Genomic DNA, 115,841 nt, shown 5'->3' with positions numbered 1-115,841 from the left:
TTATAATAATAATCCCTCAAAAAAAACAAAAAAAATAATAAAAATTGGTCATTTTCAATCTACGACTGTTTGTGGGACATTGCTGTGCGCAATTGGCTGCCGCGTTCGCCCACAAATATACAATCAATTCGCTTTACAGTGTGTTCTGTGAAGCGCTTTCGGACGTCCTCCCGACGTGAAAAGCGCTATATCAAATGCAAGGATTATTATTATTATTATTATTATTATTATTATTATTATTATTACCAACTGAGCCAGCCAGACACCTTGTAACAATGATTGCTCTCTGAAAACTTTGAAACCCATTGAAATGTCTCAAACAGTCCCTGATATCAAAATGTAAATTCTCAGGATAAAAATCAAATCCCGGTGTAATAATCCCTGGATTCCATATAGCGCCTTACCACTTCATCGAAATGTCTCAAAGGCTTAGAGAATATACTGTTAAAATGGTTATCTGTGCAAACCAGTATTTAAAAGGTTAAAAACACGTTTACAAAAACCCTCTCTGTAATCGTGATTTTGCAATTAATACGTGTTCAACAAAAAACAAACTGACCGGATGATGTTCTTTGGATGTCAATGAATTTACTGAGTTATATAATCCTTAATTATAAATAGTCAGATGATCGAGTCACATGTCAATGACAGCACGCTCCTTGAACAGCAAGTCATTGAGAAGCTATTTTTGACTTAAATAGAAATGTGAAATATCTATAATATGAAAAAAGTCACTGAAATGTCAGCCGTCATTAAGCCCAAGCTATGATTTTCTCTTTGAGAGAATGAAGAAGTTGGGTTTGCAGCATTCAGTAAGACAGCTGATCTATAGTCACATATTCCCTGTCAAACGATGGAGCAACACAGACTTGTGTACATGAGACCTTTTTTACAAATAACATGTAGGAATTGTGTGGGCTATACTGAATGGTTGTCATGGGTTACCAAAAGATGAAGCAAAGCAAAGCTCAAACTTCCTCAAATTTCACCCACAAAAATACACAGTCAGTCCACTTTACCCCATATTCTGTGAAGCGTTTTGAGATGTCTCAACAATAAGGTGATAAGGTGTTTTATCAAATGCAAGGATTATTACAACACCAAACCTTTGCTTCTGGTACTTCATTTCCTAGACACACATAACAATAATCCTTGCGTTTGGTACAGTGCTTTTCACATCACGAAGACGTCTCAAACTGCCTTCACAGGGCGCGATATACTATATAAACGTAAGTTGTTGCTGTCGTCGTAAAAACACAAGCTCTTATGTTTTCGAGTCTAATTGGATTGGAGGCTTTAATCTATCAAGAGTCTCATTAATGCTGATTGGTAAGCATTTATTAGATGACAATGTAACTTTATTCCTCGACAAACGAGCGGTGAGGAAAATACTGTAGGGCTATTGACTGGAGCTTGTTACGAAAGCGTATAACAATAAGAAGTTTTAGGGGGGATATCATGTTGAGCTGAGGAAGTAGGAAAATAAATAAGAGGATTGTATTCACACTGTGTGCATGTAAGCTCCTTATAATTTACCACTTCTTATTCTGCGACCAGCAATAGCGGAAATCCAGGACAATAATGTGTTGTTTTGAGTTGAGCAAAATTTGTTCCATCAAGTAATTTCAACAACATGTTCTTCAGGCAGGGTAGTGTCTCGAAACATCCTGTATTCACCTCATCCAAAGTTAGCCACAGATAGTGAATGATGCGACTTTGAGCTCTCACAGTCCAGGCTGATGCTCCAATGCAGTGCTGGGGGAGCGCTGCATTGTCAGAGGTGCAATGCTTTGGATGAGACGTTAAACCGAGTTCATATCTACCTGTTCAGGCAAATGGTAAAGACCCCACAACTCTATTTGAAAAGCAAAGGGAGATTCTCTCTCAGTGACCTGGCCAACAATCCCCCAAATAAGATTGGTTATTCACTCCATAGTTGTTTGTAGGACACCACAGTACGCAACTTGGCTGCCACATTCGCCGAGAAACATAGAAACAAGGGTAGGCCATTCAGCCCCTCAAGGTTATTCTATAAGATCATGGCTGATCTGTACCTCAACTCCAATTACCCACCCTTGCCCCATATTCCTTGCCACCCTGACCTAGCAAATATCAATCCACCTCAGTCTTGAAAATATGAATGGATCCAGTATCCACAGCCTTTTGGGAGAGAGTGTTCCAGACTTCCACTAGCCTTTGGATGAAAAATTGCCTCCTGATTTCACTCCTAAATGGCCTAGCTCTAATTTTAAGATTATGCCCCCTTGTTCTGAATTCCCCCACCAGAGGAAACAGTTTCTTTGCATCTAAATGCAAGGATTATTATTATTAATTATTATCTACCCTATTGAATCCCTTTATTATTTGAAGCATCTCAATCAGATCACCCTTCAACCTTCTAAACTCAAGGGAATAGAGACCAAGTTTATGCAACTTGTCCTCATAATTTAATCATTTAAGCCTACAAAATATACAGTCATTCCACTTGACAGTAAAATCCTGTGAAGTGTGATCAGTGATGTTTTGACGATATGATAAGGTTCTGTATTAAATGCACAAATTCATATTTTATTATCATATTCCCAATGATGTCGGAAATCACATGCTGGAACCGTAATGGCGTACTGGGAAGGATTCTGTGATTGTCAGTAAATCAGTGGATCTTGTGAGGGGTTTGGTGGGGGAAGGGGGAGTTTTTTTTTAAAAAAAGCCCTTTAAGAGGAATTAAATTTCTATTAATTGCTCGTTAAAACATAAGAGAATAAAATGGGACATATGAAGGTCACATAATAAATTAGTTCGTAAAAAAAACTGGGTCAGAGTTCTGTAATAAGTTCTATTCCAGACCTCCCAGCCTGAAAACACATTGGTTTGAAAGATGTTAATCAAAGAGCCAAATAAACGGATTTCTTGTGCAGCCAATGATCAAATGATCCACAGAGCACGAGAGAGATACAGTCTGCTGTTCAGATGGACAATGGAGTTTTATTTACAGGAGTCCTGTAGCTCAGTGGTTAGAGCACTCGCCTTGCAAGCGAGACACCTGGGTTCAATTCCAGACATGGCAAAACCTTGGGCATGTCTCCTTATTCCACACGCCTAATAATAATCCCTCCAAAAAAAAACAATAATAAATTTTCAATCCACATCTGTTTGTGGGACACTGCTGTGAGCAATTGGCTGCCGCATTTCACCCACAAATATACAGTCAATTCACTTTGCAGTCTATTCTGTGAAGTGCTTTGAGACGTCCAGAAGACGTGAAAAGCGCTATATCAAATGCAAGGATTAATATTATTATTATATATTATTCATTCCTTACTTTATGACTGAAACACAAGATTATTATTGATTAATAACAAAGTAGAATCTTTGTAAGGTGCGGGTGAATGCTGCCAGACGCATCTGTCTCAAATCTAATTTAACAGTCCATTGGCAGATCTGGCTGGACCATATTCAAGCTTACTGCTCCGCCCTTGCCTCCGCTAAATCGTCCTTCTCATCCAAGATAATCTTGGAGCCCAAGGACAACCCCAGGCTCCCCTTCACCATCAACAGCTCCTCTGCCCACCCTCTCACACCTTGCCCATCCTCTCCTCCAACTGCAACTGTGAGGAGATGCAGGATTTCCTCAAAACTAAAATCGAGGGTATCGGTTTAACTGCCTCTACCCTTCCAACTGCTACCCCCTCCCCACCTACCCCACATTCTGGCCCCTACCCATCCCTCCATCCACAACTACTCCACTACGTGGAGTCCTGTAGCTCAGTGGTTAGAGCACTCGCTTTGCAAGTGAGAAACCTGAGTTCAGTTCCAGGCAGAGGGCGAAACCTTGGGCAAGTTTCCTTACTCTACACAGAGCCTAATAATAATCCCTCCGAAACCAAAAACAATAATAAATTGGTCATTTTCAATCTACGACTGTTTGAGGGACATTGTTGTGCGCAATTGGCTGCCGCGTTTGCCCACAAATATACAGTCAATTCACTTTACAGTATATTCTGTGAAGCGCTTTGGACGTCCTCCCGACGTGAAAAGCGCTATATCAAAAGCAAGGATTATTATTATTATTATTACTCCCCTTCCTCTCTCATCACCATCATAACCCACATGAAACCCACCACCTGCTCCCTCAACCCCATCCTTATTCCTCTCCTTACCTCCCAGCTCCACCTCCTTGACCCTCTTCTCACAGACCTCATCAACCTCTCCCTGTCCACTGGCACCATTATACCCCCCCCTAAAAAGTAGCCATCATTATCAAAAAACCTTCTCTGGATTCATCCGTGTCTCAAATTACCGCCCCATCTCCAACCTCCCTTTCCTTTCCAAGGTCCTTGAATGAGGCGTTGCTTCCCAGCTTCGCTCCTTCCTCTCCCTATACGAACCCCTCCAATCGGGTTTCTGTGCTCCGAAACATCGCCAGACTACGGCACTACCTCACCCCTCACGCTGCTGAAACTCTGGTCCACGCCTTTATCACCTCAAGGCTGGACTATGGGAACTCTCTCCTCGCCGGCCTTCCCGGCCCTCCCTCCACAAGCTGCAGGTCATTCAGAACTCTGCAGCTCGTGTACTGTCCCGCACCAGACTTCGCGACCACATCACTCCCACCCTCGCTCACCTCCACTGGCTTCCCATCCCCCAGAGGATCGAATTCAAGATCCTCATCCTCACCTACAAGGCCATTCACGGGCCTTGCTTCCTCCTACCTCTCTGATCTACTACCCCCCTACTTACCTGCCTGTACCCTCCATTCCTCTGGCTCCGGTCTGCTCCACATCCCCCGCCCCAACCGCCCTACCATCGGTGACCGGGCCTTCAGCCTCTCAGCCCCGAGGCTCTGGAACTCTATCCCCCAGTGCCTTCGCCGCCTCCTCCCTTTCCTCCTTCAAGGCCGGTCTCAAGACCTTTCTCTTTGACCGTGCCTTCAGCTCCCCTCTCGACTCTCTACCCCCTCCTCACCTCCCTCCCTTCCCTCCCCTCACCCTGACCATTTCCCTCCTGCTCGGGTCCTGACCCAACTGTACAGCGCCTTGGGACGTTCTCCCGACGTGAAAGGCGCTCTATAAATGGAATCTTGTTGTTGTTGTTGTTGTTGTTGTGCTGCCCACATTGCAGAAACAACCCTGGTCAAAGTCAAACAAAAGACATTTTGTCCATCTGTGACGAGGACTCCTGTCTCCTTGACTTCTCTGCTGCCTTTGATACCATTGACCATTCTATCCTCCTCCACTGCCTCTCCTCTCACCTCAACCTTCATGGTTCTATCCTTGAGGTGGTTCAGATCCTACTTTCACACTATCTCCAATTCATCTCCATAAACGTCTTCTCCTCTAGCCACCGCACATGCAGCGTTCCTCAGGCTCTGTCCTTGGTCCTTTCCTTGTCAACATCTACATGTTCCCTCTTGATGAAATCATCTGCAGACATGGGGTCAACTTCCACATGTATGAGGATGACACCCAACTGTACCTCTATGACTCCACACTCGACTCCAGGACCACTGCTGTCCTGACAGAATGTCTGTCAGTCATCAAGTCCTGGATGAGAGCTAACTTTCTACAGTTGAACGTCAACAAGACTGAGGCCCTCCTAATTGGCTCCCTTCAGGCGCTGGTAGCATCACCATCCACGGATGCACACTTCACCTCAATGAGCAGGTCCAGAAGCTTGGAGTCTTGTTTGACCCTCAATTGTCCTTTCTACCCCACATCCATGCCATGACCCGCTCTGCCTTCCCCCACCTCTACAATATCACCTGGCTCCACCACTGCCTCTCCCCTCAGGATGCTGAAACCCTCATTCACGCATTCATCACATCTAGGCTAGACTATGCCAATTCCCTGCTTATCGGCCTTCCTAATTCTTCCCTCCACAAGCTGCAGATCATTCAGAACTCTGCAGCTTGTGTCCTCTCCCGCATCAGGCTCAGTGACCCCATCACCCCCACCCTCGCCTGGCTCCACTAGCTCCCCATCCCCCATCGAATAGTATTCAAAATCCTCGTCCTCACATTCAATGCACTCCACGGCCTTGCTCCTTCCAACCTCTGTGACCTGCTAACCCCTTATCAACCTGTCTGCTCCCTCTGCTCAACAGGCAGCCTACTCCACATCCCCTGCTCGTCCCACCCCACCATCGGCAGTTGCGCCTTCAGCCACTATGCCACCACCCTTTGGAACTCCATCCCATATTCCCTTCAGCTCGCTCCTTCCATTGCCTCCTTCAAGGCACGTCTCAAGACTCTCCTCTTCGACTGCGCCTTCGACCACCCTCCTACCCTTCCTGATCCGAACCAGCCCAGCTCGAGTCCAAATCCCCCGCTGTTCAGCGTCTTGGGACATCCTCCCGATGTGAAAGACGCTGTACAAATGTAATTTTGTATTGTGTTGGAACTAAGCAGCATCTTTCATATCATACGTCACAGGATATCCTGTAAAGTGCAGGTACTGTGTATTTTATGGGTAGCCATTAGCACTCAGCAAAATCCCACAAACAGCCTTGGATGGACTCTCAAGCGTTTAACAGTGGTGGAGTTTGACAACAAGCTGGGGAGAAAATGCAGTCGACCATAGGAACGGTTGAAGAGGAAAGTCTTCAGGTGTGTTCTGAAGATGGGCAGAGAGAGGGAGGCAAAACACAGGGATTGAGCCAGGGAGCTGCAAAGGTTCGGGGATTGGCTGAAACCTCGGCCGTTGATGATGAAGCGAAGAGGATGAGGGAGGTACAGCAGGCCTAAGCTGGCTCACGCATCTAGGTGTGTGATAGCTTCCTCCACATCGGTTGAACTTGTCCAATATTCAGTCTGGCCAACTTGGCATTGCTGATATCAAGTCCTTCCTGGTGTCCGGCACTGGCCAACGCCGCCACCTGGTGGCTGAAAGGCCTGTTTCAATTCAGAAAATCAGCAGGCGGCAAGGCCGTTCAGTGCCTTTGATGACGCACGTCTACAATTTACTCAATGTGAACAATAAATGGAAACCTTGTCACATCAGGAAAGATGAGCTTTAACTTTCAAGTTGTTTTTTCTGGAGGTTCTTAAAAGGAAGGTGCCTCTGACAATGCAGTCCTACCCAGACACGCATTGGAGTGTGAGCGAGAAAAGATAAACAAATGATAACATAAAAACACCAAAAACAAAGGATATAAAAACAGCAACAAAAAGAACGTTATCAGGAATGTCTTACTTACGTGAATAATATGTTTTGCTAAAAAGACTTTGTTGAGATGCTGCTTTGGTGTTAACAGAATGATCAGTGTCCCTGTTAAATCCTGAATCAACCAACCATCTGTTTGTGTTACACGTACGTGCAAAATTGGCCGCTGAACAGAATTTACAAGAGATTGAAGGGGAGAAAACTGAGAGGCACAAAGACTCGTACAATCAGCACAGGAGCCTTTGGGGGAACTTGTTTATTCTTAAACCCAGGTTATAATATATAATAATAATCCTTCCATTTGATACAGCACCTTATCTCATCATTGAGATGTTTGAAAGTGCTTCACAGAATATACTGTAAAGTGAATTGGCGCTATATTTTGTGGGCAAACACAGCAGCCAATTGCACACGGCAGTGTCCCAAAAACAGTCATGGATTGATTTTTTTAAAAAAGAGTTTATTACCCCCAGAAAGCAATCTGGAATCGACTCCCAACTGTGTCCCGACTTACTGCTAGGTAAACAGAGGTGTTCAGAGTAAGGACACTTGCCTAAGGTTTTGTCCCACCCGGGAATCAAACCTGGATCCTCTCGCTTGCGAGGCGACTGCTCTATATCCGTGCAACTGTGTCGGTTTCGAGCTGGTAATATGTGATGGTGAAAAGCTGCCCCACTCAAAGAGAGTCAGGCGCAAAATGTGTCCTGGCAGATAGAGGTCTGACTCAGCTCTGCATTGGGATTCATGCTGTTCGACCCTGAGGCCTCTGGAATATTAAAAGAGACAAGGCAGCCCGGCGCTCTCCTTCACTGAGGTCAAGGCCACATCCTCAGCACGTCTGTGGCAAACAGCCAGTGACAGTGAATCTAAACGGTTACCCACAGCTTTGTGTATCAGCCTGGCTCAGTTGGTAGCACTCTCGTCTCCGAGTCAAGAAGGGTGTGGGTTTAAGTCCCATGTCGAGACATTGATCTCACAAGGTGTGGGCTGACACTCCAATATTGAGCCCAGAATAGTACTTTCAATACCCCGAAGGCAACAGAACAAGAGGACATAGAGGTTCACAATGCATTGGGCAATTTCAGGACAGACACCAGGAAGTATTTCTTTACACAGAGAATAATAAACAACTGGGACAGGGTTACCAAGAAGGGTAGTTGAGGGGATGGCGCTGAATCTATTTAAGAAACAGCTCGATGCTGTGATGCGCAGACAGTCGGGCGGGTGTTCTGGAAGGATGAGATCAGATGGGCCGAAAGGCCTTCTTCATCCCAAACCCACCTTGTGGTCTTGTGACTAGAGGGCACTTTGACACGTTCAGTTTTGACGAGCTGCTGATGTGTCTGGCAGAGACACAGTGGGCGTGTTGTCTTTTCACAGCTGTATGCAAGAGCAAAACATTCCATTTGGAAAGAGTAATCCGACCTGGGCTCCTGCCAGCTCAACAGCTGTCCAAAGACTCCCTCAAGGGACATGTGTGTGTGGATCACTGAGATGTAACTTTCATTTTCTTTGAAAAATTTTTGCTGCAAAAGAAATTGTGGAGATGTCGCTCAGTTATGATGAAAATATCCCAAGCAGACACGGGCTCAGTGACATTTTAGGCAGAGGCCAAGGGAGGAGCAATTTTCATTTGGCAAAAAAACAGCGCCTTAGCTTGTCTTCATTCAGTGCAGCTGAGAGATTGTTCATTGCAGCTGTGGCTAAATAACAGACCACTGCAGTTCCACTTCTGTCCACAAGATGGAGACTGCAACTTCTACTGAAAGCCATTGGCAATCCAGTGTAGGCAGGTCAGGGATACAGGGTATACAAAGTAAGTGAACTTTTCCTTCTCGTCAGTAACTTAATCTGCACCTGTTACTGACAGGAGTGTTCGCTGCTTTACTTTACACAGGCACGTAGCTACCCTGTGATGTGCATTAGACATACTACAGGTTCAGAGGTGTGGAGGGCAGACATCACAAAGTATTTCTGTACACAGAAAGTATTGGCCGAATGTGTATTTGCAAAAGAAATAATAAATCCAGTTTACATTTTCCATTTTCTAATAGAATAGCGGAACAGGATTTGGCGGCTGAATGGCCTACTCCTGTGCCTATGCCCTAAAGTAATCAACATCTGGAACAGAGTCACCGGGAAGGTTGGGTGGGGCAGTTATTTAAGAACCGGATACTGAGATGGGGCGGAACAGGAGGCCAGATGTTCTGAAAGATCAAACAGACCAAGGGGGCCTTCTTCATTCAAGCCAATTCTGTGGTCTTGTGATACGTTGATACCAAATAATAATAATCCTTGCATTTGATATTGCGCCTTATCACATCGTTGAGATGTCTCAAAGCACTTCACAGAATATACTGCAAAGTGTATAATGACTGTATATTTTGTTGGCAAAGTTGCACACAACAATATCCTACAATCGATCTTTGATTGAGGACCAAAATAATATTTTTTTGAAGGGATTATTACACCAGGAAAGCGATTCACCAATCAACTAACTACCGGGTTCCTACTCTTATTCTAGAGGCGTGTGGAGTAAGGAAACTTGCCTAAGGTTTCGCTCTATCAGGGTATTGAACCCGGGTCCTCTCGCTTGCGAGATGAGTGCACTAACCCCTACACTATAGGACTTCACATTGGTTTTATGTAGGCATATTGGCATCAAAGGAACAGTGTGTAACACCCGCTTACCTCTGAAAATTCTGTGATCACCGCGGAGTATCGAGGATAAAAGGAAAACAAAATTGGACGGTGAAGAAAAATGGAAATGAAATGAGCCACAAAACAGTGTAACATCAAACCGTGACGGTTCACAAATCAGCTGCAGCTCTAAGACAAGAGGGTCCAAATGCCACAAATATTTTAAAGTTTAATAAATATTAAAATAAATGTTCTAACTCTTATATACAGGTCATGTACAAAAAAGACTCTTCAATGGAGATGCTGGAGTACAATTGTAATTAGTGAAGATGTCATACAGAGACCAGCGAGCGAGCGGGAGGAAAGTTACTGTACAACGAGAAGCAAAGATAAAGCCTTTGATTGTCAGGCACCGTGCCTTACATTTCTGTGTACAATATGCTACAATAATACTTTTAATCATTTCAATCATTTGCTGGGTCCGTGGGCCAAATGGCCTCCTTCCTTGGTGTAAATTTTTATGGATCTGTCTTCTGACCGGGTTTTTTGGGGAACAGGATAAGTATTCTCCCCCAAATCCTGGTCGGAATGAGCCAGAGCTTTATGAAGCTGAGAGCACAACAACAACGACAGCAACAAGTTTGACATTTAATACAGCGCCTTTCACGTCAGGTGGACATCACACAGCTGGCTGGGAGCCCGAGCCGGGGGAGAGGCAAAGCCCCTGTAAGCACGAAATGCATTGTCGTGATGTGGTGAAAGATTCCGTTGTTTTTTAACGTGTCATTTTTAACATGTAATTGGGCTTTGGCAACTGGAACTTTATAGCAACACATCTGGCACTGATCAAGATGTCTCCACCTATCGCCAGGAATAAGTACTGCTCCCCAAAAAGGGACAACAAGGCATTTATTTGGCTGTGAAACTGCATCGGTGGTTTGTTGATGGTATAAAGGATCCTGCGGAGGGTGGGGAAGGGAAGTAAACTCTCTCATGTTAGAAACCAGGTACAGAGAAGCAGGAAGACTCAGCAACGAGAGGAACCTTATTATACCACTGACAAAGCCACTCTGATATACTCAGTGGCTCGTGACTATGAATAATAAAAATAATAATCCTTGCATTTGATATTGCGCCTGATCCAAGTTTTCGAGACGTCTCAAAGTGCTTCACAGAATATATTGCAAAGTGAATTGACTGTCCATCTTTGACAATTAAAGGCACCAAAAAGATTTTAAAAATCATAGCTGCTCTCCTCTATTCTCTTCCCCATTTTCTCTGGGTCTTGTCTTACCATTATTTTGCTACAATAACAACAACAATTTGTATACAACAACAACAAAATTACTTTTGTATAGCGCTTTTCACATTGGGAGAACGTCCCTAGGCTCTGTAACCAATTCTGTTATTTTTTTCTCAGCAATTTTTGATGATCGAATGCATTTCTTGCTCGTTTTATTTTTGCTCTGCTACCCCCCAAACCCCTCCTCCCCACCACACACCCCTCCCCCTGTCCTTTCTCCCCACTCCCAAGTGGTGGTGATAACTAACCTGTTCGAGGCAGGTCTGACGATGGGGTCCAGTTTGCGAGTTGTGCTAACCATGTGCACGTGTAATCACTGGGGAATAAGGATGCCTATAATCCCCTGTTTGCACGCACGTTTGTACACGGTTAAGACAACCCTGGTTAGAAGCCAATATTCCAGTAGTGCTCCGAGGCATCATGTATGTGAATGTCGCAGTGTGTCGAAATTCGCTGTGACACGTGTTCGCCTCAGTACCGTTGCCATGACATTTAGTCTTGCTGAGAGGGATGGGGGATTGCTATAGACTACAGACTCCCAGTTGCTGTGTAAATTCCAACCCCCAGGACATCATTCTTCCTAACGACTGAATCTCAATGGGAAAAGACTGCAATATTCTCAGTTACTGTAACGTTCACAAGACACTTGTCCCTTAATGCAGAGCTGGTGGTTTGTCTAAGAAATCACAAGCGCAAATTACATTGAAAATAAACAAAGCGTTACCTGGGGGTCGGCAATGATAACTAAGAGTGAGGAGGGTGCTTTGGGGGTTTAGGTGATCACCTGAATGGGGAGGGGGGGGGTTTGTCACTGACAGTCAAACAGGAAGTGCTCAGACAGGATCACCGCAATGGCTTACAGGAGGTGGGAATGAATCCCTTGTTGGCAATAAGAGGGGGGGGGCAAGTATTGGAGTTTAGTTGCCAGTTATTAGTTACTGTCAGGGATCTTGTTAAATCAGCCCCTTTGGCACCACCCCCTCTCCCCCTCCCCCTCCCACCGCGCGTTATAATGAAGCGCTATAAAAATAGCCGCCGGGTAAGCACTTCCGGGTCGTGGAGTCTCGCACAGGAAGCTGATCAGGCAACGGCTGATGGCAGAGTTGTGCTGAACAGAACAGATTTATACACAGACGTTAGCGAGACAGGGTTCGACTGGAGGCAGTGGCAGTTGAGTGTGTGTGACACCACATACTGGGTCACAGAGTGAGCCGAGCCAAGGTTCGGAGCGACCATACGTTTTTGGGAGTAACATTTGACTGTGAAGCAACAACAACAACTTGTCTGTATATAATGCCCTTCACACAGGGCAGCGTCTAAAGGGAATGGAAAGTGTTGCCTTGGCTCCCAGTCACTGGCTTTAAACTCGTTTGTTTAAAGGGGACGAGATTTTTATTTGTCGCCGTGTTTGCAAACAATTCCTTTTTTTTGCGGGGTGGTTGGGGGGGGGGAAGGTTTCCAGACTTTTGTGCTTATTTTTGTGCACGTGCAAAAGAAATGAAGTTTAGCACCTTTTGTTCCATGTAAGCCTTGAAGAACCTGGGTTCTTCCATCATCAACAACAACAACAACAACTTGCATTTATATAGCACCGTTCACGCAGAGTAAGCGTCTCAGAACACTTAACTCCGCTGTGAAGTGTTTCATCTGTAAAGCGTTTATCAGCTTTCATTCGCAGTTCAACGCTGTTCACATTCAGCGGCTGAAAGGAAGCTCCGTTGACTGTCCAAGCAAAGCCCGTCTTTACGCACCTGTTTTCTACCCAGTCTGACAGTCAGTCGGACGCCACACAGAAACCTGATGATTAGACCTGGGAATCCCTCTGCTTTTTCGGGGGCAATTGACTCCCGGGATAAACTGGGATCCACGAGGTAGCCCGGCACAGTAATAACAGGAATGTTCAGCACCATTCTTCCAAGATAGTTTACTGCGGTTTAAAAAAAAAGTGCAAAGATTATGGTTAATATAACATAGTGGCAGCGATGAGTTAACAAAGAGAGGGAGGTTTAGTGGTAAAACCAGGTTATTATGAGCTAACGAGTTGTGAGAAGAAGCTTTGAGAAGCGATGTGACATGTTGTGCCAAGCACTGACATTTTACAATTATTGGTTAATAAAGTTAGTAGTGTTTTTTACACACACACATATATTATATATATGTGTGTATGTATTAACACTGCTAAAACAAAGTTCGCACTGAAGGTGTTGCTTTTCGCATGGCAAGTTTGAAGCAGCTTTTACAAGGTGAATCTCTGCGATTTCCTCCCCTGACTGTGTGATCTTTTAGATCTCCTCGTGAGGTAAGCTATTTTCCTTCACTGATAAAACCCTCTTGTGCATGTTACTGTCCAGCATCTCTTTCCTCTTCTGGTCAAGCAGGAATTGCAGTCTGTGGTTGCTCACGATGTTCGGCCGGATAGGGGTGAGGATTTTGTGCTGTTGGACTCTCCGGTTCCTGACGTCTTGTGGCTTGTGCGTGTCGTCCACGGCGTTTCTCTCCACACTCCCTTGAGTGGTGTTCGTTGACCCAGAGACGGCGGTGCTGGTCTCCACGGTGGATGTGGTGAGTAGGGTGGGCAACACGGTTGGTTTACTGGGCTTAAGCCCCTCCGACTCGTTCCCTTTGCTCGTCAGCTGTTCCTCCAGCGAATTGCAATACTTGCAGCAGAGCTTATTGTAACCAGGGATAGAGCAGTACCGAGCCAGTACGTCCATACGACAGAATATGGACTTGTCCCCATGACAGTGGGCTTCTGTGTGTAGAGTATTGGGAGAGAGAGAGAAATAAACAGCAATTAGAACTGTAAAACAGAATGATCAACACTCTCTCGCTGGGACAAGTTAGTGCTTTAGTTAGTAGAGGTTTTATTGAATTCCGTGCTTCACTTTAATAGAGAAAAAGAAGTGAATTAGGTTAAAAGAACACAATATTTTTAGTAAGAAATTGTTGCCATTTAATCTGTCCGCCTGTCTGTCCGTCTGCTGTTCATCTCTCTGTCCGTCCATCCAGCTGTCTGTCTATCTCTTCATCTGTCTCTGTCTGTCTGTTTGTCTCAAAAGCATCTTATATTTTTCTTTTAATGCGAAAAAACAGAAATAAATATTTTGGTGAACTTGATTTTCTTTGTTTTTAAACTTGGTAACTTTTGGAATTGCTAAATCACTAAACGGAATTACAAATTTATCTGCGCTCCAATGTAGACAAAAGGGCAAGCCGCCAGTCAGTGAGACACTGATCTCGGAAATGAATTAGCGGTTCTTCTATGATTGACAATCCCTTCAGTTACAGCACACAGAGGCATCTCAGTCAGAGACATCGCTCAGGGGATCAGCCGTGTGCTTTATTTGCTCCCAACTCTGTTTCCAAAAAAAGTTTGGACCAAAAAATTATTTTTTTCAAAACGAAAACGGTTTAAAAAGCAACAAAAAAGACAACTTTCACTTAAACCGTCTCCTCGGAGAAACAAAAGAGATTTGCTTTGCTTAGAGAATTGCCTTTTAATGAACAACGTTTAAAATAAATGTGAGTGTTTGCGTTTTAAAAAAAACCTCAGCAGTAAAGTCCCATTGGTAAATTGTAAAACATCTGTGAAGTCTACTAATGGGGGAAGTGAAGGGGAGGAGAGAGCCGGGTCTAATCTTAAAAAGTGCACTTAAGTTATCAGGAATAGTTTAATATGCAGGTTATTGTGATAAATTTAGTGTCATTTAACAAAGACATCCATAATTTGAAAGGAGCTCATGAGCTGACTAGCTCTCTCGTGTAAGTTTGATCTTAGTTTTCACTAAGATGGGGTAGGGGTGGGAGGGGGGAGAGTATACAAAAAAAATAGACAATGTTTCATTTCTTGACACAGGATTTGATTTATTTGCAGAATGGAATGACAAAACTGGAGGAAAGCAGTTTTCCAGATCTCTCTGTTGGTTAAGAAAACACGTCAGAATTTACAAATGGTCACTCACACAGCTTGGTAATCAAGGTCACTAGTTTTACCCCAAAAAACTTTAAACTCAATGTGGACCGTCGGTAACAACAGAAACGTACATCCTCACAGTTATATGAAACGTTTACAAAATATCAAATAAATTATCCCTGAAAAAATCAAAGTGCATAATAGACCTTGTGCCAGTTACTGTGGTATATCTTATTGCACTGGTGAATTGGAGTAATTCAAAACATAATAATCCAGTTAAAAAANTTCAGCCTTTTTTTAAGGTAATAACAGAACTAACAGTCAAGCACATCTGCACAGTCAAAATCACTCGATATGTTAGGCATACAACAATGTCAGTGCAACAGATCTCTCTCGCACAAGCGAGAGATAAGCTTGCAATAGCTTATCCTTTCCTGTTTATATTTACCACACATTCTTGTGAATGTCCACTGATCTACTGTATTTAAAAAAATCACAACAGAAGCTGCTTTGTGATCACATGACAATGACATGTTTGGAAATGCTTTTTTCTTAATAAAAAAAGAAATTTATGATTTAAAATGAAAATGACTCAGATGTCTGTATTTCCCCCTCTGTCTATTCAAGCTTAAATATTTGTTTTTACCAAACCATAAAGTGCTTCATTTTGTTTTTCAATTTAAGTTAACTTTCCTAACTTTCTTGAGTTAAGTTAACTTTCTTAACTTTTTTCAGTTAAGTTAACTTTCTTAAGTTAACTTTCCGATTAAAGTATGGCTCTTTCGCTGCCCAAGTGTTGGTTCCTTTGTAACGATAACAGCCATAATCTGCCCTGTTGTCGCTGTGTATAGGTGAAATGTACGTCAAAATGACTTGACAAATTTAAAAAAAAACTTACATTAAATCTCACCAAAAGGCATTTTTCTAAACAAAAATAAAAAAGAATCTTCGTGAAGTATTACGATTTAGTCACATGGCACAAGATTAACACATGTGAAAAAAGGCATTTCTTTCAGACAATGTAGCGATGGGACATGAGATCATTTAAGCATGTGACAAACACAAATGAAATCATGAGCGTACTCTCTGAGCCATCAATCCTTACTCTACACTGTAGAAATGCACAGCAAAATGTCAAACTAAGGGTTATACCCACCAAAGCAACACAGGCAGGGAAACAGGAAGAGAGAGAGAGAAAACATAGGAACAGGAGTAGGCCATTCAGACCCTTGAGCCTGTTTCACCATTCTATAAGATTTTTNATAATTAAATTCATTATAATTATATTTATCATTTTATGAGAGAGAAAGAGAGAGAGAGGAAGGCAACGGTTGAGGGAAAGGAAGAATGAAATGATTATGTTTACTATTCATCCAGGTCAACTACTCTATGAAATATTTGTTTTTGACATAAAGAACGACAACGTTTTGGAAATATTAGCAGTTAGAAGATGCCATTATTGAGACGTGATCCCATTCACAATAAATTGTCTCGGTTTCCGTCTGAGGCGCGAGCGAGAGAGAGGGGGTAGGGAGGGAGGGAGGGAGGGACGGAGGGGAGGAGTGGGGAGAAAAATCGAAGTCACTCCTTCGTTACATACGTATTCCCAAGCAAACCAAAGTGCGTACAAGCCAGAGACGCTTCCCGTTGATTCGGAGGCCTACAGCATTCCTCGTTGCTACGTGAAGCCTCTCTCTTTGGATCTCCAACACTTAGTGTTGCACAAGCTCTACAGAAGAGACCCACCGTGCACTGGGGCCCCGGGAGGAGAGTTAGACCGTGTTGCAGCCGCTAATCAGACAAAGGCACCCCGCAGAGAAAAGGTCACGGAGAAGGGCACAGTCCACGTGAGAAACCGCATGCATTCAAAGGCAGGAGCAGAGTTATAACGGGATTTACTTGTCGAGACTTTCCGAATGGGAAACTCGGGATCGGGCCGGGAGAGCCACTGGATTAAAGACTTCCCGTTGGTGGAAATGAGCGATGTCTCCGCAGAGTTGTTTTCTGAGGGAAGGACAAAACAAAGATGTTTTTAATAATTATTATTATTACAATTAAAAATGGATAAAATTGAAAGAAAAAATTGAGGGAGAGGTTTTTTTTTATTTCACATTTTCAGCTATTCCAAGATTTAAACCACAACACGCACCTAAAGACACTAATTTCTTATCTTCCATTTGTTTCAAAGTAATCGGGATTGTACTTCATTAAACCAATATTATAATTCAGTGTAACTTATAGATTTATACAGAATGTGCAGCACGGAAACAGACTATTGAACCCAATCAGTCCGTGCCAGTGTTTATACTCCACACGAGTCTCCATTCATTCCTTACTCACTCTCACACCCTTCGATTCCCCTCTCCCTCAGGTGAAAGTCTCGCTTCCTATTAAATGTATCTAAACTATCTGATTCAACAACCGCTTCAGGTAGCGAGTTCAACAATCTCACTAGCTTCTGAGTGAAGAAGTTCTCCTAAAGGCTCTGTTGAGTTGGTAATTGGGGAAAAAAGAAACAACAAGATTCCATTTATAGAGCGCCTTTCACGTCGGGAGGACGTCCCAAGGCGCTGTACAGTTGGGTCAGGACCCGAGCAGTGGGGGGAAATGGTCAGGGTGAGGGGAGGGAAGGGAGGGAGCGAGAGGGAAGGCACAGTCAAAGAGAAAGGTCTTGAGACCGGCCTTGAAGGAGGAAAGGGAGGAGGCAAGGCGAAGGTACTGGGGGATAGAGTTCCAGAGCCTCGGGGCTCTGGACAAATTGGGTCAAACAATCCGAGCAAAGTAGTTAAATCTCGTGTATGGTGTATCCTGCAAAGTGCATTGGGGCGTCCTCCTGACATGAAAGGCTTTGTACCAAATGTAAATATTATTAGTTATTATTATCATTAATGCTCCAAGCTATGCAACATTTAGATTGAAGTGTGGCTTGTGTTAAAAGCTATATGATTATTAAATGACAACTATAATAATAATAATAATCCTTGCATTTGATATAGCGCTTTTCACGTCGGGAGAACGTCCTAAAGCGCTTCACAGAACACACTGTAAAGTGAATTGAGGGCGAACGCGGCAGCCAATTGCGCACAGCAATGTCCCACAAACAGTCGTAGATTGAAAATGACCAATTTATTATTGTTTTTGGTTTTGGAGGGATTAACTATAGTTAAGTTCCCAGGAAGCGCTGATATCAATGGTAAGCTATGAGGTTTTAGCTGGTTAGACTTTGGTTCTTGTCAACCTGCGCCTAATACTTTCTGGAATTAGGTAAGTGGGATCCATCCCTCCAGGGAGGGAGTGCGCATTCCATTCCAACAATCTACCTCTGGAGATTCCATGTATAGATGTATAGATGGAATGGATAGAATTCTCAGTTTAGTTTCGATACTCTGAAGAATGGTGATGGGTTTCCAAATGTGTCAGACACCCGACTGACCAACAAAATCAGTCAGTGACTTACTGTTACATGACGGAAGTCTGCAAATCCGCACAGTGTCCGGCTTCTCATCCTTACATAAGCCGATCGAGTTATCCCTGGTTCGACAAAGTGTCTGCCTTTCCTGAGTCCCGTTTCCACAGGTGACGGAACACTAAAACACAGGACAACAATAATAATATAATAATGCTTGCATTTGACACAGCACCATTCATGGCAGGAGGATGTCTCACAGAGCTCCGCAGCGCTAGATCTTTTAGGGCATTTACAGGATGAAAATTCCAATCCTGGAAAAATCCCATGACAGCCAATTGCGCACAGCAGTGTCCCACAAACAGTTGTGGATTGAGTGAGAAAATTATTATTTTTTGGTGGAGGGATTATTATCCCAGAATACAACCAGATTCCTACTTACTGCTAGGTAAACAGAGGCTTATGGAGCAAGGAAACGTGCCTGAGGTTTCCCCCTGACAGGAATCGAACCCAGGTCCTCTCACCTGTGCGACGAGCGCACTAACCTCTACGCTACGGGACTCCACAAATTGTTGCGTGTGTGTAGTTTGTAGGTGACCAATTTGTGCAAAGCGTAGTTCAATAAACACAATAGTAGGATCAATGGGCAATTTATCTGGGAGATTGTTTTTTGGGCAGCTCACCATCTGAACTTTCAGAGGAAAGATCCGTCCATCCAGCTCCCCCCAAACCCACCCCAAATCCCCCCAATACCTTTATCTTACCTGTGACCAGGGTCCTATTCTCCACAGGGCAGGGCACAGTTCTCGATTGCAGGGTCTCCTGGTCTCCGGCCGGTCGCCGTTACAGTACTTGCTGTGCACGGAGCGGTTGGTGCCGTCATGGAGAGGCTGAACACAGCGTACGCTACGCATCTCGTAGCCTGACTTGCCGCAGGACTTGGTGCACGGCTCCCAGTCGGCCGCTATCCATCTACAACATAAAACCTGCTTAAAGATCAGTTCTCTCACCCGTTTACACTGTGTGTGGGGGGACGGACTCAGAGCCAGAACATCTCTTGCGTCATTGAGCAAAACCTTTCCAACCTGAGGAACACTGATAGGAAAATTCTACTGAGGTCTCGATCATTTGGCAACTTCTCAAATAACACCTTAATTTCAAAGCCGCTTTATTTTTTTTTGCCACGAACTTACAAGAAACCCACTTTCCTTTAAGTTTAAGCCCGAAGTCAACAATTTCACACATTTTCCATTTATCCTTGCAAGGGCTAGAGAGCAGTGGGCAGATGGGCTGAAATCTCGCTCATCAATAGTGAGTTGGGTTTGGCGCGGGACTTGGTATTCACTGAGTGGAGGGGGCAATCGGGGAGGTGAGATTGTGGGAAGTCACAGAGGAAATTCCTTCATGCAATGGCAACTCCCTACCTCTCCAACCTGCTTACTATCCAAAAACAGAGAGAGCTGGGAACACTCAGCAGGTCAGGCAGCATCTATGGAGAAAGGAAAGCGAGTCAACGTTTCGGGTCTACGGTCCTTCGTCAGAACTGCTGAAGGGTCGTGGACCCGAAAAGTTGACTCACTTTCCTTTCTCCATAGATGCTGCCTGACCTGCTGAGTTTTCCCAGCTCTCTCTGTTTTTGTTTCAGGTTCCAGCATCTGCAGTATTTTGTGTTTTGCTTACTCTCCAACCCACTAACCACTGCCTCTGCTCGAATGACTCCAGCCTCCTGCATGTCCTTTGCGCCCTCCGTTCCACCATCGGTGGCCGCGCTTTCAGATGAATCTCTTGAACACTCTTCCTCTATCCCTCCCCCATTGCCCTCTTTTTCGCCATCTTGAGGTTGCACCTGAAGACCTTCTTCTTCAACCTTGCTTATGGTCACCTCCCACCTCCCCCCGGCTTGATGTCATGCTCTGCCACTGTCCAGCACTCTCAGATTTACCCTGCATGGGGGGCGCTATATAAATGCAAGTTATAAATGCAAGTTGTTGTTGTCGTTGTGTGGGGCAAGGCTGTGGAGGAACTGAGAGAGGACTTACATGGGCTGGGAGCATTCCTGCAGGTTACACATGCGCCGAATGGGCTTCGGTTTCTTGTTGGCATCACAGAAACTGCGATGAACCATCTTGGCATCAGCCTTCCTGCGGCAGCCATATCTTGTAAATTGGTAGCCTTGGGGCACAGAGATATCATAATACAGCACCGTACAAACTGGTATCTGAAACATTTGCGGGCGAAATGTGGCAGCCACTTGTGCACAGCAGTGTCCCACAAACAGTCATGGATTGAGTGACAAGATGTTTTGGTCGTCTAAAGTAAACTTATGTGTTTTGTAATTTATTTATTATTATTAATCATAAGAAACTCTCAAGTGTATTGGCTGAAGCGCTCCTGCCCACCCTGCCCCCCCACCCCACCACCGACAGGAGTAATGATGGAGATTTACCCCCTCCGCAGTTCTTGGAGCAGTGAGACCACCGTTTCAAAGCCCACTCGAAGGTGGCCATATCCTCCTGAAGCACCTCGTTGGTCATGGTGGCCAGGAGATCCTCATGGATCGTGTACTTGTAAGTGAGCGAAGACTTGGTGCTGCCATGTGGGATCATCTGATCAGAGACAAAAGAAGCATTGAGAACGTGTATAAGCCACAATGACGGGCGTCCTTTCGGTCCTATCATTCCACTTCCCACCCTGCCCGCCCCACAATCGGAGGTCAGGTCTACAGTCTTTCTGCCCCCATTCTTTTGAACTCCATTCCACAATCCCCTTGCCTCGTTCCCCTCCCTTGCCTCCTTCAAGGCCTGTGTCAAGATCTTCCTCTTCGACCACGCCTTCAGTCACCTTTCTACTCCCACATTCCCTGCCCTCAACCCCTCCTGATCCCAAGCCCCAGCTTGGGTGCAAATTCTTGATTGTCCAGTGCCGTTGGGACATCCTCCCAACGTGAAAGGCACTGTATAAATGTCATTTGTTGTTGTTGTTATTACATTGAATGTCCTTCCAAGAAGTGCCCTTCACCACCCTGAACCCGGGCCCTCTTTCCCTGCTGCCTTGGCGTATCTGAGAACATTGTTCTGACAAAATGCCGCTTAATAATAATAATTTAGCAAAATGTCCTTCTTGTGTTATGCTTTCCTGGCAGCCAGTGACACAAGATCAGCGCTTCAGCAGATTCCCGTTGGCGATTATTCTACATGTGATGGAATTTCTCCAGGGAGACTCTCTTACCTCTTCTCCTTGCCCCAACCCACCCTGTCCCCATCCCCAACCCCTTTTCTCCCCACCTTTCTTTGTTTGATCCAATTTGTGCAATTTGTCTCAGTGCACTTATAAGTAACTCTAACTCACGTTTTGAATTATTAATAACATGACATTAAAGATGCAAAATGAAATTATACTTTTGAGATTGCAGATTAGTTGCTTGAGTGCCGCAGAGCAGAACTGGCTGGTGTTTGCGTCCCATTGTCGTGTTCCATGGGGCGGGACTCAGTGCTGGAGCAAAGAGTGACCTCTGATAGTGGGGGCGGGGTGTATATGTTCACAGAAATTAGTTTGACCTCAAAGGAACTATTGATCATGCTTTCAGTCACCCTCTCACTCCCCCCTACCCTCCACCTCTCTTGATTCAACCCTCAGTTCGGGTACAAACTCTTCACTGTCCAATGCCTTGGGATTGGGACATCCTTCTGACGTGAAAGATGCTACATAAATTTTCTGCTGTATACAAATAGCAATCCAGGCATTTCAGGTGAAATCTTACCAGAACCACGATCCCGTTCGGCAGGGGACCAGTCGTGTGTAAGGACTCCTTGTCGTTGTCATTGGAATACTCCCAGATCACTCCCATCTCGATAAACGTCTTGGATTCCGGCATATCATCATCTCCATTCAGGATGAAATAGCCCGTGGCTTGGTTCTTGATCACTAAGAAAAGGAACAATAGCTGTGAGACATTTCCTGCCAATAGATGGGCTCCAGTTGTGATTACAGCAGATTAGGGTAGAAACTCCATTCATCCTGACTCTGCTTGTTATGGTCGGTGGAATGTTTGACCTCACTGCCAACATTTGTTTAATGCAAAGAAATTTAGAGCATCTATTTATTTTCTATTTTTTTCCTTCCATTGACATAAGCTTTTCTCCTGACCCCCTCACACTGGGGTGCAATTCCACAGACCTTGTAACCCCACTACCCTCCCACCCCCCAAAGTGGCTGTTGTCTGTGTGCGATCCTTGGCATTAGGTCACTCGACTGTAGAGGGAGCAACAGATCAGCCTGACCTCTCCTCATCCGGCAGCCCTCACATACACATATTCACAGTAATAACCAATAAACAGACACTGTAGAGGGAACAGGAGCAGGAACCTTGGCTGGTTTCGCCCTTGCTGACCATGGAAAGGCCCAGGGGCAATTTAACCTCCCTCAAACACACCCTCAACTGTGTCCAGCAAATTCAGCACAGACCTGGATTCCAACTCCGAGCTCAAGGACAGTAAGATGTAGCTTTCTCTCCACTCCACCAACAGGGTGACCCCCTTAATGGAGTGAACACAGGTTTATTTAAGATATTGTGTACCAGGTCTTACACCAATTAAAGGGGAACAAGTTAAGGAGTACCAGTCATTAAAACATAGGAACACAAGAACATGAGTAGACCATTCAGCCCCTCATGCCTGTTCCGCTATTCTATTAGATCATGGCTGATCTGTACCTCAACTCCAAATACCCACCTTAACCCCATATTCCTTGACACCCTGACCTAACAAAAACCTATCCACCTCAGTGTTGAAAATTTCAATGGATCCAGCATCCACAGCCTTTTGGAGGAGAGAATTCCAGATTGCCACTAACACTGGTGTGAAAAAATGTACCTGATTTTACTCCTAAATGGCCTAGATCTAATTTTAAGATTATTCTCCATTGTTCTGGGTTCCCCACCAGAGGAAACAGTTTCTCTGCAGCTATCCTATCGAATCCCTTTATCATTTTAAATACCTCAATCAGATCACCCCATAACCTTCTAATCTCAAGGGAACAGACCACAAGGCCAATTAAAATGATTGCTCCACATCAAGCAGAAGAACTCAGAGACCCACGGATTGTATTAGTGATTAGAAGCGTCACAGGAACATTGTAAGAAAAGCTTACCCAGATAATGAGGCGCAGCATTGGTCTCTTGCACACTGACATAAGTTGCTCCAGCTGGAATCTCAAACATCTTCAGATAGCCTTTGATATCGGAGAGCAAAGGAGGAACTGGGTTAGACTGGAAAATAGTTTTGGGAGTGTAGCAGACTTTAACAACTCTCCAATGCAAAGTTACATCGGAATAGAAAAAGTTGCAATAAAATTGATCCTCAAGACAGCAAATAAATCACAAAGTCCCTGGGGGTCTGTTTTCTTACAGGTTACCAGGTTGAAACAGTTTGACAACCTAAACAAAATCTCTCCCCTTCCTTCAGTGCAATTAATGCAAGTTGTTGATCCCCAACCAACAGCAGTCAGGCCTTCAGCCTCTCTCCCTTTGGAACACCATCACACAGTTCTTTCGCCTCGCCCCCCCACCCCCCCTTGGTTCCTTGAAGGTCCATATCAAGACCCTCCTTTTCTACCATGCCTTTGGTCACCCTCCTACCCCCACCCTGTCTGCCCTCCAGCCCTCCTGATCCCAACCTCCAGCTTGGGTCCAAGCCCGGCTATCCAGCGCCTTGGGACATCCTCCTGACATGAAAGGCACTATACAAGTCTAATTTGCTGTTGTTGACTTTGTAAACTGTAGGGAGATTTCACTGTCAAATGATAGGAATGGAACTGTAGACGAGCTGGCCAATTTGCATGCCTGTGTTCTCACTTGTCCAGCACCTTGGGATGTCCTCCCCACGTGAAAGGTGCTATATAAATACAATTTGCTGTTGGTTGTTGTTTATTGTTGTAGCCTCTGATGTTTACTGGTAAAGGAAGGCTCACCTGCTTTTTTTGGTGCTCTGGAAAATGTGCCTTTGATCACTTTGCAGTGAGAATTGTCCCCGTCACAGACACCACATTTGTCTTTCTCCTTGGTGGAGCCGAGCACCTTATCACAGCCGACTGTCTGAAAAATTCAAAGATCTTTTTGATTTTATGATGACCAAAAGTGCGGTCAAAGAGTTAGGGCTTGAAAGAGATTAGGAAGCGAGTGAGTGAGCAAGTCAGAGCGTCTCAAGGATAATCATAATAATAATCCTTGATTTGATATAGCACCTTATAAAGTCGTCAAGACATCTCAAAATGCTTCACAGAATTTACTGTAAAGTGAATTGACTGTATTTCGATGGAGTTCTAGAGAGTGCGACCGCAGAAAGGATGAAAGCAGAAAAAGAAATTTATTGTTGAAGAGATGGTCACTGCTTTACATTCACACGGAACCCGAGTTTATTTAAGATATTGTGAGCTGTGAGCCAATATTGAAATAGCCTCTAGATTTCCTCTCAGGATCAGAGGTGAAGAAATTCGAGGTTATTTTGAATTAGCATCCAAAATCACAGTTACTACACTTCACAGTAAATCATGTGAAGTGCTTTGAGACATCTTCCTGATGTGAAGGTACTGTATTGTATGATTATTATTGTTATTATTATCTAAATGCAAATAAAAATGACAGCTTAAATATAAAATGGCTTAGTTAAATGATTAAAGCCACTTAATAATAGTATATTTTTCTCGGCATCTGAGAGCAAGTCATTTCGCCCACAAACTACATAGTCACTCCACTGTGAAGCGCTTTGAGACGTCTCAACGACGTGATAAGGCATTATATTAAATGCAAGGCTTATTATTATTATTAAGTCATTGAGCACTGGGCAGAATCTAATCCACTTCCGGAGTACCTTTGTGCAACATTGAAAAGGAAAGTGGGCTGATATTGGAAACAAACTCAGGGTCTCGACAGTGGTGAAACACAGTAACACAGGGAGGCTGAGAGCTGCTATCGGGTCTTAGTTTAATCAGACAATACTACAGTGTGCAACGCCGAATGTGACAATGATGATACCTCAGTGGAAACAGATGGTACCTGGAGGAATCAGGATTGAAAGCCTCCAACCCCAGCTTTTAAATGAAAAGTGACCTTCTCAGTGATGCCATGGCATTAAAGCAATAAAACTGAAACAGCTTAAAAAACACTTATCTACAGAGCAATTTTTTTTATATCGGGCAATCTTCAAAAGGGTGCTGTGCATCTGTGATATTAATATCCATTTATCAGGTTGCCTGGAGCCAGATGGAACCAGCTCTCAAAATCCATGATAATCTCCTAATGTTCTTTCCGAGCTGCTCCTCGGAGCAAACCTGGGAACACAGGAACAGGAGAAGGCCATTCAGCCCATCGAGCCTGTCCCGTCACAACTCAACTGTGGGTTACTCACAACTCAATTGCACCTCCCCGGCCTCTCTATATCTCTTCATACCCCTGTCTATCAAGTTTATCAACTATCACGAGTCCCGTAACGTATTGGTTAGCATGGTCGCCTTGCAAGCGAGAGGACCCAGGTTCGATTCCCAGCTGGACAGGACAAAAACATAGGTAAGTTTCCTTACTCCACACGCCTCTGTTTACCTAGCAGTAAGTAAGAACCCAGATGTTATTGATTGGTGTATTGTTTTCCAGGGGTAATAATCCCTCCAAAAAAAACAAAATTGGTCATTTAATCCACACCTGTATGTGGGACACTACTGTGCATGTTTCGCCCACAAAACACACAGTCAATAGTATATTATATTATACTGTATTCCGTGAAGTGCTTTGAGACAACTCAACGACATGATAAGGCGCTATATCCAAATAATAATCCTTGCATTTGATATAGTGCTTTTCATGTCTTCTAGACGTCTCAAAGCACTTCACAGAATATACTGTGAATATTATTGTTATAATATGCAAGTATTGTTATTATTATTAATTTATCTTTTCAATGATTCAAATGACTCTGCCGCCAATGACCTCCCGAGGAGTGAATTCCACACTCCCACCACCTGCTGCTTGAAAAGGGCAGGGCAGGGAGGGCAGGGTCCATCCTTTCCTTGCCCCCACTCTGCGCCCCCTTCCTCTCCCCATCTCCCCCGCTCTTCCCCTCGCCCTTCCCTCCCGCCCCCCTGTCACTCACCACACAATCCCCTCGAACGCAGATGCCATTGGGCTCATTGTAGGAGCAGCGTGTTCCATCATGCACCATTCTCTTCATGTACACAATCTCTCGCATTTCCTTGGATTCACAGGTCAGGTAACACCTCTGCTTGGCTGGTAATAGATATTACACTGAGTCACATAACAACAACAACAACAATTTCCACTTACACCGTACCACGGAGCAGGGTCTCGAAGCGCTTACATTTCCTTAGCTTAATTTCAGCACACAAACAGGTCAGAAAAGTTATTGGAGGCCAGGACATTAGGACTCACTTAAAAAGCAGCTCAATTCTGTGCTGAGGGGGACAGTTGGGTGGGTGTTCTGGAGGATGAGATCCGATGGCCCAAAGGGCCTTCTTCATCTGAACCCACCTTGTGATCTTTCATCCTTCAGATGAGACGTTAAACCAAGGTTACATCTGCCTGTTCATGTGGACGTTAAAGATCCCATGGCACTATGTCTCAGGTAGATAACATGCAAACAACACTCATGCCCCCAATGCTCTCTCACCCCGCACACAAAATAACACACGGGTTGCTTACGATCACTGTGCTCGTATGGGAGCCATTCGTGTTTGCTGTTCTTATATTCAAAGTTGCTGTTCCACTGTCTGCACTGTTGTTCTCTGAAGTCCTCATAATGTTCAGGGCAGTCTTGAGTGCTGCACAGCTGATATTCATAGCTCTGTCCAGAGCAGCTTCGCCCACCATTTGAGGGTCTGGTGGGGAGAGGAAGCGGATCGTTAATTAATCAGGAAATAATCCCGGGTGGGGGGGCGTTTTGCATACATCAAACGGAAAAAAAACAGCTTTTTTTTTTCCAAGTCTTTTTTTGGGGCAGCATCAAAAAATGGGTGAAAAATCAAGAGAGGTAAAAAAAATTTACTCGGGTAAATTTGGGTCATGGTCTGGCTATTTGAAAGAACTTACTCACTCCCTTTCACTGCCTTTTCCCCATCCCTCCTCTCGCTCCCTCCCTCCTTACCACTGCAAGTAGTTCCTGTTTTAGATATAGAATCATAGAATCTTATAGCACAGAAAGAGGCCATTTGGCCCAACATGCCTGTGCCCCTTCTTTGAAAGAGCTATCTAATTAGTCCCACTCCCCTGCTCTTACCCCATAGCCCTGCACATTTTTCCTTTTCAAGTACATATTCATTTCCCTTTTGAAAGCTACTATCAAATCTGCTTCCATGTCTGTCTAGTTCCCCCTTGAAAGCGAAACAGCTTTCTCTTGAGCAGCTGAATTTTTTTCAATATAAAATAAGAATTGATCTCTTCAGATGAACCATTGATTAATCAGCATGGGTTTTACAACAACAACAATTTGTATTTATACAGCACCCTTTACGCCAGATGGCATCTCGGAGCGCTTAACACTGGTGGAGCCCAATGCCGAGCCAGGGTGAGGGGAAAGGTGACCTCAGGTCGAAGAGGAAGGTCTTCAAGTGTGACCTGAAAATGGGGAGAGAGGGAAGGGATTGAGAGAGTTCCACAGCTTCGGAGAGTAGTGACTGAAAGCACGGCCGCTGATGGTGGGGCAGAGGGTCCAGGGGACAAGGAGGAGGCCGGAGCCAGTCAAACAGAGGTAGCGGGTAGTGGGGTAGGGAGCAGGTTGGAGAGATAGGGGGATGTCAGGGCATGAAGGGATTTAAATACAAGAGTGAGGATCTTGAAGTCGATCCACTCTGTGACACGGAGCCAATGAAGTTTGACAAGGACTGGGGTAATGGAGGCACGGAGTTTAGTGCGGGTAAGAAGGCGAGAGGTGGAGTTTTGAATTAGTTGAACTTTGTGAATAGTGGAGCAGGGGAGACCAGCGAGGAGGATGTTTGATTAGTCGAGGTGGGAGGTGACAAAGGTGTGGACATGGGTTTCAGCAGCTTTCGAAGTGAGGTAAAGACGGAGGAAAGCAGACCTGGCCAGGGCAATGTGGCAAAGGTGAAGCTGGAGGTTCTGGCCAGGGACCGGGTGTGGGGTAGGAAGGAAAGCTGGGGATCGAACTGATCCTAAGTTGCTCACGGGTTCGTGAGTGCTAGGAGAGATCGGGGAGGTGAGGAGGTCTGAACCGCAGGAGAGAAGATATTGACGGGAGCCAAAGTGTATGGCTTCCGTCTTGTCAACGTTCTAAAGTCAAAACGAAACCTGGCAACTTGTGCGGAAAAAATGGGTTGACCAACACCAAGGTCAAACCACATGCGAATCTGCCTCAACAACAAAAGCAACTTGCATTCATACATTCCCCTTCACCCGGAACAGCATCTCGGATTGCTGTACAGAGGCTGACGGTGAGAATGTTCTCTGCGTCCGCACTTACTTACAATGGGTTATCGCACTGGCGCGTCCGAAACTGCACCCCAATTCCGCAAGTTCGGGAACAGGAGCCAAAGTTGCTCCACGCTCCCCAATTCCCGTCCTGTCTTAATACGTCGGGCGTGAGCCAGATACAGTGACCTTTAAAGCAATGCTGGGGGAAAAGGAACAAACTTAAGTGATTTATAGCAAGCCTGTAAATATTACTCCACTTCTCAGTACAAAAAAAATATACTTTCTTCTCATTAGATTGCCCTTGTTGCCAAAGTAGGTGGAGCAACTATTAATCTCCACAAATGTTTCAAACTTTGTCGATGTGGAAAAAAAATGTGAGTCATTGGGAATGAGTTTGTAGCCCTATCATGGCACACAGCGATGGGAGGGAGGTAGGAACAGCTATTCTGAAGGTTTGAGATCAGATGGGCCAAAGATCTTGTAATTTTGTGAAAGGCTTTTCTCTGAGGCTCCATCACTTGAAAACAAATGCTCAATGTTCTACAATGAACTAAGTTTTAAGGAGTATTCCTCACAACAGCTGTGCTGTTGCCAAGAGATGTGCTTGGTTTTCCTCCAGAGTACATGAATTCGATTTGACTCAGGACCAAAGAATGAAAGGATCAAGTAATAATTCCAAACTCTTACAAATTGTAAAGCACTGAACAAATTCTAGAGCCAATTCTAGAGTATCTGTGCCCATAGTTTCATGTCTGTAACATGGTTTTAACAAACTCCACCAGTCTCCACAATACTTGCAACAGAACTCGAGGGTTGGCAAGTTTAGACCAGATGACCGACTATCAGATCTTCTAGTAAGTTAGGTTCCTGTTGAGGTCAAGGATATGAGTGCTTGGGGTAACGACCGAAAAGGCACCATGCAGGGTGCGGTGCAGATGTTTCAATTCACCCTGGAGAATTGGGAATGTGTGAAAGGTTTGTTTCTCTGTTCCAAAACATGAGTGGCCCATCATTCATCCCCTTCTAAGTTCACCCCTCACCCCTGCAGGAACCCTTGAGTGCATGTGTATATGTGGGTGTGTGGTGTATGTGCATGTGTGCGTCTGATGTATATGCTTGTGTGAGTGTGTGTGTGTGTGTGCTCTATAAACAACAACAACTTATGCAGGGTAGCGTCTAAGAGCGCTTAACAGCGGTGGAGCCTGACTCCGAGCCGGGGGGAGGAGCAAGATGGCCATAAGTACCGTCGAACAGAAAAGTTTTCAGGCAGGACTTGAAAGAGGGGAGAGAGGGGGCAAGGCGGAGGGATTGAGGGAATGTGTTCCAGAGTTTTGGGGTGTAGTGGCTGAAGGCACAACTTCTAATGGTGGGGCGGAGGGTGCGAGGGACGAGTAGGAGGTCAGTGTCAGTCGAGCAGAGGCACTGGGTGGTGGATTGGTGAGTGAGAAGGTCGGAGAGGTGCCAGGGAGTGAATGGACTTGAACACGAGAGTGAGGATCTTGAAGTCGATCTGTTCAGTGATGGGGAGCCAGTGGAGCCTGGCCAGAACTGGTGAGCCAATGGAGGAGGATGGCGTGGTCGACTGCGTCGAACGCGGCAAAGAGATCCATGAGGATGAGGAGGCAGAGAGAGCCCTGGTCACAGATAGAGAGAATGTTGTTTGTAACTTTGACAAGCGCTGTCTCTGTGCTGTGGATGAAAACCAGACTGCAGGGGCTCGAGGAGGGAGTGGAGGGAGAGGTGTGACCGAAGTTGATCTGCAACAATGCATTCCAGGACTTTGGCAAGGAAGGGTTGGTTGAAGATGGGACTGTAGTGTGTGAGATTAGAGGGATCGAGGGTGGGTTTTTTGAGGAGTGGTTTTCAGGGAGAGTGGAACAAGCCTGAGGAGAGAGACTGTTTGACCGTGTCGGCCAGCAGGGGGAAGAGAAGGGCGAGGTGAGTGACCAGCAGCTGGGTGGGGAGGGGGGTCAAGGTAACAGGTGGTGAACTTCATCTGGGTAATTTTGGTTGAGAGGGAGGGAGAAATGGGGGCAAAGGAGCATAAGGAGGGGGCAGTGGCTGGAGCCGTGGCAGAGGGAGAAGGCTGTGTGGATGGTCTGGGTGGGGTTGAAGGGGACATGGTGGGGGAGGACAATACAGCCAAGCAGATTTTATCACATTTTTGAGGCAAAGAAGTCTAGGACCTCTTCGCACTTGGCATTTGACATGAGGATAGAGGGGGCTTGAGGGGGTACATGACGGACGTGATGGACGGTGGAAAACACCGTCTTTGGATTGTTGTTTGCCTCCAGGATGACTTTGGAGTAAAAACATACTTTTTATCAGGAGAAAAACATAATTATTCTTAAATAGGAAGTGGATCTGTTAATGATAAAGTGAAGCATCTTGTTTTATGTATGTGACCACACAAACCTTGCCAGGAGCACACATTGTCCCATCAAGTGGAGGTCCTTTCTTCGTCTTGCAGAAATATGGGTTGTCAGGATGGCTGCACCACAACTGCTTACAGGGGTCAAAAGTCCTGAACTGAAACCCCAAGGGACACACACAGCAGATTTCATTCACTGTTCTTTCTCATTTCGTTAACAATCACCACACCAAGCACCGTACACAGATTCTCTCATGTAAAGATGATTAGTTCTACACCGCACAGCACTTCGTACCTCTAGCTATTCATTTTATTATCAATATTAATATTAATAATCCTTGCATTTGATACAGTGCCTGTTACATAGGGAGGACATCTCTAAGCGCTTCACGGGATTTTCTGTGGAGTTCAATGACTGTGTGTTTTGAAGACAAAGCCAACAGCCGATTTTTGCACAGTGACGTCCTGCAAACAGTCAGGAAGTGAAATCCATAAATTCACAATCCACAGATACTTAAATACCCAAACTTCCAGAATAGGAAACAAAACAGTGGCAGCAGATTTACTGCAGTGAACTTAAACTAACAAGCAGATTTTTAAAAAATTCCAAAGTGACAGCTCTGAAGAGCATCGTTAGTCGATTTCAGCGTGAACCTTGTTGGTTTGGATAGAAACTGAGGCACCGTAATAACCATAGCAAGTTACAGCGCAGAAGTAGGTTATTCAGCCCATCATGTCTGTGCCGGTTCTTTTAAAGAACTAGTTGGCTCATTGTCAGACTCAGCCATTGTGAAGCACTCGGGGACTCTACTCCACGTGAAGGGCGCAATATAAATGCAATTTGTTGTTGTAAAGATGATCCTAATTCAGTTCCTGCAGTTTAACCCCACTGAGAGGCCTTTCGGAAATCAAGGCAGATGATGACAAGTGGCCTCCAGCTGTTAGTCAGCGATGCCAACCTCTGGTCAGGCAATGTCCACTGCTTCTTAATCTCTGGTAACTGTCATTTTTGGCTATTTTGGGGGATTTTAATAACTTTAATATTAATAATAATAATTAATAATAAATTAACATTAGTTTTCCAATTACAATTAGGACTAAGGTTGCTCGGAACAGCCCTGCAGCCCTTCTTGAATGTACAACTACCTTTTCTGCTCCTGCAATACAATGTATGACTGGGCGTTGGGCTCTGTGTCCCCAATGGAAACGGTTCACATTACATGGAAAAGGATGGCAACTCGCTGTGCGATCCTGTAGTTTTCGCCTGTTATTAAGTTTATTCCCTGCCAACGAAACCCTCCTGTCAACTGGCTTCAATCAGTTCATCTGTAAATGGATATTAGATAAATAGTAGCAGCAAATGGCTCGTTGACAGAAAGTAATAAAACATCTGAATTCAACAATGGTTGGGTGTGTTATATGCTCACCAGCTAAAAGGGGTTACTCAGCTCACAGGGATTTAATAAACTTTATGTGCTTCTCTAAGACAGAAAAAAAAACCTCCGAAACACATCTCCTTAGAGTGAAGGTCATGTGTTCCAAGCACTTTGCTCGCTTCCTGTGCACCGATCGGCGTGGACATCACTTCCTGTGTGCTGTGAATGGCCGTCGCAGGAAGTGAGGTCGCCGGTGACCTGACAGTCAGCCATTTTGTTTCGCTGGGGGTGCCAGCGCCGGCAGGTGGGAAGCGAACTGAACGGAGCACATGTGCAGCGAATGGGGTCCACATCATGTTTGTGTTATGAACAAATCAAATGCTATTACATAGCGCCGTGTCATAACAGCCCCACACCGCGTTTCTGGGGCCAAGTTTGAGTGGAATATTTAAACATAAAAATAACATTGGAACTTCAAATTATATACATGTTTCTTTTAACACCTTTAAAGCACAGTTGCATCAGAACGAAACAGCGTTTGCTTTTTCAAAGAAACACTTTGCATAACAATTACAGTTATGCGTTTTCTACTGATTCTGTAACACTCTGCTATTCAGCACAGGAAATTCCTAAAGTATCTGTTCCAGATGTTATGAGAGGCAATGCGAGGAGCTCTGTACATTGCAGAGAATACTGAGCACTGAAAGAAAGAAATTCCAAATATCCCACCTTGAATATTCCTTAACCATTAGAATGCTGGCACATCCACAGAGATTCCCGTCATCCCCAGCATCGGCGGTCGGGCCTTCAGCCTCGCTGCCCTCACCCTTTGGAACTCCATCCCACAGTCCCTTTGCCTCGCCTCCACCCTTGCCTCCTTCAAGGTCCGTCTCAAGACCCTCCTCTTCAACCGTGCTCTTGGTCAACCTCCTACCCCATACTCCCTGCCCTCCACCTCTCCTGATCCCAACCCCCAATTGTTTTTGTTTTAGTTCATGTGCTGTTTTTTGAACTAATTCTCCTCAGATTCAAAGCAACTCAATGGATGCATTACTGTATTAACCCTACACTGATAATATAGGTCAATTGTTCATCAGCACAATATACAGTCGTAACACTTTACACTAAATCCCGTGAAATGCTTTGATTCATTCTCCCGATGTGAAGCGAGCCACATCAAGTCATCAAATCCAGGGACGATTCACCTATTTAACAATAATGTTTGCATTTAATTTAGCACCTTTTCACGACAAAACATTTTAAAATGCTCCACAGTATGTGGCAACTGTATTTGTGGGATATTCTATGCAGTGCTTTGAGCTGTCTCAATGACGTGATAAGGTGCTATATCAAATGCAAGGATTATTACTATTATTATTATCTAAGTAATAACAGAAACAATTTCAACATGATCAAAGTTTCTGTGGCTCTTCCCCTTGCCCACTCTCGATTCTCTATCTCTCCTATTCTGACTGCCCAATTGTTCTGCTGAGTCTGACTATTATACCTATCTGACATTGTTGCCACAATGAGTCAGTCACCTCTCGATTCCATTTCCTGTCCCTTCATTTTCCCTTCAAGGAAGTGGGAGCAAATGAATTGAAAAAAAAACATGGTTTACATACAAAGGCTAGATTTGGAAGATTGAACATTCTGATGTGATCCATTTCTGGTCAGTGTCCGAGCCGAGATCGCTTGCGTTCGATGTGATTCCGCTTTCTGGTTACCGGTCAGATCCGATAACTTGTGCAAATATCAATTGTTTGGGAGTGTCAGCCGGGTGCCTGACACATGCAGAAACCCATCACCGTTCTTAAGAGTCTCCAAACCAAACTGCGAATTTCATGCATCCCAACTACACATGGGCATTCAATATCAGCACTCATGACCCCAAAGTAGGGTCAAGGGTTAACCTCTGGCGTACCCATCAAAACCCAGAGAATGACTGTCATTAATTGTGTCCGCTGGCAGCCTCTGTAGCCCTATCGACACTCAGTGAGCAAATATGACTGTGGCACTGTTAAGAGTTAAAACCGGCAGCCAACATATGTTGTCAATTTCCTGCAAGAGCTGTGGGATCACACAATTCAGGCGCGTTACAGAAGGCCGCTGCTATTTCACTAATCCAAACACTCAGATTAGAAGCCTCCAGATAGAGACGTATTCCAGGACACTGCGTGGCTCCCAAGAACCAGCTCACAGCTGACAACGTCTGGAGAAACATTCTGCCTGACCTCTCTCTCCCTCCTCGGCCAAGGAAATCAGACTAGTTTGTGGCTCTTGCTTCACGTCTCCTCCGCCTCCCTCTCCCTCTCCTGGCCCCCTCCTTTCCCACCCCTCCTCCCTGCCAGCCACCCATCCTGCCCACCCAACCAAAGCGTAGTGGTTAAGCACACTCGCCTCACAAGCGAGGGGCTCCGGTTCAATTCCCAGGCAGAGTGAAATGTTTGACAAGTTTCCTTACTCCACATGCCTCTGTTTACGTAGCACCCAGTAGGAGCCCAGTTTTTAGTCAACTGGCAGATCGCTTTCTGGGGGGAATAATCGTCAAAAACAAAAAAAATGTGGTCACTCAATCCATGTCTGTTTGTGGGACACTGCTGTGTGCAACTGGCTGCCATGTTTCGCCCACAAAATACATAGTCAATTCAGTTTACAGTATATTCTGTGAAGCGCATTGAGACGTCTCAACGACATGGCAAGGTGCTATATCAAATGCAAGGATTATTAGTTCTATTATCCTTGTCAATCCTTGTGTAATTTACATCTATTCTGAAATTGAGCGCCCCGTGCCCTCCGAAAAGGGTCTCTTCCGCAACACTTACCGCTGTGCACATCATGTAGCCCATCCCGAAGTCAAAGCGACACTGCTCGTTCATGGAGTAATTGATTCCTGGAAGCTGGGGGAGTAGAGGCCAATCGTGCTCAAATGGGTCGTCACGGAGACAATCGTACGAACTACAACAACAACAACAACTTGAATTTATACAGCGTCCTTCACATGGGGCAGTGTCTCAGAGCACTCAGAACTATAGTGGTGGGGGTGAAGAGAAGGATTTGAGTAATGGTCGTAGTGTGTGTGGGGTGGGAGGCAGTAGGTGTTGTAGTCCAGAGGTAAATAAACCTGGGACTGCACCTGAGCTATCCAACTCTGCCACTCTCTTTTTTTAAACACGTATCTCAGCCTTTAACAGTGTCGACAAGTTTGCGTACAGAGAGCAAGGGGCCCTTCTCTTTAATCGAACGAGTCAATTAGAAATTTCAGTCTTGTCTTGAGTTTGTCAACACATAACTTTGCGACTTTCACACGGAATGTAGCTGCTAGTGTTACTGCCTTGTTTTGCCACTTTGCCCTGCCTGCTGCTGCCGCTACCAGCGGGTTCTGTTTGCTTTCTGTTAGGGATCGCTGTCAGCTGGTTACCAGGACTTGTTACCCCTCACTGCTTGTCAGCATGCTAGCCTCTGGGCACTGCTGTTTGTTCTACTCCCCGTTGTTTTTCCAGGCTGGTGGTGATGAGGCCCATTGCAATGGCACATTTTTCCTGGGAATGTGCACACACACCCTGTCACATGCAACTACACCGCTCACACGTACTGTGTCACACATACACGCACACCCTGTCATGCACGCAGTGTCACATGCACACGCAAACACACACACCGAGTCTCGTGTACATACAGCACTCCATGTCACGAATGCACACCATACAACACACACACAAACCATGTCTCACACATATACACACACACACACACACATATGTGCACCTAAACACTAACACAGCACACCATGTCTCACACACACTGTGTCACATATGCACACCATATCTCACTCGCACACAGACACATGCATACAATGGCACACATGTACACCTCCCCATGTCATGCATGCACTTCACACAACACTCCATGTCTCAAACAGACACACCCCGTGACATTACACGCACACGTACATACTGCGTCACGCGTGAACACAAACCCATTAACAAACAAAGCTACAACGTTTTAATAAACTGTTGACAGACTTTAGCACAGGGAAAAGAGAGCAAGAAACTGCAGAAGGAAAAGGTTTTATTCTCAAGATCACACCATGAGGATGTGGAGCCTGGCGTGCATCCAAGAAGCACATTTGGCAGCAGTGTTTGACCAGCCCCTGAGCTCTTCCGATAATGAACAGCCTTTTCTACTTATCCATGTGGGAAAACAAAGCATCCGAAATTGCTTAATTACAGGGAAATTATGGATTAAAGTCACTGCTACGGAATCCGTGCTACAACAACAACAAGATTTCACTTATTGAGCGCCTTTCACGTCGGGAGGACGTCCCAAGGCGCTGGACAGTTGGGTCAGGACCCGAGCAGGGGGGGAAATGGTCAGGGTGAGGGGAGGGAAGGGAGGGAGCGAGGAGGGGGTAGAGAGTCGAGAGGGGAGCTGAAGGCTCGGTCAAAGAGAAAGGTCTTGAGACCGGCCTTGAAGGAGGAAAGGGAGGAAGCAGCGAAGGCACTGGGAGATGGAGTTCCAGAGCTTCGGGGCTGAGAGGCTGAAGGCCCGACCACCGATGGTAAGGCGGTTGGGGCGGGGGATGTGGAGCAGACCGGAGCCAGAGGAACGGAGGGTACGGGCAGGTAAGTAGGGGATAGTAGGTCGGAGAGGTAGGAGGGAGCAAGGCCGTGAATGGCCTTGTAGGTGAGGATGAGGATCTTGAATTCGATCCTCTGGGGGATGGGGAGCCAGTGGAGGCGAGCGAGGGTGGGAGTGATGTGGTCGCGAAGCCTGGTGCGGGACAGTACACGAGCTGCAGAGTTCTGAATGACCTGCAGCTTGTGGAGGGAGGTGCCGGGAAGGCCGGCGAGGAGAGAGTTCCCATAGTCCAGCCTTGAGGTGATAAAGGCGTGGACCAGGGTTTCAGCAGCGTGAGGGGTGAGGTAGTGCCGTAGTCTGGCGATGTTTCGGAGGTGATGGAAGGCGGTGCCAGTTGTGGCGCGGATATGAGGAAGAAAGGACAGCTCAGGGTCAGAACCCCGAGGTTCCTGACTGGCTTTGAGAGGTGGAGAGTGCAGCCTTGGATGCTGATGGTGTCAGTGCCTGAGGTGCGGAGGCGCTGACGTGAGCCAATCAGGAGGGCCTCAGTTTTGCGCACGTTGAGCTGAAGAAAGTTGTCTCTCGTCCAGGACTCGATGTCGGACAGGCAGCTGTCAGGACATCGGTGGTCGTGGAGTTGAGGGTAGAGGAGGAAAGGTAGAGTTGGGTGTCATCCGCATACATGTGGAAGTTAACCCCATGTCTGCGGATGATGTCACCAAGGGGGAGCATATAGAGGGTGAAGAGGAGGGGACCGAGGACAGAGCCCTGAGGGACACCGCACGAGACAGTGCGGGGGCCGGAGGAAAAGCCGTTTGTGGAAACAAAATGAAGACGGTGGGAGAGGTACGACCTAAACCACTCAAGGACAGGGCCTTGAAGGTTGAGGTGGGAGGACAAGCGGTGGAGGAGGATAGCGTGGTCGACCGTATCGAATGCGGCCGATAGGTCGAGGAGGACGAGGAGGCAGAGGGAGCCCTGGTCGCAGATGGTCAGGATGTCATTGGTGACCTTGACCAGGGCAGTTTCTGTGCTATGGGCAGCACGGAAACCCGACTGAAGGGGTTCGAATAATGAATGGGTGGAGAGGAAAGAGCGCAGCTGGGAGGCGACAACTCTTTCAAGAACCTTGGACAGGAAGGGGAGGTTGGAGATGGGCCGGTAGCTTGATAGCTGCGACGCATCAAGGGAGGGTTTTTTCAAAGTGGGAGTGATGGTGGCAGTTTTTAGGGGAATGGGAACAGAGCCAGAGGAGAGGGACAGGTTGATGATGTCTGTGAGAAGTGGGGCAAGGAGGTGGAGCTGGGGGATAAGGAGTGGAGTGGGGATGGGGTCCAGGGAGCAGGTGGTGGGTTTCAAGGACAGAATGAGTTTAGGGGAGGATGGGTAGGAGTCGGAGTGCGGGAGGGAAGGGGTGGGTGGAAATTGGAGGGGGAGTGACTGCCGAGCGGATTCCCTTGATTTTGGATTCAAGGAAATCCAGCATCTCCTCGCAGTGAAGGTTGGAGGAGATGACCTGCACGGGGTGGCGGGGGTGACGGAGGAGTCGGGATGTGGTAGAGAACAGAAGCTTGGGATTGTTCTTCGCCTCCAGGATTATCCTGGAGTAGAAGGACGACTTGGCTGAGGCTAGAGTGGAGCGGTAGATTTTGAGGAGGTCCAGCCAGATTTGTCGGTAGACCGTTAGGCCAGATTTGAGGCAGGTGAGTTCAGCTGATTCAATGGGGGCTGAGATAGCAACATCAGGCGACACAGCAAATAAAACTTAACGTCTCGGAGTGCTTCACCCCAAAGCAAAGGAGAAGAGAGGGGAAGGGGAGGGGTGGGGGAAGGGGGAAGTGGCTGTCACAGTTTGAACAGCAATAGGTACCAGAATCCTTGAGAAAGACATAACATGATGCTGGGACGCCGGATGGCGTAGCTGAGCACCCCTCACACTCACGGCTTTTCCGCAGTTCTTAAACAATACAACAGCAACTTGTGTTTGTATAGTGCCCTTCACACCGGGGGCAGAGCGTCCACATCCCAACCCTCACCCCCCAACCCCAAAAAAGTCTCTTGGCAAATTAAGACCATGTTACGCATCCATGTGCACAGTCTCACACACAAGCTGTTACACATATACACTCACGCACACACACACATACACACTTAAGAATTTAAGAAGCTGGTCACATTGGTGTCAACGGCTAGGACTAGGTGGGATGCATTGTTGGCCAGCGCCGGTGAGTTCACAAGGAGACATGATGTAACTGTCACTACTTACTGCAGGTAACGGCTCAGGTCCTGTTGGCTGCAACGAGACCAGTGGAAGCGATGGAAAGCAGCCTGGACCAATGGAGCCATGATGCTGCCCATCTTTATCTCATCTTCACAGTGGTTTCCTTGTCCATCGTGTTCCATGCCTAACCTAATAATCGGGGGAGAGGCAAGGTATGACAGGGGGTGGGTGAGTGAAACAAGGGGGGAGGTAGGGAGGAAACAACAAAAAATAGCAGGACTTCACTGTGATTTTGCTCAACACAACCATTGCCCACAAAATCACAACTTGTGTTTATATATATTGCCAGTCACGCAGTCTCGGAGCACTTAACATTAGCAGAGCCTGACGTTGAGGGAGGGAAGTAAGCACAGTCAAAGAGGCAAAGGAGGGAGTTCAAAAGGAGGGGGAACGGCCGAGGGACTGGGGGAAGAGAGTTCCAAAACTTCAGGGCGTAGTGCTTGAAACCGCTGTCACTGATGGTGGAGTGGAGGGCACAAGGGACAAGTAGGAGACCGGAGTTAGCCAAGCAGAGGCAGCAGGTAGTGGAGTGGGGAGAAAATAATAAGAAACCTAGGGAATTGCCAGGGGATGAAGTGATTTGTAGACGAGTGAGAGGATCTTGAAATCAATCCATTCTGTGATGGGGGTGGCGGGCAATCCTAAGCACGGCAATAAAACATGACTCAGGACATTGTTCCCTTCGGATCTCAGATTTGTACATTTCATTTTAATGTGTTTTCCATTGTCGTCTGTGGCTTATTCTGGCCTCATGACAGCAGCGGAGAATAATGATAACAGTGGCAGCTCGCACTCAGTCAGCGCCTTTCACATATAAATTAATGCCCAGAGGCTCTTTGTAAAGTGTAACCGATTGTAATAATAATAATAATAATAATAATAATAATCCTTGCATTTGATATAGCACTTTTCACGTCGGGAGGACGTCCCAAAGCGCTTCACAGAACACACAGTAAAGTGAATTGACTGTATATTTGTGGGCGAACGCGGCAGCCAATTGCGCACAGCAATGTCCCACAAACAATCGTAGATTGAAAATGACCAATTTATTATTGTTTTTGGTTTTGGAGGGATTATTATTAGGCTCTGTGTGGAGTAAGGAAACTTGCCCAAGGTTTCGCCCTCTGCCTGGAAATGAACTCAGGTCTCTCGCTTGCAAAGTGAGTGCTCTAACCACTGAGCTACAGGACTCCAAGATGACTCAGAGGAGACCTTATAGAGGTGTATAAGATTGAAAATGTAAACCCAAAACCATACTTTAGAATGCACCGAGGCAGTAGAACAAGAGGACAAAGGTTTAGAGTTATTGTAACGGGGTGAATGTTACACGGGCAATCACAACAGCTATCGTGAGTCGGCAAGGTGGTTTATTAACAAGGTGATGAGTAGCCAGATTCATTTCAATTGGAGGTTGGAGGGGGAATCATTTCAGAGGAGTCCTCTTGTGTACTTAGTGCGCTTTACACAGCATTTACAGACTTCCTGTTGATCTATCCACAGTGGGGATTGCCTTAGTGTAATTTAGGAGGATTTTAAATGTCCTGATAAAATAGCATAAAATGCCATCAATAAAAATCGTCAGTTAAGTCACTGTTAAGTCCTGTTTGATTTGCATTAAAAAGGCATAGATTCTTTTTACAGACAGTTGTATAATAATAATAATAATCCTTGCATTTGACATAGCGCTCCTGGGCTGATTGTTACACTGAACTATTGGACGCGGGCAAGTTTGAGAGTGTTAACACTGGCTTCACTGTGGTACTGTGTTTTTGGACACTGTAATACTCACACGTGTCCAGTTTCGTGAGCAACAACAAATGCCGAAGAAAACCCGTCTTCGTGGTTCAGGGTGCAGCTACGGACAGGATGGCACATTCCTGTCACCGGGGCATAACCTGCAAAAGACGGGAGTTAGCACAGCACGAGAGGCTCTTGACACTATCGCACGCACTGGGTAAACGACTGACCGTTGCTGGTTTAGATTTACAGAATTCCGACCATTCCTGCAGCTGAGTGCTGGACAACATACTAACCTTACTCAATCACCACTGGACCTTTCTTCAGGGATGGAAGAAATCTGTTCTTACTTCTGAATCATGTCAACAGGAACAACAACAGCAACTTGCATTAGTACAGAACCCTTCACATAGGGTAACGTCTTGGAGCGCTTCACAGGGTTGTTGTTGCACTCCAAGCAAAGGGAAGGAAACGGAGAGGTAGGGAACCGGAGACTCATTTATAAAGATAGGATTTGAGAGTAGGCGACTAAGGGGAAGACTCCACATTCTTAGGATTCTGAAGAAGAATGAGATAGAGCAACCTGCAATACAATGAAGATCAAGGGAGAAGGAAGCACAAGGGGTATGGTGAATTCAGAGCTTGGGATCAGCAAAGGAGGAACAGTCAGAGGAGGAATGATCACATCATAACTGTTTGTTAGACACTGCTGTGTGCTGCATTTCGCCCATAGCATATACAGTCAATTCACTTTACAGTATATTCTGTGAAGTGCTTTGAGACGTCTCGAAGAGATGATAAGAAACTATATCAAATGCAAGGATTATGGAGTCCTGTAGCTCAGTGGTTAGAGCACTCGCTTTGCAAGCGAGAGACCTGAGTTTAATTCCAGGCAGCGCGAAACGTTGGGCAAGTTTCCTTACTCCACACAGAGCCTAATAATAATCCCTCCAAAACCAAAAACAATAATAAATTGGTCATTTTCAATCTACAATTGCTTGTGGGAAATTGCTGTGCGCAATTGGCTGCCGCGTTCGCCCACAAATATGCAGTCAATTCACTTTACAGTGTGTTCTGTGAAGCGCTTTGGGACGTCCTCCCGACGTGAAAAGCGCTATATCAAATGCAAGGATTATTATTATTATTATTATTATTAATATCACTACGGTGTTGGTAAAAGTGAGAAACGAAGATCACTAGAACGGTTTGGATGAAGAAGACCCTTCGGCCCATTTCATCTCATCCCTCCAGAACATCCACCCTCCTGTCCTCCCATCACAGCATCAAGCTGTTTCTTAACTGACTCCCAGCAACCTGGCTTCAACTCTGGTAACCCTGTTCCAACCCTTAACAGACTGAGATTGCAAGATACAAAGAGAAGGGTCGAGGGCCAGAGGTGAGAGAAGGAACTATGGAGATGTCGGAAGAAAATAAAAAAATTCGGAGTCAACATTATCTAGGACAAGTTTCTGTTTCATAGAGGACGAGATAAAGTGCACGGAATGGTAATTAACAAAGATTGATGGGGCCATCATAAAGTGCCAGCCAGACTTGCCGGAAACTCTGTTGTTGAAGAATTGACAGAAACCAGTTTTGCGTTGTTCCATGTGGTCCCTGGCCTCGCAGATATGTTTCCCGAATTGAAAAAAAAAATTCGGAAAGTGATATACAGAGGCTGACAAACTAGAGAACAGAATGTTCCTCCAGCATAGCCATGGCTCAGAAAGCTGGGTGACAGGAGATGGAGGAGGACGGGAGATCAGCTAGAGGCCTGGGTGTAACAGCCAAGGTGACATTCCTGGACAAGTCAGAGACTGCACCTTGTGTGGCTATTACCTTGTGAAGGTTAGCCTGTGTCAAGTGGAAGAGCTACAGATCTCTTTATTTTACAGCACTCCCACTTTACAGGAGCACACATGTGAGCTAACTGCTACATACCGGTGGTTAGTCAATTGGAGGATCACTATCTGGGGATAATAAATTCTCCCCCCAAAAAAATGTGGTCACTTAATTCACAACTGTATCTGGGAAACTGCCCACAAAATACACAGTCAATCTAATTTACAAAATATTCTGTGAAGTGCTTTGCGACATCTCAACCACGTGATAAGGCGCTATATCAAATGCAAGGGTTATTATTATTACTGATGCCTATGTTGAAACACGCAATTGGGTATTTGGTCAGGAGAGCTCTTGATTAGAGCAGTTTTTCCTCAGAGTTTCTAACAGAAAACACCGAGCCTGGCAAGTTTTATACTCCAGCTGTCTTTCTCCAAACTCACTTGCAGACTGCTCGAACGTACCTACACCTCCAGAGACTTCAGACATTCCAGAAAGCATTTCCATTCAATGAATATTCAAGTGACATGCCAAGTGAGAGCCAACTTTCCAACAGTCTCATCATAATTCCTACCTCCTGGCTTCCCCAAATTAGCAAGCGCTTGAGAGGCGTAAGTAGGATAACAAGGCCTTTGGGGCAAATTGTTTCTGTTTCTGATTTGTTCTCATAAGAACATAAGAATTCCTAGATGGAAGAAGACAAAGGTCCATCTAGTTTTCCTCCCACCATCCTGGCAGTTGCATCCACGTCATGTCCCAAACTATATACTTCGGTTCTCTTTAGTTGCACTAATTTTTCCTCTTCGTTCGAGGAAAACCACGTTCCTATGAATGATAATCCTAATTTTTATGATTCATCGCCTTGAATGTCGAGAGGACATTCTAAAGCACTTTGTGGGTCATACTGCAAAGTGGAGTAATTTCATGTGTTTTATATCATGGGATCTTTAATGAGGTCTAACAAGACAGACGGGGAGAATAGCATCTCAACCAAAGGCCTGCACCTCTGACAATGAAGTACTGCCCCAGCACTACATTAGAGCGTCATCTTAGACTATTGTGATTCCAAGTCCAATCGTAGGGGCTCAAACCCACAACTTTCTGACTCAAGAGGCGAGAGCACGACCAATTGAGGCAAGGTGACATGTTGAAGCAATAAAGGAGATGTGTGCAGGAGCTCTCCACACCCACCTCGAGTGGGATGTCTTACCTTGCATTCCCGCTGGACCAAAGTCCTGCCTTGTTAAGAAGATAGCGTGGTCGTGATACTCAGCGTGGCTGGTGACAGGCTTCTGCTGCGAGTAGGCCCATCGGCACACGTTCTCCAAACTCTGCGAAGGGTTCCCCACTTCGATCAGAGTCATGGACTGAATAAAGAGGAAGATATCAATCAATCAGTGTTTGCTGCTGGTGCAGAGCATGTGATCACCGGAGTCGTTGGGTTACTTCATTCGCCACAGGAAGTTAGTCCCTAATTTCCTTCCTCTCCGCTCACTACAAAATGGCCGACTTCCAGGTCACCGGGTCGCCACTGATTGAAGTATTCCCCCCCCCCCTCCCCACAACCATCCCTTCCTCAGAACTGTATTGGAGCATCAACCCAGACTGTGAACTCAATCACAATCTTCTGACTCAGAGGTAGGAGTGGTACCTACTGGGCCAGGCTGGCAACTCTGAAGGTGTTTAGAGTTTGGCTGCAACGTATGCAGAACACAGGGCTGCTCTTCACTTTCTAGGTGGCTGTGATCAACTGGTGAACAAGGCCAGGATTGTGCATGTGCCAGCCCATTCACTGAGAACAGCACGGCAACAGCCTCAACATTGTGGTTTTCAATGGCAACATGGAATATATTGGTATATCCGGGACCAAGGACAATGTGAAACATTCTCTGTCTGACCAGCGAGCTGCACTTTGGAAACTGTTTAGAAGGAACTGGATGTGATTTTATTCTATCATCTTGCCTGCACTCAGCCCCTGCTATAACATCATCGGTGAAAGCAGGGCCTTCAATTCACAATACTTCCCCACCACCTCCCCACCCCCCAAATTCGTAGGGACATTAAAAAACCAAAAAGTGCATGGTGGGGTACTTCTGATCCAAATTGCTTTCCATGGTATTGAATGAAATCCCTCTTTATCCACCTTCCCTCAGTTTTACTCTTAAGCACAGTGGTGGGTTTCTGCATGTGTCAGTCACCCGGCTGACCAACCCAAAAAAATTTTTCTCTCAGCTCCACTCTCAGCCCTGATGCCCGGCCAGAATTTGTCAAGCACTTTTGGGACATCCTCCCGGCGTGAAAGGCGCTGTGTGAGTCTCATTGAATTGGAGTAAAACAACACGTCAATGAGCACAAAACTGCAAGCTGTTTACGAAGAAAACCCGTGCACCAACCTTTCGCTGTTCAGCCTGTGGGGAGCAGTGGAATATGGCTCACAAATCAATGGAAACAAATGCATTGGACCCCCAACCCCTCCGGACCCCATCCCCTCCTACGTACACTTGAAGTTAATCCCACTTTCCTCGCTACAGAGTTGGAGATTGTTTTGCTTTCTCCTCCCATTGCGCTGGTAGCATTAAACAGACAGTGAACCTGAAACACAGAGGTTAGCAAGGGAGGCAAGTCACAGAGGCTTGACAGGATGGGATAGTAACACAGGAATGAGCAGTGGATAAACTGATGCGTTTGCGATGCGACGTGTCTGTGACTTGCTGAAGCTTTAATGCACGAGCAGCGACCACCCTTTCAGCCACAAAAAGGTTCCTCTCTCTCTCTCTTACCTTGTTGTAACTCAGCATGATGATCCGAACTAACACAACATTGATATGGGCTCCCAGAGATTCGTCGTGGTAAATTTCATTGACCTGGGAAGAAAACAAAGAGGTTCTTTTGGACACCAGTCAGCTGTTGTAGGGAAAGAATCTCACAGTTAAAGTCAAGCAATGCACAATCGCACCTGTAGACGTTCCTCTTTAACCGTTCCTCTGACCTGGCTCAGCTCCAAGCTCTACCCCTGTTAACACTCCGAGATGCTGCCCCACTTAAAGGGTGCTATGTAAATGCAAGTTGGATTCCAAAGAAAAAAATTGGTCACGCAATCCACTACTGTTTGTAGGACGCTGCTGTGTGCAATTGGCTATTGCGTTTCACCCACAAAGCACACAGTCAATCCACTTTACAATATATACTGTGAAGCTCTTTGAGACATCTCAACAACATAATAAGGTGCTATATCAAATGCAAGGATAATTATTTTTGATTATAAGTTGTTTTTGTGGTTGCTACAATAAACGCATATGCTAAGGATCACATTTCCTTTATAATCAGCCCCGTTTGGATTCAAAATTGAGTTTTATTATGAAACTGAATATAACACAGTGATTGTGCAACTAAACTAATGAATTATAGTCATGGAGCACCATCATAATAACAACACACCCAGGATAGCCAACTAGCAATATTTACAAGTTCATTATATGCAAATGCAGAAAATGAATAATCTGTTTACCCAGACAAGGAAATTAATCCAGAAGAGATGAAATCTCATTATTGACAATTTTGGCATTTTATGTAATTGTCTGGAAAATAGGAGCTTACATGGCATTAGCTGTTAAAATCACTATATTCCAAACTATAATGACTTGAGTTCCAATCAACTCGAGCTGGCCTCACTTGGAGAAGAGTGTTATACAACAATGGGGTCTGTTATGTGTCGGGTGTAATCCATGTGCAAATGCATAACTGTTTGTAGGACACTGCTTTGCGCAATTGGCTGCCCCAAAAGAATAGTCAATTCACTTTACATATATATTCTGTGAAGCACTTTGAGCAATCTAGAAGACGTGATAAGGTGCTATATCAAATGCAAGGATTGTTATAAATATTATAAATGAATATTATAAATGATTATTATAACCCTATGGTGGATTTCAGATCCCACTGCCCCCAGTTCAAAACGAGATATAGCCATGCCATAACACCTCCTTATCTCTGTAATCTTCTCTTAACCCACTCCTATACTGACCCCTCACCAAACCTTTCAGTCTTTAAATCCCGCCTAAAAACCTACTTCTTCAACCGTGTCACCTCCCCCTCCCCTTCTCCACGTCCTCCCTTGATTGGGATCTAATCCCGTCATTGTGAAGTGCTGTCATTATCCTCCATGCAGGGCACTATATAAATGCAAGCTGTGGATAAAGGGCTCAAAACATTAGAACCACGCAGGATAAATTCAGAAGGACATATGTGTTCACATGCAGAGAACACTTTCAGCCCTCGCCAAAAGCACTCAGCTAGCAAAGCATCTCAGAAAGTTCAGAGAAACTATCTCCTCAAGTGATAAGGAGTGAAAGGAGCATTCCCACTGCGGAAGCCGGAAACATCTAATATCTACAGCACAGACAGCAAGTTAATTTACATCAATCTGGACAATATGACATTCAAATAAGTGACCACATTTAGGTCAAAACTGGCATACATTTAAAGCCAGCATGGCTCAACAGTTACATAGATACATACATGCAGTCATAGGGCATGGAAACAGGCCATTCAGCCCAACTAGTCTGTCCATGCTGGTGTTTATAGTCCACAGAAGTCTATTCCCCTCTCCTACACCCTCTGTTCCCTTTTCCCTCGTGCATGCATCACGTTTTCTCCTAAATCCATTGATGCTTTCCTGTTGGTTTTAACTGCATATTTTGTGGGGGAAACATGGCAGCCAATTGCGCACAGTAGTGTCCTCCAAACAGTCGTGGATTGAATGACCACATTGTAAGTGAACATGAAGTGAATAACCGATTTAATCGGGACTGTTGGCCAAGAATACAATATATATAAATAAATATATCTAGCTCCCAATCTATATTTGTTTCTACAATGAGTGTAAAGTTGATTGAGGCATTGATCATTCTTGCTCAAACTCCCAACACTTAGCACTGTATTTGGTACCCAAAAATCTCATCAGAGAGCAACCAACCTTTCGCCACAGCTTCTCAATCGCTGAGCACCTGCATTTGTTATTGCAGCGAGCTCCAGCTGTCATCCTACATTCCTCCAACAAAGAGCAAGCTTAGCTGCAGGTTTGAGTTCAAGCTCACTGTAAATTCTTCTGACATTTCCATGTCCTTTCATTGCGATTCTCCAGGGGATTTTAAGTCCCATTACCAACTCAGTATCAAATTTTTCCTTCTACGATATTGGCAGTGCAGCCAAGGAGAACAAGCTAATGGAAAAGAGGCACTAGCTGACCATAGCATTGCCTTTGCACGTTTTATTCATCTCTCTCTCTCTTTAGTCTCTGACATTAATTCAAACCTTTACTTCCTTGATCTTAATCAAAGCCAAGTTGTGATAATAATAATCCTCGCATCGAAGTTGCGTCTTATCACATCATCGAGGTATCTCAAAGCGCTTTGCAAGATTTTAGTGATTGTGTGTTTTGTAGGTGAACGCAGCAGCCAATTTGAACACAATGATGCTCCACGTATGACCTATTTTACATGGTGGGAATGTTGGCCCAGATGCAGAGAGAAACTGCCCTTTCCATTCGATTAATGCCAAGGGATCTTTAACATCTACATGAACAGGTAGACAGGATCTCATCCGAAGCACAGAGCCTCCAGCAATGCAGTGCTCCTACCACACTGCACTGGAGCGTCAGCCTAGACTGTGAACTCAGAGTACTGAAGTGGAGCTTCAACCCACAACCGTCTGACTCAGAAACGAGAGTGCTATCGACTGAGCCAGGCTGATGCCCTGATTGCACCTAAATTTCGATACCTTTTTGAAACCAAGACTTATCAATTGAAATTTTCAAGACTGAGGTGGAGAGATGTTTGTTAATTAAGGGGATCAAGGTTGGGTAAGTGGAGTTGAGGTACAGATCAGCCTTGATCTAATAGAATGGCGGAACAGGCATGAGGGGCTGAATGGCCTCCTCCTGTCCCTATGTTTCTATGTTTCTAAGTTCCGAGTGCCATTCACCCTCCTGACATAAAACAGTGGGGGGAAAGCAGGGGGTAGGGCTAGAAGTGAGAAACATTGAATCGTATCTATTAAAACAAATTGCATGTTAATGTTTATCAATCCACAACCAAATCAACAAGTCTGTTTGCAAAGTAAGCACAGAGTAGCGATAGGCATGTGGTGAAAGAGAAAAACATGATGGTATTTCTTTGAGGTATCAGTCTCACATGTGCCTAGGTGATGGTTTGCGTGTCAGGCTGTAGGAGCCTGACAGCTTGAATAATGGGTCTATTTATAGCCCACACTAATGGGGAGCCAAAAGCCTTCCATCAAAGAAAACAGGAATATTCAGCTAACACAGACCGAATGCAGCGGTGTCCATTCCTAAATGTAGTCCTCTCGCTGTCATGCGATACTGAAAAGCAATATCAGCATTTGGTACGGAAACATTTAAACTACTCAGCGATTCTTGCAGCAGAGGGTCACGACAAATACAGAGCCACAGGAGTGCAAGGACGAGCACAGAACCCAGTCTTATAAAATAAACACGCAGAAGGTCCCAGTGTGAAACAAGAAATCTAGAACCAAAGCAATCTATAACAACAACAACTTGCACTTATATAGCGCCCTCCACGCAGGGTAGCATCTCATAGCGCTTGACAGTGGTGGAGCCTGACTCCGAGCTGGGGTGGTGGGGGATGGGAGGTGGCTGTAAGCACGGTCGAAGAGGAATGTTTTCAGGTGCGACTTGAAAAAGGAGAGAGAGGAGGCAAGGGAGAGTGTTCCAGAGTATCAGGGCGTAGTGGCTGAATACGCGACCACCGATGGTGGGGTGGAGAGGGCGAGGGCACAGCAGGAGGCCAGTTTCAGTCGAGCAGGAGTGCCGGGTAATGATTTGGGGAGTGAGGAGGTCACTATATATACTTTTATTGCGCAGGAGGAAGCCATTTACCCCATCCAGTCAGAGCGAGCTGTAAATTCAATCCTATCTTATCCCCATAACACCTCAAGCCTCTATCCTTCATATACCTGTCTACTTCCCTCTTGAATCCCAGAGTAGACTCTACCCTCTACCACCTGACTTGACAAGGTTCAATATCCCAACAACTCAATCTCCTGAGGACAATTTTAGTCTATTTCAGCAGAATTCTTCAATTCACAATTTAATGGAAATGCAACTCTAACCATCCTTCCTGGTAGCCCTGTTCCAGTCGCTAATAATAATTATAATCCTTGCATTTTATGTAGTGCCTCATCACATCTTTGAATTGTCTCAAAGTGCTTAACAGGATATACTATAAAGTGAATTGACTGTATATTTTATGGGCGAAACGCAGAAGGCAGTTACACACAGCAGTGTCCCACAAACAGTCGTAGATTGAGTGACACATTTTTTTGGAGGGATTATTACCCCCGGAAACTGATCCATCATTGACTAATATATTTACATTAGAATACATTAGAATATACAGCACAGAAACAGGCCATTCGGCCCAACTGGTCTATGCCGGTGTTTATGCTCCACATGAGCCTCCTCCTGCCCTTCCTCAACTAAGCCTTCAAGCATAACCTTCTATTCCTTTCTCCCTCATGTACCTATCTAGCTTTCCCTTAAATACATCTATGCTATTTGCCTCAACAACAACAACAAGATTACATTTGTATAGCGCTTTTCACGTTGACAACTCCTTGCGGTAGCATGTTTCACATTCCCACTACTCTCTGTGTGAAGAAATTTCTTCTAACTTCTCTATTTGATCTATTTGTGACTATTTTATATTGATGGCCCCTGGTTTTGGTCTCCCCCACAAGTGGAAACATCTTTCCTATGTCTACCCTATCAACACCTTTCATCATTTTAAAGACCTCTATCAAGAGAAAAGAGTCCAAGTATGTTCAGCCTTTCCTGATAGGTATAACCTCTCAGTTCTGGGATTATCCTTGTGAATCTCCTTTGCACCCTCTCCAGTGTCTCTACATCCTTTCTATAATGTGAGGACCAGAACTGGACACATTATTGTAAGTGTGGTCTAACCAAGGTTCTATAGAAGTTTACCATAACTTCCCTGCTTTTCATTTCTATCACTCTAGAAATGAACTGGTTTGCTTTTTTATGGCCTTATTAACCTGGGTTGCTACTTTTAGTGAATTGTGTATGTGTACCCCTGGATCCATTTGCTCCTCTACCCCATCTAGATTTCTATTTTCCAGGATGTTTGTGACTTCCTTATTTCTTCTAATAAAATGTACCACCTCACACTTTTCTACATTGAAATGCATTTGCCATTTAAATACCCACTCAGCAAGTTAATTAATATCTTGCTGTAATTTGTTGCAGTCCTCTGTATTAACTACTCCTGCCCCCAATTTGGTGTTGTCCGCAAATTTTGAAACTGTACTGCTGATTCCCGAATCCAAATCATTAATGTATATTGTGAACAATAGTGGTCCTAATACCGATCCTTGTGGAACACCACTTCCCACCCCCTGCCAGTCTGAGTAGCTACTCTTTACCTTTACTCTCTGTTTTCTGTTTTATAGCCAGCTTTCTATCCATTCTGCTATTTTTCCCCTGACTCCACATGCTCTGACCTTATTCGTTAGTCTATTATGTGGTACCTTATCGAACGCCTTTTGAAGATCTAAATATATTACATCTACTGCATTACCCTTGTCTACTCTTTCTGTTACCCCTTCAAAGAATTCAATGAGGTTGGTCAAGCATGACCTTCCTTTTTGAAATCTGTGCTGACTATTCTTTATTATGTTTTCCGTTTCCAGATGTTTTTCTATTACCTCCTTCAGTAAGAATTCCATTATCTTTCCTACCACCGATGTTAAACTGACAGGTCTATAGTTCCCTGGGCTTATTCTATCTCCCTTTTTAAATACAGGTATAACATTAGCTCCAGTCCTCTGGCACTACTCCCTTTTCTAATGAGTTATTATATATGTGTAATTATGCCTCTGCTATCTCTTCCCTCGACTCTTTTAATATACCCGTATGCAATCCATCTGGACTAGGGGTTTTATCCTCTCTGAGTTTCGTTAGTTTTTCGATTATATCTCCTCTCAAATATGTATCTTAAATGTATTTATATTATTTTTGATGTCTTCTTCTACTGTCATGTCTATCTGATCCGTCTCCCTGGTGAATACTGAGGCAACCAGAAGACTAACAACCGGGTTCCGACTTACTGCTCGGTAAACAGAGGCGTGTGGAGTAAGGAAACTTGTCTAAAGTTTCGCCCTGCCCGGGAATCAAACCCGAGTCCTCTCACTTGTGAGGAAAGTGGTCTGACCACTAGAATACAGGACTCTCCAAGAAACTACCCTCTGAGTGAAGAAAAACTTCTTGGCACCTGTGATGAAGTTACCCTTTGCAACTCTACACTTGAGTCCTCTTGTTCTATTGTCTTTGAAGCCAATAGTGAGGTGTGGAGAAAAGGAGATAAATGTGCTCTTGGCAGGTGCTAAGCACCCACCTAAATAATAAAGTTAGATAGATTGGGAAGAGATTTTTTAATCAGTATAATTTTAATGGAATCATTTATCTACCAGCACTGATCACCATGTGCAATTATGATGTAGGGTTTAAGTTGGGAATTAAAGATAGATAGAGAGAGGTGTGGTGGAGGGATAGAGGCAGGGAGTTCCAGGGGTGAGGGGCGTAGTGACTGAATGGGTAACAAACGGACAATGAAGCAGCCAGTACACTTACTATATTATAACACTTACTATATTCATAAGTGTAAGGAGATACTTCTGCACGTGGTCCTTGCCGTGAAATCGCACCACTGAGTCGTCAACTCCCAGAAGCACCTCAATGTTGTAGTCAACGTCTTTATCGTGTCTCCGCACTCTCCTCTTCTTGTTCCTCAGCTGCTCAACGCTTTCCAACATGGTTTCAAAGTCATCCAGTCCGTTGAACCAAGGCTCTACCAAACATAAAGCAAGGTGCTCCATTAGTCACAATAATAATCTTTAGGGAGGATGTCTCAAAGCACTTCACAAGATTTTACTGTAAAGTGCAGTGACTGTATGATGTGGGTGAACAGCAGTGATTCGGGCAGCACAGCAACTAGATAACGGCTCTTTACTAGTCAAATCTTTTCTAGAATGTTAATCAGTCTCTGGTGTAAACATAGTTTAAAATTAAAATTCTCTAAGGTATGGAATCTGAATTCCTCTGATATCCTGGAGATGTCCTACTTAGCTCCTGGTAACCCTGCCAGACAAAGTCCTAATGGGCAGGGCTTTCCTACCTGGACAAGCAACAAGAAAACTTTCTAGTCAGTGTTATCAATGACAAGCTACGTGGGTTTAGCTGGTTAAGACTCCCCAAGTCTCCCCAAGCCTTGGCTCTTGCAAACCTGCACCTAATACTTTCCTGGATTAGGTAAACAGGACCCGTGCCTCCAGGGAGTGAGTGTGCATTCCAACAATCTATCTCTGGAATTTCCACGTGTAGGTGGGCGCATGGTATTCCCCCATTTGGTTTGGATAATAATAATAATAATCCTAATACTATACTATACTCTTAAGCATGGTGATAGGTTTCTGCATGTGTCAGACACCCAGCAGACCAAAAGAAACATAAGACATCCCAAAGTCTCCATCCACTGTTTTTTCACCCAGCAAAAATAAAACCAGATTTTACAGGTATTAGAATGGAGACATCTCCAATATGACAATGAAGCGAGAGAGTGTGTGTGTTTGTGTGTAAAAAAAAATGCAGTGCAGATGTAAATGAAAATATGGCAACATCCAACAATAGCATCTTTGAAATGCAGAATAAGGCGATTGATACTTGCTGTCAAATAAACTCAAGGAAACCAGAAAATGCCAGTTTACTCTGCATGTTCGTACAACCTCACCTGGAAAAAAAAATTCACCGGCAGGAAAAACAAATAGAAATAATGCCAATTGCGCTGAAATTAATAAAATCATTTAGGATCATGAAGGACTGATACTCCAATATGGTGCTGTAAGAGGCATTGAATTGCTAGAGGTGTCATCCTTCGGATTAGACGTTAAACCAAAGTCCTGTATGACTGCTCAGGTGGACTTTAACAGTAATGCAGGACTACTCTAAAAGACAAAGGTGTTTCTCTCTCCCAGTGTCCTGGTCAGCAATCTCCCAAATAAAGTTGGCTGTTTGCCTCTTGGCTGTTTGTGGGACATTGCTGTGCCCAAATTGACTACTGCGTTCTCCCCTAAAATGCACAGTCACTACCCTTCTGTGAAGCTCTTTGAGAAATCCTTCTGATATGATGTGGCGCTATATCAAATACAAGGATTATTATTATTTCTCCATCCATTGCCATCCAACCCATTGGGGCTTTGGCTGGAAAATAAGTTCCCTTGTCCAAGAATTGTTAATGGCTAACAGGATAATAGCACTGAAGGAAATGATACAAATAGTTTGACAGGTAAGATGATACAACTCATCAGAGGATGACAAATTTCCTGTTTGAAAATCTGCTTACAATAATAATCCTTGCACTTGATGTATCGTCTAATAACACTGAGAGGTCTCAAACCTCTTCACGGTAATTGCTTTAAACTGTAATGACTGTGTATTTTGTAGGCCGATGCGGCAGCAATTTGCACACAGCAAAGTCCGACAAACAGCAACAAAATGATCTAACTTGGAGCATAGTTGGCCAGAAAACCGGGGCAAGCTCCTTTCTCACATTGAAGAGTGTCATCAGACCTGTAATAACATTGACCTGAGCAGGCAGATGGGACTTCAGTTTAATATCTCGTCCCATTGAGTGCTCCGCCAATTTAAACAGATAATAATAACAATAATAATAACCCTTGCATTTGATATAGCACTTTATCACGTTGTTGAAACGTCTCAAAGAGGTTCATACGACATATTGTAAAGTGAATTGACTTTTTGTGGTTGAACCCAGCAGCCAATTGCACACAGCATTGTCCTACAACCAATGGATGGAGAAATAATAATAATCCTTGTATTTTATATAGCACCATATCATATCAGAAGGATTTCTCAAAGAGCTTCACAGAAGGGTAGTGACTGTGCATTTTAGGGGAGAATGCATGGATTGAGTGACCATATTGTTTTTTGAGGGATTATTATCCTAGGGGAGCGATCCGCCAACCGACTAACAACCGGGTTTCTACTTACTGCTGGGGAATCTAATAATAATAATAATCCTTGCATTTGATATAGCGAGTCTTCTCATGTGCGAGGCGAGCATGCTAACCACTACGCTACGGAACGCCACTCATCTTAAGTATCTAAGATTTAGCAAGACTTCACTTCAGCCCTGAAAAAATGCACTGTTGAATGCTGTGTGCAACATGCCTGTTCACATCTGGTTATTGTTTCTCTGTTTCCTATGGCCCTGTGTGCCAGCTGTTCAGATAAAAGGATTTCATCATTGCATCCTCTTATGCAGAAAAGGTTGCAGAAAGGTCAATTCTGTTTTTTTCTCTCTCTGGTATTCATATTCACTTCCGCCTATGACAGATAGCTTCCCCTCCAATCCACTCAACCTCCCTCTCTGTTGTTTAACTGTTTTATTGTGGTTATTCAAAAGAACGCATTTGGTCATTTGAGGTGAATTAAAATCTAAACTGGGAAATAAAAGGCGCAGGCATATTATTGTTCGAGATTGAAAAGCTAAGTGAAAACATGTTAATCGAAGGGGTGATGGAGTTTATGTAGGCATGCTCTTGTGAAGCGCTTTTCATTACTGCAACTCACTGTGAATGCGCTTTCGCTCACATCTATTGTCCGAACAGGAAGTCTATTAGACTAACCCAGACAAGTGTGAGCGGGAGCTAGAGCACAGCTTGGCTCAATGCCTTACCAATGTGAGAAACGCTGTGTTGCTTTGCAAGAGCACTACAATCCTACCAACACCCTCTCCCAACACTCCTTCCACTCAGTGAACACTGGCCTGATTCCCATCTCTATCCCCCCCGCCCCATACATCCTCGGCCTGACCCGCCCAACCATCTGTGGGTGAGCTTTCAGCTATTCTGCCCTCGCTCGCCAGACTTCCACCTCGGAGACCTTCCTTCTTGCACCCTACCTCACCGTCTTTAAAGCCTGCCTTGAGAGCTTTCAACCATGCTTTTGGTCACCTGCCCCCTCCACCTTCTTCAGCTCCCACTCCCCCATCCACTGTCGCCCTGGGGACGCCTCAATGACATGATAAAGTGCTATACCAAACGTAAAGATTATTATCAAAATTCCACTCAGAGTTACCCATTAATTAATAGACAGATACACCTTGATGTACAGTATTGAATCCATATGGCATTCAGCCCTCTGAAACGTCCAGAGTGTTGGCAGGCTGCACGAGTACTGTGTGCCTGGACAGGCTCCAGGATTTTAATGAGACAAAGTCACCAGGGTGCATTACAGTTTGCAAATACTTGCACTCTCAGTGAATACTTTAGATCAATTGATAAAGAGTAAGAAGATGAGAGGAAGGGATTTTGTGAGGCTTGTGTGTTCACATTCCCTGTGCCCTTTCCAACAACAACAAATTACATTTGTAAAGTGCCTTTCATGTTAGGAGGACGTTATCCATTCAATAACTGGGAACCAAAAAAGAGGGATTCAACATTCCATTCATGTTTAACATCTGAATGGGTGACCTTAGCGCTGAAATCAATACAGCATTGACTAAATTAGGGAAATTTCAGCAATAAGCAATCTTATGTGTGCAAATGCTATCTGCCAGCCTGAAAAGATTTGAAACAAGCAAACGCGGGCACGACCTATACACAATCTAAAGCTGTATCCACTGGATTCTGTGAAGCACGATCAACAACAACAACAACTTGCATTGACATAACACTTTTTGTGTTTTTTTATATACTATCTAGTGTACTGACTGTATATTTTGTGGGGAAAACACGGCAACCGATTGCACACAGCAGTGTCTCACAAACAGCCGTGGATTGAAAGACCAAATTATAATTATATTTTAAAGAATTATTACCCCCAGAAAAGCAATAGAAATATACAGCACAAAAAAAGGCTATTCAGTCAATTGTGTCTTTTAAGAGCGATCCTTTCAATCCCATTTACCTGCCGTTGCCCCCACGCTACTTTTCTGCCTGTTAAACTAACTGAAGGTTGCGGAGAGACTTTTTGATTGCTTCCAATAAAAGCAAAATGACAAGCTTTATGTGCTACAATAATCTCTCCCAGCAATGGAAACAAATTGGACTTTTAACGCAGCAGTGAAGAGATTCCTATAAGGATGTGAACAGATTTAATAGAAAGTCTGGAGACCAGAGTGTGACAAGTTCTCTGGCTTATTAATGTTGCTTTAAAGAGTTTTACTTCCATGCTCACACCACTTCTCGACTTGTCAGGACATCATTTGGACACCCGTGGAGTTCTGTCTTATTGGACGCCTGAGCTAGCCTCAAGGACCACCACTCCTGATGGGTGAAGAGATCTTTGAGTGGCAGGTCTCCGTTGGAAGGGAAAACATGCAATCAACTCTCAATGAAATCCATGCCAAAACAGCTCGCAGCCATTTGGGCTCACACTGTCCCAATCCACATTGTGATCAAATGTGTGTGTGTGTGCCACGTGGGAGACTCAGCTCACCTCACCCACAAAATATACACAGCCAATCCACTTCACAGTATATTCTGTACACATACACACACTCATGCAAGCACGCACACACACATACATACACACACACCACCACTACCAGCGCCACCACAACTACATTAACAATAGCATTAAACACAAGTACTTCATTCACCACTGGAGCTAAGAACTAAATGCAATCCAGACAGACAGGGATAGAGGCCTCACAAGATCAGTTCACGTGAAGACCCTTTGACCCATTTGATCTCACACACCCGACCATCCTCCCGTCATAGCATTGAACAGTTGCTTAAATAAATCCCAGCGTCCAGGCTTGAACTACCTTTCCTGGTAACTCTGTTCCAGTTATTAATAATAATACAATAATAATCCTTGCATTTGATATAGCTCCTTATCACATCTTTGAGACATCTCAAAGAGCTTCACAGAATATACTGTAAAGTGAATTGACTGTGTATTAAATACCCTCCTGGTAAAAAAACGTCCTGGTGTCTGTCCTGAAATTGCCCTTCACAACTCTCAACCTGTATCCTACACATTTCATGTTGTGAGAAGAGTTAAAATTCCACCGTCACTAGTTTAACAAAAGCGTTTATAAACTCTTAACACACACACACATTATCTACTTGTGTAAAAGAACACCTGACAGATAGCAGAAAGTTACTTATGAACTAAGATCAAACACGTTGCAAATTATTTCAGGTTATTGAAAGGGATGTGCCAGTCTCCAGAGAAAAGGCACATGTACAGAAACTTGCAAACCCATTTCAAAAGGAATCGAACGTGAGATGGGGTATGTCACTTCTGAAGCTTGGTGAAAAAAGTCTGTGGAAACATTCCTGAATTATTCACAAGAAAAGCAACTGTCAACAGAAAGATGGATGAAGGACAGGAGATGCGAATTGATGGATCTGTCAGCCTAGCTCAGTCAGTTGCACTCTCGCCTCTGAGTCAAAAGGTTGAGGGTTCAAGCCTCTTGTCAAAACTTGGAACCCATATATTATATGCTAACGCTCTGGGGACTGGGGGTCTGCTGCACTGTCAGAGGTGCCGTCCTTTGGAAGACATGTTAAGACGAGGTCCCGTCTGTGCCTGTCCTAGTAGACATTAAAGATCCCACCGCACTATTTGAAAAAAGAAGGGAGTTTCTCCTGGTGTCCTGGCCAACAATCCCCCAATTAAAATTTGTGGAATTGAGGAGAATTGGGGAGTAAATTTCTTCCGAACAACTGCGGAAATCTGGCTTCCAAACTAAGAACTGATTTGAAGTATTTCCCTCAATGCCGAAAAATATAAAATTGTGTGGGAAGAGAGTCCTAAGTGTAAGCGCAGGTGAAATTGAAGCGCTTTGGGACGTCCTCCTGACGTGAAAAGCGCTATATCAAATGCAAGGATTATTATTATTATTATAAATTGTGGGCCAATTAGGTTGAGCAGCGAACACAAGCTCAATATTCTGACAGTGTTGAATGAGAGAGAATAAAACGGTGTGCTTATTTCATCAGCTTCACTGCTTTGCCTACAGACTAAGGGGAAATTGATTAACACTAACAATGGTCAGGCCCTAACATTCCACTAAATTACTCCACTGGGAGAAAGTGACCTGTCGCTCAAGCCCTATTTTTAGTTCTTAAGAGCTGCAGCTTAAGAAAAAATGAATTGCTTTTACCTGACACTAATTCATTGGAACAACGACTCGAAACAGGTATTCGTTGAAATTAATGCGGCAAAAAAATGCTCTCTGTATTTGAAATTAATAAGCTGGGAGACGAAGCTCGTTGAGAAATCCATACAATTGGAATGTAATGAACCGCACTCATCTTTGAGTCTTTTGTCTGTTATTTTGAGAATAATTTTACATTTTGTCTTAAAGCCGACTCAGTAGACACAAAACCGCAGCTTGATTCAGTGCTGCCGCACTCCAGGGCTGTCTCCGTGTTAAAGCTACACTCCACAAATTTATTAATACTTCCACGATGTACGTTTCAACTGGTTCATCCAAATGTACAAGAAAACAAATCGATTTTTGTTACCCAAAGTCACTTCCTGAAGTGAATATTTATTCCAAGCTGAAAGCAAATGCTTTCTAATTTTAGACGATACAAATCGATAGGTGCTGACACATTAAAATGTCAGTGTTATATTTCTGAGTTTTGATCTTTCCCAGTTAGTTCCTCAGTTACATTATTTTTTTTAATAAGGTTTTTTTACTCTCCAATCTGACCTCCTTCTTGACAGAAGATCTCAAGGGAGAGGTTTGGATGATGAAGGCTCTTTGGTTCATCTGACCACACCAATAATGCAAACTGGCTGTTGTATCATCAACAGTACCCCAGTGTAGGGTGGTCCTAGCTGGACAAGCAGTGGGAAAGCTTACCAATTCAACACTGGCCACCTGTGCATTTTTTAAATAATTTTTCTCCATTCCAGAATACCCACCTAACCATCCTCCTATTAACAGCATAAAGTGCTTTTTTTAAGAGTCCAGTGTCTGCCCTTAACCATTTTCCTGGGAACACCGTTCCTGTCGTTAATAATAATAATAGCATTTGCTATAGCGCCTCATCACATCGTTGAGACGTCTCAAAGCACTTCACAAAATATATTGTAAAGTGGAATGACTGTGCATTTTGGGGGCGAAACTCGGCAGCCAAATGTGCACAGCAATGTCCCACAAACTATCATGGATTGAGTAACCAAATTTGTTTTTCTTCAATCCTCTCTGTAAAGAAATACTTCCTGAAATCTCTCTTTGTGTCTCTAAAGCCATGCTGACTTATTCTGCTGTCTTGGCACATTACAATGGTATTATTCTGGCCTTGCTCTCTCAAACACACCTCCCTACATCACAATGAGGTGTGCCCTGAGACGTCTCCTTTCAAGTAGCTGCTGCCTTTCTACTCGCAGCATGTGGTCCATTGCTTCATCGCCGCCAGACTTCTTTACAAAGAATACAGATCTTGGTAAATGCTATTCTGTGTGAAGTTTCAAAATACGGGTGTGGAATGACAAAAGATGGAAAATAATTCTAAAATAACTCTATTGCACAGCTTTCGCATCTGGAGGAAGTCTCAAAACGTTTCACACATCTGACTGGAAGTCTGAACAGAGGGAAAAGGTGAGAGAGGTGGGTTGCAAGGCTGGCTTTAAATTGGGGAGAGGGCAAAGAGAAGGGACTTCAGGATGGGAGTTCCAAAGAGCAGGGGCAGAATGGCTAAAAACTCAGGTACTGACAGTGAATTAGTAAATTTGTACATAATAATAATAATCCTTGCATTTGATATAGCGCCTTATCAAGTCTTTGAGACATCTTAGAATATACTACAAAGTGAATACAAAGATCCTCATCCTCACCTACAAGGCCATTCAGGGCCTTGCTCCCTCCTATCTCTCCGACCTACTATCCCCCTACCTACCTGCCCGTACCCTCCGTTCCTCTGGCTCCGGTCTGCTCCACATCCCCCGCCCCAACCTCCCTCCCTACCGGCGGCCGGGCCTTCAGCCTCTCAGCCCCTCGGCTCTGGAACTCCATCCCCCAGTGCCTTCGCCGCTTCCTCCCTTTCCTCCTTCAAGGCCGGTCTCAAGACCTTTCTCTTTGACCGTACCTTCAGCTCTCCTCTCGACTCTCTACCCCTCCTCGCTCCCTCCCTTCCCTCCCCTCACCCTGACCATTTCCCCCCTGCTCGGGTCCTGACCCAACTGTACAGCGCCTTGGGACGTCCTCCCGACGTGAAAGGCACTCTATAAATGGAATCTTCTTCTTGTTGTTGTTGAATTGACAGTATATTTTGTGGGCAAACGTTAAATCGCCTGTCTAACTGCACTATGGTCCAAAAAGCAATCTTGCTGATGATGGAGAAAGCATCTGTTTATACAGATCCCAAAGGCATTAGCTGAACTCGCTCCAATATTCCCGGGGAATTAAGATACATTGGAGGTATCTAAGTAAGGCAGCACATCCCGTTAATTGTAACAAAATTGCTTGAGTAGAGAATAGTCTTGGAAAGATTGGTAAAATCCTTTATTCCATGTGAAACATAATTTGTCAAGTTATTGTTGTTATTGCAGTTCTACTCTCCCCTCACCCACACACCCCCTCCCTCTCCACCACCATCTCCACCACTCTCCAACCGGTCTCCATGTTCATCCAGTCAAAGGTTCTTGCCAACAATCGTGCCATCTCAAATTCTACCCGTGTGACCGTTTGTGTGGGAGACCAATAAATGATAATACAGACAAGCCCCAAGGCAAAGCTATCTTCCACAGTGACAAGCAATCTACAAAGGAATTTCTTATTGATAACGGCTTTTGTAAACTGCTCTGACAAGCACTGCTGGTGAATCGCAGCAACAGTGTATGAGGCTGGCAATGACCCCAGCGAAAGACTGAGCGAGAGTGTGATCATCTATCCACTGCAGAATCCGTGTTAGACAATTACGAAAACAATAACTTGCATTTACACAGTTCTCTTCACCCAGGGTAGCGTCTCAGAGAGCTTACATTCAATTAAACTATTTAAATAAATAATAAAAAATACACCGTCTTTGTGGCTTTTAGTGAGGAACAGGAAATCAGTGTTAACGTGTGGAATGTGAGTTTAGGCAGAGAATGTGCAGCACTTCAATAACCTTCAACCAACCAACTGTTGATAAGTCAGTGTTTGGCCTCTGTCATTGCACCACTGAAAGGAGGATTCCTTTGTAACTGTTCAATGGAGAGAAAGCATTAACACCGACTGATAGACTTAGACTTCAGCTGCACTTCGTTCATAAAGCACTGAAGCAATTGTGCCCATAATCCTCACCCCCATGCATCCCACCCCCCCCCACCCCCACACACAGATACACATACTGACCGAGGTCCTGGCCTCCGTCAAGATGAATGTGTGGTAATTATCTCCAGATAAGTTGCCTTTTTTATTCATGTTTATATAGTTCTTTATGGCTCGCAATCTTTTCTTGTTCTGCACAAATCACCGCAGGCAGATTGCACTCACTTGACTTCTACTCATTACAGAGCGTTGCCAGTTTGGCTCAGTTGGTAGCATTCTTGCCTTTGGGTCAGAGGATTGAGAGATGGAGTCTCGCATTGGGACTTTTGAGTCCATTGTCTGGGCTGACACTCCAGTGCTAACACAACACACTGCCAGAGGTGCCAGCATTCAGATAAGACGTTAAATTAAGTCTGTGCCTGTTCGGGTTCGAAGTTAAAGATCCCACGGCACTATTATAAAAGAGAAGGGAGTTCCTCTCTCCCTATGTCCTGGCTGACCATCCCCCAGATAAAACTGGTCACTCACTTTACGGTTGTTTGTTGGACGTTACTGTGTGCAAACTGGCTTCCGCGTTCACTTGCAAAATACACAGTCACTAACTACGCTTTACAGTAAATCTTTACTGTGAAGCATTTTAAGACATCCTCCCAACACGAAAGGAAGCTGTATCACGTGCAAAGATTATTATTATTATACTATCAGTCATTCAACTCATGACTAACTGCTTGACAAGTAAATAGCTAGAAATTTACCTATAAAAGCACTTGACTATAATTACTTGGGAAGGGGCTATAAATAGAGATTCTAGCATTTAATCCCCAGGTTGACTCTATGGCCTGTAATGGCAATGTAGTTTGACATGGATAAGTATCAATTTTCATATAGATCTTGTCTCAAACAGCCTAAAACCTTAAACCCTAACGGGAGCATTGCAGACTTACTGTAATGCTCAATTCGCTGTAGCATTTCTCTGTATCCTGAACAAATGCCACTTAAAAGAGGTGATAAGTAGATTACCCAGATGCAGATGCATTCACTCTCGAGTGTTCAGCTAACACTGCAGCAGAATAGAGGCTAATAGACAATAAGGAATGCAGTTTATGTATGAGCCCATCGATCAAGGATTTAGATCATTGATAACAAGGGAGTTTCTCCCGGTGACCTGGCGGTCAAACCTCTCCCCCACTCACTCCAGGGCTGAACGCGAATTGGCTGCCGGGTTCACCCACAAAATACACCCAGTCTCTTGCCTTTTTACAGAAAATCAAGCAAAGCAATTTGTGACATCTCAATGATGTGAAAAGCCACTACATCAAATTCAAGGATTAGCATTATTATTAATAATAACCAAAGCTGCAGCTGCTTCCTGTAACCATCACAATCCAAGCACAAACTAGGTAGATAACCGTGTTTATTGAACAAGCATAAACTGATGCACAAATTTCCAATTACAAGGCAGGGTTTTAGGGGAGGGGGGGAAGAACCTTCAATCTGGCTGTACAAGGCCATACGCTTTTGAGGAAAAGGGAAGGGCAATGTGACCCAACATCCTCACCCTGATACAAATACAAAGCTAAGGATATATTAACTACACTGCGCAGGTGTGCCAAACGACAGCTGGCATAAAAAAGTGGCTGACATCCAGATCGTCAGGTCAGTACTGATGTCACTTCCTGGGTTTTGAAGCGTGAGAGTGCAATTTGAACGCAGGTTGGCCAGGCTCCACGCAGTGAAGCAAACCTCCCAAAACGATCTTCACAAGCCAAGAAGTTGCAATGAATGTGGCGTTCACAGCCGCAGCTCCGAATGGGAGAGGAAGGGAGAGAGTCCTGCTTTGCAGCAGCGAATTTCTGCGTGTTGTGCCTTACTGTACCTCCTAGAACAACAACAACTTGCATTTATATAGTGCACTTCACACAGGGTAGCATCTCGGAGTGCTGCAACACATCCTCACAAGTCTGTGAAGCAGTTTGGCTGGGAGGACTTATTCCAGCCTGCGTGCATTGTGTTGTTCTGCTATCAGCCGAATATATTTGTCAGAGAAGGTGAACTCTGAATGCATTGCAATGCAAAGCTTCGGAAAGCTTTGCCTCAATGCCAGCTTCCTGCTTAAGGTAACAAGTCCTCTTCATCAGTCATTTTTTCCCTTAAATTAAACCTCCTGCACCAACTTGTCAATTCACACAAACCCTCTGAGTATACTGAATCCAATACTGACTGCACTACAGAAATCTTATGAATAAAGATTAAGGTGTTCTTTTAAAACCAGGAAAATTCCTGTGTATTTGTTATTTGCTGTTCAATAATGCAGTGTCAGCAGTACAACCGAGGATTAATAAGATTCCTTCTTCTTTGACACTGTTATAATAATATTCCTTGAATTTGACAGAGTGGTTTTCGTTGCTGGGAGGACGTTCTCAAAACACTTCACGGGACTCACTGTAAAGTGCAGTGACTGTGTGTTTTGTGAGCGAACGCAGCACCCGATTTTCCATAAATAACACAGCAATGTTCCATAAACAACCATGACCAATTGTATCTGGGGCATTGCTGACCAGGACACAAGAGAAACTCCCTTTTCTTTTTCAAATATGGGATCTTTAACGTTCACCCAATTGGTTTAATGTCTCATCAGAAGAACAGAACCTTTGAAAATGCAGCACTCCCAAAGCAGTGCGTTGGAGGGTCAGCCTAGATAATGTGAGCGCAGAGTACCAAAGTGGGGTTTGAACCCACAATCTTCTAACCCAGAGGCGTGAGTCCTACAAAGTCAGCTCGGCTGGCACACAACTAGTGGATATTAAAAGCAGGAACCGTGTAAAGCACAGGTCATCAGAGAAATATTCTGGCTGAATAAGCAAAATATAATACTAATAAAACTAATAATCCTTGCATTCGATGTAGCGCCTTATCACGTAGTTGAGACGTCTCAAAGCGCTTCACGGAATATATTGTAAAGTGGATTGTGAGTGAAATAACATTTCTTTCAGTGTTGTGAGATTGCACTGCACTTCAATGGTATTAACGCAGTTGGATCGTTTTCCAGAGTGATCTAATTGAGAAACATGGTCACTCTATTTTAGGGCCTCATTTTGCGGCAAAAATATTTTTTTCCCATTGCCCTGCCAATCCAGATAAACAATTTTTGATCTTGACCTGTGGCCTGGATATAAAATGCAGTTTCATTTGCCAAAATAACGCATTCTTACCAAACACAAAAAAAGGTATTTCTTTGTAAACCATTAAACCCCTGGCAGCTTAATGTGCTTTTTAAAAACACACATGCACACACACACACACACTCACGCATACTCACACACTTAAAAGACGTTTGCCTATTTTAAGACTTATTGCTGTGCACAAATTGACTTTAAATCCACAGTCATTTCGCTTTACTGCAATTACCTGTGAAATGCTTTGAGATGTTTCAGCGTTGTAAAACATAATTATCAGATCTGAAGGGAGTTTTAGAAGGAAAATCTTTCACGCAGTGGGTGGTGAGAATGTGGAACTCATTGCCGTAACCCTTGGTTGAAGCAGAAAGATCCACATTCTTAAGAGGAAACTTGAGGCATACACAAGGGAGAAGGGAATAGAGGGGTATAGGGGAGACCAATAGGAGGCTTGTGTAGAGTACCAACACTGGCACGGACAAGTTGGGCTAAACGGCATGTTTTTGTGCTGTAAAGTTCTGTGTAATTACAAAGAACCGTACAGCGCAGAAACAAAGCATTTGACCCAACTAGAGTGGTTCAAAGGCCAATTTGTAGGTGAACATGACAGCCAATTTGCGCACCCCATTATCTCACAAACAGCCATGAAGATTATGACCCATTTTATCTCAGGAATTGTTGGCCAGGACACCACACCACCAATATACGATCTTTGATGTAAATAAAGTACAGGAAGGAAATGGAGATTACTCCAATGGTATTAAATGATCATTAAGAAACAGAAGTGTTTAAGTAACCAACAACGTACCTTTATACAGCGCCCTTCACATAGCATAACATCTCGGAGCACTTCACAGTGATGGAGTCAGACCCCAAGGAGAATGCCTGACTTCATCACTACTCAGTCAAAGAGGTAGGCTATTAGGCGGCCTTTTACAGATACATTGAGAGGTCTAAAGTAACCTTGAGGAAAGAAATTGGGTCAGATACAATACAATATAAAATGTCATTTGTTTAGTGCCTTTAACGTCGGGAGAACGTCCCAAGGCGTTGGACAGTCAGAGATTTGGATCCGAGGTGGGGAGTTGGGATCAGGGAGGGTAAGCAGGAGTCCGAAGCTGTGGTCAAAGAGTAGGGTCTTGAGACGTGGCTTGAAGGAGGCAAGGGAGGGAGCGAGGCGAAGGAAATGTGGGATGGAATTCCAAATGGTGGGGGCAGAGAGGCTGAAAGTCCAACCACCGATGTTGGGGCTAGTCAGGCGGGGGATGTGGAGCAGCCTGCTGAGCAGAGGGAGAGGTCAGATTGATATGGGGTCAGCAGATGGGGTTCATCTAAGAGTACGAAAGGAAAGGAGGGCTTGAATTTTTCACAACTCATTAAATACAGACAGAGGACCAGGAGATAAGAAAAAAGGTTAACGTTCTGTGTGTTATTGTGTGCAGTGGAGTCCTATAGCTCAGTGGTTAGAGCACTCGCTTTCGCAAGTGAGAGACCTGGGTTCAATTTCCGGCAGGGTAAAACCTTGGGCAAGTTTCCTTACTCCACATGCCTAATAATAATCCCTCAAGAAAAAAAAACAATAATAAATTGGTCACTTCAACCCACAACTGTTTGTGGGACGCTGCCGCATTTCGTCCACAAATATATAGTCAATTCACTTTACAGTCTATTCTGTGAAGCGTTTTGAGACGTCCAGAAGACATGAAAAGTGCTATACCAAATGCAAGGATTATTATTATTATTATTTTAAGAAATGTCAGGAGAAAGGTCTGGAACGTCTAGTTCGAGTAATTTGACTCTGTAGCAAAAAACTCATTGGAGTCTATCATAAAGAAAAATAGTTGGACACCAGCTAACAAGAATAAAGGCAGTGTCTCTGAGACCACACAGGCTTCAAAAGGAAGGGCAAACTTAAATACTTTCATTGGAATTGTTAAGAATTATTTTTGCATACAACTTGCACACAAATCATTGCATGCAAATTGGCTGCCCCACCCACCTACAAAATATAGTCACGACACATTACAGTACATGTCTCAGTTGATAGCACTCTCAGGATTTTTTTATTATTATTATAATATTGCCTCCAAGTCAAAAGATTGTGGGTTCAACAACAATAAAATTACATTTGTAAAGCGCCTTTCAAGTCGGGAGGACGTCCCAAGGCCCTGGACAGTCAGTGTTCCAGACACGAGCTGGGGGTCGGGGTCGGGAGGGTGGAGGGCAGGGGGGGAAGCAGGGTGATTGAAAGCACGGTCGAAGAGGAGGGTCTTGAGATGGGTCTTGAAGCAGGTAAGGGAGGGGGTGAGGCGGAGGGACTATGGGATGGAGTTCCAGAGGGTGGGGCAGAGTGGCAAAAGGCCCGACTGCTAATGGTGGGGCGTGCGAGGCGGGGGACGTGAAGCAGACCGGAGCCCACTAAGCAGAGGGAACAGTTACGATGGTAGGGGCTTAGGAGGTTCAAGTCCCACATCAGATCTTGGAACTCATATAGTCTATGGTAACAATTCAAATGCAATCCTGGGGTTACACGCTAAACCGAGATCCCGTCTGCCTGTTCAGGTGGACGCTAAAGATTCTGTGGTGCTGTTAAAGAGAAGGAAATTTCTCTCTCCTGGTGTCCTGGGTCAACAATCTCCCAAACAGTGAAATTGGTCATTCACTGTTCGTGGGATGTTGTTGTCCACAAATTAGCTGCCGCGTTTCGCCCACAAAAGATATGGTCACAGCATTTAATAATGAAATTCTATGAAGTGCTTTGAAACGTCCTGCTGACATGAAAGTCGTTGTGTCAAATACAGGATTTTTAAAATTATTATTATAATATTACCATTCTAGAAGTGGTGGGTGATGAATGAAGCAACTTTAATGGGGTTTTCGTCTTGCGAGAGCAAGTTGGGGAAGGAGATGGAAAAGGAGACAGATGAATTACAACCAACTTTATTTTGGGATTGAGAAGTATATTGGCACTGAAACAGATGACATTAATAATGAACGCCTTCTATTTTGGGATTCATTTCTTCAATGATCTTATTTTTTCTACCCGTTCCTGATGTTTCAAACTATCCTCTACTGTCCAAGAAAATGATTCCTGAGGCCGGATTTTTCCTTCTATGGCTTGGGCATCGCTTCAAAGAAAGGGAGTTTCTCTCTATGTCCTGACTAACAATCCAGGGATAAAATTATTATGGCTACTTTTGTGGGACGTTGGCTGTTGTGTTGGCTTACGGAATATACTGTCACTACACTATACAAATGTAAATGGTGTCGTTGTTGTTGTTGTTATATCAATTGCAAGGATTAAATATCCCTCTCTTTCGTTCTCTGAACAACCAATGTTTTTTGCACCATTTCCCCAATGCAAAGGTCTTCCTCCTATCTCAACTTAATTGGAACACTTCCACTGAGGTCCTTAGTTTCTTCATGTAGCCGCAAGCCTTTTGACTCAACACACCACTACAAGTATCCCCGGGAGAGTGGATCCCTATCGTACACCAAGAATTTAGTTTATTCACATCAGTTTATCTGAAAAATGCAGCTAAAAGCCGAATTACAACAAAGCCCCCCAGATAAAATCAGTCAAAAACTTTACGGTTGTTTGTGGGACATTGCTGGCCGCCATATCTGCCTACAAATTACACAGTAACTGCACTCAACAAAAGTGAACATGAAGCGATTTGATTGACGTTATAATGTCCAATTGTCAAACGTAAATGCATTATATTACATTCTGGACCAAGCTTCGTGCTGGATATCATTATAAAATACAAAGACTGGAGAAACTTTTGAGCTAACAGTGACTTTGCTGGAACACTAACAATCATATGTAAAACTGGGTGTTTCAGAAAATAGCAACTAATGACTTTGGCACCCAGTCAACTGCTGGGAGCCAGCTGTGTTCTGTCTGGTTAAAAAGACTGGAGTGTATGAAAAGTCCTGGCACCAGTGTGCAAGTGCCAGCTTTTCAACCCTTCAAACTGCTTGTCAATGTACAACCCACCCTCGTTGCAATAGGCAGGAGTTGGCTGTGAGTTTACCTGTGTGAGGCAAGTCCCATTCATTGAAGCGCTCATTCATTTGCTTCCCGAAGCCATTGGCCATATCTTCGCAATACAATTTTTCACTCCACCTTTAAAAATCGCCTTGTGAGAGCGATTCTGCAACTAATGCCTACTCTTCATAGGAATATAGGAACAGGAACAGTAGACCATTCAGCCCCTCGAGCCTGTTCTATAAGATCATGGCTGATCTGTACCTCAACTCCATTTACCCACCTTTGCTCCTTATCCCTTGATACCCCGACCTAACAAAAATCTGACCACCTCAATCTTGAAAATTTTAAAGGATCCAGCTTCCACAGCATTATGGGAAAAGAGAGATCCTGATTGCCACTACCCTGGCATTTCATTACAAAATGAAATAGCTCCCCACTGCCCACCCATTATATACGAGTCTTGTGAAGTTTTCCAAAGTGTCTCTCAGGTTCCAATTTAGCTTCCAATTCACCACTTATACAACAACAACAACAAGATTCCATTTATAGAGCGCCTTTCACGTCGGGAGGACGTCCCAAGGCGCTGGACAGTTGGGTCAGGACCCGAGCAGGGGGGAAATGGTCAGGGTAAGGGGAGGGAAGGGAGGGAGCGAGGAGGGGGTAGAGAGTTGAGAGGGGAGCTGAAGGCACGGTCAAAGAGAAAGGTCTTGAGACCGGCCTTGAAGGAGGAAAGGGAGGAGGCAAGACGAAGGCACTGGGGGATGGAGTTCCAGAGCCTCGGGGCTGAGAGGCTGAAGGCCCAGCCACTGATGGTAGGGCGGTTGGGGCGGGGGATGTGGAGCAGACCGGAGCCAGAGGAACGGAGGGTACGGGCAGGTAAGTAGGGGGATAGTAGGTCGGAGAGGTAGGAGGGAGCGAGGCCGTGAATGGCCTTGTAGGTGAGGATGAGGATCTTGAATTCGATCCCCTGGGGGATGGGGAGCCGGTGGAGGCGAGCGAGGGCGGGAGTGATGTGGTCGCGAACAGTACTCAACATTTCCCAAGTCAACTACAGGGTTTGTAGCATAGTGATTAGAGCACTCGCCTCGCAAGGAAGAGGACCCAGGTTTGATTCACGTGCAGGGCAAAACCTTAGACAAGTTTCCTTACTTCACACGCCTTTGTTTACCTAGCAGTACAACAACAACAACAACAAGATTCCATTTATAAAGCGCCTTTCACGTCAGGAGGACGTCCCAAGGCGCTGCACAGTTGGGTCATGACCCGAGCATTGGGGGGAAATGGTCAGGGTGAGGGGAGGGAAGGGAGGGAGCGAGCAGGGGGGAAATGGTCAGAGTGAGGGGAGGGAAGGGAGGGAGCGAGGAGGGGGAAGAGAGTCGAGAGGGGAGGTGAAGGCACGGTCAAAGAGAAAGGTTTTGAGACCGGCCTTGAAGGAGGAAAGGGAGGAAGCGGCGAAGGCACTGGGGGATGGAGTTCCAGAGCCTCGGGGCTGAGAGGCTGAAGGCCCGACCACCGATGGTAGGGCGGTTGGGGCGGGGGACGTGGAGCAGACCGGAGCCAGAGGAATGGAGGGTACGGGCAGGTAGGTAGGGGGATAGTAGGTTGGAGAGGTAGGAGGGAGCAAGGCCGTGAATGGCCTTGTAGGTGAGGATGAGGATCTTGAAATCAATCCTCTGGGGGATGGGGAGCCAGTGGAGGCGAGCGAGGGTGGGAGTGATGTGGTCGCGAAGGCTGGTGCGGGACAGTACACGAGCTGCAGAGTTCTGAATGACCTGCAGCTTGTGGAGGGAGGTGGCGGGAAGGCCGGCGAGGAGAGAGTTCCCATAGTCCAGCCTTGAGTAGGAACCCGGTTGTTAGTTGATTGGCAGATCACTTTCTAGGGTAATAATCCCTCCAAAAAAAATGATCACTCAAGCCATGATTGCTTGTGGGACAAAGCCGTGCACAATTAGCTGCCGCGTTTCGCCAACAAAATATACAGTCAATCGCTTTACAGTATATCCTGTGAAACGCTTTGAGACGTCCCAATGATAAGGCCCAATATCAAATGCAAGGATTATTGTTATTATTACTGAAGACTGCAGCAACATGATTGAATCTAAACCCCACAAGACTGGGGCCAGGGACATGGTTGGATTTCATGCAAAGTACGGAGTCTGATTCAATCTTTTTCCCATGCTGGCGTTTACTCCAGTTTCCAGTTATAACTTAGCACAAAAGGCATTTTCTCATGAGCGAGTGAAACTTTTTCTCTCTCCCTCCCAACCCCCCAAAGATGCTTTACTTGGTGGGAGGCTGCATGTGGTACAAGACAGAAATGGCACCATCCACCACAAAACTACCAGAAACAAAAATAAATCCCTCAAAACTGTATTTTGCAAAGTTAATTTGGTTTCTTTGGCTGCCAGGCTGTTGAGTAATGTAAGGCTGGAGCTGGGAGTGTCTCTCACTGACATTAAGACAAAAGGGTCTGGACTCTGCTGATTATACAGGGTTTCCACAAACAACAACAACAACAAGAAAATTACATTTATAGAGCGCCTTTCACTTCGGGAGGATGTCCCAAAGCGCTGAACAGTCAGGTATTGGGGCCCGAGCAAGGGGGAGGGGTGGTGTAGGGCTGAGGGAAGGCAGAGAGGTGGGAGGGAGACCAAAGGCATGGTCGAAGAGAAGGGTCTTGAGTCCGACCTTGAAGGAGGCAAGGGAGGAAGCGAGGCAACGGGACCGTGGGATGGAGTTCCAGAGTGTAGGGGCAGAGAGGCTGAAAGCTCAGCCACCGATGGTAGGGCGGGTTGGGCAGGAGACATGGAGCAGACCAGAGCCTGCTGAATAGAGGGAGCGGGCAGGTTGGTAGGTTGGTTGGTAAGTCGTGTTATCCCCAATGTTTTTTTTCTACAGTGGAAGAATGATGATAATTGTATGTAAAAGTACATACTTTTAATTGTATTCAGTACAAGTGTATAATAATAATAATTCTTGCATTTGATATAGAGACGTCTCAAAGCACGTCACAGGATATATTGTAAAGTGGATTGATTGTGTTTTGTATTTAGACATCCAGAAGATCCGTGTGATGAGCGCCATCTGTGCCACATCTTCCATAACACGGATGGAGCGACGAGGAGAGAGCCATCTCTGACAGCTTGTTTCAGCTCCTCCGTAGTCTCACATCGCTGTTTTGTAACAGGAGGGCAACAGGACATTGTGGACACCCTGTTCAAGTTAATTTTCAAATCTACTTTACAAAAAGATGACTTCAGAATACAGAGTGAATATGCACCCTACAGTGCATTGGGCTTGATTTATAATCTCAGTGAACAGAGAATTACTAGCAGAGCGATAAGTGATTGCGTGACTGTCGTTATTTGACAAGAAAAGATATTGAGCAGAGAACAGTGTTCGCAACAAAAAGTAATAATCAATTAAAATTTTGGCTGGGGAATCAAATCCATTCTAAACAGGAGCCAAAGGATTCTTGCCCAGATTTATGTCCACACACTACAGCTGAACAAGCAATATGCATTACAATTACCACACAGACAGGCGGTGTTTTCAGTTAGCTTGGAATAAGGATAATTTGGTGCTTGCGGAACGAGTCAAATATATAAAGTTACGTCGTAACTCCAAGAGGTAATTGCACAATAGATGTACAGTAATTACTCATCAGAGGCATGTGTTTAGCAGGGGATATCGATTAATTTTGGTCAAACTGCGAGTTTCTAAATGAACTGTTCGTCTGCAGTGAAAGAAAGAAAGCGCTGTGTTTTCTTTGAAATTGCAGTGGGCGATAGCCAAGGGCTGCAAGCAAGCTTGTCAGCATGGGATCTAAGTGCATTGCAGACGGGCCAGGGGTTGAAGGAAATCAGAGCAATGAAAAATTATAGCAGCATCGCTTCAGGGCTTTTCTCTCTCCCCACCCCCCCCCCTCTTCCTCACGAAAATAAAACAAAAAGCAACGTTTTGACACAAAACAGCAATATAGATAAGAGTTTGATGGATGGTGCTTATATATGTATGTATGGATGTTGTCTGGACATTTTCTCAGGCACTCTTACTGTGATTTCTCTCTTATTGTGATTTGCGGTGGATTTCCATATGTAAATAGAGACTGCTGCAGAGTCACTGAGTTCAGCTGCAATAGAAGCTGACAGCTAGCAGCAGATAACTGCTCTCTGCACCCTCTCTGCAAACTCAATCAGCAACCCTAAGGCCCCAGTGTGCAAACCCAGCTTTTCATTTATTGATGAGCTAACAGGACCAAAGTCGAGATCATTCCCCCAATCGACACAGCTCAGAAAACCTGGCGTTGTGTGTGTTTTCTAAAAAAAAAACATCAAAATGTTTTATGATTTTTTTTAAAAAATAGCCTTTTATTCCCTATGTTGGTAAATCGATCATTGCAAAAGAACAAACTATTATTACATTATTATTCATAGTAATAATCCTTGTGTTTGATACGGTGACTTTCAGGTCGGGGGGACTTCTCAAAGCGCTTCACAAGATTCACTGTAAAGTGCAGTGACTGTGTATTTTGTGGGTAATCATTACATCTATTGCATGGAGTCCTGTAGCGTAGTGGTTAGCGCGCTCGCCTCGCAAGCGAGAGGACCCAGGTTCAAATTGCTGCCACATTTCACCCACAAAATACACAGTTAATCCACTTTACAATATATTCTGTGAAGCGCTTTGAGATGTCTCAATGACGTGATAAGGTGCTATATCAAATGCAAAGAATATTATTATTATTATGGGTCCGATGGACTTTAAGCATGGGCAGGAATTTACCTAACAATTGTACAAGATGCAGCTGCCATCTGAGGAAACAGCAGTCCATAAGTTAGCAGACATTATATGGGAATGCTGTGTGACCACGTGCACACATTTGAGCCTCCTTTGCTGTATGAACAGGGTTAGACAGTTCCATGCACCAGCAAGAGAGCTGAAAAATCCAGACTCCCAGCCATGGGCACAGCACTCGTCCCTCTCATTACTATTCCTTTAATGAAAACCTACCCACAGGTATTAAAAAGATCAAACGGAAACCCAGCCAGTGAGAGTTTAGAGTTTTGAAGACACAAAGGAAAAGGGGGCACATTTATGCAGCTTTACTATAATCAGCTTTATTTATCCAATCATACTTTAAACCTTTGAAGCCATTCTTCCAGTCATATGTGCATTCTGAATATAACAGGGCTCTAATTTGCGGTATTTCTTAACAAGATGGCTCAGTTCAGAAATGCAGTTGGAATCCCCCTGGGATGTAAGGGATTGGGAAACAAGCTTCATAACATGGAGAGGTGCCTGGGGCCTGGAGAAAAGCAGATGTTACTCCTATTTATAAAAAAAGGTAGCAAACGTGATCACGAAACTACAGACCAGTGAGTGTGACGTCACTGTGGGTAAAGTTATGGAGACTCAGATCATGGAGCATTTGGACAGTAATAAAATTATCAAAGATAGCCAATGTGGTTTTATGAAGGGGTGATTTTGCCAAACTAATTTACTGGTTTTCTTTAACTGTGTGACAAAGGAGTTTGATAAGGGCAAGGCTGTGGATGTTGTATACCTGGATTTCAGTAAGGCCTTTGATACAGTTCCTCATGAAAGGCTGGTACTGAAAATAAAGAAAGTGGGAATCAGAGAAAGTATCTTGCAAGATACCTTGCATCCATTGCAAGATACTTCCTCTGATTCCCATAATTGGTTGACCAATAAAACCCAGAAGGTGGTGGTACAGGGAATGTTATCCGTGCAGTTTTGGGGTCTGTTTTTGGACCTCTTTTATTTAACATAAATGAACTGAAGCTAGGAGTCACAATCACAGTGGCTAAATTTGCAGATGACAAAAAGCTAATGAAGGTGACAGACTGCAAGGATGAACAGGATAGGTTACAGGAGGACTTGAACATTCTTGGGAATTGGGCAGAATGATGGCAGATGAAATTCAATGTAGAGAAATGCAAATTGCTTCACATGGGAGGAAAAAAATTTGAATGGTAAGAAAATAATCTGTACGAAAAGTGAAAAGGACCTGGGGATCCTGATTGACAATAAATTGAAGCTATCGCAACAGTGAATAAAGCAAACCAAATGTTGGGTTGTACTAAGGGCAATATTGAATCGAAATAATGGGCTAATCCTGCTACTTTATAAATCACTGGTGCAATCGTACTTGGAATAGTGTGTGGAGTTCCGGTCACCACAATATAAAGAGGATTTTGCAGCGATTGAGAGGATACAGAGGAGGGGATGGAAGGATTTAGACAGATTAAGTGAATGGGCAAACCTGTGGCAGATGAAATTCAAAGTGGGGAAGTGTGAGGTCATCCACTGAGGATCCAAAAATAGAAAAACTGAATATTTTCTAAACGGTGAGAAACTAAGAACTGTGGAAGAGCAAACGGATCTGTGTGTCCACGTACGCAAATCACTAAAAATAAGCTCACAGTTACAAAAAGTTAGCAAAAAGGCTAATGGGATGTTGGCCTTTATCTCAAGGGGGCTGGAATGTAAAGGAGAGGAAATGTTGCTTCAACTATACAGAGCCTTGGTCAGACCCAATCTGGAGTATTGCATTCAGTTTTGGGCACTGCACCACAGCAACAACAACAACAACAACAAGATTCCATTTATAAAGCGCCTTTCACGTCAGGAGGACGTCCCAAGGCGCTGCACAGTTGGGTCATGACCCGAGCAGGGGGAAATGGTCAGGGTGAGGGAAGGGAGGGAGCGAGGAGGGGGAAATGGTCAGGGTGAGGGGAGGGAAGGGAGGGAGCGAGGAGGGGGAAGAGAGTCGAGAGGGGAGCTGAAGGCTCGGTCAAAGAGAAAGGTTTTGAGACCGGCCTTGAAGGAGGAAAGGGAGGAAGCGGCGAAGGCACTGGGGGATGGAGTTCCAGAGCCTGGGGGCTGAGAGGCTGAAGGCCCGACCACCGATGGTAGGGCGATTGGGGCGGGGGACGTGGAGCAGACCGGAGCCAGAGGAACGGAGGGTACGGGCAGGTAGGTAGGGGGATAGTAGGTTGGAGAGGTAGGAGGGAGCAAGGCCGTGAATGGCCTTGTAGGTGAGGATGAGGATCTTGAAATCAATCCTCTGGGGGATGGGGAGCCAGTGGAGGCGAGCGAGGGTGGGAGTGATGTGGTCCCGAAGCCTGGTGCGGGACAGTACACGAGCTGCAGAGTTCTGAATGACCTGCAGCTTGTGGAGGGAGGTGGCGGGAAGGCCGGCGAGGAGAGAGTTCCCATAGTCCAGCCTTGAGGTGACAAAGGCGTGACCAGGGTTTCAGCAGCGTGAGGGGTGAGGTAATGCCGTAGTCTGGCGATGTTCCGGAGGTGATGGAAGGCGGTGCCAGTTGTGGTGCGGATGTGAGGGAGAAAGGACAGCTCAGGGTCGAACAAAACGCCGAGGTTCCTGACTGGCTTTGAGAGGTGGAGAGTGCAGCCTTGGATGCTGATGGTGTCAGCGCCTGAGGTGCGGAGGCGCTGACGTGAGCCAATCAGGAGGGCCTCGGTTTTTCGCACGTTGAGCTGAAGAAAGTTGTCTCTCGTCCAGGACTCGATGTCGGACAGGCAGCTGTCAGGACATCGGTGGTCGTGGAGTTGAGAGTAGAGGAGGAAAGGTAGAGTTGGGTGTCATCCGCATACATGTGGAAGTTAACTCCATGTCTGCGGATGATGTCACCAAGGGGGAGCATATAGAGGGTGAAGAGGAGGGGACCGAGGACAGAGCCCTGAGGGACACCACATGAGACAGTACGGGGGGTGGAGGAGAAGCCATTCGTCGAGACAAAGTGAAGACGGTGAGAAAGGTACGACCTAAACCATTCAAGGACAGTGCCTTGAAGGTTGAGGTGGGAGGACAAGCGGTGGAGTAGGATAGCGTGGTCGACCGTATCGAATGCTGCCGATAGGTCGAGGAGGACGAGGAGGCAGAGGGAGCCCTGGTCACAGATGGTCAGGATATCATTGGTGACCTTGACCAGGGCAGTTTCTGTGCTATGGGCAGCACGGAAACCTGACTGAAGGGGTTCGAAAAGTGAATGGGTGGAAAGGAAAGAGCGCAGTTGGGAGGCGACAACTCTTTCCAGGACCTTGGAGAGAAAGGGGAGGTTGGAGATGGGCCGGTAGCTTGATAGCTGCGACGCATCAAGGGAGGGTTTTTTCAGGGTGGGCGTGATGGTGGCAGTTTTTAAGGGAATGGGGACAGAGCCAGAGGAGAGGGACAGGTTGATGATGTCGGTGATATGTGGGGCAAGAAAGTGGAGCTGGGAGATAAGGAGTGGAGTGGGGATGGGGTCAAGGGAGCAGGTGGTGGGTTTTAGGGATAGGATGAGTTTAGTGACAGAGGGTGGGGAAACGGGTACAAAAGTGAGTAGGGGAGGATGGGTAGCAGTCGGAGTGTAGGAGTGAGGGGGTGGGGGGTTGGTGGATGTTGGAGGGGAAGTGACCGCGGAGCGAATTCCCTTGATCTTGGATTCAAGGAAATCCAACATCTCCTCAGAAAGATATATTAGCTCTGGGGGGAGGGGGTTCAGTGCAGATTCACCAGAATAATACCAGGGCTTAAAGGGTTAAATTATGGGGACAGATTGCATAAACTTGGTCTCTACTTCCTTGAGTTTAGCAGGTTAAAGGGTAATCAGATTGAGGTTCTTAAAATAATAAGGGATTGGATAGGGTAGATACAGTGAAACTATTTTCTCTGGTGGGGGAATCCAGAACAAGGGGGCATAATCTTAAAATTAGAGTTAGGCCATTTAGGAGCGAAATTAGGAGGCAGTTTTTCATCCAAAGGGTAGCGGAAACCTGGAACTCTCTGCCCCAAAGGCTGTGGATGCTGGATCCATTCACATTTTTCAAACTGAGATGAAAAGATATTTGTCAGGTCAGGGTATCAAGGCATATGGGGCAAGGGCAGATAATTGGAGTTGAGGTACACTGATAAGCCATGATATTATAAAATGGTGGAACAGGCTCGAGGGGCTAAATGGCCTACTCCTGTTTCTATGTTTCTGTGACTACGAAGAGCTATTAGATAAAGTGGCCATGTTCACACTGGAGAAGAGATGGTTGAGTGGCGATATGATTATGGTCTTTAAGATTCTGAAGGGAGTAGATAATGTAGACCATGATAAGCTGTTTTATCTTGTACTGAACAGTAGAACCAGAAGGACACGGCCTGCAATTAAAGGGGGGTAAATTCAAAACAAATCTGAGGAAACACTACTTCAGTGAGTGTCTGATACAAGTGGAACAGGCTCCCTAGGGAGATAGTGGAAGCAGAATATGTTGTTTGTTTCGAGAACAAATTATATATTAGATTAGAGAACAAATTAGATTATTTCTGCTAGAAAATAATACCTCAGGATACAGTATATAATATGGAACACGACATGTCAAGCAATTGCCAGGATGGTGGAAGGTGAACAAGATGGACCTTGGTCTTCTTTCTCCTAGAAATGCTTATGTTCTTATGTTCTAACACATCCTGTCTGGAGTGGCTGAGCTCGATCTCTAACAATAATAATAATAATAATAATAATCCTTGCATTTGATATAGCGCTTTTCATTCTTCTAGACGTCTCAAAGCGCTTCACAGAATAGACTGAAAAGTGAATTGACTGTATATTTGTGGGCGAAACGCGGCAGCCAATTGCGCACAGCAATGTCCCACAAACAGTCGTGGATTGAAGTGACCAATTTATCATTGTTTTGTTTTGGAGGGATTATTATTAGGCGTGTGGGGTAAGGAAACTTGCCCAAGGTTTCGCCCTGCAGGGGAATTGAACTCAGGTGTCTCGCTTGCAAGGCGAGTGCTCTAACCACCAGGCTACAGGAAATCTGCAATCCTCACATGGTCGTTTTTGGTGATGGAAAAAATCCAAACATAAGGGCAACATAAGAGCTGAAGTGGCTTTACTCAGCAGCAAGAGAAATAACAAGTCCTTTTAACGGAACTGGGACTTAAATATTTTAGAGTCCCGTAACATATTGGTTAGACCACTTGCCTCATGAGCGAGAGGACCCGGGTTCAATCCCCCAGCGGGTTGAAACCTTAGGCAAGTTCTGTGCCTGTGCCCATTCTGTGATAAGGAACCAGTGGAGTTTGGCGAGGACTGGTTTGATGGGGTACAGAGTTAAGTGCGGTTGAGAATATAGGCAGCGCAGTTCTGAAACATACATTCTCACCTCCCAAGGATCGGGCTATTGCACGGATGAAATGTACTCTTGAAAATGTCTGAATCATGTTTAATGGACTGAACCCAACGACAAAGTCTGTTATCCAACAGGGAATTTATTCAAACTAGTTCAAACCCACCCCCAAATAAACTCTAAAAAAAACCTGCCGATGATAACTAGGAGCCAGCAAAGGTTGTAACCAGTTCCAGGTACAAAGTCCTCCACTTAGGGTCATATTAGAATACATGGAGACATAAAAGGTTGGTTTGTCCGTCCCACATTACAGGAAGACCTGGGTTTGATTCCTGGGCAGGGCAAAACCTTAGGCAAGTTTCCTTACTCCACACACCTCTGTTTACCTAGCAGTAAGTAGGAACTGATTGGCAGATTGCTTTCCGGAGGTAATAATCCCTTAAAAAAAATAGAAAAAAAATAATAATTGGGTCACTCAATCACAACTGTTTGGGGACACTGCTGTGCACAATTGCCTGCCCCATTTTGCCCACAAAATACAGTCAATACACTTTATAGTATAATCTGCGCTTTGACATGTCTCGATGACGTGATAAAGTGCTATATCAAATGCGAGAACTACAGGGTTCTTCTGCAAAGGTGCAATGGATTTTTCTACAACATCCCGGTTAAACACAATATCTGGAGAGAGGAGGCATCTCTATTTCACACTAGTACAGGGAATCTAAATACAGCTGGTTACTATGGCAGCTAAATCTCCTTTGAATAAGCTGTTCTCATTTTGTCAGACAAAGCCCATCGATTGAATTTTGGCTTCAGAGTTGCGCCAGGGCATATTTACTCCATCATAACCAAGCCTCGAGCTGCGTACACTGTACTGCATTGAGACCATGTGAGATTCAAGAGATCTGGATACAGTCCAAAAACACTTCCCAAGAATTTTAACGTTTCAAGTTTTCTGCAAGAAGTCAGGACTTGCAATTCATATAGTCTAAGCTGACACTCCAATGCAGTGCTGAAGGGGGAAACGCTGCATGATCGGAAGTGCCAACCTTCCAATGAGATGCTTTCAGCGTCTTGGGACGTCCTCCTGACGTGAAAGGTGCTATACAAATGTAAGTTGTTGTTGTTGATCCGAATTCCTGTTTGCTCATTCAGGTGGACATTAAAGATCCTGTTGGCACTACTCACTAAAAGAGAAGGGAATTTCTCCTGGTGTCCTGGCCGACAATCCCCCAAATCAACCTGAAAACCAGCTCATTCTTTGTTTGTTTGGTATACTCTATCCTCAGTTTATATCAAGACGAGAGCAGACATCAACTTAGAAACAAGTCAAAACTTTTTGTTCACCTACACAACTCTACGGGTGTCTGAAACAAACAAGCACACACAGTAATCACCATGCACAAGCAGAGTGTTTGACCAGTTTTACCCAGAGCAATGAACCAGGATGCTTTTACATTGAATCGCATGTTCAACATTTATTTGCAAACACTGGAAAGAAACGAAGACTATAGACCGAAAGATCTATCGCAGAGATTTTAATTGTACTTCCGCTGTAATTACTGATAGCACAGGTATTGCCTGTATAAAATACTTTAGAAGGAATTTTCCATTTACAGCTATTTCCTCCTTTCAAATCCAATTCAGAGGGATTGAGTCCGGCATCTATTAAAATAATCAGACCCGTTACTGACCTTTTGAATGCACGTCCCGTATTGATTCGTGTCTCTTGATTGCTGACCTTTGATACACCACATGTGTTCTCCCACCTTCCTCTTTCTCCTCTTCCTCCTCTGTGCCTTTCTCCAGAGGCTCAATGAAGAATTCTCCCTGGTCAGTTCGGATCACGCCAGCCTGAAGAGACAGGACCGGAGGGGGGGGTCACTCACTCTCTCACACGGAGATGCTCGTCAAGCGTCACTCACACCCCCAGCCCATGTTCGTACACACGCGGATTACCCATGCGACATCAGCTGTCACTTTCCAGTGCACTCGACTCGCAAGCGAAAGGACCCAGGTTCGATTCCCAGGCAGGGCAAAACCTTAGGCAAGTTTCCTTGCTCCACACACATCCGTTTACCTGGCAAGTAGGAATCCAGTTGTTAATCGATTGGCAGATCGCTTTCCGGGGGCAATATTCCCTAAAATAAAATTGGTCACTCAATCCACGACTGTTTGTGGGACACTGCTGTGTGCAATTGACTGCCATGTTTCACCCACAAAATACAAAGTCGATCCACTTTACAAAATATTCTGTGATGCGCTTTGAGACGTCTCAACGACGTAATAAGGTGCCATATCAAATGCAAGGATTATTATTATTAAATCCAGCCATGTCGTTGAAACCTCTCAATAATTTCCCAATTAGTGTCCTCCCGTCCCAATGTGCAGACTAATCCCCCCACCCCCCACCCACTCCCCAGACCATTGTCACAAAGCACCAACAATGAAGCAATTACAATCTCTGAGATTTTTTTGTCTCCCGTCCAAAAAGAGACGTGGACCGAAATCCAAAAATCTGAACCAGGAAAGACTGAAGTTCTGCCAAACCAAACAGATGGTTGATATCAAAAACAGTGATCAGATCCACAATAATAAGCTACACATGGTTTTCAGAACTTTAGGGGGAACTGGGGGGATGTCTCCTGTTTGCACACAGGCTGTGGAAGGACTCATCCTGATGGGACTTTCTCAGTTTTCAGTCTGTTGACAAGCAATGAAAACAGCCCCATCGAAGACATAGATTTTGGCAACAATTTGGCTCCAAGCCTCAGGGTGTGTGGGATTTGAAGCCAAGCTGTTCGTGGTGGGGGGGGAGAAATCACACGAGTGGGTTCTGGAAAGGGGATTAATAGGGGAATGAGTAGCAGACTGTGCCAGTCACCGCAACAGCAACTTGCATTTGCACAGCGTCTTTCACACGCGTGGGGTCTCGGAGCGACGCACAGACACGTAATCACAAACATTATTATCACAATATGAAGCCATTCACATGTCTGCAGTGTGCAAATTGGCTGCCCACAAATACAGTCACTACATTCAGTGACAAGTGTAGTTAAGGCGTTTGATAATGTGATAAGGCACTATATCAAACACAAGGTTAGTTATATTCTCATTCAGCTCTTGAAAGCACTATCCATTTACTGCCATTCTCCTGCTGTTCCCCATTCCCCTCACTCACATATCTGTTGAAATAGTGAGAAGAGAAATAGAACTGTAATATCAGGCTCCAATCATATAAACCCCTTGTAAATGAGAGAGCCACAGATTATTACAAACCACAGCCAGCTCATTTTATGACCCACTCTTTCAGTTTTAAGGCAAGGGTGTTTTCAATTATCTTATTTTTACTTAAGGTGGTTCAGCAAGCCATAAAGCACTAAGATGTATTTCACATCCCAAGGAAACCAGAACACAAGAAGCAAGCCAACATCAAGCTTTTATATAAAGACTTTGGAGGGGAAGAGGGGAAAGGTAAGCAGCTGTGTAGTTCTCAAGAGTTTTGTTAGAAAAGCTCTTAAGCGCAGAACCCTTACAATTGGTACACTTCATCTTCTACAGATATCCAATCTCCTTCATAAACTGAGTTAAAAGCATCCGAGAAGGATATTTATGCTGAGCTGTTATGTTTCTGCTATCTCGCAGTTGCTTTGCATTTGTTAATTTTACTATGTATTTCATTTCGCCCACAAAATATACAGTCAATTCACTTCAGAGTATATCCTGTGAAGGGCTGTATGACATCTCAACAAAGTGATGAGGCGCTATATCAAAACCAAGGATTATTATTTGAATTAGAGAGAGATGCCGTGAAGATTAATGAGGGGTCTCGGAGATGGAAGTGTGTGAGTGTGTGTGGTGGGGGATGGGCGTAGGGAGTGAGGAAAGGAGAGCAACTCTAGAGAAATAGCATGATTTCAGAGATGAAAATACTTGCGTTTCAGTGAGACAATGAGGTTCTCGAGAATCTCACTGTCTGGAGCGGGGAAGAGTAGCGACCCCAACTCCTGGGCCTGTGAGAGGAAAAAAGACTGAAAGGCTAAAGTTATCCGAAGACCAATTTACCACAAGCCCAGTGCTTGCCACCCAAAGTGTCATTGGCGGAGGATTGTGAGCAGATTGTTTGATTTCCGCCTTGGCTGCAGAGCAGCTAAAAAACAAATAACACCCTTTGCAAATCTGGTTATCTCAATGCTAAACCTTGAGAACAAGGGAGACTTAAAATGCCACCTCATCTTAGCCTTTAAGACCATCGCATCTTAAAATTTAACACAGTGCAAAATTTTGAGAAAGAATCTTAAATTCAGTCTTAATTTTACATTTTCTATTGGGCTTCGCAATTTCCTACAGTGACACGTTTTTGTTTTCAACAGGAGCACAGCAATGGCTCAGTGTTAAAAACAACGGCAACTTGCATCTATACGGCTCTCTTCATGCCTTTCAGAGTGCTGGACGATGGCAGAGTTTGATGCAGAGGCGAGGGAGAGAATGGGGAGCGAGTGACCGTAGACATAGTCAAAGAAGAAGGAAAAAAAATAATGTGCACGACAGCTTAGAACAATGTACCGCTCATTAAAAGGTTTCTTGCATGGGTTTAACCTCGGAATTAACCTAAGTTACAGGCGATACTTTAACATTTCCGTTTGCACTCACAAAGCAGCAGTGCTTCCTGCAGAGAGATCAATGCTGTATGCTCAGCGGGTGGTGTGGATCAAACTTCTTCTGTTCCAATTAACCATTTACACACTTCAAAATCAAACGTTCAATCTTTTGCGGAAACCATCTCTTGACACCTCTCACTCATTTTTTGGCTAGCGCCAACACTCATCATCTAAAAACCTATACAATTGTGTTAATGAAGGCTTCTTGCGCCTGATATGCAGTGCCTCTCTCCCGGGAGGTATCACTGCTGAAGAAATCATTTACAAACCAGTTGATAACTAGTCCTGGCCTTCCAAACCGTGGGCATCCCCTTCTGAAATACACTTCATCACTTTTCTCCAGCTCAATCTCTCCTACATCCTGATGGGTTTTATTGTCCGTCACACCCGGGTGATAATAATAATAGTAATAATAATCTTTCCATTTCATACAGTGCATTATCATGTCTTCGAGACGACTCAAAGTGTAACTCAGCATCTTAAAAAGTTTAGCATTTCCTTCCTAACCAGGTAGTGGAGTTCCAAGTCTCCAAACCTTCCCTTCATTAACTCAGCGAGTTTCATCACCGTGCAGGCTAACCAGCCACTACATAGCGCTTGTCCCACCTGAACTCCGCCACCTGCTAGCTGATCATGTGCTTGCACTGACATCAGCAACGGTCAATCCCCAATGGCTTCCTCAACCAATGTGGACCTCGGACACACTTGTGATGCTCCATTTACATGCAAAGATTTTTTGCCATTGTAGGGAGACTTTCTCAAAACGCTTCACATGATTCATTGTAATGTGTAATGACTTTATTTGCCTATAAATCGCACAGTGCAGCAAATCCTATGAAACACTTTGAGATGTTCTCCCAACATGAAGAACACGAAAGGTTCTTATATCAAATGCAAAGGATTATTATTTATTTTGCACTCACTTCAAATGTACACTCAGCTAAAGAGGTAGGAATATATGCTATAAGATAAGAGGCCAAAATCCCCCTGCAGAACAGAGTAGGATTCATATAACCCGACTCCGACAACCGCAAAAACAGATCAAGAGATAAAGAGACCAGAGAAATGTGCAATACATGAAGATCCATCACAACAAAATCAATGTTAAATCTAAGTGTATGTATCATTGCTCACATGAGGTTAACATCCCACGGAACCACAATCCAGTTTGATTTGGTGTTTCTGCATAGACAACTGATGAGAGAAGATAGTGCTGTAAAGTATTTCCATGTTCTCCAATCACAATGTATGATTGGTGTGATTGCTGGTATCACATGGGGTTATTTGGTCAAGTCAAGTGATAAAATTGGTCATTCGCTTCAAGGCTGTTTGCAGGAATTTGCTGTGCAGAACATTGGCTGCCGCGTTCACCTACAAAATACATTACACTTTACAGTACGATGCTGTGAAGCGTTTTGAGACGTTCTCCCAATGTGTCATATCAAATGCAAGGATTATTATTACTTTCTGTTCGGGTCTATGACTTCACAAGGCTGAAACTACACTTCACAACTGAGATCTCAGTTCAGGTCAAGAACACAATATTTGTGACTTTCAATAATCCTTGAATTTGATATAGTGTCTCAAAGAGCTTCGCAGAAATGACTAACATGGAGTAACTGTGTATTCGTAGGCGAATTCCTACATTTGTAGGTTTGTCTAATATGTTAAATATTGACAAACACGGCAGCCAATTTGTGCACAGCAATGACCACCCACCCCCCCACCAAACAGCCGTATGAAATGAGTAAATGACCAATTTCATCAATTTTATCTGAACCTGGGCAAATTGGTTGCCAGTCTCAATGATATCCGATGACTCAGGCAAATTTTTTGGATGCTGAAATGAATTTAGCAAAGAAAGCAGTCAAAAAATACCAGTGCCATTTGTCCCCAAGATGCTTATCCCCAGATTGGAATATCATTGGTTCAAAAACCATTTAAATATACAAGCAGCTGCCAGGCATGGCAGATCCTTACTTGTTTGGAATCACTATACTAATTATGGACGGAGTGCCTAAAGCATTAGAAAATGTGCATATCTGGTGATTTAAATTAACTGTTGCCTATCTTTAATGAAACATACACTTCAAAGCATATTTGGGCCCTAAAGCTATATACAGTATAAACACAGGTAGCACATCTCATATTACTTTCTAAACCTCCAAACATCTCTCTCCAAAAATAAATAATAATAATTTGGTCACTCAATCCACGATTGTCTGCAGGACACTGATGAGCACAATTGGCTGCCACATTTCGCCCACAAAATGCAGTCAATTCACTTTACACTATATTCTGTGAAGCGCTTTGAGATGTCTCAACGATACATCAAATACAAGGATTATTATTATTTGATAGTATGAGCCTGAGAATATCAAAAGCAACAAGATAAAAAGATGCTCTTTATTACCTGCCTTCCAACTTGGGTCCAACCGTCCGATTTATTTCCCTTCGGTTATAAAGAATTAATGAACTATTTGATTACCCAGAGACTAGGCTCACTGCATATCATTTAATGAACTGCTGTTTTTCTATGATGCTAAATATGTTGAGAAGTGTTTTGGCTATAAGAGTAGACATCAAATCTCATCTTGCATTCCAGGGATAGAACAGACTGGGATTATTTAAAGCCTGAGGTAGATAACACTCACATTTCCAGGGCAGGAAGGGATTCACTGTAACAGATATGGCTTCAATCAGTGTGATTGTGAGATCGAGAGAGAATACATGCATATGGTTATAAAGCATATACAATAATACCAATCCTTGCATTTGATACGGTATCTTACCACATTGTCAAGACATCTTAAAGCGCTTCTCAGCATTTTATTGTGTAGTGACTGAGTATTTTGCAGCCAATATGCACAGCAGTCAATCTACGCAAAGCAACATTCTGTAAACAGTCAAGTGAATGAGCAATTTTATGTGCATGGTTATAAATCATACTTTTGTATGTGGATTGCATGCGCACATGTGTGGTATGTGCATGCAAACAATTGCACACCATAAACATTTGCATTATCTTATCTAGGTAAGCAACATGTAGGAAAGGAGGAATATTTGTGAATGGCAGGGAAAGGTTATCTTGTATTATGAATAATATAGTGACCAGAAGACAGCAGAGGTACAAGCACAGGATTCACGGTGTTATTCGATGTGTTGTGGACAAACTGTGAAGTGTGCAGACTGCATTTGCAGACAAAGCAAGTTGTCTGGGTGTGTGTTCTGTTTACAAGTGCAGTGTTCACAAGAACACGATGTAATCTACACAGCCCTCAGTGAAGATGGAACCACACCGCACATAATCCCTTTGCACTCACAAAGCTGTGCCTTGTAGTAAGCATTTCTGGATTTCGGTAATAATAATCCTTGCATTTAATATAGCTCTAGGATTTAACTATGAAATGTAGTAGTGACTGTGACTTTGTAGGCAGCCAATTTGCATTTCATACATACAGTGATAACAGACTGATAGATTTCTTCAAATGACCAGTTTTATCGGGCGGATTGTTGGCCAGGACACCGGGAGAAACATTTTCGAATTGTGCCGTGGGATCTTTAACGTCCACCTGAATGGGCATCCACACCTGTAACGATCATCTGAAGCATGGCACCTCTGATAATACAGCCCCCCCCAACCCCCCACTCGCCCAGTACTGTTTTGGAGAATCAGCCTAGACTGTGAGCTCAAAGTTCTTACGTGTAGCTTGAAGCTTATAAGCTTTTGACTCAGAGGTGGGAGTGCTACCAACTGAGCAATTTCAGGACAGTTCATGTCACCATTGGAACGTATATAGTGCCCTCCACCCAGGGTAGCATCTCACGTCTCAGAGTGCTTAACACTGGCGGAGCCTGACTCCGAGCCGGGATGGTGTGTGGGGGGGCCATGAAAAAGGGGAGAGGGGCAAAGCGGCGGGATTGACGGAGAGTTTCCAGAGCTAAGCATAGAAACAGGAGTAGACCATTCAGCCCCTTGAGCCTGTTCCTCCATTCTATAAGATCTATAAGATCAACTACAATTTCCCGCCCTTGCCCCATATCCCTTGATAAGTGCTCTGAGACGCTACCCTGGGTGAGGGACGCTATATAAATACAAGTTTTTGTTGTTGTTGTTGTTGATAAGCTTACGTAACAAATATCTATCCACCTCAGTCTTGACAAAGAAGAAATACAACTGGAATATTGGGCAACGAGGGAAGGGACTTCCACAGAACTATCCAAAGTGCTATTCCCAGGCCCTGTATCCTCTGCATTGGGAGTAACTTCAATGTCCTCTTCCTCCCATCTCCAGCTCGCTCTTATAGCTTATTATGTTTTCCTAACTGCAAACAGTGAGACTGATGATGGAGGGAACCCAGATGTCAGGCCCAGTTGAAGCAGTATCCTCACTTCCCAACATGGGCCAGAACATAAAACAACCTCTGCTTAAACCAAACCTAGTAAATTATCAATCATTGCACCTGTATTTAGATGGTGTGGTGGTACAGCAGGTGCTGTAGCCCCCAATGCACTGCGCCACCTAATGGTTTGCTATGACTCTGCACCTCATTTCCCACATGGCCAATCACTGACCTCCACAGCTCTCCCCTGGAATCTGAGCAGGCAACGGCTGATGAGAATTCACGAAACACCCATCATCTGCTCAGCTTCTGGGGGAAAGCTTGCGAGACAGTACTCTCAATGGCAAGCTATGCGGTTAGACTCCAGCAGTTACCCTAATGCACACTCTGGGGTCCCCAAGCATTGCTTCTTGCCAACCTGCGCCTAATACTTTCCGGAATTAGGTAAGCAGGATATATCCCTCCAGGGAGAGAGTGCGCATTCCAATCTATCTCTTGAATTTCTATGTGTAGGTGGAATGCATGGAATTCTCAGTTTGGTTTGGATACTCTTAAGCATGGTGATGGGTTTCCACATGTGTCAGACACCCGGCTGACCCCCAAAAAAACGAGAGATACAAGCAAAACAGCTCTGTTTTGATAAACATAAGGTGGGTTTGGGTTCTTTAAACGGAAACCAAATTTATTCCCTCCTTTTATTCACTCACTCATCATGGCATCTATTTGCGATTTGAACATCTGTAATCGTTTATTCTTCCCATGAAGGGTTTGGTAAGATTGTTTATCACTCTTTGAGAACAGACAGGTTTTTTTCCCCCAATATCTGGTCCACATTTGCTCCTCAGCTCGTTTCCGTCTCGGTCCTGAGGTCCTCAGAAGATGCCAGATGTAGCATCCTCCTCGACAGAGGATAATAAATTGGTCACTCAATCCATGTCTGTTTGTGGGACACTGCTGTGCACAATTTGCTGTCGCGCTTCACCCACAAATATAGTCAATTCACTTTATAGTATATTATATACTTTGAGATGTCTAGAAGATGTGAAAAGCGCTATATCAAATGCAAGGATTAGTTTTATACTTTATACAATCAATTCACTTTACAAGAAATACTGTGAAGTGCTTTGAGATACCTCGAAGACTTGATAAGGTGCTATATCAAATGCAAGGATTATTATTATTATTACCATCAAAGGCAAGGCTGTGTGGTTGAAAGGTGAAACTGCTACGATTCAGCCTGCACATACAATACTGTAGAAGGTTGACAGCTCATACAAGAATGTGACACTAGCATGGCGACCAATGACAAGAAAGTAGATCATTGCCTCAATGCCTTGAAAGCAGGAACTGTCCAGACAAGATGCAAACTGCTACATCCACAGTAATAAAATTACTTTACAATTTACATTTGCACAGAGCATCTCACGTCTCAAAGATCTTCACACTGCTGTCTGGGGCCCGAGCCAAAAAATTGGAGCTAAAGAGGGTTACACACTTTTCTGTCTAGTACATCTTTTTTTAATGGAAAGATAAATTTACTGAGGGAGTCAACAGTGGGCACTGGGGGCAGGGAGTCAGCACACTCATCTCCTGTTAACCCTGCAAGCCAAAGCCCTAACAGGCAGGATGGTCCTAGCTGGACAGGAAAGCTTACCCTTATCAATAATATTTTAGAATCCAGCTTTTAACTCAACGCACACTCTGGGGTCCCCAAGCTTTGGCTCTTGTCAACCTGCACCTTCCATTCCAACAATCTATCTCTGGAATTTCCATGTATAGGTGGGATGCATGGAATTCTTAGTTTGGTTTGGATACTCTCAAGCATGGTGATGGGTTTCCATATGTATCAGACACCCGGCTGATCAAATAAAAAGCTGGAGGCAGGGGAGAGTGCGTAGTGTACTCCATGAAAGTAATTCATTATAAGATTAAGCGCTATTTTGCTCCTTTCAGTAAATTTTGTGAAATCATCCCTGTGCACTTATAAATAACTAACGTCTACTTAACTTCTAATTGCATTTGAAATGTAAAGTTAAATTATGCATTTAGTCCATTACTGTGTGGTGGGGGGGTGGGGGGGAGAGGAAGGGGAGAGGAGGATGAAAAGCTTACTGACCAGAATAGACCCACATGGATTTCAACTAACAGATCACTGATACTTAAATGCATAGTTGCTACTGTTTATAGTCAATTCAATTTACTGGATATTCTATGAAACGCTTAGAGACGTCTAGAAGACGTGAACAGCGCTATATCAATTATCAAATGCAAGGATTATTGCAAGACTGCATCATTGAGTATTGCAAGACACACTGAGTACTGAATGCTTCATTAATAATAATTATCTTCATATTTGACCTAGCAACCTCTCATCATCAAGACATCTCAAAGCGCTTTGGTTGTGGGAATTATTCTAAACAGTAGCAACTATGCATTTTACAGGCGAACGTGGCAGCCAATTTGCGCACAGCCACGTCCCACAAACAGACATGAAGTCAATGACCCGAAACTATGGAACACTCTCCCTCTATCCATCCGCCTTCCCCAACATCAGACCTTTCTCTTCAACTATGCCTACAGCCACCTCCCCACTCCCCTTGGCTCGGGGGTCATGCTCCACCACTATCAAGCGCTCTGGGACACTACCCTGCGTAAGGGGCTCTATTTAAATGCAAGTTGTTGTTTTTGACCAATTTTATTTGGCGGATTGTCGACCAGGACACGGGGAGAGAGAAACACCCTTCTCTTTTTGAACACTGCCTCGGGATCTTTAACATCCACCTGAACAACTTTTCTACAGAACGACTAGGACATGCCACGTGGCTGGCCTGTCGTGGACATTCTCAAACTTGTTTCTCTCCTGGGGTCTGGGATTATTTGGCACGCCAGGTTTTCTCTGATACTTTAATTAATTCCAAAAAGATAACTTAAGACGCTCCAGAATAGAGACTATTTTGCATTGTGGTGAATCCAATAAACACATACTTCAACGAAACTTGCAAGATAGTGCCAGGAAGAGCAAAAGGAGAACTTAGGAAAGATGCTTTTAGTCAGAGTTGTTGGGAATGTGGTAGAGGCAAAGTGCATTTGATATCGAGTCGCATCACATTGTTGAGACGTCTGAAAGTGCTTCACAGAATATACTGTAAAATGGATTCACTGTGTATTTTGTGGGCGAAACAGGGCAGCCAATTGCGCACAATATTGTCCCACAAATATTTGTGGATTGAATGACCAATTGAGGGATTGAGGGATTTTTTCTTTTTAGGAGCGATTATTACCCCCAGAAAGTGATCCTCCAATCCTACTTACTGCTGGGTAAACAGAGACATGTGGAGTAAGGAAGCTTGTCAAAGTTTCAACCCACCTGGGAATTGAACCCGAGTCCTCTTGCTTGCAAGGCTAGCGTGCTTCCACTACGCTGCAGGATTCCAGAATATATATAAATCAAGGTTGAATTTAAGAACTTTGCACATTTCTGCACCACCTTAAACTTTTTAGTCTTAAGCCTTCAAGGGGCAGACAGACAGATATATGAAGGATAGAGAGTTAAGGGAGCGTGGGGTTAAAGCAGGGTAGTAAGATTGAATGCTCTGAGATTGTCAACTCAATAGTCTGAACAGCCTCATTCTGTGTTGCAAAATTTCTATATTTCTGTGCAACTGCCTGGATCAAACTAGCAAAACGCTTGTGTTTATGGGAGACGTGGCAAGGGCTCAGGGTTCTTTTTGACCACAGAAAGGATTGTAATGACTGGGTAAAGCGAGACATAAAATCTGTAATGGAACTGCTGCTCTCAGGAATATGCGCTGCAATTTCGAAAATTGATAACTCGGAGCTTAGGAAATATTCTTAGCAGAAGGAGCCATATAGGAGATTGAAAATATATTTCTTTTTTTAAAAATATAACTTTGCAATACTCTAGGAAAACAATAAGGTGTCCTCATTTAACCAACCCTTTTAAAATAGATCTCATTTCAGTTCACCCACACTCCCTGTCAACCGCTCTGTTTTCGCCAACAACTGTTTTTGCTAAGCATTTTATCGTGCAGAGTTTGGCAAATTGTCAAACGCAGCCTTAAGTTTGAAACTGTTTTTTTTNCTGTAAGTTTCTTTTGAGAACTGGAGAAAAATGATCTTAGAGTTAAGACTGAAATCAATAATTTGCCAAGTTCCTTCGTGAGAAGAGAGTCTCTCTCTTCCCTCGTGTCCTGGTAAACAATACTCCAAATAAAATTGGTCGCTTACTCCATGATTGTTTGTGGGACATCACTGTGCGCAAATTGGCTGCCCCGTTTCACCCACAAAATACACAGTCACCACACTTTACAGCATATTCTGTGAAGCATTTTAAGAAGTTTCGACAACGTGATAAAGCACTGTATCAAATGCAAGGACTGTTATTAGTATTATGCTCTGAAATAACAGATATTTAAAATAAATGGTTAATTAGTAGGTCAGGGAGGAGGGCGAGAGACAGATAGAGGTTAAGTGCATAGGTCAACAAGGTAAGCCTTCAATGCCCACCTGTCCTGTTATCTCAGCTTTTAAAGAGGAGGAACCTTCAAAATCAATCACACTGGAACATGATTTTTTTCATATACAGAGACAGTAAGCTGCTTATCAGCAGAAAGCATTTGACAATGGAGCTTCATGGAACAGTTTTCGCACTGTAAAGCCGTAGCTTTGTTTGGCGAGTTCTAAGCAGCTAAACCGCACAGACTGGGAAGCTCTATGGCTGAACTCTGGCTCGTGGTGAGTCAAGTCAGTGCATCTTAGCACCATGGCCATCTGGGTTACGGTGAGGCAAAAAAAAAATTGGCCAGGCTTCCACTATCTATAATAATAATAATAATAATGATCCTTGCATTTAATGCAGCAGACGGATAGTCTATCTGATCTACAAAGAGAACTCAAGGATGTCATAGAGGAAAGTTACGACACTATTCATATCACATGGTTGCCAAATAGCTGTGCAAACTTACGGTAAATAAATCTCAGGAGCTGGATGAATTGCATTCGAGGATCCTTAAGGAACTAAAGGAGGAAGTCACAGAAATGCTGGCACAAATCTTTCAGAAATCACTGAATACTGGAAGGTGCCGACGGGAGAAAGGCAGATGTTACTCCTATTTTTAAGAACGATAACAAAAGTGACCCAGGAAACTACACACCATTAAGTTTGACGTTGTGGGTAAAATTATGGATAAAATCACAGAGCACCTGGACAGAAATAAAATCATAAATGATAGCCAATATGGGTTCATGAAGGGGAGGTCTTGACAATCTAATTTACTGGTTTTCTTTGATGGTGTGACAAGGGAGCTTGATAAGGGTAAGGGGTGTTGAATATCTGGATTTCAGTACGGGCTTTGATACAGCTCCTCTTGAGAGGCTGGTACTGAATGTAAAGAAAGCGGGAATCAGTGGAAGTATATGGCAATGGATACACAACTCGCTGATCAGAACAACCCAGAGGGTGGTGGTACAGGGAATGTCATCAGACCGGGAAAATGTTACCAGTGCAGTCCCACAAGGGTCTATTTTTTCAATGATCTGAAACGAGGATTCAGAAGCACAGTGGCTAAGTTTGCAGATGACACCAAGCTAACGAAGGTGCTATAATAATAATAATAATAATCCTTGCATTTGATATAGCACTTTTCACGTCGGGAGGTCGTCCCAAAGCGCTTCACAGAACACACTGTAAAGTGAATTGACTGTATATTTGTGGGTGAACGCGGCAGCCAATTGCGCACAGCAATGTCCCACAAACAGTCGTAGATTGAAAATGACCAATTTATTATTGTTTTTGGTTTTGGAGGGATTATTATTAGGCTCTGTGTGGTGTAAGGAAACTTGCCCAAGGTTTCGCCCTCTGCCTGGAATTGAACTCAGGTCTCTCACTTGCAAAGCGAGTGCTCTAACCACTGAACTACAGGACTCCACACCACTGAGCTACAGGACTCCTAGATTGCAAAGCTGAACAAGATAGGTTACAGAACGATTTGAACATACTTGGGAATTGGGCAGACCGGTGGCAGATGAAATTCAATATAGAGAAATATAAAGTACTTCACATGGGGACAAAAAATCCAGGAAGGGACTATTATTTGAATGGAAGGAAAATAATATGTATAGAAAATGAAAAAGACCTGGGGGTCCTGATTGACAATAAATTGAAGCTCTCACAACAATGCTGGATCCATTCAGACCTTTAACAGTGAGGTTGACAGATTTATGGTAGGTCAGGGTATTAAGGGATATGGGGAGAAAGCAGGAAATTGGAATTGAAAGGATTAGTTGAGGTACAGATCAGCCATGATCTAGTTAAATGGCAGAACAGGCTTGAAGGGCTGAACGGCCTCCTCCTGTTCCCATGTTCCTATGTTCCTAATGCTCTGTGGCAGTGAGTAAAGCAAATCAAATGTTGGGATGTATCAAAAGATCAATAGCAAGCCAAAATAGTGGAGTAATCCTGCCACTGTATAAATCATTGGTGAGTCTGTACTTAAGATACTGTGTACAGTTCTGGTCACCACAGTACAAAAAGGATATGGGAGAAATCGAGAGGATACAGAGGAGGGTAACCAGAATGATTGAGGAAATGGAAGGACTAGACTATGAGGAGTGACTAAGTAAATTGGGCATGTTCACGCTGGAAAGGAGAAGATTGAGAGGCGATATGATTGCTGACTATAAGATTCTAAAGGGGCTAGATCATGACAGACTGTTTCAACTAGTCCAGAATAGTAAAACCAGAGGACATGGCCTGCAATTGAAGGGGGGTAAATTCAGAACAAATCTATGCAAGCACTATTTCACTGAGTAAATAGTAAACCTGTGGAACAGACTCCCGAGGGAGACAGTTGAAGCAGGAAATGTTGATTCCTTCAAACATAGATCAGATAGTTTTCTTTTAGGAAATAATATTATGGGATATAGTATATAGATAGTTCGGGACTCGTGCATGCGACCGCCAGAAAGGTGGAAGTGAAATTAGATGGACCTTGGTCTTTTTTTTGTCTAGCATTTCTTATGTTCTTATGTTCTTATTATATTCTTATTTGATATAGCACCTTATCACGTGGTTGTCACATCTCAAAGTGCTTTCACAGAATATATTGTAAAGTAGATTGATTTTGTATTTTGTGGGTGAAACGCAGCAGTCAATTGTGCACATCTTACTACTAGGTAAACAGAGGCGTATGGAGTAAGGAAACTTGCCTAAGGTTTGCAATGTATTATTAACAACAACATTGCTTGCATTTGATATAGCACCTGTCACTCCAAGAGGAAAGTCTCAAAGTTATGTAAATTGATAAATCTGTAGCAACAGCACATTATGGAGAGGTTTACACGTTTATTTCATGTCAAATATAAAAGTGGCCGCAGCTTGAAAAGACAGCGTTGAGAGGAAGAGTTTTTCTAAATAGCTTTCTTATATTACAAGGTTCCCAGCAAAAACTCTGTTTCTCGCCTTTGTCCTCTGAAAGGTCCCCCCACCCGTTCTCTTCCCGTACACTGTGCATCTGATAGCACGGAAACAATGCTCGTCACAGTCAACTGCTGTGACCTTGAGTTTAAAACCTCTGCGCACAGTCTTACTTCCACTGCTCTTCCCCCTGTTGTTTCGGATTTGCCTTTCTCCTCGGGATGGATAAACCAAATGAAACAGTTCGACAGGAACACTGTGTGGTAGGTGACCTGTTGCCCGGAACACCTAACTCCAGGGAAAATTGAACGATTTTTATCAAGCATTTTAGTAGGTACTTACCAAGTATTTTATCAAGTCTCTGGGACTAAACTGAAGGAAGCGTGTTCCCTTATAATATTAATAACAATCTTTGCATTTGATATAGAGCCTTATCATGTCATTGAGACATCTCAATGTGCTTCACAGAAAACATTGCAAAGTGGATTGGCTGTATATTTTGGGTGAAACATGGTAGCCAATTGCGCACAGCAGTGTCCCACAAAAAGTCATAGATTGAGTGACCACATTTTTTTTGAAGGGATTATTGCCCATGGAAAGTGATCCTTCAATCAACTAACAACCGGGTTCCTACTTACTGTTAGACAAACAGAGGTGTGTGAAGTAACGAAACATGGTGTAAGGTTTTGCCCTGCCGAAGAATCATATCCGGATCCTCTCGCTTGCGAGGCGAGCGCATTAACCACTACATTACAGGACTCTTTGTCTGGCATTTATAGTTTTATAGAATTAGGGTCACCGCAGTTCAGAAATTCACACACTCATTCCCATTTCACCCATTCCCATTTCACCAGTAATCATCAGCTTTACTCAGAAGGTAATCAACGACTGGAACAGGCTTGCCAGGAAAGGTGGGTTGAGGCCAGGACACTCAGATTCATTTAAAAAGCAGTTTGACGCTGTGATGGGGGAATGGTAAGGTGAGTGTTCTGAAATCGGATGAGTTGAAGAGCCTTCTTCGTCCAAACCAATCTTGTGATCTTCTGAAAGAAATGCGTGGTAAGTGCCATTCCCCAAGGAAGAGTGGTGGAAAGGAGGTCGGTCTGGGGGGAGTTGAAGGCAACAAATACATGAGTTGCCTATTTGGTTATTTCTGAACAATAAATAATTTTCAGGGCAGACCGACTACACATTGTGCGGTTTGCTTATTGAAACCACTTGTCAGCTATAATACACTTGTCAGCTGCTTCCCACCTTAATAACAATAATAATAATCCTTGCATTTGATATAGCACATTATTACATGGTTCAGATGTCTCAAAGTGCATCACATTGTATTGTGTATTTTGTGGGCGAAACGTGGCAGCCAATTGTGCACAGCAGCATCCCATAAATGATGATGATCAGATTCAGTGTAAGACGGGTCAGCCAATGTGCTTTACTGCAAGGATTAAGGTGCAATTTACTTTGAAGAGAATTTAAAGCAATTTTTCTTATGTACCTGGGTCAAAAAAGCGCAAATGGTCTTCAATTGAACCTACTGCTCGTTAACAAGGAGGCAATGTCTATAGAATCCTGGTGACAAGCTCAAGGCATCAATGCCTTAGTAGCTCCCATCTGATCCCACTCTGAGTCCTTAACTCCATTAATCCTGAGGCAGTTCATGATCCCAATTCACCATAGATTCAGATTAATTGTGTCAATACAATGGATTCAAAGAATTTATTTAGCTCTTTTACATTGTGCCGTCAGTCTCAAACATAACTCCAAGGTGAAATGACTTCAAGATTCCCCACTCTCATCTTCACATTCTGACACATATTATCTCATCCCGCCTCCTCCGAGCTTCCGACCTCAGTGGCTTTCTCTGGCCATACTCTCCTGCTCGTCCCCTCCGCCTCACCATCGTGAAGGTAGTTTCTCTCTCCCAGTGTCCTGGCCAACAATCCCCCAAATAAAAGTGGTTGCTCGCCCCATGGCTGCCTGTGGGATACTGCTGTGTGCAACTGGCTGCCAGGTTTCCCCCCAAAATACACACTTTATAGAATATCGTGTGAAGTGCTTTGAGACAATGTGACAATGCAAGGATGATGATGATGATTATTATTATTATTATTATTATCCTCTGGATTTCCCTGCACCTTCTCTCTATCTGTGCTTAAATTCCTCACGTAAACTTATCTCTTGGACAATAACCTCCCTCCGCTCCACTCAATGTCTGACGCCCTCTCTATAAAGAATTTTAAGATGTCCCCCAGGTGAAAGGCACTATGAAAATGCAAATGTAAACCTCAGGATTAATATAAATTGCTTCAACTGACAACACCATTGCTAAATTAATCTTCTTGAATGTAAACAATGAACAGATAAAAAATTGGTCAGAGCCACAACAGGTGAATCGATAATCTCTAAACAACAACAACTTGCATTTATATAGAGCCCCTCACGCAGGGTAATATTCCATAATGCTTGACAGTGGCAAAGCATGACACCAAGCCGGGGGTAGGGGTGGGTGACCATAGCATGGTCGAAGAGGAAGGACCTGAAGATGGGAGAGGGGGAGGCAAGGCGAAGGGATTGAGGGAGAGTGTTCCAGAGTTTCAGGACGTAGCGGCTAAAAGCATGGCCACCTGTGGTGGAATGCAGGGCACGAGGGACAAGCAAGAAGCCAGAGGCAGTCGAGCTGAGGCAACAGGTAGGCTGTGGATTGGGGAGTAAGCAGGTTGCTTACTCCCCAATCCACAGGTAACCTCTGGGTAACCTCTGAGACATAGACTGTTAGTCTCTCACTCTCTCCTTGACTTTCCCCATCTAATGAACAGCTCGCTCCCCATTGTAAAATAATCTAGCCCGAGCAAGCACTGTCTTGTCCTGTCAAGTTTTGTAGCTGCTGGAAATATTCTGATCAAGAACAGGGTGGAGATGTGACGCACCTAGGGTGGATCCCTGCATGGTTAAGAGATATTGTCCTTCACCTCACTCCCTGGTCTCCCAGAGGCAGTGGGTGAGTTGCACTGGGGAGCGATTTCACAAACACCCTCTGAAGAACAGCTCAGTATCTCACTCCAACTGGCTGATCTTCACTGTGGACAGTGAGTGTTATCTGGCCAGAGGTCAACACAGCTGTGAGCCAGAGTCTATCCTCAGCTGATATCTGCCTTTGCGCATGTGCCAAGCAAGACTCCCTAGCCTGTAATTATTCCTTGCTGAGATAATAATAACAATCATAATAATCCTTGCATTTGTTATAGTGTCTTATCAGGTCTTCGAGATCTCTCAAAGTACTTTACAGAATATACTGTTAAGCACCTTAAGTGCTTTGAGATGTCTTGAAGACGTGATAAGGCGCTATATCAAATGCAAGGATTATTATTACTGTGTATTTTGTTGGCGAAACACAGCAGCCAATTGAGCACAGCTGAGTCTAACAAACAGTCGTGGATTGAGTGACCAAATTATTATTATTTTTATACAGCTACACACTTGTACTAAATATAATTGTCATCATTCTTCCACGTGTTTCAGTTGTTGGTCATTGCACTGTAAAAAAAGGGGTAACAAGACTTTGTGAACTCCTTGTACACTGGGACCATTTAGAGCTATGCATCACACCTTGGAAATCTCTCCCCAAATCCCTCCAACTCAATCCCTCTCTAGCCATTATCAAAACTCTTCTAAACACCTACCTCTTCAGCCATGCCTTCAGACAACTTCCATCTCCACTCACCCCCCTTTGCAAATTGCTCAGGTTAAATAATAAGAATAATCAGGCGTGCATTCGATACAACTCCCGATCACATCGTATCAACATCTCCAAATGCTTCACAGCAAAGCCCTGACATCAAACGACAAATTTTACTGCAAAGCGCAGTGTGTGTATTTGTAGGTGTACTTCACAAAAAATCCTGTGAAGTGCTTTGAGCCGTCCTCCTGACGTGAAAGATGCTCCATCAAAAGCAAAGATTATTATTATTATGTAGAATCTCGGTGAAGCACTTTGAGATATTACCCTATGTGAAAGGTGCTATATAACAACAACAACAAAATTACATTTATAGACCACCTTTCTCGTCGGTAGGACGAGAAAGTCCAAGGCACTGGACCAGTCAGGGGTCGGGACCCGAGGATGGGGGAGGGGTGGTGTAGGGGTGAGGGAAGGCAGAGAGGTGGGATGGCGACCGAAGACACGGTTGAAAAGCAGGTTCTTGAGACCGGCCTTGAAGGAGGCAAGGGAGGAAGAGAGGCGAAGGGACTGTGGGATGGAGTTCCAGAGTGTGGGGGCAGAGAGGCTGAAAGCCCGGCCACCGATGGTAGGACGGGTCAGGTGGGAGACATGGAGCAGACCGGAACCCGCTGAACGGAGGGAGCGGGCAGGTTGGTAGGGAGTCAGCAGGTTAGAGAGTGCAAGTTGTTATTCTCAACGCCATTTGCAAGAGTTGCACAACAGTGAAAACAATAAAATAATATTTGCTCAAAGCACATCAATCACTTTTTACAAAGTCTAACCTGTGGGTGTACTCCCATCTTGGGAATAGACGTTAAATAAGTCAATGTTTCCAGTGTTGAATGAGCTATGTCTTCCACCACCAGAAACCCAATGTTAAATTCTGCACCTTTCTTAATGGCTTTTATAAGCTGGAAGTCAAACTCATTAAAGTCATAGGCAGTGCACAGCCATGCATCATGTCCTCAAAGCTGCCTCTATTGCACAACAAATACATCATGCAAATAAAAGTATTGTTTGCTAAAGGACAAAAAAGGCTTGAAAAGTGAGAAATATCTATGTTTGCGCAGCCAGTTCAGCTTCAGAACAAATTTCGCTCACAAATTGCAGGGTAAATCCATTTTACAATATATTCTGTGAAGCGTTTTGAGACGTTTCAACAACGTAATAAGGTGCTATATCATATTCAAGGATTATTATCTCGACAAATGTAGTCCTGCAGCAAATCTGCCTCTCCCCCACCCACCTCCCCCTGGTCATTTTAATATCACACACTGATATAAACACTCATCCCTTCCGGTTGGGTTTCAGTCATACCATGATGCCAGTTTCAGATACCTGATCTCACACTAGAGGGAGTCTGTTCTTCCCACTTATCACCAGACAACAACAGACCTAATGTGCTGGCTTGCCATTGCCTCACCATTGTCCACTTATCTCCTCCTGTAGCATAGTGGTTAGAGCACTCGCCTCAAAAGCGAGAGGATCCGGGTTCAATTCCCGGGCGGGGTGAAACCTTAGGCAAGTTTCCTTACTCCAGGCGTTTACCTATCAGTAAGTACGAAACAGTTGTTAGTAGAGTGGTTAGTAGATCGCATTCCAGGGGTAATAATCACTTAAAACAAATTTGGTCACTCAATCCACAACTGTTTATGGGACACTGTTTTGTGCAATTGGCTGCCGCATTTTGCCCACAAAATACACAGTCAATTAATTCACTTTACAATATAACCTGTGAGGCGCTTTAGATGTCTCAAAAACATAAAAATGTGCCATATCAAATACAAGGATTATTATTATTATTAATTGGAATAGTCGCAGACTTGGAACGGGCCTGGGCTGGTAATTCACAGTGACCTGGCCAGAGTCGGTGCAGGCAGCACTACGGATATATAAGCTGCGCACGAAAGGCTGACACTTGCAATGCAAGGCAGCTGAGCCACGTAGCGTTCCCAGTTTGATTTAATTTCGCCACAAAAATTTCAATTGCTGGCTGTGTTTCCTTTTTTTAACGTCCTGGCAACGTTAAAATCTTCTGGCTTGCAAGCAAGAAAATTTCCATTCGCAAACAAATTGCTTAATTGGCACTTGTAAAATATCATCAGAAATAATAATCCTCGCATTTCATGTGGCGCCTTTCACATCAGGAGGACATCTCAAAGGGTTCCATGGGATTTACTGTAAAGTGTAATGACTGTATTTACACATAGCCGATTTGCACACAATGATATCCCACAAACAGCCATGAAGAGAATGACCAATTTTATCTGGGGTGGGGGAGGGGGAGGGGGGCTGTTGGCCAGGATATCAGGAGAAATGCTCTTCTTTTTCAAACGGTGTAGTTTTAAACAGGGTCCACTGGAACAGGCACAGACAGAACCTGAATTTAACATCTCATCCAAAGGAAGACACATCCAACATTGTAGCACTTCCCCCCAAGCAATACATTGAAGGTGTCAGTCCAGACTGTGAACTCAAGGTCCCAATGTGAGGCTTGAATTCACAGCCTTCTGCCTCAGAGGCAAGAGGGTTAATGTGATTTTTATTTGAAAGATTATGACAGCAACCTGCATTTACACTGCATCTTTTATGTGGGGCAGCGTCTTAGAGCACTTAACAACGACGACAACAACAACAACAACAAGATTCCATTTATAGAGCGCCTTTCACGTCGGGAGGACGTCCCAAAGCGCTGGACAGTTGGGTCAGGACCCGAGCAAGGGGGGAAATGGTGAGGGTGAGGGGAGGGAAGGGAAGGGAGCGAGGAGGGGGGGGAAATGGTCAGGGTGAGGGGAGGGAAGGGAGGGGGCGAGGAGTGGGTAGAGAGTTGAGAGGGGAGCTGACGGCACGGTCAAAGAGAAAGGTCTTGAGACCGGCCTTGAAGGAGGAAAGGGAGGAAGCGGCGAAGGCACTGGGGGATAGAGTTCCAGAGCCTCGGGGTTGAGAGGCTGAAGGCCCGACCACCGATGGTAGGGCAGTTGGGGCGGGGGATGTGGAGCAGACCGGGGCCAGAGAAACGGAGGGTACGGGCAGGTAGGTAGGGGGATAGTAGATCGGAGAGGTAGGAGGGAGCGAGGCCGTGAATGGCCTTGTAGGTGAGGATGAGGATCTTGAATTCGATCCTCTGGGGGATGGGGAGCCAGTGGAGGCGAGCGAGGGTGGGAGTGATGTGGTCGCGAAGCCTGGTGCGGGACAGTACACGAGCTGCAGAGTTCTGAATGACCTGCAGTGTGGAGGGAGGGCCGGGAAGGCCGCGAGGAGAGAGTTCCCATAGTCCAGCCTTGAGGTGATAAAGGCATGGACCAGAGTTTCAGCAGCGTGAGGGGTGAGGTAGTGCCGTAGTTTGGCGATGTTTCGGAGGTGGTGGAAGGCAGTGCCAGTTGTGGTGCGGATGTGAGGGAGAAAGGACAGCTCAGGGTCGAACAGAACCCCGAGGTTCCTGATTGGCTTTGAGAGGTGGAGAGTGCAGCCTTGGATGCTGATGCTGTCAGCGCCTGAGGTGCGGAGGCGCTGACGTGAGCCAATCAGGAGGGCCTCAGTTTTGCGCACGTTGAGCTGAAGAAAGTTGTCTCTCGTCCAGGACTCGATGTCGGACAGGCAGCTGTCAGGACATCGGTGGTCGTGGAGTTGAGGGTAGAGGAGGAAAGGTAGAGTTGGGTGTCATCCGCATACATGTGGAAGTTAACCCCATGTCTGCGGATGATGTCACCACAGGGGGAGCATATAGAGGGTGAAGAGGAGGGGACCGAGGACAGAGCCCTGAGGGACACCGCACGAGACAGTGCGGGGGCTGGAGGAAAAGCCGTTTGTGGACAGGGCCTTGAAGGTTGAGGTGGGAGGACAAGCGGTGGAGAAGGATAGCGTGGTCGACCGTATTGAATGCTGCCGATAGGTCGAGGAGGACGAGGAGGCAGAGGGAGCCCTGGTCGCAGATGGTCAAGATGTCATTGGTGACCTTGACCAGGGTGGTTTCTGTGCTATGGGCAGCACGGAAACCTGACTGAAGGGGTTCGAATAATGAATGGGTGGAGAGGAAAGAGCGCAGCTGGGAGGCCACAACTCTTTCAAGGACCTTGGACAGGAAGGGGAGGTTGGAGATGGGCCGGTAGCTTGATAGCTGCGACGCATCAAGGGATGGTTTTTTCAAAGTGAGAGTGATGATGGCAGTTTTTAGGGGAATGGGAACAGAGCCAGAGGAGAGGGACAGGTTCATGATGTCTGTGATATGTGGGGCAAGGAGGTGGAGCTGAGAGATAAGGAGTGGAGTGGGGATGGGGTCCAGGGAGCAGGTGGTGGGTTTCAAGGACAGGATGAGTTTGGTGACAGAGGGTGGGGAAATGGGTACGAAGGTGTGCAGGGGAGGATGGGTAGGAGTCGGAGTGTAAGAGGGAGGGGGTGGGGGTGGGTGGAAGTTGGAGGGGGTGTGACCGCGGAGCGGATTCCCTTGATTTTGGATTCAAGGAAATCCAGCATCTCCTCGCAGTGAAGATAACAATGGCGGAGCTTGACGCCGAGCTAGGGGGAGAGAGGAGGTGACCGTAAGCACAGTCACAATTACATTTGCATTGTCTTAAAATCTTTTAAAGTCCTTTAAAGCATTTGATACGGCACCGATTTACAGTCGGTCTTTATTTCTGCTGTCATTTTTTAGTTGAAATCTCGCCTACTCTGCCTCTTACCTCTCTCACTGCAAATGACACAGGTGCTTTAACACTGTTTCCTTCACTCACACACATTCTGAGCTCTTTGCACTCCGTTGTTTCAGAGGAATAGAAAACCAATCTACTCAACAGACCCACAATCATCTCAGGGGAAGATGGAAAAAATTGATGCTGCTGAACTTTAAGCTACTTTAAGCTTGAAAGTAGCTGTGTGTATGAAATCAAATCATGAACTGTTCAGTATTTCTTGTACAAAAATACAGCTTTTCCAAGTCTCATTTCACTCCCTGTGCAAAATGTTAGATCCAGATCAATAAAAAATGATCCATATAACCCCCGAACCACACATCAGATTTACACTTAATACAGTAATTCGTGTTTTTCAGTCATTCCACCCTAAGCTAGCCCCAGTTTCACTGTGGATTCATGTCATCTTGGTGAAGAGAGATGTCACATGGGTCTAAGATTGAGTCTATTTTTGATTTTCAAATTCTTAAAAACACAGCCTCAATTCCGAAGCCAATTTTCAGCACGTTTCCTTTAAGGGTTGCAGAAAAAACGATGCTAAAACTGAGAACGGATTCACCAATTTGCTAAATTCTGGACAAATTCCCTAAAGGAAAGCGGAGTAAATCTGGATCCAGATTAAGTTAACCTTGGATCTCTTAACAGTGGCAAAGCCTGATGCTGAGCTGAGGGGAGGGAGGAGGTGACTGTAAGCATGGTCAAAGAGGAAGGTTTAAAAGAGGAGGGGGCAAGGCAGAGCGATAAGGGGAGAGAGTTTGAAAGCTTTGAGGTTGTAGTGGCTGAAAATGTGGCCACTGATAGTGGCGCAAAGGGGAAGAGGAACAACAGGAGGCCAGAGCCAGCCGAGCAGAGGGAGCAGGTAGTGACGTGGGGAGAAAGCAGGTCAGAAGGTAGGGAGATGACAGAACATGAATGGATTTGTAGACGAGTGTGAGGATTTTTACACCTTAATTGAAGCTACAAAAAAGCGAAAGAGCAAGGTTGAACCGAATAGTAACTGAAGCGCTTAAGTTACTCAGCCTTGACACCAGCAAAGTGCACCTTTAATCAATCCTCTATGGTCTGGCATCACCTGAACACAAATATGCTTTCCCATGAACTATACATAAATGTGTTCCTATGAACTATATAACATAGATATGTTCCTGTGAAATATGCGCTAATGAACTAAAATGTACTATTTTGATCTCTGCTACATCTAAAATGTCTTATTTATGTTTGGATCTCTCTCTCTCTTTCCCCATCCCCCCACAAACTTATATCACTCTTACTGGAGCACGCGTGTGTTCCCTAGAGGTGCACATCCGGTGCCGAAGGTGGGTTGGAGGTGAAAACACACAATAGGGGAAAGGAAGCTTCTCTTCGGATGAGCTGTTAAACCGAGGTCCGTCTGCCTGTTCAGATGGACGTTAAAGATCCCCCACAACACTATTTGAAAAGAGAAGTGAGTTTCTCTCTCCCCGTGTCCTGGCCAACAATCCCCCCAAATAAAATTTGGCAACTCACTCCATGACTGTTTGTGGGACACTGCTGTGCGCAAATTGGCTGCTGTGTTTCGCTCACAAAATACACTGTCACTTCACCTTACAAAATATCCTGTAAAGGATTTTGAAATGTCTCGACAATGTGATAAGGCAGTATCTAACTGTGATAACTGTTATGCACAATTAGCTGCTGCATTGTTTCCACAACAACAACACTAACAACAAATTACATTTGTATAACAATAACAATAACAACAAATTGTAATTATAAACACCAACATTTGTCATTTGCAATTTTAAGCGCTCCGAGACACCGTCCGGCATGAAGGGTGCTATTTAATTGCAACTTGATGTTGTTGTTATAGCACCTTTCACATTGGGAGGAAATCCCAAAGTGCTGAGAAAATATACAGTTGATCCACTTTACTGTATATTCCTTGAAGTGTTTTAAGATGTCTCAACGACATGATAAGACACCATATCAAATGGAAGGATTATTATGATTATTATTATATCAAATGCAAATACAAGGAAGCGATCAGTGAAAGGAGGAAAATTGCTGCTTTGCTTACCAGCCCGTCACAGTTACTGATGGCGACCGAAGCTCCCGGAACATCGGTGATATCCCCGGAGTAGACGCAGTCTCCACGCAGAGGCTCGGTGTGGGTGGTGTTGCCCTCTTGCCACTCCACCATGGCTCCAGGTGCCACCAGTCGCGAGTTCAGTTTAAGCCGCAGGTGCCATTCTTGCCCGAAGACCGTAACGTTATAATACAACTGTCCATTGCTCGGCTCGTGCTGTGAACTGCCCACTTCCCTTCTCCATCGACTTCTGCCAGATGTTGATACAAGGTTAGAGAGAAATCTTCCTTCCCCATCTGTACACCTGGGAATCACTAACACATAGTCCAGCAATTTGTCTTGGAGTAAATCTACAATAGAGAGAGAGAGAGGTGGGGGAAAGCAATGTAAAATCAATGAAAAAAAATACACAACTGTTTGTGGGAAGTTGCTGTGCACTATTGGCTGCCACGTTTCGCTCACAAAATACACAGTCAATCAATCCACTTTACAGTATATCCTGTGAAGCACTTTGAGACGTCTTAACAACGTGATAAAGCGCTATATCAAATGCAAGGATTATCATAATATCATTATTATTGCAAATAGCTACTGGTTGGGATTCACTGATAAAAGCTTATTTCTGCATATCACTGCTCTCAAGTTCCTAGAATCATAGAATTATATAGCACAGAAGGAGGCCATTCAGCCCATTGTGTCTGTGCCAGCTCTTTGAAAAGAGCTATCCTAATCAATCCCACTCCCCACAGCCCTGCAAACTTGTCCTCCCTCGTTATTTCAAAGTGTGTCTGTAACGTGGCTAAATACATGAAATCATTCTGCTACCATTGTTCACTGGAAACATCCCATAACAGAGTCAATCACTTTCAGGGGCTGTTTTTTTATGGTGTGTAAGGTATTTATTTCTGTGAGCAAATTGACCATCGCATTTTGCTTGCCGAACCAACACAGTCACTACACTTTGCAGTGAATAATAATAATCCTTGCATTTGATAAGGTGCCTTATCACATCGTTGAGACATCTTAATATTTTTACAAATCCTTGTGTTATGCCAAGTGCAAAATGATTATTGTTTACAATTGTTAAATAACAGGTACACACACGTACGTTCATACATCCCGGCATTGAAATGTTTAGCAAAACCCTGATAATTCCTCAATCCATTGTTTGCTCTGGTATTTCGCCCACAAAATACACAGTCAATTCGCTTTACATACAATCTCAGTGACGTGATAAGTCACGATATGTAAAGTGAAGCGCTTCGAGACATCTCAACGACGTGATAAGGCGCTATATCAAATGCAAAGATTATTATTGTTGAAACAAAATCTTTTTCTCTCTCTCCTCTTTTCCCCTCCTTTTCAAAAATAACATCCACATCAACCGAATACATATACACAGATACATACATACAATATAATACCTACATACATAGATACATACATACAATACCAACATACCTTTATGATGAGCTAAGTAGAGACCTTCTGTAACCCGCAGGAAAGAGAGAAAGACAAAGCAAACGACAGAGGGGAAACAATCCATCCTACAGTTTGCAGGAAAAAGTGTCAGGAAAAAACTTGAGAGGATTCCACGTTAAAGTTCAGAGCAGCGGCTCTGCAGTGTGAGGCTCAGCGTTGGGACCACAGCATCTGAGCTGCGAGAGAGAGAGTGAGTGAGAGAGTGAGAGAGTGAGTTGCCTTCAGCCTTCACTCTCTCTCTCTCTCTCTCTCGTTGTGTCAGTGGATCAGAGACAACGAACGAAACGAACGAACAAACCCCGGGGCGGGGGGTGGGAGGGAGGTTTGGGGGGAAATGATCTTTCTCCCCCCAAAAAAACCGCAGATCGTATTCTCGTGAAGTCACTCTGAGTGACAGAGAAACTATAAGACTGAGGACAACTCAGCACAGCTCAGCACTGCCCCACACACGTGTCCGTGTGGGTCTGAGTCGTGCAAAGTCCTGAGGTCTGAGCGATCCAAACGCTCTACGTTTTTTTTTTCTTTGACGGATTCCGTCTCAATTTGACTTGGGCTTTGCTTTCTTTTTTTTTTGCAAAGAACCAGACAAAAGGCTCCCTCTAAGGTTTTCCAGAGCAAACGGCAGTCCTCCTTACAACAGGCAGTGGATGTGGTGGAGTCAGGAGAACGCAGGAGACTTGGACTTGTCTGAGAGCTCTGTTCCCACTCGAGCGAAATTGTTACTGTGAAAAAAAGCAATCGACCAACACTTAATAATAATAATATAATAATAATAATAATACTAATCCTTGCATTTGATATAGCGCTTTTCACGTCGGGAGGACGTCCCAAAGCGCTTCACAGAACACACTGTAAAGTGAATTGACTGTATGTTTGTGGGCGAACGCGACGGCCGATTGCGCACAGCGATGTCCCACAAACAGTCGTGGATTGAAAATGACCAATTTATTATTGTTTTGGGTTTTGGAGGGATTATTATTAGGCTCTGTGTGGAGTAAGGAAACTTGCCCAAGGTTTCGCCCTCTGCCTGGAATTGAACTCAGGTCTCTCGCTTGCAAAGCGAGTGCTCTAACCACTGAGCTACAGGACTCCACTAATAATAATGAATTTTACGAATTAAAGTATCCTGTGCGAAGCGCTTCGAGCCGTCTCGAAGACGTGATAAGGCGCTATATGTCAAATGCAAGGATTCGTATTATTGTTAACACGTGTCCACACATCCTTACCCACAGCACAGGCTCTCCTTTACGGAACCAGGGAATACATTCGCTTTCCTTTTAAAGAACCCAAACTCACCTTATTTATTTTTTTGCAAAACACAACCGTTTTTCACTTGTATCTCTCATTTTTTTGGTCAGTCGAGTGCCTGACCCATGTGGAAACCCGTCACCGTGCTTAAGAATCTCCGAACCAAATTAAGAAGTGCATCCATCCCACCTCCACATGGAAATTCCAGAGATAGATTGATGGAATGAAATGTGCACTCTCTCTCTCTCTCTCTCTCCTTGGAAGAATGCATCCTGCTTACCTAATTCCGGAAAGTATTAGGCACAAGTTGGCAAAAGCCAAAGCTTTGGGACCCCAGAGTGTGATTTGGGGTAATTACTGGAGCCTAACCAGCTAAACCCTCATAGCTTGCCATTGATATCATTGTCTGGCAAGCTTTCCCGTTGCTTGTCCAGCGAGGACCACCCTGTTGTTGTTGGTTTGTTTTGTTCTATTTATATTATAGTATATTTTAATGTCAAATTTGCCCACTGTCCATTATTACCACCTTTCGTAAAACTGACGAAGTTTAAGGTATTGTACTGTGTAGTGACTGTGTATTTGTAGACAAGCACAAAATATAAATTCACAAAGTGCTCAGAAAAGTCATGGTTGCACATCTATATATAGAATATGGATTGACCTCTGGCAGGTTCTGCAAACAAGCTATATAACATCTCTTTCGGATACTTGGTATTGGGGAAAGGCATGCACCTCAGTATTTGCATTTAACACAGACTATGAAGCATGAATATTTTTAACCTATTTGTATCCATCAAGATGCAATTTCTCCAAGTGCAAACTGTTATTAAAACTACTTCAGTGTTCTATATAAATATGTCTGAATGTTAATAAATCCACTAAACTTGCATTAAAATATATGCATTTTTCATTGAGAAGAGTACAATCAAATATTGTAAAATACTGCATGGAATGGCTTTAACTAATTCAGTACATTTTCGCCCACAAAAACGTAGTCACTGCATTTTATACATATCCTGTGAGGCACTTTAGGACGTCCTCCTGACTGTCAAATGTAAATTTGTATTGGATTGTATCTCTTGAAGATTCCAATCTATATGGAATGATACATTAAGAAGATGATACGAGCGCCATACTTATAATAATAACCCTTGCATTTGATATATTGACTTTCACACTGGGAGAACGTCTCAAAAGTGATTCACAGGATACTGTAAAGTGTAGTGACTGCATACTTATAGAATGTATTGTTAAAAAAAGCAAAAAAAACTTACCGCTTTTGGTGACTGACCAGAGAATTTCCTTTAAACAAAGAAGATTAGAAATCTATGAGTAGAGAAAGGCTGGTCGAAGAGGCACACTGAACAACAACAACTTGCATTTATATAGCATCCTTCACACAGACCAGCATCTCAGAGTGCTTAACAGTGGCGGAGCCTGATGCGCCCTGGAGGGAAGGGCGTAAGCACGGTCAAAGAGAAAGGTCTTCAGTCGTGATTTAAAAGAGGGGAAGGAGTGGGCAAGGCAGAGGGATTGGGGGAGAGAGTTCCATTGCTTCCAATACTAAACTAACAGACTGAGCAGACAGACTCCAATAGTGGGTAAAGACCTTGGGGAAGTCAGGGATGAGTGAACAACTAATTTGAAATGTATGTTCTTTCCACTACTCTGGTTTGCTCTTGCAGTTAGTAAATTCTGTCAGTGTTCCTCCCTCAGGGCCCGGGCAGGAGCACCGTCTGCCTACACATATGAGGCAAGGGCAGTGCGGAGATCAAAGCAGCCTTAATGAGGTGACTTGCTGAGCCCTGACCACAAGGGGTCTTTAAACAGAGGAATTGGTCACAACAAACTGAACAAGTTACAAACACAAGAACATTTCAATGGTGTCTAAGTACAGTGTGATACCCGCTATTCCTGAGGGTTCATTTTTTACTTGGTCAGCCGGGTGTCTAACACATGCGGAAACCAATGTGGAACATAATAGTCAAAGCCAACATCTTAACAGCCAAGAACTTAAAACTTAACTTAATCCTTGCCTTTGATATAGCGCCTTATCACACCATTGAGACGTCTCAAAGCAATTTGCAGGATATACTGTGAAGTGAATTGACTGTGTAGTTTGTGGGCGAAACAAAGCAACCAATTGTGCACAGCAGTGTCTCATAGTTGTGGATTGAATGATTTATTACCGACAGAAAGCGATCTGCCAATTGGGTTCTTACTTACTGCTAGGAAAACAGAGGCATGTGGAGCAAGGAAACTTGCCTAATGTTTCGCCCCATGAACCAACCAAGAACCAGCCAAGAATCCAAACCAGTTTGGTTTGGAGACTCTTAAGCACTGTGATGGGTTTCCGCATGTGTCAGACACCTGGCTGACCAAAAAAANCAGCCAAGAGGTAAGATATTTGCCTCAAAGAGCAAACGGGTTGCCTTTGGCCTCTGTGTATGTTGCATCTTCCTTCTGCACATCAAATGACAAGTTCAGATAATGTAGCAGAAAAGGAAAGACTCTGGTAGATCAGTTTGCTGTAACTCGTAATCGTTCTCTGTAATGCTTCCTTTTGATGCAAGGTCGATAAAATGGATCCACCTGCCTGTCTGGTAGAAATTGCCGCATAGATGGAAGAAATGTTCAGAGATATAGCGGAGAAAGACTCAATTTCCTTTTCGCTCATAACTTCGGTCAACGTCTAATTTAGTAATGAGCTGCTCAATTGCTTTGTCCTTCTGTAAGATTATTCATTGCCCCCACAAGGTAAAGGATTCCCGGTCTGTTAGTGGCCAGTATCAGTGGAAGTAACATGAGAGACCTTTCAGCTTCATGCCTCTAGAGGCACCTCATCCACAACAGTTTGTGGGACACTGCTGTGTGCAATTGGCTGCTATGTTTTGCCCACAATATATGCAGTCAATTCACTTTACAGTATATTCTGTGAAGCGCTTTGAGATGTCTCATCAATGTGATAAATGCAAGAATTATTATTATTATAATCCATAGCCTTATGGAGGGAAATTGCACGCAAAGTGTCTCCACCAACACTAAACAAACAGCAAGCTCTGTTGCACCATGTATCTGGGAGAAAACATTATCAGGAACGCAGGGCTTGGAAAATTTGGGCTAGACTTGTGAAAAGTATTCAAACTATTCATGCAACAACACAAAGAAACATAAATCAATCGCAGACCCGGCTAATAACAACTCCAACCACAAACTCAATACAAAATGTTCCAATATGTACTGGATTGCAAGCAAACATCATCCTGTGTTCGTTTGACTGTTTTTCTCCCTTGTACATGGAAAACCGTGCACAGGACAGTGCAAATATCCTGAATTTTACATTTGATCCCGCAGATAATCACCATTTCCAGGAAACTGTCAATTCGGATGATGTACTGTGTCGAAAGAGGAACATTCCAAAGCCTTGTCTAACAAGACGGAATGTCCATGTTTGAGGGTTTGGTATCATATTGGAGGTGATGTCATACATAACTGACTGCTCGGAGGCCCTGAATTGAGAAACGGCAGCATATGGTGAGACAGGTACAAACAGAGATAGCAGACAGAGGAATTCAGTGCTGCCAATGGGATAGGCTCTGTTATTCAAAGGTAACAACTGCGGCTAACTAGACATAACCGTGACGACACAATACACTGTGATGGTCTGGGTATAAAACCTTATTGTTGAGATGTGTGGCAAATTTGAAGCACAGAGCAGGATGCAAATAAAGCCTTGTTCCTCCCAAGACAGAGAGGGTGAATAAATGAATAAAGCTCACTTGATCTCACACCTTGCACGAGCCAATTTACTGAGCAACTTCAGCAGAGATCATGGGTTGCGGAGGTGGGGAGAGGTCACCTGCTGAGTTATTGATCAGGGAATGACACCTGGACTTAAAGGAAGGATTTCTGCTTCCATTGAGTTAGGAGTTAGTTAGTGCAACATCTCGCTCAAGAAGCTCGAGAAACTGATTGTAAAAGGAAAGGGGAACATGCATTGTTTTTTCTTATAAGGAAGGGCAGTTGCTTTAAAATATTGGAAATGCATATGTCCAAATCATAATAATAAAAATCCTTACATTTTTATAATAATAATCTTTACATTTGATATAGTGCCTTTCACATCAAGAGGATGTCTCAAAGTGCTTCACATGATTTACTATAAAGCAATGGTGCCCAATCATTTTGGTTGACCAACAAAATAAGAAATAAAGATAACAAAATAGCATAGATTCCTGCAAGACCCATCTTAAGACACTCCTCTTCGACCTTGTTTTTGATCACCCTGCTTCCCTCCACCCTTCCCAATCCCGACCCCCACCTCGGGTCCGAAACCCTGACTGTTCAGCGCCTTGGAACGTCCTCCTGACGTGAAAGGCGCTATACAAGTGTAATTTTGTTGTTGTTGTAGATTTATGCCATAAATCAAGAAATATTCAATGAGGAAACATTTATTTTGTTTGGTCAACCAAAGACGTTATCTGATTTAATGGCATATGAATCAGAAAATTGAATGAATTATTCTCGTCTGTTAACTTTACAATTCCACAAAGATTTCCCATGACTTTTCCCATTTGTTTCCGGTTTCTGGCCACGCTCAGAATATCTGGATGCCCTTATTATCATTTATTGACCAATTTTAATTGGGTCAGGCAACATGCTCATCCATCTTTTCTCGGACCACCCATCTGTGATGAGTACAACATCCTACGGAAATAAAAGGAAATATTAATTACTTCATTTCCATAGGGATCATCTGTCGAGATTTACAACTGCTCTGTTCATACAAGCAGCTATACTTGTGCCTGCACAAAGTCCTTAAAGCCATGCACAAAATTGATCTGTTCACCAACATCAACAACAAAAATTGCATTTATATAGCGCCTTTCACGTCAGGCAGAAGTCCCAATGCACTGGACAATGAGGGGTTTGCGGGTTGGGATCTGAGAGAGGTGGAGGGCAGGGGAAGTGGAGGAGGAAAAATAACCAAAGGCACAGTCGAAAAGGAAGGTCTTGAGACAGGAATGAGGCAATGGAGGGGGCGAGGTGGAGGTGCTCCAGGATGGCGTTCCAGAGGGTGGAGGCAGAAAGGCTGAAGGGTCGGCCACTGATAGTGGAGCGGACAGCGTGGCAGACATGGAGCAGGCCAGGGCTTCAGGGCGGAGGGAGAGGACAGGTGGTGAACGCAGAGGAACCGCAGTTAGGGTTTCAACCCACAAGCTTCTAACACAGAGGCAAGAGTGCAACTGATTGAGTCAAGCCGACTGCAATCAGTTCCTGCAAAAGAAACAAAGCAGTAAAAATTATGTGTTGGTGCAACAGGTCACAGCGTGAACCAAATGTGGGAACATATCACTGCTGAGAAAATGTAGTCCTTGATTTTTCACTTGTTGTGGCTGCACTGATCATGTCAAAACTGCTCTCGTTCCCAAGCTGATAACACGAGAAACGATGAGACTTTTTCTTTTAAAAACATGTTAATAATAATCCTTGCATTTGATATAGCGCCTGATCGCATTGTTGAGACATCTCAAAGCGCTTCACAGAATCTACTGTAAAGTGAATTGACTGTATATTTTGTGGGCAAAATGCAACAGCCAATTGCACACAGCAGCGTCCCACAAACAGTCGTGGATTGAGTGACCAAATATTTTTGGGGGGGAGGGATTATTAACTCCGGAAAGAGATCTACAAATCAACTAGCAATCGGATTTCTACTCACTGTTAGGTAAACAGAGGCATGTGAAGCAAGGAAACTTGCCTAAGTCGACCATGCTAACGACTACACTACAGGACTCCACGAACACATATTTCACCAAGCACATTCTATCCATGACGATAGTCATTGTCTCGTCATGGGAAATTCATGCAATTGACACTGACCACAAACCAAAGAGTAATTCCAAAGTGCTTTCTCCCAGAAAATGACTGAGAGCTTTTCAGCAGTTGACGGCAGCGAATGTGGGTCAAGTGCCTGCCTTATATGGATGGATATTCCTCAGTGTAGGTTTTCCTTGTGGCTGAGTCATTATTGGCCTTGCTTCTTGATGAGTCACGGTTTGGCGAGTCAAGTCTTGCAGTCCTTGGTGGAATAATGCGGAAAGTTATTTGGATTTCAAATTGCTGATGAACAGGGCCACTCACAATGACAACAGTGATGGATGTAACACCACCCTTTCGCTCCAATAGAACGGGAGCCATTTTGATAAGAGAAAGTGCAAAACAGGAATGTTTACCTTCAGGAATTTTAATGGCGCGTTCACAGTATCCATCAAAATGGACTGTGTCCCATGTAATAAACGAGCACTTTCTCAGAACGTTACTGCTTTTCCCGATCGCTGACTCAGGAATCTGGGAGCAGTACTCCTGGGAGGCTGTTTCGCAAATCAAAAGAACAACAAAGGACATTCACTGATAACTTCAACTACACCATACAAAGGCTTCCTTACTTCAGATTTACTCAGCGAAACATCTCGAAGCAC

General features: G+C 44.3%; 1 protein-coding gene and 1 non-coding gene across 2 annotated transcripts; one reads left to right on the top strand and one right to left on the bottom strand.

Moving 5' to 3' along the window:
• Positions 1-13,012: 13,012 nt before the first annotated feature.
• LOC103186476 (A disintegrin and metalloproteinase with thrombospondin motifs 2) lies at positions 13,013-108,238 on the bottom strand. Its single transcript, XM_007905541.2, has 22 exons — positions 108,091-108,238; positions 106,621-106,979; positions 81,408-81,567; positions 52,742-52,941; positions 45,820-45,903; positions 44,250-44,406; positions 41,253-41,358; positions 39,449-39,592; positions 35,427-35,559; positions 31,270-31,383; positions 28,908-29,053; positions 27,130-27,305; positions 26,564-26,697; positions 24,390-24,513; positions 23,571-23,651; positions 22,183-22,346; positions 20,869-21,028; positions 20,462-20,594; positions 19,187-19,394; positions 18,474-18,603; positions 16,916-17,020; positions 13,013-13,855 (listed from the first exon to the last, which is right to left on the bottom strand). The coding sequence occupies exons 1-22, from the start codon at positions 108,173-108,175 to the stop codon at positions 13,386-13,388; spliced, it is 3,573 nt and encodes a 1,190-aa protein (XP_007903732.1). The 5' UTR covers positions 108,176-108,238; the 3' UTR covers positions 13,013-13,385.
• Positions 101,315-101,390, top strand: trnal-caa. The gene has a single exon. It is a non-coding gene; the product is annotated as a tRNA-Leu (tRNA).
• Positions 108,239-115,841: the final 7,603 nt, after the last annotated feature.

The sequence above is a fragment of the Callorhinchus milii genome, unplaced genomic scaffold (genome assembly GCF_018977255.1).
Source record: "Callorhinchus milii isolate IMCB2004 unplaced genomic scaffold, IMCB_Cmil_1.0 Scaffold13, whole genome shotgun sequence".
NCBI classification, from domain to species: Eukaryota; Metazoa; Chordata; class Chondrichthyes; order Chimaeriformes; family Callorhinchidae; genus Callorhinchus; species Callorhinchus milii.
Note: the sequence above shows the minus strand (reverse complement) of the source record. Positions and strands in the feature narration are given on the sequence as shown.

Excerpts from the sequence above, each read along its gene's own strand:
- LOC103186476 (XM_007905541.2), bottom strand. The coding sequence starts at position 108,175 with ATGGATTGTTTCCCCTCTGTCGTTTGCTTTGTCTTTCTCTCTTTCCTG. Across the intron at positions 41,359-44,249 it reads TGGTCCAGCGGGAATGCAAG|GTTATGCCCCGGTGACAGGA; the intron begins GTAAGACATCCC and ends CGTCTTTTGCAG. Across the intron at positions 39,593-41,252 it reads GCTCACGAAACTGGACACGT|GTTAGGCATGGAACACGATG; the intron begins GTGAGTATTACA and ends CCCGATTATTAG.